Source organism: Pelobates fuscus, chromosome 7, assembly GCF_036172605.1.
Source record: "Pelobates fuscus isolate aPelFus1 chromosome 7, aPelFus1.pri, whole genome shotgun sequence".
Taxonomy (NCBI): domain Eukaryota; kingdom Metazoa; phylum Chordata; class Amphibia; order Anura; family Pelobatidae; genus Pelobates; species Pelobates fuscus.
Genome location: NC_086323.1, coordinates 48,682,106 through 48,823,758, shown reverse-complemented (window position 1 = coordinate 48,823,758; position 141,653 = coordinate 48,682,106). Strand labels below are relative to the sequence as shown.

Here is a 141,653-nt window from a genome sequence, read left to right as displayed (position 1 = left end):
GTATCCACTTGCTGTTCATTCTGCTGGACTCCTGCAGTGGAATATGGATCTTTAGCAAGAAAAGTAGTTCTCATACCTCTTTTCTTTTGTCTTAAAGGGACACTGTAGTCACTATAAGCATTTCATCTCATTGAATTAGTTCAATGGCACTGTCCCTCCTTTCAGCGTTGCACCATGTTCGTGCAATATGCCACAAAATAAGAATCCCTGGCAACCCACAGTCTGTCCCCTTCTGTATGTGTAGCTAAGGCAGAGATTCCACACTTCCTTGTTGTCATACCTATTCATACCGTCAGTTGGAGATCTGACAGGCTAAAAGCAGTCAGCTGACACTCTCAGCCAATCACAGCTGCCCATTCATGCTCAGGCTAATACTTCCGTATTAGCCAAATCAGCACAGAGGGGATGAATTGCCGGGGACTCTTGTTTAGCATTAAAACATTAAAAACTGTTTAATGCTGAAATAAATGATGGTACCAGGGGACTCCAGACACTATAACCAGTTTAATGAGATGAAGCAGATATAGTGCCTACGGTGTCCCTTTAACAGTGTCTCAGCAATACCAATTAGAGCATTTAGCCAATCAGAATGCCAATCTATGTCTCCAAGGAGAGGCAGACAGAAGTATTGACAAGGAGAGAAGTTTATTCTAAGCAATTTGATATTGAAATAAAAAGAGATACTTTGAATGGAGTCGTAACAGTGTGTAGTCTGAAAGTAGGTGTGTGTGTGTGTGTGTGTGTGTGTTTGTGTGTGTTGAAATTGTCATAGTCCTGCTCAAATTTCTCTCTATAGCCAGTGGTTCTTTTCTATTTCTTCGAACAATCGTCAGGTTATCTATAACTAAAAGAATCCTCAGAGGATTCTCAGCGCCTGTAATCCAGTCTGAGCAATTCTGAGAACCTAGGAGGAAATATGCTCTAAATATCACTGTTTGGCACATATCAGACCCTCTCTAACCTTCTTGCAAAGCGTATACTTCAAGCTCAAAAAATTGAAGCACTCGGGGAGCAAGAAGTTTAGGAGGAACATAGGGGATGAATTCCAAAAGCACTGACATCCCTTAGCAGATCATGATAAATGAATAAAACAAGAGATAGATAAGATATATATATATATATATATATATATATATATATATATATATATATATATATATATATATATATATACTAAATAAATAAAAAGCTTAATTTCATCCAGCAGATAGAAATAAATGAATGTACGGTAGCTAAACTGAATAATGGGGGAAATAAAACCAAAAACAGATGTGCCATTCGAAAGGTTATATATCAGTGTTTGGACGAAAAGCTGACAAATATAATGTATTAGCAAACCTAATGACTGGGATTCTTTTATAGATACATTTTTCACTGTGTATATAAATTATTTTCATTCGGTAGTAAAAATAATAAGATCCTTCTGAGTCTCCTACAGCCTCATGCCATCAAAATATGTATGTTTATCCATAACTCCCTAGCTGATCCGTGCAAACAGTAGGAAATCTTAAAATCGCAAAGGGACGGTACTTGGGTTCAACTACAGCCCAATTTCATCTAAATTAATGTCTTAATCCAACTGAAGGCAGGTCGCTCAACATTGCAGTCCAGGCTGTAAAAGCTTGAAATCGAATCCGTTATATAAAGTTCATGGAGGTTTAGTAAAGCCTTCAACTCTTTTTTCGCTTCTATAATACATTATCTACATCCTCACCCATTGAAATGAGCAGTTGAATTGATGCTTAAACCAAAAATATATAATCTGGTAAGAAAGGCTGAATGTTACCTAAACCCCAGAGGCAACAGTGCGAACATGATGCTGTTGAAAAGTGTCTGTGAATTAATCTCTCTTTACTATAAAGGTGGCCAAAAAATGTATTTTATCAAGAAGACAGTTGCGAGATTTGGTATAAGGCAAGGTAGATGGGTCTCAAAATACAACATTGTTTTGGTAAACACAGGAAATGAGTCACATACTCAAATACAGAGAACAGACACACAAGGACGTGAGGTCAACACATTAACTCGCTGAGAAATGTCAGGACCAAGGCCAGATTCAGGGCTCGAGTCCTGCAGGAACGCACGGGAACGGCGTTCCTGCACTTTTTCCAAAGCAGGAACGCCGTTCCGGCTAGTGATCCTGCAGGACCTGCCCTGCTAACTGCACACAGGGACCATCACACGCTGTGTTCCCTCTCCAGCTCTAACTCTCGCGAGACCCGCGGCTGTTAGAGCGTTGCCACCGGTTACCATGGCAACGCTCCGCACAGGCGAGTCTCGCGAGAGTTAGAGCTGGAGAGGGAACACAGCGTGTGATGGCCCCTGTGTGCAGCGGCTGGCTCCCTCCACCGAACCACCAGGCGATCTCCCCCCTCCCTGACAAGGTAAGAAGCAGTGAGGGGGGAATAAAACTAAAAAAAATAGAGACACATAAAGTTACAAAAAAAATGCTCCCCCCCATCATCCAACACAAACACACACACACCATCCAACACAAACACACACACACCATCCAACACACACACACACACACACACACACACACACATCATCCAGCAAACACACACACACACACACATCATCCAGCACACACACACACACACATCATCCAGCACACACACACACACACACACACATCATCCAGCAAACACACACACACACACACATCATCCAGCAAACACACACACACACACACACATCATCCAGCACACACACACCATCCAACACATACACACATCATCCAGCACACACACACCATCCAATACACACACACACATCATCCAACACACACCATCCAGCACACATCATCCAACACACACACACACACACACATAATCCAACACACACACACACCATCCAGCACACACACGCGCACACACATCATCCAGCACACACACACACACACACACACATCATCCAGCACACGCACACACACACACACATCATCCAGCACACACACACACATCATCCAGCACACACACACACACACACATCATCCAGCACACACACATCATCCAACACACACACACACATCATCCAGCACACACACACACATCATCCAGCACACACACACACACACATCATCCAGCACACACACACATCATCCAGCACACACACACCATCCAACACATACACACATCATCCAGCACACACACACCATCCAACACACACACACATCATCCAACACACACACACACACACACACACACACCATCCAGCACACATCATCCAACACACACCATCCAGCACACACGCGCACACACATCATCCAGCGCACACACATCATCCAGCGCACACACATCATCCAGCGCACACACATCATCCAGCACACACACACTTCATCCAGCACACACTGCATTCATTATACACACTATGCACTCATTACAAACACAATACATTCACTATACACACTCTGCATTCATTATACACACTCTGCACTCACTACAAACACACTACATTCATTATACACACACTGCACTCACTACACACACTACATTCATTATACACACTGCACTCACTACAAACACACCATTCATTATACACACTCTGCACTCACTACAAACACACTACATTCATTATACACACACTGCACTCACTACAAACACACTACATTCATTATACACACTGCACTCACTACACACACTAGATTCATTATACACACTGCACTCACTACAAACACACTACATTCATTATACACACTCTGTACTCACTACAAAAATATTATATTCATTATACACACTCTGTACTCACTACAAACATATTACATTCATTATACACACACTGCACTCACTACAAACACACTACATTCATTATACACACACTGCACTCACTACAAACACACTACATTCATTATACACACGGCACTCACTACAAACACACTGCATTCATTATACACACTCTGCACTCACTACCAACACACTACATTCATTATACACACTCTGCACTCACTACAAACACACTACATTCATTATACACACTGCACTCACTACACTCATTATACACACTGCACTCACTACAAACACACTACATTCATTATACACACTCTGTACTCACTACAAACATATTACATTCATTATACACACTCTGTACTCACTACAAACATATTACATTCATTATACACACACTGCACTCACTTCATTTATTATACACACTGCACTCACTACAAACACACTACATTCATTATACACACTGCACTCACTACAAACACACTGCATTCATTATGCACACTCTGCACTCACTACAAACACACTACATTCATTATACACAATCTACACTCACTACAAACACACTGCATTCATTATACACACTCTGCACTCACTACAAACACACTACATTCATTATACACACTGCACTCACTACACTCATTATACACACTGCACTCACTACAAACACACTACATTCATTATACACACTCTGTACTCACTACAAACATATTACATTCATTATACACACTCTGTACTCACTACAAACATATTACATTCATTATACACACACTGCACTCACTACATTCATTATACACACTCTGCACTCACTACAAACACACTATATTTATTATACACACTGCACTCACTACAAACACACTACATTCATTATACACACTCTGCACTCACTACAAACACACTACATTCATTATACACACTGCACTCACTACACTCATTATACACACTGCACTCACTACAAACACACTACATTCATTATACACACTCTGTACTCACTACAAACATATTACATTCATTATACACACTCTGTACTCACTACAAACATATTACATTCATTATACACACACTGCACTCACTACATTCATTATACACACTCTGCACTCACTACAAACACACTACATTTATTATACACACTGCACTCACTACAAACACACTACATTCATTATACACACTGCACTCACTACAAACACACTGCATTCATTATGCACACTCTGCACTCACTACAAACACACTACATTCATTATACACAATCTACACTCACTACAAACACACTGCATTCATTATACACACTCTGCACTCACTACAAACACACTACATTCATTATACACACACTGCACTCACTACAAACACACTGCATTCATTATACACACTCTGCACTCACTACAAACACACTACATTCATTATACACACTCTGCACTCACTACATTCATGATACACACACTGCACTCACTACAAACACACTACATTTATTATACACACTGCACTCACTACAAACACACTACATTTATTATTCATACTCTGCATTCACTACAAACACACTACATTCATTATACACACCCTGCACTGCACTATATGCATAGGAGTGTAATTCTTTTTTTTTTTAAGGGGGGGAGGGAAGGGGGCGCGGGAATCTTGGGTGAGTTCCCACACTTTTTTCCCCAGGACTTGACCCCTGGCCAGATTTGCAATTAGGCAGCCGCCTACAGGTGCTTATTTACAAGGGGTTCCTAAAAAGATTATAAATGTAGATTTTTTCATATTTAGAAATATTTTGCTATGTTTTTTTTTATATATTTTTTTTAGTTTTTTATATATATAATATTATTTTGTGATGTGGTAATTGTATTTTTTTTTTTTATTTGTGCGTCTGTGAAGTTAGAAATGGATTTCCTGACTCTCTTATGCATTTTCGAAATCATGGATCATGCACGCAACGGAGAACTGTTCTGTGTCTACAGGCTCCTGGGATTTCATCCAGCCTTTGATAGGATGCATAGATTTTACCTTGCATCCTTTTTTTTAGTGGTTAGACGTTGAGTCTCTGTTCCGATCGGGTCCAGACTATAGGGCAAGCCAATCAAATGCCATGGGGATTGCTGAAATTTACATCACGGTAGCTGTAGCACATTCCCATTATGTCATTTTGCACATGTATTTGAGTCATGCTATTGATGTCAATGTGGAATGCATGCACATGATATAATTTATGTCTGAATTTCACACATGGTTAAAACACAAACACTTGCGCATAGGCCACCTCTGTGTCTGGTGCCAATCCAACACCTGGATTCCCGGGGACAGTCTTTGGCTGAAAGCCCTTCAATGGCTGAGACAAGTTACAGAATATTGTGTGTACTTCCTTTGTTATTGACATACGTGTATATAGTTGAGGTATTCGGCTCTTTGTTTGGATACATATTGTTGATCTGGTATATTTGGGGAACTCGCTGTTCGGGAGTGAATTGAGAAGAGGGTTCATGACACAGATTTCAACAACACAGCCTGTGTAATTTCTTTATACCTGTGCTTACTGTCCTGAGCCTCGTTCAGACCATCATTACAAATGCAACATCCCACCCAGTGCATCATATTCCATACACCTTTGTGTGTATGGGGCAGAGGAAATATGGCGAAGACAAAATTATACAAGAGAACACATTAGTATCAATTAAATTTATAGTCATATTACTTTTTACCAATTATTCACTGAACTCCGCTATTTGATTAGAACCAGTGGCGGAACTACCACGGTCGCAGGGGTCGCAGCTCTGGCTGGGCCTGTCACTCCAGGGGGCCTGGCAGCCCTGCTAACCCCTGCGACCAAGTTGCCCGCCGACAGTGTGGTGCAGCCCCGGCCGCGCAGAGCAATTGTCGAGGCCCCATTAAAGGGTCCATTGGATGGCAATTAATTTCCTGGGGCCCAGTGATGACATCAGAGCGCTGTGAGGAAGCCATCACTTCCTCCCAGCTCACACAGAGCCACGCGGGAGGGGAGCGCTGAAGGAGAGGAGGGAGTCAGAGTGGGAGCTCTGACTCCCATCAGCATTAGGCATTAGGCAGCCACTGGACCTAAATGTAGAAAACAAGAGGTTAACTAAAAATTTTAACAGTTTGTGTGTGTGCGAATGTCTGTATCTGTATACTTGTGTGTCTGTATGTGTGTGTGTGTCTGTGTGTGTGTCTGTGTGAATGTCTGTGTCTGTATGTCTGTGTCTAAGTGTGTCTGTATGTGTGTGTCTGTATGTGCGTGTCTGTCTGCATGTGTGTTTGAGTGTCTGCATGTGTGTCTGTATGTATATAACTTTGTCTGTATGTATATATCTTTGTCTGTGTATCTGTTTATCTGCATGTGAGTCTGTATGTGTATCTGTTTGTCTGTATGGGTATCTGTATGTCTGTATGTGTATCTGTTTGCATGTGTGTCAGTGTGTGCCCTTATGTATCTGTATGTGTGTCACAGTTTATATCCATATGCATGTCATTCTGTGTATCTGAATTTTGTCATTAAGTGTGTCTGTGTATCTGCATGCGTATCTACATGTGTGTTTGTATATTAGCATGCGTGTCTGTGTGTTCTGTGTGTCTGTATGTGTATTTGTTTGTCCGCATATGTGTCTGTATGTGCATCTGCATATGGGTCTGTATGTGTATCTGTTTGTCTGCATATGTGTCTGTATGTGTATTTGCATGTGTGTCTGTAGGTGTATCTATGTTTGCATGTGTGTTTGTTTGTCTCTATGTGTATCAGTTTTTCTGCATGTGTGTCTCTATGTGTATCTGTCTGCATGTGTGTCAGTGTGTGCCCCTATGTAGCTGTATGTGTGTCACTGTTTGTATTTGTATGTGTGTCATTCTGTGTTTGTGTATCTGCATGTGTTTATTTGCAGGGCCAGTGCAAGGATTTTTGCCGCCCTAGGCAAAACATTTTTTTTGCCATGCCCTGTCATTATGCAATGCCTGGCCAAACAAAAGTCGCCACCAAAGAAAAAGGTCATACACTCTAATATTTTGTTGGACTGCCTTTAGCTTTGATTACGGCACACATTCACTGTGGCATTGTTTTGATAAGCTTCTGCAATGTCACAAGATTTATTTATGTCCAGTGTTGCATTAATTTTTTAGCAAGATCTTGTATTGATGATGGGAGAGTCAGACCACTGCGCAAAGCCTTCTCCAGCACATCCCATAGATTCTCAATGGAGTTAAGGTCTGGACTCTGTGGTGTCCAATCAATGTGTAAAAATGATGTCTCATGCTCCCTGAACGACTCTTTCACAATTTGAGCCTGATGAATCCTTGCATTGTCATCTTGGAACATGCCCATGCCATCAGGGAAGAAGAAATTCATTGAAGGAATAACCTGGTCATTCAGTATATTCAGGTAGTCAGCTGACCTCTTTCTTTGGGCACATAATGTTGTTGAACCTACACCTGACCAACTGCAGCAACCCCAGATCATAGCACTGCCCCCACAGTCTTGTACAGTAGGCACTAGGCATGATGGGTGCATCACTTCATCTGCCTCTCTTCTTACCCTGATGCGGAACAGGGTAAATCTGGACTCATCAGACCACATGACCTTCTTCCATTGCTCCAGAGTCCAATCTTTATGCTCCCTAGCAAAGTGAAGCCTTTTTTCAGATTAGCCTCTCTGATTAGTGGTTTTCTTCAGGCTGCACAGCTGTTCAGTCCAAATCCCTTGCGTTCCCTTCTCTTCGCATTGTGCATGTGGAAATGCTCTTACTTTCACTATTAAACATGGCCCTGAGTTCTACTGTTGTTTTTCTACAATTTGATTTCACCAAACGTTTAAGTGATCGCCGATCACGATCAATCAGGATTTTATGTCCGACCACATCTCTTCCTCGAAGACGATGGATCCCCACTATCCTTCCAGTTATTAATAATGCGTTGGATAGTTCTTAACCCAATTGTAGTAGTTTCTGCAAGCTCGTAAGATGTTTTCTCTGCTTGATGCCTGCCAATTATTTGACCCTTCTCAAACAGTCTAACATCTTTTCCACGACCACGGGATGTGTCTTCCGACATGGTTGTTTAAGAAATGAGAAGCCACTCATGGCATCAGTTGGGATTAAACAACTTGTTGCCAGCTGAAAGATAATCGCCCATGCAGTAACTATCCAATAGGAGGCTATTACCTATTTGCTTAGTTAAATCCAGGTGGCGACTTTTTTTTGGCCAGGCAGTGTATAACAGTGCGGCTCTTTAATTTGGCAATTTTAGGTCGTCTAATGCCTTGTGATGACTGGGGCTTTGTGATCGCCTAAATCGCCTTAGGGCCCGACACCAGGAAGGGGCCAGCAGCTTGTCCTGTAACGCCCCGGTGCGGAGTCCCTCGAATCAGTCTGCCGAGGAACGATCCCAGCATCTCCGGTCTGCATCTCCATGTGATAGAGCTGCAGACCATGTGATAGAGGTCTTGCGAGCTCTCAGAGCATTGCCATGGGTTACTATGACAACACTCCGGATGCTCGCGAGATCTCTATCACATGGTCTGCAGCTCTGTATCTGGCAGAGCTGCACACCTAAGAGCTGCCCACTGGACCACCAGGAAGAGGTATTTCAATGTGGGGAGACTTGGCACTCAGTGAGAGTATGTGTCTGTCATTGAGAGGTGTGTGTCTGTCAGTTAGTGTGTGTGTGTGTCTGTCAATGAGTGTGTGTCAAATCAGAGTGTGTGTTTGTGTATTGTTTACTTTATGCTAACTCTGGTCTGGTGCAAACAAGTTTAAAATAGCTAACCATGCACATATCCTATATAAAAAAATATATGTTGGTTATATTACATTACATGAAACTCCAAAAGCACAAATTAGAACACATTAAACCATATTAAACAGCAATAAAATGAAAACATCAAATTATTCTGTGCATTAAGTGCAAGTGTCTGTTACAGAACAATTCACATAGCAGAAACTCACCTCAGAAATTCCTCAGATATGGTTCTGGCACAACACTTAATCACAGCTAGATAATTACACTGTATACACTGTCCCTATCGCCTCCCAAGGCCAATCACAGTGTAAACTGCGCCATTTTTTATGGAAAAGTTGTGGTTGCTATGGTGATAACTTACACAATGCAAGATATTATTGGTGGTCAGCTGGTAAAAAAAAAAATGTCAAGGTTGGAAACTGGTAATTAATAACAGGATGTCAATAGCGCTTGCTCAAGCCGGCTATTTGACTATTAGAATCAAGCCCAAAGTGTTTATACAGCATGAGTTTATGTAGTATAACAAGCGGTAGAGGTATAAGTTAAGGTATTTTGAGAAGTATCAATGGAAGAGGTATGGAACACTTCTTCTAAACAACGACTCCAAAGCAAAGAGAAAAACAAGGGTTAATTTAGGTTTTATGGTAAACACATTTTAATTGGTGGGCAAATTTTAGCAACTACATTTCAAGTAGGTATGGAGAAACTCCGGTAACCTAAATGGTCATTCCATTTGGAATCATGAATATCCCCAGCCAAGACCACGTACTGCCTTCTCACCCCAATATCTCCTACCAATAAATTTATCTTATCAGCACTAAGATGATGTCAATTTTCCTTACTTAACTGCGGTAGTATAAAGACTAAATAAAAATAAAAAATAATAGTTGTTGTTATGACATGACTACCGACTTGGTGTTGTTCTTGACGTGCTCCGTTGGTTTGTAGAGCTTTTCGGACTTTTCTTTTCAAAAAGGGAAGCAATGCATTGACCTAATATATATATATGTAGCTGACCCTTCCAGTAATTATTTGTCCTAATAATGGTGACGTATCATAATTATGGCTTGTAAGGGTTATTAAACTATTCGTTACCAGATCAATCATTACACAATTAAATGAAGGAAAATGTATTGACTGTTTTTTGACTGGCGCCAAAATTTAAAAAAAATAAAAAATAAAAGTATACATTTTTTTGGTCCTACAATATCTGAGATGGAAAAAAAATGACAAAAATAAAAAAACTATGAAACTACAGATATAGAGCATTGTTAGTTGAACTTCTACTAGTTAGTGTACTGCTCCTCCTGGTGGATATCTATAGCCATTGCATCTAGTAGTGCATAACATGCCAACGCTAGTCCAATAACTAGACTAATATGGAAACTCAGATACCAAAGTTAAAAAGACAAATAAGGCATAATCCCACAAGGGATAAATTGCCACATTGTCTAATCAGGGTATGGACAATTTAGAAAAAATAATAGCCTCTTGGTAGATCTAACTCCTAAAACACTAAAAAGAATACTCAATCTACTACTGCGTTAGTTTTTTTTAAAAATCACCTTATTTATTCCAAACATAAAAGGCGAATAAAAGGAAGGCGTAAGTGGCGGTGAAACGCGCGTTGATCGGCCAACATGCCTCACATATTGTTTTTATGAATGTTCGGACTGGACTTCTGTAGCATTCATCTATAATCTCTTTTTGGACTGCCTCGAAGCAGTAAGGTGGAGACATCAAAGTTATATTTATTAGATTTTTTAATATCCAGTATTTTATGTTCCTGTGTGTATGTAGCATTGCACATCATAAAGCAAACTAGGAATTTTTACTACACATGACGCAAGGTGGCGTTACCTTTGCCAAGTGGCAAAACCTTAGTGTTGCGCAGGCGTCCCGCACTGACATGGGCTCCTGGCAGCTGAAACGCCAGGAGCTGAAGACAGATGGCAGGAAGGCCGTGGGGGCACCTGCTAGTGACAGGCCCAGGTAATTAAAACTCACCTTTCCCTGCACCCCACTGCCACCGGATACCCAGTCACAGTCATGGGTATTTGCAAACTATGCATTGACCCACGACAGTGATAAAGCCACTTTAAATTTGAAATTCAAAATGTTCCCAACTTAGTAAATAAACCCTACAAAAAAAAGGATTTTATTCAAGCCAAACCAAGGCCGCGTGCGCTGTCAAAAGCTTTGCACACAGAACAGTTCACAAATCTCACAGAGCCTGCAGTGTGTCTATTATCAATTTACAGAGCATTTCCATTTGTTATAAGAGATTAATGTAAAATATGTCGTCATTTTATAAACGCAAATAAAACCAGCTGTTTTCAGAAACATTGTTTGTTTGTTTGTTTTTTTTATAATTCTTTATTTTTGGAGTGCAGAGTTAATTTCAGGCGGGAACAAAGACTTGTACAGTACAATCGATCACAGTTAACAAGTATGAGCATAGGAAGTCAAGAGATGCTGCACTTTTTGGGGGGGTTATAGCGATAGGTATAACAAAATAACATGAGATAACATTAGATTAGGTCTAGATATTTGAGTGTTGCTAAACAGGTGTACAGTGCCAACACAGCCTGGTTAAGCAGTTATTCTGACATGGATTTATAGTAGTTAGGCATGAGGTGATGTAACACATGTTTATATACATTGATGTCTCTTTCCAAGTGTTTTTCCCTGTTCTGCTTATCAGGATGTGCAAGTTACAATATTAACTAGAACAAAACATCATGACATAACATAGGGGTTGCACCAGGGATTGAGGTCGTTCATTGTTAGATTGTTACGTTTAAAACCTGTATGGGGGCACTAGTAGGCAAGACGAGTCATTGTGGAGTTAGCTCTGTGGCTAGTTTGCTTGATCACTAAGTATGCTCTGGAAAAAACAGGCCAACCAAGAGTAGCTACAGGCATCTGCCCTGCCATGCCCAGGTCGAGGTTTTTATGCTTATCTGGAGGTTAGATTATCATTAAAGGGACACTATAGTCACCTGAACAACTTTAGCTTAATGAAGCAGTTTTGGTGTATAGAACATGCCCCTGTAGCCTGTGGTGGTTCCGGTCTCGGCGCCATCACATATGGCCTCCGCCATCTTGATTGCTGTGTCTTTTTTTGTAATCAGAGCGGCCCTGCTGCTGCGCCCTGGGTGGTCGGGGCCCGAGGGTGAGGACCGGGATCACCCCCCCCGGTCCAGAGGGGGGGGGAATGGGGCCATTTCCTCACGGGTCTGGCCCTTGACTGAGCACCGATGGGCGGGATAGCGGAGCAGCGGCCGTAAGCCTCGTTTGCACCAGTGAGGATTCTTCCTCCAGGGGACTGAAACCCATCAGGCCAGCCTCACCCTGGGTCTGGTACTCTCCACCCGATGAGGGCCACTGTGCCGGTCTGCTTTTTATGCCAAAAGTTTCATTTTAATGCTTATTTTTTCTTGAGTTTCAGGAGCTGGTCTGACATGCGACCGTCCTGCTCGGCGGTCCGGCCCCGCCCCCCTTCAGAAACATTGTTGTATTCTTATTAAACTATATTCTTTTTAAACTTTATTGGAAACAATATGGAATGGGTTCAGCTAGTAAAAATATAAAGGGATTTATCTACTAAGCAGCAACTATAAGACAGTATTTGAAAAAGAAAATACGTATTTAATTATTTTTTTTTAATATATGCAAAGGATATAGATATGTATATGTAAAGAAGGGTACACTTCTTCTCATGTTTTTAGTTTATTAAACATTACAGGCAAGTTCTTTTTTTAATTATTATTATTGATATTATTTAAGAGAAGTAGAAGAGATATTATGTGAATCAATGTCATATTTTGTTGATTGATTACAGGGTTATTTACGTAGTTAATTATGGTTGAAAGAATTTTCTACAGAAAATGCTAGTAACGTCAAATCATTATGTGTGTGAATATATTAATTAAACTTAGATTGCCCCTAAAGCAATATGATAGTTAAATGTTGTTGTTTTTTTAATCCCAAATGGTCCTACAAGCTAAGAGTCATTATATTATATGGGTTTACAATACTGTAATGTTCTCTTGGAACGCAAGTTCATTCTTTTGTACCTCCTGTTGGTGTGATAGAGTATCTGTCCTTACTATACTGAGCCTATAATGCACTATATAGCATTTATATAGTGGCAACTTAGCAAGGTAATAGGAGGTCCTATGCACCCATATTTATTTTTGGGGGGCACACTGCATTTTAAATAACTAGAAGTACCTAAAAGAATGAGGCTGAGATTATTTGATTAACTACCATGGTTATTTACTAAATTGAGAATTTTGGGAATTCAACATGAATTTTCAAATGTAACTCCAAAGTAGAAGAACGGAAAGAATATCAGTGGAGAGTTAGTTTGGTAAATTAGGCAATGAATTTGAAATTCATTTTGATTTCATTTTGAACTCCAGACAATTATCATTTTAGTGAATAACCCTCATATTAATATACGGGATGTATTTATCTCCCTATATCTGCTTAACTTTTAAAACTAGCGACTGGGAAGACTAGCTGCCCAGTCACTAAAAAGGTCTCATACCATAGGTATGGGGCCTTAGAAATAACAGACATAGACCGCCCAACCATGTCTTCTCTCAAGATATGGCTGTCAAAGTGCTCTATTTGATTGGCTTACCAGCCAACCAATCAGGGTGCTCTTACTGATATTACATGGGAAAGTTTCCCATGTGATATAATAGTTGACATAGCGTAATAAAACCTTTATAATGACTTACCCTGCTATTTTATTGTGTCACATTTTTTTATGTTTCAAGATTTTTATTGATTTTTATTTGGGCTTTTTGGGGGGCTGATGAAAAGAAGAATTCAAAGACAGAAGACTTCTGATGGTAAGTATATTTTTTAACAGGTGTTAGTTTTGTTATCCATGCCTTTCCCTGTTACTAGGGTCAGGGAGTAGGTAGGGTATTTTATTTTTAATGAGGGGATGACTAGGTACTTAGGAAGGATAGGGAGGGATAGCTTTTCCAAGTGAGTGATTTAATCTTATAAGAGCAGGCTTAAGGTAGTTAGAGGACTTTCCATTCAGACCGGCTTATGCAATGTATGATCTTTATTTTGCTTAAGTCAGGTGCAGATGTGCAAAAAGAGATGGACTAACCTCGCGTTTCGTTGTTGTTGACCCAAATTGTTGGAAAACCTGCTGTACATAAATCTTGTTTCTAAAATAATTTAATTAGAGGTTCCATAATTAGCTAATTATGACCAAAACGTATGGTATTTTTTTTTTGTAAATATAATTTTTATTGTATTTTCTGTTTGTTTTTTTTTTTTTCATGCGATAAGTAGTTATACACGATTCTACATGGAGACTCGCAGGTCTCTGGCTTACTCATATTCACGTGAGCACGCAGGCTCATTGTTCATCAAGTCTTAAGCGGCTCGCAGGCCGCAGGTGAAAGTTTAGTATGACAAATCCAAACGTCAGTTTCGGCTCAATAATATTTCAATTGGCATTTCAAGCTAAGTAGGTATCAGGTGCATTGATATGCGCTTCGTCTGGGTGTTTATCACTAACTTCCTCAACAGAAGCTGCTGTGTTCCCATGAATTGGCCATGTCCATCCTAGCCTACGTTTTGGCCCTCTCGTGACTTCTCGTCATGGGTGTCAGTTAAGGCTGATTGTCTATGTCACCTTTGGCTAGTATTAACTACTGATTCGGTCCGTGTCTCCTGTCTATCCTGTCCAGCGTTCCCTGGTCAGGATCCCGGTCCTTTCTACTCGGGATGTATAGGGTAAGTTGAGGATAAAGGATTGGGGTTAGGGGGTAAGAGGGGGGTTGGGTGCGTCTGAGGTCTCTTGTGTCTCGTGCCTGTCTGCCAGTCTCAGTCGGTCCGTAAAGTCTGGGTTGGAGGTCTGTATTATCCAGTGTGTCCACGTGTTGAAGTATGTCTGTTGTGTGTTTGCTGCTGTGTGTTGGAATTCTTCTAATGCTCGAAGGTCCTCCATATGGGCGAACCATGTGGTCAGTGGTGGTGTTGTGGCTTGCTTCCAGTATTTTGGGATGATGGATTTAGCTGTGTTCAGTATCCGTATGGACAGTGATTTTTTGTATGCGGATCGTGATATTTTGGTATGGTGCAGGAGCATTTCTGCGGGCTTAAAGGGAGGTGGGTCATCTGAGAAGAGCTGTAGCATCTTGTAGATCCCCTGCCAAAATGGGGTGATTCCACTACATTCCCACCAAATATGTAGGTGTGTGCCCCTCTCCTTCCCGCATCTCCAGCATTGTGGAGATTGCGACGGGGAGATTGTGTGCAGCGTCGCAGGTGTGCGGTACCATTGTGTCAGTATTTTGTACGCAGTGTCCTGGGTCTTGCTGTAGCTAGCGCAGTGGTGCGTAAGGTAGCAGATTTTCTCCCATTCGGCTTCTGTAAGTGTGTGTCCTAATGCTTCCTCCCATTTTCCCATGAATCCCGGTGTGGCCGTTGGTGTGTGGGTCAACAACATGTTATATAGAGAGGAGACTCCGTGTGCCAGTGGTTGGGGTTCCAAACATTCCTTTTCGAATGCCGTGGGGGCTCTCAGGAGTTGTGTACCTTGAGGGAGTGTGGCTATGTAGTGTCGTATTTGTCTATATCTGAGTTGTGTCAGAAATGTGTTAGGGGCTTCCCCTCTGAGATCCCTCAGGGTTTTGATGCCTTCAGGTCTAGAGATGTGTTTGAGCCTAGGTATGGGGTCTGGGATTATGGTTCTAAAAGCTTTCGGGTCTTGACCTGGTGGGAACTCTGGGTTATGTGTCAGAGGTAGCATGGGTGAGGGGTGTGTCGTCAGGTTGTGTTTGCCCTTCGCCCTCTGCCACTCCTGCATGGTGGCTCTCGTGTAATGGGATAGTGTTTGTGGTCTGTTCCCTGATCCTGGTGGTATCCATGGTATTATTGCCGTAGGTATCCCCGCCTCCCCCTCCTCTGCCTGCTTCCAGAGCTTTTGTACCCCTGCCTTGGACCATTCTACTATTCGTAGGAGGTGACATGCCCTGTAGTATAGGTGAAAGTCCGGAAGGGCTAAGCCGCCCCTGTTTTTTGGGAGTGTCAGCGTGTTGTGGCTTATCCTGGGTTTCTTCCCGTCCCATACGTATCTGCCTAATGCGGAGCGTAGTGTGGTGAAGAATGTACGCGGGATTGTTATGGGGATGGTCTGGAACAGATACAATAGGCGTGGCAAGAAGTTCATCTTGACCACCTGTATTCTGCCCAGCCAAGACACGTGCGGGTACGCCCATTCCCTCATGTCTGCATGGAGCTGTGTGTGCATTGGTGTGAAATTCTCCCGATACATGTCCCCCGCCCGCCTAGTTAGCCAAATGCCCAGATAGCGGATTTTGTGTGCTGCCCACCGAAAAGTGTAGTTTTGTCGCATGTGTGTCGTCCTGGTTTCTGGTATGTTAATATTGAGTATGAATGATTTTGAGTTGTTAATCTTCAAATTAGATATGGTCCCAAAGTCTTGTAGTGTCTTTAAGATGTTGGGGAGGGATACCTCTGGGTTCGTCACATAGAATAACATGTCGTCAGCGTATGCCGCGACTTTGTGATGTGTGTTCCCTACCGTCACCCCTGTGATGTCTGGGTTTGCTCTTACGGCTTGTAGAAGTGGTTCTAGTGCCAGGACAAAGAGTAACGGGGATAGGGGGCAGCCCTGGCGGGTACCATTTCGGATGTCGAATGCTGTTGTTAGTGCCCCGTTCACCGTCACCTGCGCGGATGGTTGTGTGTACAGGGCCTCTATCCATCCTCTGATTCGGGGGCCCATGCCCGTGTGTGCCAGGGTCCTAAACATGTATGACCATCCGACTCTGTCGAAGGCCTTCTCTGCGTCCGTGGACAGCAAGAGAAGGCCCCCACGGGTGTGTTTCTGGCCGTGTATCAGGGTGAGGGTGCGCATAGTGTTGTCCCGTGCCTCCCTTCCCGGCACGAACCCTGTCTGGTCCGGGTGTACCAGGCCTGGCACATGGAGCTGTAATCTGTTGGCCAGTATTTTGGCCAGAAATTTTAGGTCGCAATTGATGAGGGAGATGGGCCGGTAGCTTCCACAGTGTTCCCCGTCTCTGCCCTCTTTTGGGAGGATGGTGATGTGGGCTGCGAGTGATTGTTTGGGGAAGTGGTGGCCTTCCCTGATGGCATTGTATGTGTTTACTAGGGGGGCGTAGAGTATATCTGCAAATGTTTTGTAGTAGCTCCGTGGCAAGCCGTCGGGGCCTGGGCTTTTGCCCGGTTTTGTCTGTTTTATCGCATGTGCTAATTCTTCGGGCGTGATCTCCTCGTCTAGGAGGTCAGCGGTGGTCTTGTCTAGTGTGGGTAGGTCTTGCGTAGTGAGATAGTTATTTATTTTATCCGTCAGGCGTTCATCTGCTGCTGTCGTCGGTGGACGGGGCAGGTTGTAGAGGTTGGCATAATATGTTTTAATTATGTCCTGAATCTTCGTGGGTAATCTGTGTAGTGTGCCTTTATCGTCTCTGATGCGCTCTATATACGTCTGCTGTCTGCGTTTTGCTAGCATCCTAGCGAGTAGTTTACCGCTCTTGTCGCCGTGTAGTGCAAAGAACGCTTTATGTCTCAATGCTTCCCTGTGATGTCTCCTCAGTAGGAGTCTGGCTAGTTCCCTGCGGAGTGTGAGTAATTTATCTTGTAGTGTGTGTGATTGGGTGCCCTTGTTTTGGTCGTCTATCCCCTGGATTTCGGTGACTAGTGCGGTCATCTCCGCCTCCCTCCTTTTTTTCAGCATGGCTCCTTTTTGGAGAAAGTGACCCCTCACTACACTCTTATGTGCCTCCCATAGTATTGTCGGTGTCGTATGTTCTGGTGTATTTATAGTGAAGTATTCTTTTAGTACAGTGCTAATGTCCGCTTTAATGTCGGGTTGTGTTAGTAATTGTTCGTTTAGGCGCCATTTGGACACCTTTGGTTTGTGCAGGGGGGATGCTATCGTGATGGAGATCGGGGCGTGGTCTGACCACGTCGCCGTGCCTATTTCCACTTGCTCGACTAGCGGGAGGTGGAAGTGTGTCATGAAGAAATAGTCGATCCTGGTGTAGGTGTTGTGTGGGTGGGAGAAGAAGGTATAATCCCTCTCATCGGGGTGGAGGGCTCTCCAGCAGTCGACTAGTTTTTGTTTAGACAGGAGCATTTTAAGTGCTGCCAGGTGTTGGGTCGGGATATGCGTTGTTCCCGAGGAGGTGTCCCATCTCGGGTCTATCGCTACGTTGAAGTCGCCTCCCAGGACGAGCACCCCCTCTGCAAATTTCTGGAGTGTGCGTATTGTGTGGGATAAAAACCTATAGTGTCTCTGGTTGGGAGCGTAGATGTTGGCGAATGTGTAGGTTTGCCCCACTATCTTCCCTTTCACGAAGATGTATCTGCCCTCTCTATCTGTCAACGTCTCCTCTTCTAAGAAGGGGACTCTCTTATGCATCAGAATCGCCACCCCCCGTGCCTTGCCCCCTTGGAAATCGCTATAGAACCCTCTCGGGAATCGGTGGTCATGGAAGCGGGGTCGTGCCCCCTCTCGAAAATGAGTCTCTTGTATGTAAACTATGGATGCCTTGAGAGTGTGGAATTCACGCAACGCAGTTGACCGTTTTTCCGGTTTATTAAGCCCCCTGGCGTTGATGGACACCAGTGTGAGTGTCGTGGGTCTGAGTGACATGTTTGGTGTGTGGCTATGTGTCTATGTCTTCAGTCGTCTGGTCTCGGGGTGTGGGGCGGGATGGGAGGGGTGGGGAGGGAGTTGGGAAGGGTGGGAGGGATAGGATGGGTGTATGGGGTAACCGTCACCTGGATGACGTTAGGGTTATGGCGTCGAGGTGCGTGTGTGGACCTGGGCCTTTGGTGTGCCCAGAGACCCACTCACCTGAATGTGGCGCCTGTCCCGTCGGGGTGTGGGAGGAACACCGAGAAGTGTCGTGACCTCGTGGGAAATGCCTCTCCCGCGTGGTCCGGCTCTCGTCTTCTTCCTAGTCTGGGTGGTCTGGGAACGTCTGTATCCCTCGTCTCCCTGATTTAGTGGCTTCAGTCGTGTTCATACGTGGCTGTCCCCGCCTGTGGACGTTTCTGCAACCGGATCGTCACCCTGGGCATAACATCAAATAACATAAAAGCGAGATAACAATAAACATTAACATATACATATATAAACCTTCATGAACATTCTGATTGTTGTGGCGTGGCTTTGTGGACCGGCCGGCCCCCCCCCCCTCCCCTCCCCTTCCACAGCATAGTAGTGATACAGTGATACATTTTATGATTTCAGTGGCCTCTCCCGTTAAGCGGGCTATGGTGTGCCTCCAGCCCCCAGTTACACTCTGTTTCATTAACTTGTGGTCATGTGTGCCCCAGTTGCCTTTTTATTCCTCTGTGTTCTGAGTGGACCTCCTAAGTTTTCTGAGTAGGTGTTTGTGCCTGTATGCGAAGTGGTCTGTACATGGTGGCCCAGGTTCTCCTTTCCCTTCTCCTTCCTGTGCAACTGTCCTGTACGCCTCCCGTTACGTCCCCTTTCCTCCCGTTTCAAGCCCCCCTGCTACAGGCCGGTTCTGCTCAGTTGGTACCGGAGTGAGCCGGGCCCACGCCCCTCCTGCCCGCTCCTGTGGAGGTCGTCACGGGCCCTATGTGGGAGAGGCGTTTGCCCAGCTCAGTCTGCCCTTACATGTGCCCGCCACCCTCCAAGTGTATGGGCTGTCTGCTGTTGCCTGGGTGCCCTTGCCCTCCCGCCAGCCCCCCCTCCCCCTCAAGTGGTTAAACCAGTTCTATATCAAGAGTCCAGCATATACTTGCGAGTTTTTCTACAGGAGCGCCGTCTCGGTAATAGCCGGGAGCGGCAGTTCTATGGTAGGGTGTTCAGAGTTCAGTGTCCATGCCGCACCCGGGGTTTTGCATCTCCTTAAGCGAAAGTCTCTGAGCAGTGGGCTTCTAGGCTCCGGGTATAGCGCTTGGTATAGTCTATAAGGCGGGTAGGTCCTTCTTTTCGGAGTGTGGGAGGCCGGTGAGATTAATGATTGTCCGCCTCTGTCTAGATGTTCTTTACTGTGTCAGGGGAGTTACTGTCTGTGGTTGTCGGCCGGTGTTGTCCGCCATTTTGGCACGTGTCTTCATCTTCTTCAGAGTTGGGCCCCAGAGGGTCTCAGCGCCTGTTGCCGCGTAGTTCTTCGGGTCTGTGTTCTCTGCGGTTGTGGTATGGCCCCTTGGGCAGGTGGGGTGTAAGGTGCCAGTGGGTCCGGCCACTGTAAGGGTGCCGGTGTGATGTGAAGTTCCTCCGCCAGGACTTTTAAGTCTTGTCTATCCTTCACTAAGAAGGGTCCTTTTGGTGTTTGTACTTGTAACCCCGTGGGGAAGCACCAGCGGTAGCGCAGTCTATTTGCCTGTAGTTGTTTGGTAAAAGGGCGCAGCGCTCTTCTGTACGCCAGCGTTGCCGGTGCTAGGTCGGGAAAGAGTTGTACTTCGGTACCGTCCAGGTGTACCGCGCCTGCTTCCCTGGCCCTTCTGAGGATTTCTTCCTTAAGTTGGTAGCTCATCAGGCAGCATATGATGTCTCGGGGTGAGCTCCCCTCTGGGCCTCTGGGCCGTAGTGCCCTGTGTGCTCTAACAAATTCAATGGGGTCTTGGTGTGTGCGACCCAGTATATTGTTAAATAGGCCGGTCAGTGTGGCCTGTATCGGGGATGAGTTGTCCGTCTCCTCCGGAATCCCCCGGACTCTAATATTCTGCCTCCTACCTCGATTGTCCAGGTCTTCCATGTGGCCCGCCATTTGCTGTAGCTGGAGGGTGTGGAGTCGTAGTGTGTCCGTGTTCGCGGACTGCGCCACTGACATGTGGTCGCAATCTGCCTCTATTTGGTCGACCCGTTGGTGTAGGCCTCTGATTTCCTCCTTCAGCGTTTGGAGCTCCGTTGTGATGGAGGTGCGGAGCTCCGCGTTGGCCGCCTTTAGATCCGCTTTCGTGGGTAGGTTGCGGAGCAGTTCCATCCAGTCCTGGTGTTGGGTGACTGGAGTGGCTGATAGGTTGTCCGCCTGAATCCCATCACCCTCTGGCGAGTGTGGGAGCGGGTTCTCCAGGGCCGAGAGAGTTGTGCAGGCCGGAGTGTCAGCGTCCGCTTGTGCGGTTAGGAATTGCCGCATGGAGGGGTTTTGAGATCGCCTGGGGGTGTCCGCTTGTTTAGGGGGTTGAGGTGGTCGGTTCGTCTTGCCCATTTTCGGGGTGAAAGTATGCTTTAGGCGGTGTTTTTGCGGAGCCTTATAGGGAGCTCTAGGTTTATGCTGCCATCTTCTTCAGCGTCCAGGCCACGCCCCCCAAACGTATGGTATTTTAACATTCAAATTTCTTTGGTCAACATTCAGATTTTGAGTGTTGGGTTGCGCATTTTAGGTGTTCTTTCTGTCTGATCTCTAATTTGTTTGTTGCTTTATTTATTTGATTTAAAGGCTGATCCCTAACCATCATTCGTCTTTTTTGGGAGCGGGGGGGTAGGGGGGGGCATTACAGACAGAACTCTAAATCAACAAAACAAACAACACAGCTCACCCATTGTACATTTTGCTTGTTTTGCAATTTGGTAATGTGTCGATTAGGGGTTACTGATACCGGAGAAACTGACGGAAGCCAAGCACAGAGAGATGGACACAGGTTTCTTCAGGAAGGAAGAGATTCTTTATTGGATCACCGATCGGGACTCAGAGGGACTAATGTCACCAAAATACAGCAAGTTCTGAGCCCCGGACAATAGTGCAGGCTCCTTATATAGGCACATAACTCCTCCCATATTAAGCTCCACCCGCACATTCTCTTGACCAATCAATACAAATAATAATTAACTTCCTGCTTGACCGCATGGCCTGTCCAGCACAATGGAGGAGGGGAATACTACATCCTGTATTCTTGCACATGCTCCGTACACTACTGATCGTATCTTGCCTCGTGCAACCAACTGATCGATACGTCAGCATATGCACGTACACATGCCACGTGGTAATCTCGGCCTACTAAATTTATTTTTACCGAAATTCCACCACATTCCCCCCTTTGATGCCTCTTGATATTTCACAATTACTTGAGGCATCACTTAACCTTAGTTTGCATACACCGCAAGTTACCTTGAACCAGACCAGACTTATCTTATGATGTGAATCTTCAACACTCATCTTCCTGCATTGGTTCTCCCTGATCTAGAGCCTTATATTTATAAATTGCCATTATCTGTGCAGCAGCCTTCCTCTCTGCTATATTTTCTATCAGGCTTTGCACAGACCTAACTACTAAGGGTATAAGACACGGCAGGAGTAGACACAACATTAAAATCAGTAGGACTCCACCTACCACTGCCTTAAGCCCTCCAAACCACTCATACCAGCTACCAAACCAACTGCTTGGATTATACCCTTTCCATACCTGAGTAGGCACATGCGCTAGTTTAACCATATGGCTAGTAAGCTCAGCTATTGCTTGCCCTTCGTCATCTATTTGAAGACAGCAATTGCTCAGGTTAAACTTCCCACATACACCTCCCTCTACTGCCAAAAGGTAATCCAAGGCTAATCTATTTTGGTATACTGCTGTCCTCATCCTGGTATTATGCTTCGCTAGAAGATTGAGCGCTTGTGATGTCTCGTTAGTAATAATCTCAACCACCGCCTGTAATCTTATAATACGGTTGAGCATATAAATAGGGGTTCTATAACCAAAGGTACCATCTTCTGCCCACGTGGCTGGCCCATAGTAATCTATAATACGCTGGGGAGGCCATTCATTATCTTCCCAGGCGCCTATCTCTATGGGTCCCCTTTTCTTCCTATGATTCACATCATACACTTTAACACCTAAAGTCTCACCTGTTTCAATAGGTAACAAGAAGAAGGATGGTTTGAGCATACCCAACACACATGCCCCTTCCCAGTCCTGTGGCAACTCCGAATAGGCTTTCTTACCACAGATCCAGTACAAATTTGCTGGGGCTCTCCAGGTAGATGTGATGGATAGGTCAAACCACACATCCTTTAAATTGGCGTATCTAGCAAACGGGTTAGATGGTTCTGAGACATTTGAAGCCGACCACCAAGTTGTATTCTTCGTATCATCATCATAAGCTTTTTGCCCTAGACAAGTTAATTCTCCTACAGAAGTATTATACATCATTCCTTTCCTTGCTATGCAAACATAACCTATGATGGAGGTCTTTAATCTCCACTCAGATTTACCTCTAACACTCATATGATAATCGGCTTGTGTAGATATTAATTGGTCAACTGCCTCAGAACCGGACATTACCTCCCTTGCTTCCCAAGGCCATTGGTCTCCCATGTTAGTACCTCCACACACATAGCAGTTGGTAACATTAAGACTACCGGCAATACTTTCAGCTAAATCAATAAACAGGTTTTTAGCATTATGGGGGATCTTATTATCTATGCTCATCTCTTCATAAAAGGAATGGTATACTTGATGAGTCTGGGAGGATACCGTATCAGTCTCTATCCCTATAAACAATACTGTCCCAGGATCTAAACCCGTCCCATATATTTGAAACCCAAATAAATTACCATATTTATCTAAGAACTTGTCGGGGTTATTTATAAGTATATGGACTGGATTGCATTCCATAGACTTACAATATGGACTGGTAGGCAACTTAGTCACAATCATGTATGTACGTAGTGGGGAATTACGATGCAGCATAAACATAATTAAACCCCATTCAACCTCCCCCCAATAACGACAGACAACGTGGTATGGATGAACAGGCCACAGCATTTATTATAACATAAATAAATTACTGTATAACACACCCCTAACTCCATATATTAAACTCTTCTTTCTGTAACGAAATTGTTAGCAACAAAACATAAATAACATATATATATAAATAACAACTCAACATACAGTGCTATACAGAGAACCCCCCGTCCTTGCCAATAAAAACCTGCAGTGGCTCCTAAACACCACTGCCTCTCACCTCCCCCCCCGTCATAAAAAACATATTCCAATGCCTGCCATCAGCCGACCTTATCCACGCTCGATGGGCACGAGACCTCAGCCAACCTAAAGTTAAACCTTTTGAAGCAGGGGAGGCTGAGACCTGTAAACATGAGGAACTTATTCCATCCTTAACATAACCACACTTAATTGGCAAGGACATACCCCCGACTCGCTGTGACTAACTAAACCTACTCGGGGTGGGCGGGCGGGAAGCTGTTCACTGGCCCGAATCCCAAGTGGCACTGAGGTAAGACCTCCCCCCTGCTAGCTCACATAGCCCTAACCCCCACCCACACAATACACCCACTATCAAAGACCCTCCCCTGCATCTATCCCCACACTCCTACATGTGCCCTTGTCCGCTTAGCTGCGCTATCTCCCCAGGGCCTTGTCTTTTCTACTGTCTGTCCCCAAGTTGCCCACCCCACACAAGACCAATATGGGCAAAAGTTATAATCTCTATCTGGGCATCTAGGTCTCACATATTTATTTTTACTACTGGGACAAATATATTTATCGTTAGACCCATAGTCCTCTCCCATCTAAGATCCCCACATACATTCCACGGCTTTCTACCACTTGATATCGCCTTACACGCATCAAATAGCAGAACACCCGAAGAATGTACGGATTCTAACACCGTCTTATTAATTAGGGTCCCCTGAGGATCTCCATTCCTGAGAGTCAACCAAATTGTACGAGGTTGATACTCCGGACTGAAGCACTTAGGTTCTCCTACTCCTAAATGGCACACACTATATTCTATATTTAGGTATCTACATCTTGATACATCTCCTTTACACTCGTATTGTGAATGCCAAATTAGGGTTTGGGAAATATGGTTACCTGTTCTTGTAGTCTTAATGCATACCTCACAGCTAGGAGTGTCGGTACCTCTACCTTCCTGAATATAAAAATACACATATAAAAACATTATCATAAACACATCTTTCGTCGTCATCCTCAGTCTTCGTCCGTGCGAAGGCACCTCAGCTTCCAGGATGTAAGGGCTGCAGGGAATGGAGTTCTGCTCGTCTTCACAGGAGTCCCTTCGAGACTTTTCCTGGCTTATATACTATACGTCGGTGAGCGGACAGGCTTTATTATGGCCCTCTCACTCACTTACCAAATCTCTGAAACAATAAAATTTTGTAATCCACAAAGTTCCTCGTCACTCCGACTGAGTCGTGCGCTTCAACCGGATCTTGCAGGGATTCTCTGGATCTGCTGTAACTTGCCAAGAATCGACTGCTGCTGGTTTAACCCTGGAGTGATGTATCCACGGAGTCACTTCGGCTACTTTTATCGCTGTAGGGGTAGACAAAAGAACAACATAAGGACCTCTCCACTTGGTCCCTAACGGTACATTATTCCACTCTTTAATCCACACTTGGTCTCCTGGGTGGTAACTATGAACTGGGGGATAAATATTCACAGGTAATCTATCTTGTACCCATTTCTGTACCTCCTCCATAGTCTTACCCAACTCTACAACCTGCTGCCGGGTAATTCCTTCTCCCAACTGACTCAAATCCCCCCTTAAGTTACCAAGTACGGGAGGTGGTCGCCCATACATGATTTCAAAAGGAGAGAGGCCCATCCTTCTGGTAGGTGTACTGCGGATTCGCAATAGAGCTATGGGTAAGAGAACGTTCCACTTAAGTTGGGTTTCCTGACACATTTTAGCCAACTGATTCTTAATAGTTCTATTCATTCACTCTACCTTACCAGAACTCTGGGGTCTATATGCCGTATGAAGCCTCCATTTTATACCAAGCATATGAGTCAGTTGTTGTAGGCACTGATGAACAAAAGCTGGACCATTGTCCGATCCTATAGAGCAGGGTAGTCCATATCGGGGTATTATTTCTCGTAGCAGGAATCTCACAACTTCTCCTGCTTTCTCTGTACGAGTAGGACATGCTTCTACCCAGCCTGAATAGGTGCACACAATTACCAGCAGGTAACGATGTCCACCCGATTTAGGCATCACTGTATAGTCAATTTGTAAATCGGACATGGGGAGTCCCCCCATAAACTGGACTCCTGGTGGCTTTACTGGTCCTTGCCTTGCATTATTTTTAGCACACGTTACACATCTTCGTACAATGGCCTGAGTCAAGTTGGACAATCTTGGTATGTAGAAATGTTTTCTGAGAGATTCTTCTGTGCTGTCTCTCCCAGAATGTGTCCCGTTGTGATAGTTTTGGACAATTTCTACCGCTAGTGATGCTGGAATGACTATTCTTCCATCTTCTAACTGATACCATTTGTTCTCCAAATACTTTCCAGGTTCAGTCTTTAACCACTCCTCTTCTTGAGCTGTATAAACTGGAGTCCATTGAGACAGTGGAGTTGGTATAAGAGCAGCTATATGCCCCATATACTCCTGTCTTCCCGATTCAGCGGCACGCTTAGCTGTACTGTCTGCCATCCGATTTCCTTTGGTTACATCACCATCTCCTCTCAGATGCGCTCGACAATGTATGATACCGACTTCTTTCGGCTCCCACACTGCTTCCAATAGTTGTAGGATTTCAGCTGCATACTTGATTTCTTTGCCTTCTGAATTCAATAGTCCTCTTTCTTTATACAAAGCTCCGTGGGCATGAGTGGTTAAAAACGCATACTTGGAGTCCGTGTAGATGTTCACTCTTAAACCTTCAGCCAATTGTAACGCTCGTGTCAGTGCTATCAATTCTGCCTTTTGTGCTGATGTTCCTTTCGCCAGTGGCCGAGCTTCTATCACCTTGTCTATTGTTGTTACTGCATATCCTGCATAGCGGATCCCTTCTTTCACATAACTACTGCCGTCGGTATAATATTGAACATCGGGGTTCTGGATGGGAAAATCACGAAGATCTGGTCTACTTGAAAATACTTCATCCATTACTTCCAAACAATCATGTTGACTTTCAGTAGGTTGTGGCAAAAGGGTAGCTGGATTTAAGGTGTTTACAGTCTCTAAATGCACTCTTGGGTTTTCACACAACATTGCTTGATACTTGGTCATACGGCTATTACTAAACCAATGATTTCCTTTGTAATCCAACAACGTCTGTACTGCATGTGGGACTCGTACATAAAGTTCTTGACCCAGAGTGAGTTTATCGGCTTCAGCTACTAGCAGGGCGGCTGCAGCTACTGCTCTTAGACAAGGTGGAAGTCCGCTGGCCACTGCATCCAGTTGCTTAGACATGTAGGCAACAGGTCTTTGCCATGATCCCAAGTATTGTGTCAATACTCCCACAGCCATTCTTCTTTGCTCATGTACATACAGGTAGAATGGTCGTGTGTGATCAGGTAGACCTAATGCTGGGGCACTCATCAAAGCCTTCTTCACATCTTCAAATGCCGTTTGCTGTTCTTGAGTCCATAAGAAGGGGTCGTGCTCTGTACCTTTGATAGCTGCATACAGAGGTTTTGCCAGTATCGCGTAGCTGGGAATCCATATCCTACAGAAGCCTGCTGCCCCCAAGAATTCTCGTACTTGTCTTCTATTCTTGGGTATCGGTATTTGGCACACAGCTTCTTTTCTCTCTGGCCCCATAATTCTTTGACCTTCAGAGATATGGAATCCCAGATATTTGACAGTTGGCAAACACAACTGAGCCTTCTTTCTGGACACCTTGTATCCTGCCTTCCAGAGAATGTGTAGTAGATCGTGCGTTGCTTGCTGACATATTTCCTTTGTAACTGCTGCTATCAACAAGTCATCTACATATTGTAACAATACACACTCTCCTGGGATGGACTCGAAATCCAATAAATCCTGACTTAGAGCTGAACCAAATAGGGTGGGTGAATTTTTAAACCCTTGGGGCAGTCTTGTCCAGGTCATTTGGCGTTTTGAGCCTGTCACAGCGTTTTCCCATTGGAAAGCGAAGATACATTGGCTTTCTGCGGCAATTCGGAGGCAAAAGAAGGCATCTTTGAGATCTAAGACTGTAAAGTAAGTAGCCCCGCCCGGAATTAAAGCAAGCAGGTTATTTGGATTGGGCACAACTGGATGTATACTAACAACCGCATCATTGACTGCTCTCAAGTCCTGCACAGGTCGATACTCATCTGTACCGGGCTTTTGAACAGGCAGCAATGGGGTGTTCCAGGGGGAAGTACAGAATTTTAGGATACCATACCGTATGAACTTATCCAGATAAGATTGGATGTTCTTCTTAGCCTTCTGCGGGATGTGATATTGTCTTAGGCTTACTGGATAAACCCCAAGTTTTAGTTCGATTTTAATAGGTGGAATATTGCGGGCCAGTCCTGGTGGGTTGTTCTCTGCCCAAACTCCTGGTATGTTGAATAAGGACTCATCACTCCTAGGGTTTTGGCTAGTCAACGCTGTATAAAGTCGCCACTCTTCTTCCTTTGGTACGGATAATGTCATAATACCTGAAGGTCCATTAAACTTTAAGGATGTTGTTCCATTTGGTAGGAACGTAATCTGCGCTTGTAACTTAGATAGCATATCACGTCCCAGCAATTGGACTGGACATTCAGGCATATAAAGGAATTGATGTTTTACTACGTGGCCTCCCAATGTACAGAGTCGACTTTTAAGAACCGGTTTTTCAGCACTTCTTCCAGTTGCTCCTATTACAGTAATAGTTCTTCCAGATGGAGGAGCAACTAGGTCAGTCACCACCGAATGTTCAGCACCAGTGTCGATCATGAACGCACTCCTTTTTCCCCCTATTGATACATCGACCATAGGCTCCGCTCGACCAAGGGGGATGGAGCCCGGTCGGTATCAATAGTCCTCCATGACCGTGTCAGCCAATCCTACAAAGTCCCTACCTTCTCTATCGCGGGACCTTTGCGCTGCTGGAAAATACCTATCTTCCCTAACACTTCCTCTGTTCCCATTGCTCCCTCTATTACCATTGCTCCCTCCGGGGCCTCCTCTACCTCTCGCTCTGCCTCTAAAGTTTCCGTAACCTGCCCTGGGTTGGTCTCTCTCGTACTGCTCTCTTTGCGGACACTCGTTCCTCCAATGCCCTTCTTCCTTGCAGTACGCGCACTGATTCCTACTCAAAGGCTCCCTATTCCATCTACTATCGCCTCTATCTGGGCCCCGTCTATCTACGCCTGCGATCGCTACCGCTAGCATATCAGCCTTTTTACGCATCTTGCGCTCTTCCTCTTTCTTACTTTCTGTTTCCCTATTCATATACACTTTATTCGCTACCTCCATTAGTTGGGTGATAGACATACCTGCAAACCCTTCTAACTTCTGTAGCTTGCGCTTAATATCTCCGTAAGCTTGGCTGACAAAGGCGGAGTTCACCATTCGGGAATTATCTGCGTCTTCCGGATTAAAGGGGGTATACAAGCGGTATGCCTCCAATAATCGGTCATAAAAGACACTGGGCGCTTCATCACTTTTCTGAATCACCTCAACTGTCTTCGACATATTAATGGCTTTCTTCCCTCCGGCTTTCATGCCAGCAATTATAGCGTCTCTATAGGCTCTGAGTTGAACCATATCTGCACCATTTACATTCCAGTCGGGGTCGGTGTTAGGATAATGTGTTGCGGCCCATGCTGCTGGATTGGCTTGATTCAAAGCACGGGCTCTATCCTCTAGCGCTTTAATGGCCGCTTGATTAATCCTTGTCCTTTCCTCATTATTGAACAAAGTCATTAATAACTGCTGGCAATCAGCCCATGTCGGGTTATGTGTCTGAACTATCGAGGTGAACAGATCGGTCATAGCTTGTGGTTTCTCAGTGTACGAGGAATTGTGGGTCTTCCAATTCAAGAGATCGGTAGTCGTGAACGGGACATATACGAAGACTGGGTCAGCATGTGCCATTTGACCTGCGGCATCGATATAGGCTGACCCGGGATGCAGACGAAGAGGCATCTGATAATGTTTTAATTGTTGGGTACTGGTCAGTTGTCGGGTTAGTATGGGGCTATGTGGAGGGGCGTCAGTTAGAGGTTCCGGTCGGGGGGTAATGAAGCATGAGGATGTGGGAGCTTGGTTTTGGGAAAAGTTAGTAAATAGAAGACTTCGAGCCGAGCTAGAAGAAGCTTGACCGGAAGTCTGAAGTGGCGCCAAATCAGGATATTCAGATCTAATGGGGGTTGGTTCTGGTTCCGGAAGGGGAGATTTAGTACGAGAGGGGGTGGATTCTGTACTGGAGGAGGAAGCGGAAGTGGATGGGGGCAATGGGGGAAGGGGTGCAGGACTTCCTGCATTCGCGTCACTTCCTCTTAAAGGAACGTAAGGGGGCGGCAAAGGGATCTCGGACTCAGGGGGCGTGTCCAAAATGGGCCTAACACCAGTCCTAGTGGACAAACAAGTCCTAGCCACCATGAGGCGACATTGCTCCTCGTGGCATGTCTGAATCCATTTTGGCGAGTCATTTACGGCCTGTCTCCAACAATCAATATAAGGAAACTGCCCGTAAAGTTCAGGCTTACCCGATACAGCCACGTGTACGCGCTGTACCAGAGTTGGATCCAAACTGCCACGTGGCGGCCATGCCGCAACCAAAGTAGGCCACTCCCTAGTACACAAAGTGACCAAACGTACAGGAGACATTTTAATCCCAAAATCACATGTTTTGAATCCCTTTTTAAAATTCTTTACCATACAACCTAAGGGATCCGGAATCGTTGACTCCGACGCGCCCATACTTATCAATGGAACGTCGTTGACAACGAATACTATGCACACGTACTTTTCAACAGTCACACCCGTTTCCTCTGGCAACAGCACCACGTGGTACGGTTACCAAGTGAAACGTACACAATAACACAATGAACACTCAGGGAATTCCCGTACACACACAGCTGTTACACCAGTCACTAGATAATCAATATTATGCCCTTTGGCGAAACTATACGGTCACCCACGCTATAATTCTCTATATATGAATTACCTGTCTATAACACACCCCAGTAACATCGTCTTTTACAAATAGCGGTTACAGTACGGTTAGCATAGGTCAAAGCACAATTTAAGGTCACAATACAATTATTAGTGGTTATGGTGTTAAACATGCAATAGACGACAATGATTAGTACTTATATACAGTGTCAGTAAATATACAGGGTTATGGTACCGTGCACTATGATACAGCAACACACTATTAACACTCTCGCTAGACGGCTGAGCTCGCGCTATCTAACAAGATATACACTTTACTAAACAATCTTTAACACATTTACAATTCCCAACTAAACTATTGGCCAGTACCTTGAATGGACTACCTAAAACTATGTACACCCGTTTTGGTAAGCCACACTGCCCAAGCACCACATATAGCGAGCTAGAGGACCGAATTTACACAGGCGCCTCTTAGTCGATTACTATCAAAAATCTAGTGGGTTCCAAATTTACACGCCTTCCCACTTAGCCAAGATAGGTTGAGAGCTAGCGAACCGGATTTACACAGGCGCCGCTTAGTCTCCCGGTCCCTCCGACCTAGCGAACGTAATATACACCCTAGAACGCTAGTCTAGACAAGACACCGGTGTCCGGCTAGGGCTATTTACACCAGAACCCCGCCTGACTAACCAAATCAAACGGTCTGACTAAAGAGCGTTCGATTGAGCGGTGCGCCTTCGCTCCTTCCCTCCAACAGAGGGGGCAGATTCCATACACAATTCAAACCCCTTATGGGCCTACCGCACAATCGGTATACCCCTAGTGGGTCTGCCGTCTAAAACAGCAGTTGTCTTACCTCCTCGTTCCTGAACCTGAGTTCACACTCATCGACGGGGACACCCCAGCACTTCTTACGTAGAGGCCGATGATCTCCTGGACAACAGACCAGTGGCGCCGAGACGAAGGGAGGTCCACGCAGAAGTTCAGGGGTGCAGCCGTAGAGAACGTGGGCAAAGATAGACCGTCTCACGCCTCTGCCTCTCAGCTACCGTTGAACGATGAGCTTCCCGGCCAATGCACCAAATGATACCGGAGAAACTGACGGAAGCCAAGCACAGAGAGATGGACACAGGTTTCTTCAGGAAGGAAGAGATTCTTTATTGGATCACCGATCGGGACTCAGAGGGACTAATGTCACCAAAATACAGCAAGTTCTGAGCCCCGGACAATAGTGCAGGCTCCTTATATAGGCACATAACTCCTCCCATATTAAGCTCCACCCGCACATTCTCTTGACCAATCAATACAAATAAGAATAAACTTCCTGCTTGACCGCATGGCCTGTCCAGCACAATGGAGGAGGGGAATACTACATCCTGTATTCTTGCACATGCTCCGTACACTACTGATCGTATCTTGCCTCGTGCAACCAACTGATCGATACGTCAGCATATGCACGTACACATGCCACGTGGTAATCTCGGCCTACTAAATTTATTTTTACAGAGATTCCACCACATTACGAAATCTGGACAATTCGCTGATTGTCCAAACTTCGGACGAATTGTGATTTGAACTAAACCGAATGCACAAGTCAGTGTGCAGCGTAGTGAGAAATGCAGATTTGGGAAAAAAAACTCTCCAAATACGCCATGGTGACAGTTATCTCAACTGCCACATTGATGGAGCAATTATACACATTGTAACCATTTGCAATTCTTAAATATAAATTTCAGGAATGCACATATGAATTGTGCCTATTTTGGGTTTTTGAAATAAATATGTTGAAAAAAGTTACTGTAATCAACATGATCTTTTTATATTTTTTTTTTTTTTTTTTTATTTCTTTATTTTTGCAGTGCATATATGAACATGCAAGTACATTATGCCACGACAGCGGTTGACTGATAATGGATTACACAGATAATATAACATTGTAGGCAAGATAAATCAGGCACTATTTTATAATATAATGGTAACATCATGGTAAGCTAGTATATCTATTGCTTAAAGGTTAACGTTAAGGATCAGGTTAAGTATACTCATTTAGACTATAGGTCCTATTGCAAGCATGTGGACCACGAGGACACTCCACATACACGTGGAGCTGTGCCACAACAGCGATTGACTAGTAATGGGTTAAACATATAATATAACATTGTAGGCAAGATAAAACAGGCCCTTTTTTTTTTTTTTTGTAATATAATGGGAACGTCGCGGTAAGCTAGTGTATCTATCGTGTAAGGGTTAACGTTAAGGCTTAACGTTAAGGCTCAGGTTAAGTATACACATTTAATCTATAGGTCCTATAGCAAGCATGTGGACCACAAGGACACTCCATGTACACATGGAGTTATGCCACAACAGCGATTGACTAGTAGTGGGTCACACAGATAATATAACATTGTAGGCAAGATAAAACAGGCACTATTTCGTAATATAATAGTAACATCATCATGCTAGGTGATCACAATGAGAGGAAACTCTCATAACAAAGGCAAAAGCTCTATAGGATATAAAGTAAAACATAATAACACAACATATAAACATGTTGAAGACTCTCGCTGTATACCTATCTAGTATATGGACATGACAGTCTGATCTTGGCTCAAATTCTAAGTATAGACATATATTTTAACAGCCAAGTCGAACGAGTGTGGCAAGTCATTTATAAAGAGTTGGGTGGTGCACTGGGCATTAAATTTTTCGCTGCACGGCCAGCGTCCATAGTGGTGGTTCTGCAGACCGTCATCCGATGCCACTGTTGTGCTGCAATAGGTAGTCCTTTGCCTTTGCCAACCCAGTGTCACCACTCACCCTGTCGCTGGTCCATGTCGGGCGTCGGTCCGTGATCGGGGCCATTGCTGTCAGGTACGGTGTGGTGACTCTTGGGCATCCCCGCTGATTAGGTCTGTGCTGGTAGTTGCCTGTACCGACCTGGGAAACTGAGGACTTCTCATTCGCAGCGTGAGCCGGGATGTAGACTCTATCGCTGTGGGTCTTGTGCTTGCCGGTCGTCCTTGGTCTCACTGATGTGGGTCGCACGCCTGGGTGCTGTTTCGTCTGCGTGGAGCCGCGTCGTTTCGGAGGCGGGAGTCCCCTTCCGCCCCGGGGTTGCATGAGGGCTGGTGCTTGTAGGCCACGAGCCTGGAGACCATTGTGGGCCAGGTTCAACCCTTTCGGGATGGTGCGAGGAATCTTGGCAGGTCGCTTGGGGCTTCGCTTGGCTGTTCCCCGCTTGTGTGGCTGGCACCTCAGGGGCTTGCCCCTTGTTGCTCTCAGCCCGGGAGGGCTTAAAACGTGGGGATCGGACTCTTGGGTTGTGGTGTTGCCCTGAAGCGGACTCTCACTCACCCGACTGCCGTCGGCTCCAGACATAGCAGAGGAGATTCGACGTGGCACTTCAGTCCATAAGCGTGCCTCCAGCTTAGCCCAGAAGCGTTCAAAAATAAGCGTAATGGAGTCACTTGTTTGTTTCCAGGAGTGCCTCGCTCCTGGTTGTGTCTGTAGCTTGTCTGATGTTGATGGCTGATAATGCGCCGCCATCTTGGGTGTTCCCGTCACCGCGTGTCTCTTAGAGGTGTTTGTGCCTGTCGCTTGGTGCTGGGTTCGGGACACTCCGTCCGGCGGGGACCGGGATATCCCCCACCGGTCCACAGGGGGGGGGGGGCACGATTTGCGCTCGTTTGTTGCGTTCCGCATCAGGCTGGAAGGCGGCCGTCCTTCCCCCGTGCGTCCGCTAGGCCTCATTCTGTTGCCGCGGTTCCCGGTCAGGATTGGTGCCGAGTCTGATATCGGCGTGTTCCAGAGTGCCTCCTCTAGTCGATAGGCTGATTTGTGGAGATATCTCAGCGTTATTTCTCGGGTTATCCGTCGAGTTTGGGCCATCACGGCAGGAGCTCTGGTAATGTGCGACTAGTCAGGTTGCTCGCTTGGCTCCGCCCCCCCTTTTTATATTTTTAAACTAAAGAATAAATAAATTTCGTAAAATAAAAGAAAATCAAAAAGGTTATTACTATACCAAAAGATGAATAAAACACAGACCTATATCATAAGGAGTACTATGCGCTTTAATCACTATACTTTAGAAATGACATGGGAACTTTATTTATTTTAAAGATGTTATTATCAAGGCTGCCATCAGAAATTGTGGGGCCCCTTACACAGCTCAATGCCTGGGTTGCACTGAAAGTTTGCCCACAGACCCACAGAGCCCACTCCCAAGCCAACCTACAGCGCACCCCGCCCCCTCCCCCCCCCCCCCCCCATTCTACCACCAACACGCAGGAACTTAGAGTTGCAGTTTGTGGTGCAACATGTGGGATGCAATTTGAGTTTGTAGGGGATGCAACGGGTGTGTTTATGGGTATAGGGAATCCACAGTGTAGGGGATGTAGTGTGTGTGTAAAGGCGGAAGTGTTTATAAAGTATATGGTATGTGTGTACAGCGGATATAATCAGGGCCGTCTTTAGCGCGGGGCAAACGGGGCAGCTGCCCCGGGCCCAGCTGCTCCGTGGGCCCCGCGATTTGCGCAGCCCCCCTTGGACCCGGCGGTGCGGCTGCACAGAGCCGCACCATCCCGCATGCTAAAGAGGGCCCCCGGGTGGCCCATGCACAAAGGGCCACCCGGTGGTCATGTGCCAGCAGGGGCCCAGTCGGGCGCTGTTACGCTTAAACAGCGCGACCGGGCCCCTTCCTGTTCGGCAGACAGCTGGGAGGAAGTGAGTGTCGCGCGTCACTTCCTCCCACCGGAGATTAGAGCCGCACAGGAGGAGAAAGGCAGGGAGGAGGGGAGTTTCAGAGTGGAACTCCCAACTGCCTCAGCCTGCCACTGGACTCCAAGGAAACCACCCTCCAGAAAAGGTAAGGGTGGTTTGGAGGGTGGCTAAATGTATGTTAGTATGTTTGTGTGTGTATGTCTGTGTGTGTGTGTCAGTATTTCTGTCTGTGTGTGTGTCAGTATGTCTGTGTGTGTCAGTATTTCTGTCTGTGTGTGTGTCAGTATGTCTGTCTGTGTTTCAGTGTGTCTGTGTGTGTATATCAGTATGCCTGTGTGTGTCAGCATGTCTGTGTGTGTGTCAATACTTCTGTCAGTGTGTGTGTGTCAGTATTTCTGTGTGTGTCAATACTTCTGTCAGTGTGTGTGTGTCAGTATTTCTGTGTGTGTCAATACTTCTGTCAGTGTGTGTGTGTCAGTATTTCTGTGTGTGTCAATACTTCTGTCAGTGTGTGTGTGTCAGTATTTCTGTGTGTGTCAATACTTCTGTCAGTGTGTGTGTGTCAGTATTTCTGTGTGTGTCAGTATGTCTGTCTGTGTGTGTGTCAGTACGTCTGTCTGTGTTTCCGTGTGTCTGTGTGTATATCAGTATGCCTGTGTGTGTCAGCATGTCTGTGTGTGTGTCAATACTTCTGTCAGTGTGTGTGTGTCAGTATTTCTGTCAGTGTATGTGTCTGTGTGTGTGTCAGTACATCTGTCACTGTATGTGTGTATGTCTGTGTGTCAGTATGTCTGTGTGTGTGTCACTATGCCTGTGTGTGTGTCAGTGTATCTGTGTGTATGTCAGTATGCCTGTGTGTGTCAGCATGTCTGTGTGTGTGTCAATACGTCTGTCAGTGTATGTGTCTGTATGTGTGTCAGTATATCTGTCAGTGTATGTGTCTGTGTGTGTATGTATGTGCGTCTGTGTGTATGTCAGTATGTCTGAATGTGTGTCAATATGTCTGCCAGTATATATTTGTGTGTCAGTGTATGTGTGTGTCAGTATGTATCTGTGAATGTTTTAATATGTCTGTCTGTGTGTATATGTGTCAATATGTCAGTGTGATTGGGGGTTGGGCGTAATTGGGGGGTTGGTGGATTGAGAGGGTCGCAGGGCCAAGGGGGCCCAACAAAATTCTTTGCCCAGGGTCCTATTCATATTATAGACGGCCCTGGATATAATGTGTGTGTGTGACTGATGTAGAATTATTAAAAAACCTTATTGTACTTGTATTCAATTATTGCACTAACTCCATTTTAACCTTATACTGTGACAATCCTCCATTTTGTCCTCCTAACCTGACTTGTTCATTTTAAAACTACATTACATGACAGTATTTCTCAGCACATCTAATACAATAGACAAGGACAGTATTCTCCATAAGGATATGACTAACCCAGGAACTGTTGAATTTCCCCTAACTCGCAACATAATATAATTTAAAGGCCATGAGAACACAGTGGTAATGAAATGTTCTATTCATAAGAGACCTTGCACCTAACCACGAGATTTGACATCACCGACCGAGTAAAATGACGCTCAAGACCCCTTGTCCCCCACCCGTGTCCGGAAAAGTACCACCTCTTGGTGGGTGGACACGGAACTAACCACTTAGCTTTTGATCCAATTAATTATATTGATAGGTGGACACTAACCCAGACACTTAACAATTAATCCAATTAATGATGTTTATTCACTGATATCTTGATAATCAATGATGACGAAAATGTCTCTTAAAAGGGCCTGCGCGCCCGCTGATTCTGCACTTGCCAATAAATTTCCTCGAAGTTATTTTAACCTGAACTCCGTGTGTCAGACTGAATTACTTCAGCGTATATACGCAATTCAATTCTCTTTAATTTGGACAGGAACAGATAGACACTTAAACATTTTGGTTTACTGAAAAAGTACCATAACAACTTTGGCGCCCGAACAGGGACTCCGGGCTATGTCTGGCCGGTGAGCCGTCCTAAGGAAGACAAGGGTGGACGGAGGAATCCAGGGGGAAGGAAAGGGAGACTGATCACCTCCAGTTACACGGTAGAGACTTCTGCAGAGCCACCGGTACGTTCCGGCCCCTTTGATTGACCCGTCCACGTGTCTGTGACTGCTTCCCGGGAGGACATCAAAGACAGGTAATATCTTGCCCGGAGTCTTATTACCCATTTGTTACCTGCATTTAGTCTATCTGTTGCCTGGGTGTGTCTAGTTTGGTTGCCCGGGCTGAATGTTTATTTGTTTCCCCTTTTTGGGATAAAGGGGGGGTGGACCCGTGGTAGTTTGCTTGAGGGTCCTGTGTTTGTTTGTTTTCCCCTTTTTGGGATAAAGGGGGGGGTGGACCCGGGGGATTTGCCTGGAGTCCTGTTGCCTGTTTTACTCCTTTTAGGAGCCACGTGTTTGTGGCTGCAGGGAAAAAGGGGGGTTGACCTGTGGATGTGTTCCTGGGGGTCTTCTTTGCCTGTTTACTTCTTTTAGGAGCCTCGTGGCTGTGGCTGTAAGGAAAAAGGAGTTTGTGGAATTGTGGGATCTGTGTAGAATCATAGTTTCCTGTGATCCAATTTTGTGTCACTTTGATAGCCTAGCTAGCTTCACTGTGCGCTTTCGGACCATCCAGCTCTAGTTGAGTTGGGGACGTCCTGACCCGGACCATCCAGCTCTAGTTGAGTTGGGGACGTCCTGACCCGGACCCTTCGGCTCTAGTTGAGTTGAAAGGTCCACTGATTATTTTAACTGTGATAGGAGACTTAGCCTTGTGGCAGGGGACTCAGTTTCCTGGGGGGATTCAGGCAGGCATTGCTTGTTTTCCGCATCACGTGGTAGTGAGACTTATAGAGTGGGTTTTATAAGGGCACTACGGGAGTGAGGGTGGCGTGGCCACTTTAAGTGGACTGCTGTAACGAGGGAGGCTAGAAAGGATTTCGGACCGGTGTTAGCTGTTATCCTTGGCCGCTGGTAGTGAGACTTGAGGAAGTCATTCTCCGAGCGGGGACACTACGAGGTTGAGAAAGGTGACTTTGGAGTAAGCACATGTAGAAAGAAAGGGATTACTGTTGATTTCATTTGAACTGTGATGCATGCACTGTATTTCAACTGTACTGTTGTCTTGTTTGTTTAATGTGGAGTCATTTAAACTCCTGTATCTGTCTCTAAGGATTTTCCTTCCCTTACTCTTTACCTTTTCTACACTTCCTGTACTATTGTACTATCCACTCCCATTCCTCTTAATAGAGAAGTGATTGGTCACACACTTCTCACCCCGCTCCAATCCGTGTCTACCACCCCGGGTAGGCGGATTCAGTGACTAGTCTACGTTTTGGGAAGACGCACTTGAGAAAGACCCACGATTCTCAGGTGGCAGTCGAGCATTGTAGACGTTCTGGTTCAATTTTCCTTATCTTTCCCTATATCTGGGACGCTGGTGTAGGGGAGAAGGGATTATGGGGCAGGATTTAGGTAAGCCCAGTAAGGGCTGGTTAGCATGTGATTTAGTTGATGACAGAGAGGGTGAGGAGATGGTTAAAGGTGTTGAAAAGATTGCAAAAGTTTGTAAAATAGCTGTGCCGACATGTGGTAGATTACAACCAGAAAGTTGGCGTAGATTGTTGATGGAAAAGAAAGGCAAGCTTGCAAATTATAATTTATTAAAAACAGCTGAAGCATGGTACAGAGTAGCAAAGGCTATTCAGCAAGAAGGTTGGGTTGAGGAAGAAATAATTCACAAGGGTGTGAAATTGTTTGTGTACCATAATAATTGTGTTGCTGGGGCTCTTCCTCAGCCAGCGCCCCAAAATGGCGCCCGGGGGATGTCTATCCCAAAGGTCCAGTCAGCAATGGGAGATTGCCAGCTGACTATGTATCCCACTCCCAATCCTCCCAATCCCCATCCCGTCACCTCTCCCGTTTGCCCGGTCCTAAATTCTGATGGATCCTACTTTTCCCCTTCTCCTTCCCTAACATTCCCATCATCCTCATCCATCCCCAAGCCACCTTCTGAGTCTAATGCTAACATCTCATCTGCCATTCCTTCCTCACACTTTGTCTCCGTAGATAATCCTACCCTCCCATCTGCATCTGCCCAGTTCACTAACCCCTCCTCTCCTGCCACTGTCAATCTTGCTGATCCCACTCCGGCTCCTCCTTCTTCACCCGCCTCTACTGACTCTTCTCCACCCTCTCCCTCGCCCGCCCCGACCACAGCCCAGGTTCCCACCCCCTCTGCTAATCCCTCCCCAACCTCACTGCCCACTCCAGGTTCCGCCCCAACTCCCACCCAAATGGCCTGGCCATACCCCTTCCCATACCCCTATCCTCACTGGCCATACCCCTTTCCCCAAGCCACTCCCCAAGTTCCGGTCATGCCCAGTCCGGTTCAGTCTGCCCCGGATGTGCCCACATCCAACATGGCCGCCACGTCTTCCCTTAACCCCAATGCAACTTCCTTCCCCGCCTCCAATATGGCGGCCCCCAGCCATTCAGCACCCCTGATGCCGGTGCTTCCCGGTGATTACCGGTCCCAAGATTATGACCCAATGGCAACTCCCGCCTCCGGAGCTCCCTCCTATCCCCCGGCCCTGTCTCCTCAGGTGATCCCCTCACGCAGAAGGTCCCAGATAATAGAGCTAGATGAGGGAGAGGATGACAGGCTGTCCCAGGTTTCAATGGAGGCTGCGAGAGCCCACCGTTCTATTGAAGATCCCTTCGGCCATCAGGGTCGGGGAGAACAGGCCCCTCCTAAATATGTCGCTTTTAACCCCACACAAGCTAGTGCTTTAATGAAATCTCTCCCTGACCCAGAGAAACAGCCTATGCCTTTTTACCGAGGGATAGTTCAGATACAAAAGACTTATTCCGCCGCCTGGCGTGACCTACTGAGCATTTGTGCTATTAAAGCAGGGGATGCATATTGGCCCAGCATGGCCCGCCACCTCAGTACAGATCTGCTTACAAGTGATGTTGATTATCCCTCCGGAGTAACCTTTTGCAATCAATTGAGAGATTGGGCTAAGGATAAACTTGCAGATCAAGCTGCTGGCCTTACTGATGTTGTGCAAGACAAAGGAGAATCAGTGGAAAGGTTTCATGCAAGATTATATCAAATGTTTACAGATTTGGGATTTGATCTCACTGACAAAATTCATTCACAAATGCTATCAGGTGCGTTTGTCCAAGGTGTTAAAGATTCCATACGCAAGGGAATCATTGCTGCACGCCCTGAATACAAGGTTGTTCCCCTAGATACGTTACTCCTAGTTGCTAGAGGTTTGGAATCTGCCCAAACCCCCAGAAGGCCCAATTCAGCTCCTCTCATGGTGGCCCGTGCCACCCCCATCGCCCCTGGCACCAAGGGTGTCAAGTTAGAGGACGTATCATGTTTTAATTGTGGGGCTAAAGGACACTACAGAAGTGACTGTCCAGAACCCAAAAGGGAACCGGGGGAGCCCAAAAAGTTTCCTACAGGGGAGCCCAAAAAGTTTCCCAAGCCTGCCCCGGCCCCTAAGACCATGAAAACGGTTCCAATTGTTGAGGAACCAGATGATGATTAGGAAATTGGCAAACCTGTGTCATTAACCCCTGTCATGGCAGTGTTTACAGGGGATAAGGGAGGGGGGCCACTTGCCACAGTAACTTTACCCATTGAAGGCCAACCTACCACATTTCTTATTGACACAGGCGCAGCCCGAAGTGTTCTCAGAGAACAAGACCTGCCAGACCCATCTTTCTTGTCAAGTATTGATGTCTCCTGTGTTGGAGTAGATGGCCAACCGAGACACAGTCCTCTAACAACCCCTCTGCGGGTTGGCACAAGCTTACTTGCTCGGTTTGTAGTTTCCTCCACATGCCCAATTAACCTGTTAGGCGCTGATGTCCTTTCACGCCTACAGGCGTCTATAACCTTCACTCCAGATGGACAGGTAGAAATGTCTACACCTCTATCTGTTTCTGACACTTCAGCCCTGTGCTCCATACCTTTGATGCTGCAATTAGATATATCCAATGAGCAAGCAGCAGAACCTAGGTCCAATTTCCCAGATGAGTTAAAAACTCAGGTGCCTGCTAAGTTATGGTCCTCAGGTCCAGAGGATATAGGTCATCTAAATGTCCCACCTGTGGTGGTTAAGCTTATCTCAGGAGCTAAGTTACCAAGGAAACCACAATATCCTCTAAAACCAGCACAGGCTGCAGCCATTTCTATTCACATCAAAGCGCTTCTGGAAAAGGGTGCTTTAGTGGAGTGTAAATCAGAGTGTAATACTCCATTATTTCCTGTGAAGAAAAAGACTCTAAAAGGTGAGCCAGTAAAGTACAGGATGGTTCAGGATCTCCGTGCAGTCAATGAAGCCACTGTCCTGGACACTCCTCTTGTACCAAACCCCCATACCCTGCTCTCTGGCGTCCCACCTTCTGCAAAATACTTCACAGTCATTGATCTAGCTAATGCCTTTTTCAGTGTTCCACTGGATCCATCCTGTCAATACCTGTTCGCTTTCACCCATGAAATGCAACAATATACATGGACTGTCATGCCCCAAGGGGCACAAAATTCTCCAAGTCAATTTGCCAAAGCCATGTGTACTATTCTTGACCCATGGCAAGCTGAACATCCAGAAGTTGTTTTACTCCAGTATGTAGATGATTTGTTGCTCTGTGGAGATGATATACCCACTACTGAAAAATGTTCAATCAGTCTGCTTTGCTATTTGGCAGAACAAGGATGCAAAGCTTCACTTCTCAAGCTGCAATTCTGTCAACCTTCTGTAATTTTCCTTGGACATTGCCTATCTCAAGGTACCAGACATCTCACTCGGGACCGAGTCAGAACAATTCTGGACATTCAACCCCCAAGGACTTCAAAATCTCTTCATGCCTTCTTAGGCCTCATTTCCTACTGCAGAGCATGGATCCCAGAGGCCTCTCTGCTTATGCAACCTCTCTACGATGCACTCAAGTCAGATCCATTCGGCCTGACCAACGAAGCTCTGGACAATTTCAAATCTCTTAAGCGTGCCATTGCTTCTGCTCCTGCCTTGGGCCTACCTGACTACTCAAAACCTTTCAAATTATTTGTCTCTGAAAGACAAGGCCACGCAACAGGAGTTCTCACCCAAACTAATGACTTAAGAGGCCGCCAGAGGCCTATTGGATATTTCTCATGTCAACTGGACATTGTGGCCAGAGGGACCCCTTCCTGTCTCAGGGCTGTTTTTGCTGCAAGAGAGCTCATAGAAAGAACCTCAGACCTGGTCCTTGGCCACCCCCTGGTTGTTTTGGCCCCTCATGACATTTCTGCCATCATCAACCAAGTCCAGCTCAAGCACGTGTCTCCAGCCAGACACCTACGCCTGCAGTGCCATCTTCTTCTACCTGACAACATTTCCATCCAAAGATGTCAAGTTCTTAACCCATCCACTCTTCTTCCACTCCCTGAGGGGGGTATCTATTATGGATTTATCACAGATGAAACCTACATTTACCTGCTTTGTGGATGTATCAAGAAAGTCATGCATCCACATTTGACATTTTATGAAGATGAAAAGCCTCTCTGTGAAGGCCCAGATTACGCCTTCTGTACCATGTGGTACAAACCAGACATTACTCCCGAGCCTTGCTATGAAGATGAGCTCTACCATTGGACTGATGTTAAGCTCACTGCTCAAGATTTCTATTGTGACTCTGAAGGCAATAGCATGGTCTTGGTCCAATTACCTCAACAACTTAACTACCTTTACCGCCATTGGGATACTGCTATCCCACATATTCCTGTTACCAAATTGAAGACAAAGTCATGGAATGATCTTGGGCCCATGGCAAAGTTATGGGCCACCATGGATGAAGAACAGCTACAAGAAAATGGTATTGTCAAATACCCAACAACTGACCTTCTGGAAGCATGGCCACGCCACTTCCTAGAAAAAGAATTTAAAGACCTAGTTATAACAAATGACTATGACCCAGAAACTCCTCATGACTGTTTCGAACAGATGAAAATGGAAACAGTACACTTACCAACTGTGCATGAGAATCCATTACCGGATCCGGATTTTACTCTGTTTGTGGACGGTTCAAGGTATGCTGATGAAGAAGGAAAATACCATACAGGATATGCCGTAACCACAACAGGGGAAGTTCTCAAGTCATCACCTCTACCGCCAGCAATGTCTGCGCAGGAAGCTGAATTGCAAGCCCTGACTTCAGCATGCAAGATTTCCAAGGGAAAGCGTGCCAACATCTATACAGATTCAAGATATGCTCTGGGTGTGGCACATGACTTCGGCCTCATTTGGAAGACAAGAGGATTTCTTACCACTGCCGGTACACCAGTCAAACACAGCTCTGCAATCAAGGAACTAATGGATGCCCTCCTACTCCCTGAAGAAGTGGCCGTTTTGAAAGTAAAGGCACATGGGAAATTGGATTCAGATGAAGCAAAGGGCAACCATTTAGCTGACCAGGCTGCTAAGCAAGCGGCCAGAGATTTGCAGGAAGTGGATGAAGAAGTGTCCGGTCAAGAAGAAGAAGTTCCTATCTTTACCTTGCAAACTCTTCCTACTGACCTAAGAATTTTGCGAGAACAACAAGCTGCAATAACCCCTGAAGAAATCCAGAAATGGAAGAAGAAAGGAGCTGTCCTAAAGGACGGAATTTACTACAACAATTCTAAATTTTGCCTTCCAAGAAGCTTATACCCAGCAGTTGTCCAATGGGCCCATGGGCCTGCACATCTGTCAAAAGACCTAATGGCCGCCCTCATTCAAAAATATTATGAAGCACCTGGAATCACAACCCTGATCAACAGCTTCTGCAGGGCCTGTGTCATTTGTGCAAAATGTAATCCAGGAAGACCAATCAAGGTGCCTGCAAAACACCTAGCAAAACCCATGTACCCATTCCAGAGAATTCAAATTGATCATATCCAAATGCCCAAGAGTGGGTCTCATGAATATGCACTAGTAATGGTGGATATGTTCTCAGGCTGGCCAGAAGCCTACCCTGTAGCCAATATCACTGCAAAAACAACCGCAAGACGCCTACTTACAGACATTGTATGTAGATTTGGACTTCCAGAAGTCATTGAAAGTGATCAAGGCCCAGCCTTTACAGCAACAGTGACTAAAGAAATTTGGACTGCTCTGGGAGTGACCCTAGCCTTCCACACCCCTTACCACCCACAAAGTAGTGGTAAAGTAGAGCGCATGAATGGCACTCTAAAAGCCAGAATGTTAAAAATGTCACAAGAAACAAAAATGCCCTGGCCAGAAAGTCTGTCAATAGCTTTGTTCAGCGTTAGGCACACACCTAGAGGGAAACACTCGTTATCCCCATATGAAATTCTATTTGGGACAGCACCCAGGCTAGGTTGTTATTATCCACAGCAGTTACAGCTTCAATCAGATGTTTTAGTAGACTATGTAACTGAACTTGCAAGTGCCTTGAACAAAATACATGCCCAAGTTTTCTCTTCAATTCCAGATCCTGATCTGAACACAGGTACCCATAACCTGCTTCCCGGAGATTGGGTTCTGGTTAAGAAGTTCGTGCGGAAAAGCTCCCTGGAACCAAGATTTGACGGGCCATTTCAAGTTCTCCTGATCACCGCAACCTCCGTCAAATTGGCCGGCAGGCCACATTGGATCCACGCTTCCCACTGCAAGAAGTCACCTGCCCCAGAGGAAGCAGATACCGCACAACCATGTACCTCTGGTACATTGTCTCCTTAATTAGTTTAATTAAGGCCCAGCAAGTAGCCATCACTAAAGATGCTAGTGGGTACACCTTCTGGTATAATTCATCATGTACCCGTGTGGCTACCTATACCTTTGATTATTGTGACATCGTAGAATGCCCATTCACTACAACACAGATCCAGAATATCTATAGAGATATCCCTCATGCAAAAGATCCATATGTTTGTGTAGTTGACAAACAATGGGGACATGATTGTGGCCATTGGGGGGCGGCGGGATGGAATGCCGGGCCTTCCTGGGGCTACAAGCCAAAAAGTGCCTTATCTAAAGTAGATGATCATGGTAGGTCCCTCCTTCAAAGAATGACTCTGAGAAAGCCTGGAGGAGGCACACCAATGAAATTAATTCTTAATGTTGAACATCCAAGCCCAACAGATGCAGACCAGTATGTATTGGGAATGTACTGGAAAAAGGGCCACTATACTAAATTAGGGCATTTCTACCTTAAAGATATGTGTAATTCCCCTGAGTGGCGAGGAGCTACTCATATGGTCACAAACCCATTAAAACCACACATCCAGTCCTTTAAGGACATGATGGCCATTGCTAACCCCACCTTTGAAGATACTATGGCCGCTGAAACAGGTTTTAATGATGTTAACCTATGGTTAGAATGGATGAAATATAATGCCAACAAACATAACCGAACCGCATGCTATGTGTGTGGTGGTGCCCGGCCTCATCTGGGCACTGTACCTTTAACCCTGCCAGTAAATGAAGAAAATTGCATTTTAAGTCTTTTTGCCTACCAATATAATTTCAACAGGTCTCAATGTCAAGCATGGACAACGGAGTATCCTCTTATAGCCAAAAATGTAAGACCTCCTCATGGTGTTACTGTATATAAAGGTAATTACACTTGCTATGCCAAACATGATGGGATTGGTAAATTTGTGGGTAACTTTCGCGCAGGTTATTGTAGTACATATAGAACTGTTCCTGTACGTTTGCTGCAGCAGCACACTAGGTCACTGGGAGATATTTACTGGTTGTGTGGGGATTTACAGTTAAGATCCAGAATGGACACAGAGTGGTGGGGGGAGTGTACATTGGCCAAGGCCATTATGCCTATACACATTATTTCTGACACACACACCAACACCCATGAGTCCAGCCACACTAAGGCCAAGCGTGAAGCCCCAGTAAAAGGAAGTTTTGACCCTCACATTTACATTGATGCCATTGGGGTGCCTAGGGGGGTACCCAATGAATTTAAAGCAAGAGATGAAGTTGCTGCAGGATTTGAATCAATTTTTACCATAGTTACTGCAAACAAGAACTTAAATTGGATAAACTACATTTATTACAATCAACAGCGTTTTGTTAATTACACCAGAGATGCCCTCCAGGGATTAGCCGAACAATTGCAGGCAACATCCCAAATGGCCTTCCAAAATAGAATAGCCCTGGATATGATCCTAGCCGAAAAAGGAGGGGTATGTAAAATTTTGCCCGACACCATGACATGTTGTACCTACATCCCAGAAAACACAGGTCCTAATGGTAAAGTTACATTAGCCATAGCAAAATTAAATGACCTCTCAGAAGAATTAAAAAGGAATTCTGGGATAAAAGATCCCTGGGACAGATGGTTTAGTTGGATGACAGGTTGGAAAAAGGCTTTAATGTATATTGGTATGGCAATACTAATTTCTTTTTTTATCTTTGCTCTTCTCTTTTGTTGTGTCTTCCCCTGCCTAAGGAAAGCTCTCACGAAGACTATTGACCAAGCGGCACCCACTTTCACACTACTTGATGTTTATGACCAAGATTTCCAGGATCTCAACTCACCCTGTTTGCCGCTGCAATCCATCCCTTTTGATGATAAAGTGCAGGAATTCTAGGAAGGGACTAACTTAGGGACAGCATCTGTCAGTGAATGGTAAAGACCCCGTGTTGGAGAAGTGGTGGATTAGCTGCCATGGGATACCCATGGGTGTGAAGTGTTCGAGAGCCATACTGACGGATGAGTTAGCCTATCAGGGTCAGAACTAGGGACAGCCTTGCACTTTGCATTAACACCTAGCTAGCGGCCACAGGGTTTCTGTGCCTTTGGGTTAACACGTCTTCCTGGTACTAACTTAATAAAGTTTTATCTCTTAGAATCTAACATTTCATAGGGGGGACTGATGTAGAATTATTAAAAAACCTTATTGTACTTGTATTCAATTATTGCACTAACTCCATTTTAACCTTATACTGTGACAATCCTCCATTTTGTCCTCCTAACCTGACTTGTTCATTTTAAAACTACATTACATGACAGTATTTCTCAGCACATCTAATACAATAGACAAGGACAGTATTCTCCATAAGGATATGACTAACCCAGGAACTGTTGAATTTCCCCTAACTCGCAACATAATATAATTTAAAGGCCATGAGAACACAGTGGTAATGAAATGTTCTATTCATAAGAGACCTTGCACCTAACCACGAGATTTGACATCACCGACCGAGTAAAATGACGCTCAAGACCCCTTGTCCCCCACCCGTGTCCGGAAAAGTACCACCTCTTGGTGGGTGGACACGGAACTAACCACTTAGCTTTTGATCCAATTAATTATATTGATAGGTGGACACTAACCCAGACACTTAACAATTAATCCAATTAATGATGTTTATTCACTGATATCTTGATAATCAATGATGACGAAAATGTCTCTTAAAAGGGCCTGCGCGCCCGCTGATTCTGCACTTGCCAATAAATTTCCTCGAAGTTATTTTAACCTGAACTCCGTGTGTCAGACTGAATTACTTCAGCGTATATACGCAATTCAATTCTCTTTAATTTGGACAGGAACAGATAGACACTTAAACATTTTGGTTTACTGAAAAAGTACCATAACATGTGTGTGTGTGTGTGTGTGTATGTTTGTGTGTGGGGATGCAGTGGTAGATTTACCATGTGGATGCAGTGCCCAGGCTGCCTTGTTGACCCCTGCTCAGTGGCAGAACTACAGGGATTGCTGAGGTCGCTATTGCGACCGAACCCTCTATGTTCCCCATATCCAGAAGAGTAGGTAGCTGCTTAGCTGGACGCCAGATACCTACTCTGTCAAAATATAATGCATCTGGGGGAAGAGATAGAGGCAGCGGCAAGGGACATGTGACTGTCAGTGACTGTGTGTATGTCAGTGAGTGTATGTATGTCAGTGTATGTGTATCTGAGAGTGTGTGTCTGTGAATGTGTGTGTTGGTTAAGTAGTATATGTGCCAATTACTGTATGTCTGTCAGTGAGTGTGTATGTATCACTGAGATATATATATGTATCACTGAGATATATATATATATATATATATATATATGTATCACTGAGATGTCAGTGTATGTGCATCAGTGAGAGCGTAACGGCCCTGATTCACCGGGGCCTTGTGATTCTACCTACCATGGTCGCAGGGGTCGCAGCTACGACCGGGCCCCTCACTGCAGGGGGCCCTGTTGCAGCCACGACCCCTGCAACCGTAGGCCGCCTAGATGCCGCCCCCTCCGTGTTCACCCTGTCATAGGGAGGCCCAAGAGGTGGCCCGCTGGCGACCTAATGGACCCCCCAGGCGAGCGGCAGAGTTCCTGTCAGAGGTGGCGTGGGTGCTGTGTTCTCTCTGCTCTGCTCCCTCGTGAGCTGTGTGCTTATGCTGGAAGCTGGAATATGACGAATAGGAATACCTGGAATAGGAACTCTGCCGCCCACCGCACTGAAGCCCCACTGGACCCCAGGGACAGATCCACGCCAGCTCTCCAGGTAAGGAGGCTGGGTGGACATTTAATATTAATAATTTGTGTGTGTCTGTAAGTGTATGTGTATGTCTGAATGTGTATGTGTCTATAAATGTATGTGTGTGTCTGTATATGTATGTGTGTGTCTGAATGTGTATGTGTCTGTGAGTGTGTGTGTGTGTGTGTGTGTGTCTGAGTGTGTGTGTGTATGTGTGTGTGTCTGTAAGTGTGTATTTCTGTATTTCTGTAAGTGTATGTGTCTGTAAGTGTATGTGTGTGTGTCTGTGAGTGTGTGTGTGTGTGTGTGTGTCTGTGAGTGTGTGTGTATGTCTGAGTGTGTGTATATGAGTGTGTCTCTTTATGTGTCTGTATGTATCGGTCTCTGTGTGTATGTGTATGTGTGTCTGAATGTGTCTGCATGTGTATCTGTTTGCATTTGTGGAGGGGGGCGGGACGTGTGGGGTAGGAGGTAGATGTATGGGGGGGTATGGACTTTTTTCGCACTGGGGCCCCGTGGTTTCTAGTTACGCCTCTGCTGCAATTCCTAGTTATGCAATTGATGTCTGTACAGTGGATTCAGTGTGTGTAAGGGATAGGTGTGCGTTCACATCTTTGTGGGGTGGCATAAGGGCTGTGATCTGTGTGGTGTGAGAGGGTAGCAGTTTGTTTTATTTTCTTTTTTTTAAGCTTTATCTATTCTAGGCCTCCCCCTTAACTGCCTCTTACCTCTGGCAAGGGAGGGGGAGATGACATTCCCTATTGGGCCAGTGATTCCAGAGTGCAGCACCAATGCATTGATAGCCGGAACTTGTGAGGGGCAGGGCCCGGCGGCAGAGAGCCTCCCATGCCTTCTTGTCATACAAGGCAGCAATGGTGGTTGGGAGGTGTAGCGGAGCCCTAGTCCTGACCGTGACTTTCCTCCGCTGGATCATCAATATTGAAACTCAGGAACGGGATACTGCCAAGGGAATAGCCAACCTCCTCCCTAGTAACTGGATGACAGTTCTGGAAGTACAACTGAACTTTATTCTGCCACACACGGCTTTTATGCACTGGTCCCTAACATAGGGTCTACACAGCAAAAATGCAGGTGTTTCTTCCCAGGAGCCTATGTGTCTGAGAGATAATTGAGCTCAAATTAGGATAACTCAATTATCACTCAGATACAGAAACCATTTACAATATTTCTACAATACCCCAAAAATACATGAAATTAGTGCCGGAGCCCCACAAAAATAATATCCCCGAATAGCTGATCTGATCTGATCTGAGCGCCCAACATATCCAAAAAGCGACCAGATTGGTTTGGTAGAACGGAATAGCTATTCGAGTAAAGTTCCAAAGGATAGGCCACGAGGCGATAGCCCAAAACAGTTCCAGAGAATTAGGCAGGACGGCTGGTTGGATTTCGGGGGTACACCGACAAACGCTCCCCCTGGCTTTTAGGGAGCGAATGCTTCTCCCAGTTGGTAGATATCTCCTGAACATCGTTCATCTAGGTGTACAGGATGTTGAATGGGCAGCAGTACGAACTCCGCTCGGGTTTGCGGACTTGCTTGGCCTAAAATAGTTCCATGCGTTCAACGACCATGTACCGCTGTCTGTGTTCGGGAGATAAAATGGCGGCCACCCAGAGAAAGCACTCGAGCTAATGTGTCAAGTTGTTAATTTGTGGTTAACAGCCAGGGCAGGCCAGTTTTCGCTGAGGTATTAAAGCGGGACCAAACACCAGCCATTCAGGAGACGAACAAGGGGGTACGAACAACCGAACACAAGGGAAAGAAGTCTGCTACAGGAGGCAGGTCTTTTATTTTTTTATTCTTTATTTTTGTTGTGCTTGATGATAACACAAGTATCGCAGTATGCATTAGGTAAATAGCAATGGATTGACATGTCATGTCAGAATAGGTATAGAGATAATTCAGCACATTTTTATAACAAAAGCAAAAAGAAAAGATGAACACAGTATAGCTTGAGAAAAATGTTATGGTACTGGATAAAAATGCTGTGTGCTTATGATTAAACCCATATGGGTAGAGAGAATTAAGTAGGGGGATATAATAATGCTTAACCATGTGAAGATTGAGTCCCCTAGGAGACCCCTACATTGGTGGGATAATAAGAAATGTGAGGCCAAAGTTTACAGAAACAATATAATAGAAACCTATAAGGAGACAAAAGTCTCCATTTTATTTCTCATTTGAGGGCTGGAAGCAGCTGGCTGACTTGTGACTGAGCACTGGAGTGCAGAGAGTTGACAAGACACAAGTGAGGAACTCACAAAGTATCCTTGGTGGGGATTATACCACCAACGCTGATTATACTGAGCGGGTTATCTGCTCAGATAAATGTGAGTATTATTCATTTATTCTTACTCCTGGTTTTATACATTTTATACAGAGAGCACTAGTCTTGCACCCCTTTTATTTCCACATATTACCTGCCGACAAGAAACGTACTGGCTAATACCTTCCACCATATCCCTGAAGTTGGGGAATAAATTCACTGCAAGGGCTTCACACCAGAGCTGGTTTTAGCTCTACCGCATGTGAGCAGGTCATTTTGGATTTCCTTTTATTGGAGTTTTTTTTATATTTTATACATATTGCACTATTGGTACTCTTGTTTCTCTTTTATATCCCTGGACTTCGATTATCTGGAAGACATATTTACCTTTTATAGACTTTCTCACACTTTTATATCTCATCCTGGACTTTTTGCTTGTCTTTTTCTACGTATATGTGATTTTATATCATCTTACTGACCGCGTATTATCTGTTTATCATTTGTCTTATTGAGTAACACCTTGATCCCTAACCCCCTGGCGCACCCTATTGCTCTGTATTTTTGTTTGTTCTTTGGGGATTTTAGGAGAGACTTGCCCGTTTAGGTGTGCTGCCTTCCTTACCCTCAATTTAGTGCTATTCCACCTTTTGTTTCTCCATTGACTGAACTTGGAGAGTATGCCAGTAAAATATGTATTTCATATGTCTAATAGTTTTGTCACTAAATGAAATATTTTGTTTCCATTATTCTCTATGGGCATTCCTTTCACTTCCATTATTGTCTATGGGCAGTGAAAGGCAGGTTAAAGTCTATGGGCATTCCAACCTGTCATTCCTTTTAGTATGTCCCGAATAAACTACAATAATTATTTTTATTTTTTTTAAAGTCACATTATGGTGTGTGCAAAATGAGGCAAAATGAGGTGAGCTATGTATTACATTTAACCCCTTAAGGACCAAACTTCTGGAATAAAAGGGATTCATGACATGTCACACAGTGTCTTTAAGGGGTTAAATTTACAATTTACATTAAAATTTTCACACAATGCTAATGATATAAGCAATACAACATTATTAGCCCCCTTTTTTTTACATAGAATTCCAATATTTTCTGTTGGTTGTCAGCAAAGAGCAATAAAGTTGTGTGGACTTGAATCAGTACTACAAGCAAGATGGCGGCGTCCATGCTGGGGTGTGTGCTGCGGGCAGCACGGCAGGTGAGTGAGGGGTACTGGGAAGATCAAGGGAGAGATGGGGACGTTTTTCTATCGCTAAATACAATCAATGCGAAGGGTTTCACGGTAGAAAACGTTCTGCATTGTGAATAGCAGGGGAAGCTGCTTGGCTCAGGGTACAGACAGGGGACCTTGAGGAAGAACAATATTACACTGTATTCTGTAGTAGGTGCACTTTCATAGTACATATGCGAGTTATAACGATCAGTGTAAAGACTTGTGTCCCTACGGTGAGAGTCAAAGTCAAAGTGAAAGCTACATTGTAACAGTAGGATACAGGAAGAGATGGTGAAATACAATGACATCTATCTGTGTTAAAATCAAATTTAATAGGCAAATCTGACTTCAAAACAGTGTTTGTGTGTATGGATGCAGACGCCTTGTCTAAATGTGCATTTTATTTCGGAGGTTGGAGGGAGGCAGTGTGGTGGATGTGGTTGCTGAGGACAGGGTGTGAGTGTAGATTATTTGGTGTGATTAGAGAGTGCAGTTTATCAACTTGAGAAATAATTCGATATTTTGTTGCTGCTTCAATGTATTTGTATAGATAGGCTGAGAGAGATGGCATAATACAAAGAGTGCTATAGAGAAACACGTGATTTATTTATTTTTTAGCTGCAGGAAATCTCCCCCCCCCCCCCCCCCCAAAAAAAAAGTAGACAGATATAGGCTACTATTCTTCTAGCTAAACTTGAAAGCAGTACTATACACCAGCATCTGGGTGAGCAATTATTACACAAAACACAGCCCCATCAGACAATGACTGCTGTCCAAGGTTGAATGGAATGACTTATAAGGGAGAGCTCTAGGTTTTCTCAAATTGATAAACAGTTTGACAGAAAACCAAGGACATGTGTCAACAGTAACATTATCCTGAGCTGTTGTAGTGGTTTTAGTGCTTAGAGAGGCCATTTAAGAGTCACAAACATACATTTTGACAGTTGTCTGCCTGTTTTTCTTTTATATATTTGAAGCTGATATCGTGGCCCACATCTTCATGTTCAAATCAAGTACGAAGCTACTATGCAGACTGGCGTATGTTCCGGGATGTAAAGAGAAGGAAAATGGCTTATGAATATGCAGATGAAAGATTAAGGATCAATGCTTTGCGGAAAAACATAATTCTTCCTAAAGAACTACGGGTATGTTTTAAAATATATTTTGATGTTCTAATGGGGCATGCTTCACTTTGAGAAAACTGTCACATTTAAAGGCTTTAGTTTTGTTTGAGACAGTTGTCTCACTCTTCAGACTGGAAAAAAAAAAGGTAAAAATTTTTTTTTTCCCATATTTACCCATGTCTTCTTTCTTATACTTTTCACATACACTCTAAGTGGGACACTGATGTAACCAATCAGTGTCCCATCCCTAGGAATGCTGGCAAAGTCATTGGACATGCCTGAAAGATTTACACACATGCAGTTTGAGGCTCTCTTTGCCCTGCAACATCCTGACAGGAGGAGAAAGGGAGTGTGATTTGATTAAAAGTGCTTGGTTTTAAAAAATAATTAAGTGCTGCCTAGCCTTTTTTAATTAAATAATTTAATTCTTGACGCATTCGCTATACTTGTGAGACTTTATTATGTGAAGAGTGAATTGTGCTTAAGTGATGACCATGTTACTAAAAGTAGGCCAATTCTCTGAACAGGTTATTTTTGTGTGTTTAATTGTTGCAATTGAAATTTCAATCCACTCTTTAGCATAAACCCTCACGATAGGGGGGGGGGGGGGGCTAGATGGTGGGTTTTAACACTATAGGGTCAGGAATACATGTTTGGTGCAGTTTTAGTGCAAAGGCTCCCTTTTATATGTTTTAGTTTACATATAGTTAATGATACACTCAATTTGGAGATGTATACCTTACTGAATGTTTTGTTCATATGTGACATAAAAAAACCTCTGAAATGAAAACCTTTAAACATCCACTACCTACCTGTAAAATGTACCATAAATTAGATGATAAAAGTACATATGAAGCGCTCAGACGAGCACAGATGTTCTTTCTTTCTTTACTTATTTTGGATAATGGTTATCATCTGTGCTGATGAAGTCTGTTTTGCCTTCCAAGCACTCACTATTAATAGCTCTATTGTATTAAAAATTAGGTGTTTTGTATGTATATATTAAAAAGAAATTTTCCCTTGCGTGTAGCTTTTTTTTTTGTCTCTTATTTGATTTAATACAAAACAAGTATTTAAGCACTCTGTTACATACATTGCTTGTGGTTTGCGTACCATCTGTGAAACATGTTTCTGCTTTAGCTTTTAAAGGGTCACTAATGTCATCAAAACCACTTCATCTCAATTAAGTGGTCTGGGTGCAGTGGACCTGTCATTTTAACCCTTCAAGGTAAAACATTGCCATTCTGTCATACTAACAGCCACTAGAGGCATGTCTGCTGCAGTGGCAGAGTAAACCTTGGTCACCTGACATTGAAGCTCATACAAAAGCTTTGGCTTCAATGCTTTCCTATGAGAAGCTTTGGATGAGCGTGTAGCACTCACAGTGCATGCACCTCAGGTCCCCAATACTCTGAGGAGCATGGATTGGACCATCACCAGAGGAGGTCATGCCTCCTCTATGATATTGCAGGAGGCGGAGAGGTGAGCAGTGTCGAGGGAGTCTCAGCACTAGAAACAAAAAGATTGATTAAAACATTTATTTAGTAGAGGGGGCACTACTAAAGAATGGGACAGGGACACTATATCATTAGGAATACAGATTTACAGTATCAATGTTCCCAGTAAATGATCACTGAAGAATAGTGGAATATTCTCCTTTAGTGGTATCACAAAATCATGGGACCCGAAGGATTGAGCGTAGTATCTAAACAATGGAAAATGTTTGACTCCTTACACTGATATAGTGTCAGGGGGCTCTTGTCACCATAACCACTGTGCACTGTAGTAAAAGGGTTGTTCACTATAATCTGAATGGGTCCCATACCAAATGAGACAAAGCCATCCAGCTGAAAAAATCTGGACATTTTTCAACATATTCAATGTCTTGATTTTTCACTTTAGACTAGTAAAAAGTCCGAAGTGCAAAATAGTAAATATTTAAAGCCCTTGCTGCCCAGTTGCTGTAAAGGCCCCGCCAGGTGGGGATTGAGCCTGTAAATGGAAAATAAAAACTGCAGGCAAATAGTGCTCCAAATTATCAGTTAATTTGCAAAAAAGCAGCTTGTAGAATATTGCATATTCTATGTTTCTATTGATTTATTTATGGATGCATGGATTGACATAAGTAACAGATGGTATCAATAAGTCACAGGGTTTTCTTGAATAAGAAGTCTGGAATGTGGGATGGGGTTGGGGGTCTTGGCCTTATATGGCTAGAGTTATAGTCTGAGGTCAGTATGGGCACATCTATATAGTAACTTAAAGGGACACGAGGTCTCTCTCTAGGCTCCTGTACGACGATGTAACTCTCCCTTCAGGAGTGCAGCAATTACCATCTGCTGTTGAACGTCCATTATCCTGTAACATCCTTTGTTGTTTTATTATGTATCAGTAACTAAGAATAAACCGTAAGAAACCATAAGTCAGATTGCGTATTAGTACTTTTCATTAATATAGATGTATATTAATGTAGCGAGCCTTTGGCCCAAGACTATATATACAAAAGACGTATATATCAATAAACTGGGGAAATCAGAGAAAGACTGGATGCAATGCCTCAGTATGGTTTAAGTTTGCCATCTGAGTTCAATTCCCATACATTAAATTTACCTGAATTGTCAGTGTTTTATTAGATTTTTTTTAATGTCGGCGTGACCTCTAATAACCAAGGGGAGATGGCATAAAACATAACTTAGCATAGTGTAGAATGTGTAATGGGTTATAATTTCACCTTCTCTTTTTTATGCATATAGGAAGTTGCAGACAAAGAAATTGCTGCATTACCCAGAGATAGTTGTCCAGTGCGGATCCGAAACCGTTGTGTTCTGACATCTCGTCCACGTGGCGTGAAGAAACGTTGGAGACTGAGCAGAATTGTATTTCGCCATTTAGCTGATCACAACCAGATGTCTGGCATTCAAAGGGCCATGTGGTAGAATTGAAACAGAGACTTCATATCGCAATAAGTGTCATGATTCGGAGCATTATTCAAAGTTTAATCTTAAACGGAAATTCCAGTCTTGCAGAACCTCAGGATTTTGTGGTTCTTATAAATAAAAATGTGCTAATTAAGTTACACCAGTTTAATTGTTTTTTCTATTTCTGGTTTGTGTGTTTACAGTAGTGAAACATAAGGGCTAAACATGTCAAGTCCCATGCTACTACCAAGACCGTACTGATGTTACTTGCCACTACAACGCTGAAAGAGCCGCACATCAGGAGTGAATTTTCACGTCCCAATGAATAGCAGGACTTGTGTTATATGTAACCTATTTATACATGAACACCTGTTTGTATATCTGCATGGGCCTGTGTTCTGTAGTATCAATGTTCCCCAGGCCTGAACTGATACACTAGGATATTTCTCCATAGACTAGTTCTGATGAGTAGGCTGCCAGATGAGTCGTTTACAAATGGCTGCAGTCTGAAATGAGACAGGGCTCTTGAAATTTTTCCGACTGGCACTGGTGCCAAAGGAGTTGCCGGAAATAGTCTGTATTTCTAAGACCGAGATCTCTGCGAATGCTCGGCTATGCTACATAGCTCATAATTATGGGTGTTTCAAAGCAGGTTTGGACATTTGGTAATTAGTACTTGTTCAGATCCACCAATACAGGATTAGGAGATTGTTCTTGTTATGAAAGACTGAACCCAGAAGATAAGTTGGGGAAAAATGTACATACCTGAATAATAGACAAAATATTGTTTTGAATATATTTACAAAAACACCACAATGGACACTTTTTAAAGGGATCTTATAGTGACAGGAAAACAAAGCAGTTTTCCTGGCACTATACGTTTCTAAGGTGCCCTCCCGCAGGGCTCAAGGGGTTAAAATCCCTTCTGTCACAAACCTGAATCCAGCGCTGATGTCACTCGGTGCTGGATCAGGCTCTGCCCATGCTCCTCCCCCGCCGGTGGCCTAATGCGCACGTGCAACTATGACCATGCTCGCATTAGGATTTCCCCATTGGAAAGCAGTCAATTCTTTCCTATGGGGAACAAATGACGCTGGAGGTCCTCACGCAGAGCACAAGGACGTCCAGCGTCGGATAACTGACCAAACGTCAGTTTCAATTCAGGAAGCGCCCCCAGTTGCTGTCTGGTGGGCAGCCACTGAGGGCAGGCTTAGAGCTGCAATGTTTAACGTTACAGCACTAGGTGCAAAAGGGACACAGCACCCAGACCACTTAAATTAGCTGACGTGGTCTGGGTGCCTATAGTGTCCCTTTAAATGTCTGTTACAAATGTTTCTAGATTTTTCTTTTTTCCTGCTGTTACAAAGCACAGGTATTTTCAGACCTTGTAATGAACACTGATTAATTGGGATACCTGCTCATACGTAGTATGGAAATCAGACTGCTCAATGAAGGAGTGTGCTCTCATTCCCAGGGGGTCAGTATTGTTGCAGATTGTATTATTCCTGATCCTATTTTGGCATGTTCTAGGCCAGGTAGGCAACCTACGGTACTCCAGATGTTGTGCTTTGCCAGCATTATGTGAGATGTAATCCATAAAATCTGGAGTGCCAAAGGTTGCCTACCCCTGTTCAAAGCTAATTGGGCTGGTATTGCCATGATGGGTCCTTACAGTAAGAATTTACTTAATGCTCAAGTCATGGACTAGAAAATGCATACAAGAATATATGGATTGCAGAATTTTCATTCCAAAACAAAAAATAAATAGCATTACTGAAACTGTGTAAGCAGTTGAGGTTAGATTATTTAATATGTAAACAAAATGTCAGAAAACATTTATGGCTATTTAACAAAAATTGACACATGGTTGCAGTTTTGAAAATTTAAAGGCTAGGAAGGTTTTTTTTTTTTTATGCCAATATAAATACATTCTCCAGGGTTCCACAGCAATATTGAGATGCAAAGAGAGCACAGTGTCCATGCCAAGGAAATAGCTGGATTGTAAACAGACTGTCAAGATCAATTCCACAGGTTTTACAGCAAGGGCTACCCCTGCCCGTCAGATTGGCATAAGGCTTCTGGACAGACTGTTTAAAACTCCATGTCTCCTTTAGCTTGTTTCTCCCTTGACTCTGTCCAGGCTTTATTCAGTGTTCTCTTCATTTCATCATCTCCATCATCATACAATTTCTTCAAGACATTCATTAGTCCCGCACTAGGATCCTCGTCCTTTGTGTCCAGTGATGGTTTGCTATGGAAGAGAAAATGAACGTCAGGGATGACATCTGATGGTCAATTATGATATTTAGTACAAAGTAGCAATCAAAAGCATAGAAAACTAAACCGCAACCAACAGGTACACAGACTCTTGTAAATACAAACAATTAGAACAGAATACAATATAGAGAGTATGGCAGAAAACGCACACTATGGAGAATACAGCTGCAAATCTACAAACAAGATCTGAAAACAAAATAGTGTAACACTGCATGACTAAACTATAAGCGCAAAATAAAGTACCACTCACAAGATGAAGTGTAATAATTTGCCTTAAGGTGCCTCTGTCCGTTATATTGGGGGCTGATCTAAAACGCCTTCCTTTTTCTGTAGCGTTGAAACTATAACAATCTGGACTCAGGTATTCATGATGGAAAAAAACTGCTATTTTATTATTCAAATAAATGTATAAAAATACTTAAAATGTAAGGGAATATAAAAACACAAGTTGCTAGGTGTAATCCTACATGTTTCATCCCAAAGGGACTTCCTCAAGGACCTCCAAAATATTGCAACAGATATTAGAAAAATAAAATAAATACAACAAATGACAAAATATAATTCACAAAAGAGAAAGAACAAGCAGTGTATATATCCCCCTCCCCGAGTCCTTTAAATATGGCTTCTGTGTCTTCCCATTGGACGGTCCAAACCAGTTGCAGCTGATGGTAATCCATTCTCGTCAGTATTTCTTCCTTTTCCCAGGTATAAAAATCGTATTGAGGAAAATACAAAAAATATTTTGAATGTCCCTGAGGAAATTCCTTTGGGACTAAACATGTTGATTACTCCTAGCAACTTATGTGTTTTTATATTCCTTTACATTTTAAGTGTTTTTATACATTTATTTTAATAATAAAATAGCAGTTTTTTTGCATCATGAATACCTGAGTCCACTATACCGGTGGAGGCACCTTAATGCGAATTATTACACTTCATCTTGTGAGTTTCACTTTATTTTGTGTTTATATTTTAGTCATACAGTGTTACACTATTGTTTATTTTTTGTTTTCTTATCTTGTTTGTAGATTACCAACTGTATTCTCCATAGTGTTTATTTTCTGCCATACAGTTTTTTAAGGAATATAGTCTGGGATATAATACCGGAGAAGGCGGTCACCACTATCCATAGAGAGAAGTATCTTTCCATCACACTATTGATTTGTTTTAGGTGTAGATTTTGTTGTTTATAATATAGGGAATAAGTCACACTAAAAAGAAAAATAATTGCAATTTTGATAGTTTAATCACCATACTCAAAGAGGGGGTTATGCCACTAAACTGAGCAAATGACGCTCAGGTGTATGAGTGTGCCAATTATATAGTTTGGGGCTAGAACACCAAACCACAACATGTTTAGCTGTGACAACAAAATAACGCAGTGTCTTATCCATTTTGTTATTGTTTAAATAAAGGCTTGGCAATATAGTCCTATAATCAGAGCTTTTGCTTATATAAATCAGAGTTTGAAATCATAAATGCAATTCAAATTTCTGTTCAGAATAATATTGCTCCATTTTCATATTTTATGTGCTTTCCTTTGCATGTTGAACGACTACTATGTAAAATTGAAAACATTTCTTTTCTAATGCATGAGAATTGTCACACACAAAAAAAAATAAAAAAATCAGTCTATAAAATGGAACTCGGGTGAGGCAAAATTACTTTTATGAAGCTTAAACGATCAAGTAATTATACTGTATGTGTAGTACTGATACCTGGTGTAACTTTATATGGACAATATATCTGCATAAAACACACAATGTATTAAAAAACAACATTTGTGAAAAGACCAATTCTGTTTTTCTTTGTCAACCACATTGAATAAATCGAGCAAGAGGAAAAGGTCAAATGTTCCACTGGAACTTCATTAAAAGCTCTAGCAAAAACGATTTCTATTATTTAGGTGTTTGCCTGTGATTGTATGTCTGTACATCATATTCCACTGTTCATAATTACAGTCAGACGCATAAACATCATATCCAAGAGAACAGAACTACTCACTCTTTCTCCTTTGTCTGTTTCTCGACTTGAGTCAAATAATCCCACTTCTTTTCAGCTTTCTTACTGCACATAATTAGGACTGTGTCTGTCTTCACCTGCCACAGGGAAATACATGTGTCAAAATCACTTATGTCTGATTTGGCCATTCATACTGTATATGCACAAGAACACTCACATTGAAACATTTTGAGATATTTGCATTCAATGCACTGGGGTGTAGAGGACATTTGTTAATCCTTTTTAAAAAAAAAAAAAATCATGGTTTCTTTTCTACTGTGCAGAAGGTGTCCAAAATACAGATTACTATCACGAATGGACTGTGCCAGTTATTGTGATATGACTTCAAAAAGACTCTTGTGCATTAATTACATCAGTGTATTGCTTGTATACATGGCGATGGCCAGACATGTAAATCTGAGGACAGATGTCTACACAAGCTAAATGAGGAGCATAAGTGCTCCATTTCCTATCAATATCACTCCCCCTCCCCCCCTTAACCATAATAAAGTTAATCTACATTGGTAACAACATATAAATTGGAGAAATGGATTTGGCAATCAACACAATTATCCAAACAAAAAGTTGTCATAGTTCTTCCTTGTTTCATTTACTTTAAAATGGACATTACCTCTATCCATGTTATTGGGGACAGTTACCAGTTGAGAATTTGGATTGCACATTATGGTTTCCTATCCTATTACACAACACCCATGGCTAAACATTGAATTTTTGTTAGTAAAATTATTCTATTCCATCGACCCCCTCCCTCAATAACAGATTTAGTTTACACAGATCAACTTCTGGTTCCCACTGCAAAAACAAAATTACATTTATCCCATAAAAAAACTCAGCATGCACCGTCTAGCACAGCTGCTTGGTGTAACTGTATTTACTGGATATGAGAATTATGTCCATATAGACAGGACTTTCACATTGGCGATATTTTCTGTAAGCCACATTCCTACAAAGCCATCAGGTTCATGACAAGCAAAAAGAAGTACGGTATTTCATTATTTTTATAACACTTTCATACTACTTCAGAGATCTAGCAGACCCTCTTCAAATCACATGAATTTACCACAAGTATGTCTAATGACACTAGGTAAATAAAATAATGGATGAAGCAGCACAGTTCGCAGAGTGCAGCTTTAATCGCAGTATCCAGCACACCAGCAACGTTTGGGCTTATGTCTTAGTAATTCATAAAACACAGCTACCCTGTTGGATACTGCAATAAAAGCTGCACTTCAATAACTAGTGGTCATAGGAGTTGCATTAGAGAACAGTTTTACAAGTTACCTGGGTCCTACCAGGTGCTTGCCACCACCTCCACTGCTAAAACTATTGACACTGAGCCTAGCCATGCCGGGTTGCGCTTATTGGCTGCGATGGGTGCATGGTGGTGACCAGGTAAGTTGTCAAACCGTTCCCAAATGGTTTGGCTACCTACTTTGGGAGGGCACCAGAGAACTCCTGGCAATAAAACCATTGTAGATGTTATGGTGCTCGGAGTCTTCATTTAAGGAAATATATGCAGATGCTAAGGAGTAGGACCAAGAACATTAGGTAAATGTTAGGCAGACACTGACAGGACAATGAGAGCTGAAACACTCACCTTTCTAAGACTGCTCTCTGGAGAGATGGGATTCAGTAAGTTATTTACAGTCATTGTGTGATTCTTTCCATCTAGATTCTTTACTAATAATTCAAAGGATCTGCAAAACAGATAAGTAGATTAGATAAAACTACACCTGCTGTTACAGCAAACCTGTCATGCTGCCACAAATGCGAGACAATGTAAGCTGAGAAAATTGTTTTGTTTTTTTTTAACACAAAGAATACAAACACTACCTTTCCGTAAACTGGACTTGAACATTATCAACAGGAATATGTTGAACTCCCTTTAAGGTAATGTAAATTTTCACAAACTTGTCCGACTGATCCCAACCTATGGAGAAAAAAAAATATATACAAAAAGACGTTAAAACAAATAATTAGTTGAGCATTAACATTTTTCCATTTGCTTAGAACATTATATAATTCAAAGAAGCAATATCTTGCCCTACAAATAGCTTTCTATCTAATCACTATTACTAGCCATTATTGATGGAGCACAAAAACTGCCCTTTATTTTATAAATTAAAAAAAAGAAACTAAATAGACAAGCTTTCTGTTTAGAGCAACCATTCCTATCTTGCCCCCATTTGAAACACTGCACATACAGAGTTATTTATAATTGTGCGCTGGTGGCTAGTTGCACCCCCCACACGTGACTTACGCAGCCCTGAACTCTGTTCCAGACTGTCGAACGTCAGTTCTGTGCATATTTTCCATCTGTCGTCAGCACTCTGTCTGTAAGGGAAAGAGCCTTCCCCTCCCCAATTTTTTTTTTTTTCCTTCTCCTCACCATTCCCTTCCCGAGCGTGCACACATGCTCAGAGCAGTCAAATCAGCCAAATCACAGGCTTCTCAATGAGAAGGCTGTGACCTGGCACTGTTCCCCCGACATCATGAAGAGGCGTGGAAAGCAAGATTTGGAGTTTCAGCCAGCGCTGAATACCAGGTGAGTGATAACTCACAGGTAAACACCCTTGAAAAAGGCCAGTTGGTGACGAAATGTTGGGGGGTATTGATGGCTCATGTTTCTGTCGTATTAGGCTTGTTGAAGTTGGGTAATTACTATATGGTTTACTTTACTTTTTATTTTGCTTTGTTTTTTTTTTGCTATATGTATGCAAGCACTTTTATGTTTAACTAAAGGATTTATATATTTCTTAAGTGGTTGTTATGGTGTGCATTTTATAACATTGTATATAAATGATAATCCAACATAACACAGGCTTCATAAAGATTTTCATCAATATAACCTCTGAACTGACTGTCCTGCTTTAACCCTTTTAATAACAAGAGGAACTTTATATAATTAAAGTCCTTGCAAGTCAACTGTCATGAAGGGGTAAGGAAGGCTTACCAATCCTTTACTAAAGACGAGCTGCAGAATTTGGTTCCAAATGCAAACTCTGTATATGCCGCCACTGTCTCTATAAACTTCAACCTCTGTAAAGCATCTCCCATTAAACAATGCAAACCTGCCAGTCAGCACATACTTCAGCCTCCGCTGCCCAGCCACAATCTCATTAAAGAGGTGAGTGTTACATTTCTATAACACCTACCTCCACTTCACCCTCACTCCTCCTGCTCTTTTAATTGCCCTGATTTGCCCTCTTTGAGGACACTTCCCCAAGCAGGCCAAGCCTCCTCCGTGAGGCAGACGTCTGAACGGAGTAATGTCAGTTTCTCTCTTCCTATACTCCTTAGCCTGCGCTAGTAGTGCTGGCTAGCGAGTTACCATAGCATCCACAGAACATGTGTTGTGGTTGTTATGCATAAAGAGCAAAAGGACCACCAGTGGGTGATCTATTTTGTCCTACTTTATCAATCAATTCCCTGGCACAGAATCAATCTCAAATAAAACGATTGACAGTTGGGAGAAAAAAATAAATAAAAATGTAAACAGATTTTTCTCCAAATCCATACATTTGCTACCAAAAAACTGTGTGCACAATGTATAGATAAAGTTTTATGATTTTTTTTTTTCAAAAGAGCTAAAGTATTTTTGGGCATGCCAGGTGCATTTTAATAGCTCTACTACTGTAGTTTCTATTACAGCAACATAGCTTATGGTTATGGAAGCCAGTGGCCTGCTGCATCCCCCTGATCAGGAGTTGTGTCTGCTACAATCCACTGATCCATATAGTACTTACCATAGCTACTAATTTTCACAGTATATGTGCCAACCATAGGGGGTACAACTGCCGATGGCTTTTGAACGTCCATAGACTGTGCAGTTTGTTGTTGTCGTTTGTTTGTGATTTCAGTCTCCAGTTTGCGCTGTTCCACGTAAAGTACATCTCGCACTCTCTTTCTTGTAGCCTTTTCCAGCAACAGTTTCACCTCATCCAAATCGTTCTGAAGCTGAAAGACAAAGTTTTCCTTTGTGACCAACGCTGTACACACATTTCCATTGAAATATTGTGAATTGTATCTATTTGTTGAAAAAAAGCAGACAGCCCAAAACCGCTACATTCCTGCACATGGATTTTTAAAAAAACTGAAAAAGATGTAACAATGTTGTGAAGCTTCCTGTAAATTAAACGCAAGCTTGATTTGTGAGTGTGTAATCAGACATCTAGATTTATTATTACCGACTAGTTATGCCGCCAAGTCTTCACCAGACACTGTCTGTTTTGGTTTATATACTCTAATTCAAATTTGCTTGTAATGTTGTATTCGATAGTAATGAGAAAGCAGATTGTGAAAGTTAGGTCAAAAGAGGGAAATTTCTGGGGGGCGGGGCCTGACCGGCATGGCAGACGGTGGCAACATGCAGGAGCTCCCTATCAATCTACTCTCTCAAGCATCTTACCTGGACTCCTGCCACTTGCAGCTTGACCCAAAAAGAGACCTGTCGCAGACGACGGCTAGAGTGTCCCGGGATGCAGACCGTCAAAAGAGATGCAGAGCGGTCGCGGCCTAATGAGGGCTCCGGGCCGGGGGAATTGGCTGATCTCCCATCCCTTGTATCTCGACCAGCAGGACCACATGGAGTCGTCGTTCCCCCCCCCCCCCCCCCCCCCGGGAATGGGGGCAGACTGTTACGCCTTAGTACTGAATGGGGGGCAGACTGTTACCCCTTAGTACTGAATGGGGGGCAGACTGTTACGCCTTAGTACTGAATGGGGGGCAGTCTGTTACGCCTTAGTACTGAATGGGGGGCAGTCTGTTACGCCTTAGTACTGAATGGGGGGCAGTCTGTTATGCCTTAGTACTGAATGGGGGGCAGTCTGTTACGCCTTAGTACTGAATGGGGGGCAGACTGTTACCCCTTAGTACTGAATGGGGGGCAGACTGTTACCCCTTAGTACTGAATGGGGGGCAGACTGTTACCCCTTAGTACTGAATGGGGGGCAGACTGTTACCCCTTAGTACTGAATGGGGGGCAGTCTGTTACCCCTTAGTACTGAATGGGGGGCAGACTGTTACCCCTTAGTACTGAATGGGGGGCAGACTGTTACCCCTTAGTACTGAATGGGGGTGGGGCAGTCTGTTACCCATTAGTACTGAATGGGGGGCAGTCTGTTACGCCTTAGTACTGAATGGGGGGCAGTCTGTTACGCCTTAGTACTGAATGGGGGGCAGTCTGTTACGCCTTAGTACTGAATGGGGGGCAGTCTGTTACGCCTTAGTACTGAATGGGGGGCAGTCTGTTACGCCTTAGTACTGAATGGGGGGCAGTCTGTTACGCCTTAGTACTGAATGGGGCGCAGACTGTTACGCCTTAGTACTGAATGGGGGGCAGACTGTTACCCCTTAGTACTGAATGGGGGGCAGACTGTTACCCCTTAGTACTGAATGGGGGGCAGACTGTTACCCCTTAGTACTGAATAGGGGGCAGTCTGTTACGCCTTAGTACTGAATGGGGGGCAGTCTGTTACCCCTTAGTACTGAATGGGGGGCAGTCTGTTACGCCTTAGTACTGAATGGGGGGCAGTCTGTTACGCCTTAGTACTGAATGGGGGGCAGTCTGTTACGCCTTAGTACTGAATGGGGGGCAGTCTGTTACGCCTTAGTACTGAATGGGGGGCAGTCTGTTACGCCTTAGTACTGAATGGGGGGCAGTCTGTTACGCCTTAGTACTGAATGGGGGGCAGTCTGTTACGCCTTAGTACTGAATGGGGGGCAGTCTGTTACGCCTTAGTACTGAATGGGGGGCAGTCTGTTACGCCTTAGTACTGAATGGGGGGCAGTCTGTTACGCCTTAGTACTGAATGGGGGGCAGTCTGTTACGCGTTAGTACTGAATGGGGGGCAGTCTGTTACCCCTTAGTACTGAATGGGGGGCAGACCGTTACCCCCTTAGTACTGAATGGGGGGCAGTCTGTTACGCCTTAGTACTGAATGGGGTGCAGTCTGTTACCCCTTAGTACTGAATGGGGGGCAGACTGTTACCCCTTAGTACTGAATGGGGGGCAGACCGTTACCCCCTTAGTACTGAATGGGGGGCAGACCATTACCCCCTTAGTACTGAATGGGGGGCAGTCTGTTACCCCTGGTACTGAATGGGGGGCAGACTGTTACCCCTTAGTACTGAATGGGGGGCAGACTGTTTGCCCCCCATTCAGTACCAGGGGTAAGAGACTGCCCCCCATTCAGTACTAAGGGGTGTCTGTTACCCCTTAGTACTGAATGGGGGCAGATCATGTGCAGTACCCCTTGCAGACTGTTACCCCCGGTACTGGCAGCACATTACACCCAGCAGCATGCAGGGAGTGAGATCCCCCACGTGGCCCGTCTCTTACCTCTAGCAGGGCAGGGTCCATGGCCGGGGGTAGCGGAGAGCACGGACAGACTGACACAGGGAGACAGACACTCTAGCTCTCTCTGGAACCTTCCGCAGTCTGATGACGTCACAGCGACCCGAGCAATCTGCATGCTTACCGCCTTCCACCTAAAGCCACGCCCACCGACAGGCAAGCCCCGCGTGCCTTTTCTATAACCACGCCTCTTAGGGGCGTGTTCGCCAGGGAAGTCTCCTTTAACGAGTGATTGACGTCACATCGGACACGTTCCGCAACGTCTCTCCTTTCTCTATAGCTCCCCTTTTACAGCCACGCCCTTTTAAGCAACTAGTAAGCGAGCATCAGAGATCACGAGGAAATCCACAGGTCGATGTGGGCGGGGCTAACGTTCTGTGCTGGTGCAACCAGGCTTGGTGTTAAAACCACGTGACCTCCATAGACAATGAAAGCTGAGGGAGAAAGTGGGACTATTATAGAAAGTCATTACTAACCAGCACCCACTGCTCTCACACCGGGGTTAGGGGCTCTCACCCCAAAAACGTTTTTTTTTGTTTTTTTTAATTCCTCTAAATCCTCTGCAGCACAGAACACTGGGCAGGGAATTCATGTTTTGGTGAAATGATGTTCTGAGAGTAAAGTTATATTTTAATGTAATGTTTGGAGATTCAGAGTTTACACAAAATAAAATCCAAGCTGTGTGCCAATATGCAAGCATCGTGCAGTAACAGGATTGTTCCATGAATAGAACTCCCAGGTCAGATTGTAGGTTGGATGCATTACACTGGAAGTTATCACTCCTGATAGAACTACACTTCCCATGATGCTTTGCCTCCCTTTTAGCCTGCTATAGAATGACAAAGCATGACAGTTGTAGTTTTTAAACATCTGGGGATCTACCTTTTGAGCAGCCCTTCTCTAGACTAGTTTAATATAACCACCCTTAAGACTTGATGCCAGACTCCGGAATGACCTGTCAAAGCAGATTCAAAACATGTACTAGAGTGCAAGGTGACAATAGCTCTAAACTGGTTTTAAGAGTAAATTTACCCAGATTAGAATTTGTCCAAAAGGGTCAGCCGAGCCCATAAAACTACATGTTACCAACGGTGTCCCTTGGGGAGGGAGAAGTTGTACCCACTTTGGCAGGAGAATTGAGCAAATCGTGTCAAGATTTCTATTCAAGTAGATGCGGTTTACTTTTGGACACCTCAGATATGCTCAAATATAATAATATTTTGTCACCAATTCTTTACACTAGGCGATTAAACCAAGACATTCCGGAGCAGAATATTGACACATCTCAATATCAGGGAGCGGCGACAGGTCTCTCGTTATTGCTTCCCAAATCAATGCATCTATAGGCATGTGGTCTTGTACTGTGGATGCGTTGGTTCAGGTGTGTAGTATATTGGTTTTGGAGGATACCAGACAGCAGACCAGAATGCCAGACCCAGTTGGTAGAGCCTCATTGGATGGCATCTGCCAGCTCAAAGCACTGGCCTGTACAAGTCCTGTAGTTTTAGAGGAATTTGTTACTCTAGTTATTCAAAGCTTGAGCTACACAACACAATGTCCACTAATGCAGACAATTTTATTATTTCTAGATTTTAGGATGGCTAATGCCACTGATCAGTATCAGAAAGGACACATTAAGACAAGATTACATTTGAATTCTAGTAAGCTTTATTTAATTCAGCATTTCACAAGTCAGGACAGCTTTGCAAAGAACATTACTTTGCACACAAGCCATGAAGCAGAGATATTTTAACCTCTTCAGAGAAACATTACAAATTGAGAACTGTCCTTCAAGTCACTGCTCAACACCAGTTCTCTTTACATGAAATGGTCAGTTGCCTTTTTAGCTCAGTTTGAATATGAAGTCTCAGATCTGTAAAAAAAAAAATGTGTTTAAATACAGTGGAACCGGCTCAATGGTTATACTAGCGGGATCAGTACTTTTGTTTTCATTTGAATCTCAGTGAGAGAGTTCAAAGTAGATGTCATCATGTACCCCAAGTTACACATCGGGTAGACAGTCTACTTGCCTAATTCAGGACTTCAGACAACTGGTAGAGATGTGCCAAAAACCAGGTTATCACAAAGGGGCCAAGAGTATTCATGGCTCAACCAATCACAATTCCAGCTTCAGCCTGGCTGCTTGTCTGTGATCTACTTGCAAGACAAAAACCATGAGACAAGTTAGCTGTTGGATACCCAGATACTATCACCAACGGTGTTCTAGCAGATAATTTCTTTATCCATTTGAAAAGCCAAGGTAGATCATTTCAATGCAATCTCCAAAACTTCATGCAACCTCAGAATAAAGTGGAACGGTAAAGAGTGAAATCAGGATTCATATGGCAGAATCGTTTTCATCATTGGTTACACGAGCAGCTTAATGCAAGATACAAGACTACTATAACTGAGGATATGTGGTCTTACCTTAAAGTGGCATTTTAAATTTAAAGTGGTGCCATCTGCAAAACAAAATAAATGCATTTTATACAAACTGTCAAAATCCTAAATATCAAGACCATATGTAAACAGACAAGGATGCATCAGATAGGAGCGAAAGACTGTTCATCACAGTAAAATCAGCTGAACTATGGATTAATCATGTATCCTTGTCTGCTACCAGAAGCAGGACAAATTCTTACCAGTGTTATTGAAGCCCTCAGAAAGTTTCACATATCCCAGCAAGGTTTGGAGTGTAGCCTGGTTATTCCAGAGGCTTTGTTTTGCTTCAGTCCAGCAGACTGGTTCACCTTTAAAAAAAAAAAAAAAAAAAAAGTAATCATTTAGTTAATATATGGAGCAAAGAAGCACATAATTTAAATAATCTGTCCAAGAATGCCAATATTGGGCCTTCTAGTACTGGGTCAAGTGCAAAGCCTCAGTGTTAATAAAAATTGCCAGAAATCAATTCTGTCCACTACTCTTGAAAACATCATAGGCAGGCACTTTAGCGTTCTGACTAAGGGCAGAGCTTCCTACAAGTGCACCATGCATGCTGCATACTAGTCAAGGTTAAAACGCCTGAAGTGCCATCTTTGATATCAGTATATGCTCTGTTAAGATGCATGCTCCGTCATGATGCCAAGCAGGGGAAGATGAAAATGAGCAATGTTTCTTCTACCATGTCATCTAGCTATTTTTAAAAGCCAGTTTAAGGCATTGAACTCATTTCTAAGAAGATCTGCCCTTGTGCTTTTCATTAAAGATTCCAGATTCAGAGATCTAAACTTTAATATAGTGACAGACTTTACTTACCAATTTGCAGAAACAAGCCATTCACAACCTGCAAGGAGAGAGTATGTTAATGCATAGAAGTCATTACACCAGGTATCACTCATGTTTAAGAGCTACAATTTCATATGATACTTTGGCAGACCTTAGAATGGCAAGCAGCATAGTCAGATCTCCTTTTAGGCACCCCATTTTTTGTTTTAGAAAATCTATTACCATAAATACGTTAATATCATAGCTCCTTTAAGTGCAGTTATATTTAGGCTGGGTACCTCAGAAAAAAGTGGAACGGTTGGAGTATAATCAGTTTTACTCATATGGCAGAATCATTTTCATCAATGGCCACCAGCATTACATTGCCAAGTTCTTAAGATTGCACTTTAAGAAGTTCATTTTTACAGCTACATTCAAAAATATAAAATTCTAGCCCATTTTTTAGCTAGAAAGTCTGAACAGCCATAGGATATAGCCCATCAAAATTTAATACCATACCAAGAAACTGGTTCACAATATCGTGAAGCAAGACCACACTTCTATAGTGAGACGCAGGGGCGGACTGACCGGTCGGGCACTTCGGACATGGTCCGAGGGCCCGGCCGGGAGGGTGGCCCGCCATCAGGGGGCCCGGCCGCCCCTTAATGCTGCAGCCGCCTGAGCGTTCTCTTAAGAGCCTCAGGTGGCTGCAGCTTCTCACCTCCCCTCCCCTGTAGCTGTGCGGTCCACGGTGCCCAGCCGGAGTGATAGGAAGGTGCTCAGTGTGCACCTTCCTATCACTCCGGCCGGCACCGCAGACCGGAGTGCAGCTCAGCCATGCTACAGGTGGGGGTGGTGGGGGCAAAAAGAGAAGGGGAGGGGGGGGGCAAAAAGAGAAGGGGAGGGGGGGGGCAAAAAGAGAGAGGGAGGGGAGGGAGTAAAAAGAGAGAGGGAGGGGAGGGAGTAAAAAGAGGGGGGGGAGTAAAAAGAGGGGGGAGTAAGAAGAGAGGGAGGGGGGAGTAAGAAGAGAGGGAGGGGGGAGTAAGAAGAGAGGGAGGGGGGAGTAAGAAGAGAGGGAGGGGGGAGTAAGAAGAGAGGGAGGGGGGAGTAAGAAGAGAGGGAGGGGGGAGTAAGAAGAGAGGGAGGGGGGAGTAAGAAGGGGGTAAGAAGAGGGGTAGGGGGGAGTAAGAGGAGGGCAATTGCCCCCTCCCCTGTCCGCAGGCACCGTGCGGGCAGCCGGCAGGGGAGGGAGGAAGAGAGGACCCGGGAGCTCAGCCTGCAGCTCCTCTGGGTCCTTCTTGCGCAAGCACAGATCTTTGCCGCGGTTACCACGGCAACGTTACGGCTCTGGCGAAAGTAAACTCTAGCCCTGGAGCTACGGGCTAGAGTTCACTCTCAACACTGTGACCACCAGGGATTCCTGGTGGTTGCAGTGGTGAGAGTGAACTCTAGCCCCATAAACACACTACCCCCACACACCATACACATTCACACACTGCCCCCCATACACACACCATACACATTTACACACATTGCCTCACACACACATACACTGCCCACCCATACACACAGCCCCCCATACTAACATTGCCACACACACACACTACACCCCCTCACACACACTACACCCCCTCACACACACTACATCCCCTCACACACACTACATCCCCTCACACATTGCACCACTGCTCCTATACCCTACTACAGCCTCATATCCCAGCAGACCCAAGGTAAGTTGTCAAACTGTTCTTAAACGGTTTGACTTACTCTGGGAGGGGGGCCCGGCCCTCCTGGCACCATAACGACTACACAGAGCAGTAGTGGTTATTGTGCATGGATTATTTCTTTAAATAATCTACAAGTGCCCCAGTAGCCAGCAAGCCAGCCAGCCCACAGGCCACCAGTTAGGCTTACAGCCAGCCAGCCCACAGGCCACCAGTTAGGCTTACAGCCAGCCAGCCCACAGGCCACCAGTTAGGCTTACAGCCAGCCAGCCCACAGGCCACCAGTTAGGCTTACAGCCAGCCAGCCCACAGGCCACCAGTTAGGCTTACAGCCAGCCAGCCCACAGGCCACCAGTTAGGCTTACAGCCAGCAAGCCCACAGCCTGCCAGCCGCAGCCAGCAAGCCCACAGCCTGCCAGCCGCAGCCAGCAAGCCCACAGCCAGCCAGCAAGCCCACAGCCAGCCAGCAAGCCCACAGCCAGCCAGCAAGCCCACAGCCAGCCAGCAAGCCCACAGCCTGCCAGCAAGCCCACAGCCTGCCAGCAAGCCCACAGCCTGCCAGCAAGCCCACAGCCTGCCAGCAAGCCCACAGCCTGCCAGCAAGCCCACAGTAATTAAGGTAAGAGGAGCCAACTTGGCCTAGGTATCAGCGAGCTATGTTGTGTTGCTATATTGTGAATAGGAACCAGAGTGTTGGAGAGACCCCCCTCCAGGCCCCATTAGACTCCATTGTAGTCTCTAATGGGACCTGGAGGAAATTCTTTAAAACACACTCTCTAAAGGACACTGAGATAGCCTCTGCTAGAATACATACATACATACAACCTCTATGGATCAAGTCAGTATTTAGTGGAGTCAACATTGAATTCAGGTCAGACATTTGAAGCATCATTCTAAGCCAATGAGGTTGTGTCAGACCAAAAACCGATTAGCACTAAGGCAGTGGGTTTCTGCTACACTTCTAGTGTCAAGTTTTATGTTGGGCAAGTTTCCCAGTGCTGTATTGAAATTTTGTTTTTATTAACACAAAACTATTAGTATTCTATAGCACCATGCAATAGGTGAACTAAGAAAATATAGATATGCTAAACCTCTATTTTCTATTCCTGTATGTCTGATTTTTTTTATAGCGAGATCAAGCAAATAGGAAGAATTCAATGAGAAGCAACTTACTAGTCAGGGTGTAATGGTTGCAGTTCAGGTCACTAAAATAGAAATAGATTTTAAGTTATGGTTGACACAATTCAACTTATCAGAGCAGCAACTTTTAACCCAGAATCAGATAGAGCTAATTACAGACCTCCATGGAAATGTCAAGTCTGTTTGTTAATCATCATACAGGTTTATTGGTAGATAAGATGGGGTCATCTGCACTATTTGAAGTGGCAGTAAACCTTGAACAGTATAAGCATTTGTTTTAGAGACTAAGTGGGGAGTAGATTAAAATTGCATGTCTAGCAAATCCTAAACTAGACAGATAAGAATTTGGTTAGAAAACTAAAAATACATACATTTTATTGATGTGCTTTCATCCGGTCATCCATTTTGCTTTGCATCTGTAAGAGATCTTTATGTTAGAATCATGGATACAATATATAAAATTAAACATTTCTAGCACTGTGACATCTCAGATAGGAGCGAAAGACAAGCTCCGTTCATCAGTTGGTATCAGCTGAACTATGTTATCATCCTTGTGTCACAGGGCAATTTGACTTTTATATGAGACAGACGTGATAGTCGATAATTACCATTCATTTCTAACTTTACTGTGTTAAATATGTATAAACAGATCCGAAGAGACGCAGATTGGGTAATCTGTTATACACCAACAATCGGATCTTAAGATCAGTAAGCAAGGAAATAAACTACAGGCAGCATGTGTAGCTATGGCACAGTTAAGGTCCATTTTCAAATGTGCACAGCTAGCACTTCCCCATCAGAAAAAAATCCAGACCTGAACCATTATTACACAAAGTACCACTGAACCATTATTACACAAAGAATATATGTAAAAAGACTACAAACCTGGTGCCATGTTTCTAGGCATCATCAAGACTTGCACACCTAAGAAAACAAATAAAAAAATCAATCCACTGTAAGCATTAGATCAATATTCCAAACACCATTACCAATACAGACTGCTGTGCCCCAGGGTGCCTGGAATGTCCTGACAAGACATTTTAGTACAGCTTGATCGTTTATCTGGGTCTTCCAGACAGACATCAGCACTTACTGAAACTGGTCACTAGCAGGAAACGCAGGACTGATTGTTGACCTAGAGCACCAGACAAGTGCAGTCCTGCTTTTCTCTACAAAGACATCAAGCTTCTGCTTAAGAAGACCAGATGCAGCCACAGGCAAGTTGTCAAAACGGTTTTAGTAGAATTTGACAGTCTACCATTGTTACACAAGGGCACTCAAGGCAGCACAGGGCACAGCGGCTTGTAGTGTTTATGGTACTTTGAGTGTTCCTTTAGTTCTATGTACCAAGTCAGTATGAAGTTCTCACTCATCCTTTTTCAGAGAGATTCCCATTGATAAATTCAAATCATCACGCAGTACAAGTTTAAAGGATTGCACTATGTATTTTGCAGTTACTACCATTATCAAAACTCACCTGTAATCCTGAGACTGGACATGCAAGCCGTAGAGAGTGGTAATGAGAACCTGGGGGAGGAAAAGGAAAGCAAAGTTGATATAATGTTTTATTTAGGGGCCAATTTATGCCAGCATTGATATGCCTAAGAACAAGACTTGGTGGTCCGCTTTCTCGTCATTATTATATTTATAAAGCGCTGTCAAATTCCGCAGCGCTTTACAATGGTGGACGAACAGACATGTAGTTGCAACCAGACAAGTTGGAGACACAGGAACAGAGGGGTTGAGGGTGCTCAATGAGCTTACATGCTAGAGGGAGTGAGGTAAAATGACAAAAAGGTAAGCATAGTATTAGACTAGTATAAGCATTTCATTAGTTTGAGAGACCAAGTGGGGAGTAGATTAAAATTGCATGTCTAGCAAATCCTAAACTAGACATAAGAATTTGGTTAGAAAATTTAAAATACACACTTTTATTGATGTGCTTTCATATGGTCATCCATTTTTCTCTGCATCTGTAAGAGATCTTTATGTTAGAATCATGGATACAATATATAAAATTAAACATTTCTAGCACTGTGACATCTCAGATAGGAGCGAAAGACAAGCTCTGTTCATCAGTGGGCATCAGCTGAACTATGTTATCATCCTTGTGTCACAGGGCAATTTGTATTTTATATGACATTAGACCTGATTGTAATTAATTACCATTAATTGCTAACTTCACTGTGTTAAAAATGTAACAGATCCAAAGAGACACAAATTGGGTAATCTGTTATACACCAACTATCGGATCTTAAGATCAGTAGGCAAGGAAATAAACTACAGGCAACATGTTTAGCCATGGCACAGTTAAGGTCCATTTTCAAGTGTGCACAGCTAGCACTTCCCATCAGAAAAAAGCGAGACCTTTACAGTACCACTGAACCATTATTGCACAAAGAATATATGTAAAAAGACTACAAACCTGGTGCCATGTTTCTAGGCATCAACGAGAGTTGCACACCTAAGAAAACAAAAATAAAAATCAGTCCACTGTAAGCATAAGATCAATATTCCAAACACCATTACCAATACAGACTGCTGTGCCCCAGGGTGCCTGGAATGTCCTGACAAGACATTTTAGTACAGCTTGATAGTTTACCTGGGTCTTCCAGACAGACATCAGCACTTCCTGAAATTGGTCACTAGCAGGAAACGCAGGACTGATTGTTGACCTAGAGCACCAGACAAGTGCAGTCCTGCTTTTCTCTACAAAGACATCAAGCTTCTGCTTAACCCCTTAAGGACCACACTTCTGGAATAAAAGGGAATCATGACATGCCACACGTCATGTGTCCTTAAGGGGTTAAGAAGACCAGATGCAGCCACAGGCAAGTTGTCAAAACGGTTTTAGTAGAATTTGACAGTCTACCATTGTTAGACAAGGGCACAGTGGCTTGTAGTGTTTATGGTACTTTGAGTGTTCCTTTAGTTCTATGTACCAAGTCAGTATGAAGTTCTCCCTCATCCTTTTTCAGAGAGATTCCCATTGATAAATTCAAATCATCACACAGTACAAGTTTAAAGGATTGCACTATGTATTTTGCAGTTACTACCATTATCAAAACTCACCTGTAATCCTGAGACTGGACATGCAAGCCGTAGAGAGTGGTAATGAGAACCTGGGGAGGAAAAGGAAAGCAAAGTTGAGATAATGTTTTATTAAGTGGCAGATTTATGCCAGCATTGATATGCCTCAGAACAAGACTTGGTGGTCTGCTTTCTCGTCATTCAGTCAGTCAAGAGTAGCAAATAAGTGTCATCATTGTGGCATTAGTAAAACATGTGCAACTCCATTAAAAGCACTAGTTCCTTTAGAGCAGTTTGCCATGCAGATGTTCCTGAATACATGTTTAATGTATCAAAATGACTTGACAAATTATGAATTTAGAGGTACATCATAAGCATCAAAACAACAGTAGCTTAATGAAGCGGTTTTATTGTTTAACCATGCCTCTACAGTCTCATTGTTTAACTGCCATTTAAGAGCTTAAAAAAATTAAATAAAACCCACACGTTTTTGTAGTCCAAGTCACACTTCCTCAGGCTTTGACAGCCTGCATTAAGTTCTCATTTGGCTCTTAAAGGAAAATGCTTTTCACCATAACCAACTTAGTTGACTTTATGGTGCCAGGAGGCCCATGGGTGCCTTCTTACTTTTAGGTTTTAAACAGTTTTTAAATTGTATAACCCCAAAGGCTGCCTCAAGCACCAGACCAGCATGTCTCACTAGCGCCTCCCCCTCCTCCCCTCTGGCCACACTAGCCCTCCTAACCATGTCACACAAGCCACCCTCCCAGTCACTTAGAAACCCCCAACACTCACATTCTAACCCCTAAACCGGTCACTCTTACTCCCCAACTGTGGCATGCTCACCTACCCTCACACTTACTTCCCAAACCCTATCACACTTACCCAACGGGTGTCTGTGTATCTGTGTGTCAATGTGTGCAAGTACCAGTGGGTGTAGCTTTGTATCTGTGTATTTGCAGGTCTGTTGCAGCGTGTGTCTGTATCTGTGTGTGGTAGTGTAAACACTCCAAACAAATGCACGCCTGCATTTAAAAGCCAACATTCACACACACACACACACTCCTAACAAAACCATGCTTACACTCAAACACACACATTTCTCAATACAACCCTGCAAGGATGGGCAAATTGTAGATCCCAAGCTAGCAAAGCATTGTGGACTTGTATGACAGATAGGGATCTACATTTTGGCCAACCTTGTGCTGAAAGGTGGTCCAAAGAAAATTCTTGCAGACCCTCAGCAACTTGTCAGTGTATGTGTGTCAGTATGTCTGTCAGTACTGTATACATGTCTGTGTTTTAGTAGGTCTGTCAGTAGGTGTGTTTGTGTCCGAGTGCGTATCAGTATGTCTGTCCGTGTCAGTGTGTCTTTGTGTCCGTATGTCTGTTAGTAACACACAGATTGCATGCCAGGGAGTCGGGAGGCAGGGTCCAGGGGGCCCCAAGCAAATGTTTGCCCATGGTCCAACCATTATTAAAGACGGCCCTGCTCCCAGTGTAGCCAAAGGGTAAACAAATAGCAGAACCTAGAATGCGGATAAAAAAAAAAAAAATTCTGGGATGTGTAGAAAAGCTGCAGGAGAGGGCCCCTGGCTAAACGGAGACAGTTCATTTGGGGTCTCCTCTGATCACAGAGATCACTCTTTCAGACTATCACTCCCAGTACCGAATGGGGCAGTCCCTCCAAGGTCACCCTTGCAGACCGGTACCCCTTAGTACTGAATGGGGGAGCAGACCGGTACCCCTTAGTACTGAATGGGGGAGCAGTCTGTTACCCCTTAGTACTGAATGGGGGAGCAGTCTGTTACCCCTTAGTACTGAATGGGGGAGCAGTCTGTTACCCCTTAGTACTGAATGGGGGAGCAGTCTGTTACCCCTTAGTACTGAATGGGGGAGCAGTCTGTTACCCCTTAGTACTGAATGGGGGCAGTACCCCTTGCAGACTGTTACCCCCGGTACTGGCAGCACATTACACCCAGCAGCATGCAGGGAGTGAGTGAGATCCCCCCCGTGGCCCGTTATTGGCTGGTGCCCTCTCTTACCTCTAGCAGGGCAGGGTCCATGGCCGGGGGTAGCGGAGAGCACGGACAGACTGACACAGGGAGACAGACACTCTAGCTCTCTCTGGCCCACAGGCAGGCAATCCCCGCGTGCACCTTCTATAACCACGCCTCTTCGGGGCGTATTCGCCAGGCAAGTCTCCTTTAACGAGGTGAGTGACGTCACATCGGCCACATTCCGCAACGTCGCTCCTTTCTCTATAGCTCCCATTTACAGCCACGCCCACCGGCACTTTGTTACACCTGGGCTGTGGCCACGCCCTTTTTAAGCAACTAGTAAGCGAGGATCAGAGATCACGAGGAAATCCACAGGTCGATGTGGGCGGGGCTAACGTTCTGTGCTGGTGCAACCAGGCTTGGTGTTAAAACCACGTGACCTCCATAGACAATGAAAGCTGAGGGAGAAAGTGGGACTATTATAGAAACAGTCATTACTAACCAGCACCCACTGCTCTCACACCGGTGTTAGGGGCTCTCACCCCAAAAACGTTTTTTTTTTGTTTTTTTTAATTCCTCTAAATCCTCTGCAGCACAGAACACTGGGCAGGGAATTCATGTTTTGGTGAAATGATGTTCTGAGAGTAAAGTTATATTTTAATGTAATGTTTGGAGATTCAGAGTTTACACAAAATAAAATCCAAGCTGTGTGCCAATATGCAAGCATCATGCAGTAACAGGATTGTTCCATGAATAGAACTCCCAGGTCAGATTGTAGGTTGGATACATTACACTGGAAGTTATCACTCCTGACAGTTCACTTTGGTGAATAGCCCAGTGCTCATTATACCCAATATCACTGGGTTGGAGGCTGGGAGCTATGAAGCTACAATTCAGGGGGAAATAAATACAATTTGATTTGTTATGTTTTCCTGTAGAAAGCTGCTCAATCCAATATATGTTGTAGTGATTAGATGCTGGCTGAAATACTGAATGAGTGTAGGAGTTTCAGGACTATAACCAGGCCCAAATATTTGGAGGGGGGTTGGCTGGCATTCTGGTGCCAGCACACAAGGAAGCGACTGCCACCAGAAACGTATAGGGGATCATGTATAAGTAGGTGTGTGTGCACAGGGTTCTGTGGGCCTAGTGGGAGACTTTCACAATGACAGGTAAATTGATTTTGAAACCCATTTAGACATTTTCATTTTTAAAAAGCCATTTACAAAATGTGTTTTTTTCCGGCCGTGTACATTTTCATTCAGGGTTGGAATCCATTAAAAAAAAAAAAAGAAAAAAAAAAAACCTATTTACAGAGGTGATGGGTGAAACTATAAATTAATATATAGAAATGTGGTGTAAAATACACCTAGTGGAGCGCTTTTACAAATAAAAGTGAGGGGTTCACTAACCAACAATTTTATGTAGTCTTAAATTTAGGAATATGCTTTTAAACATACAATGAAGGGAACAAAGATTAAAAAAAAAACAAACAAAAAAAAACAGTAGATGCTTTTGGTGAAAATGAGTGATGGAAGTAAAAAAAACTGAAACCACTCACATGGTCTGGAGCCTATATAATATTGGCTCCGTACGTAAGCCTATGTGCTCTTTGGGCAGCAACACACCCTTTCCTCTGAGATATACCTCCACACCGACAGGGAAACAAAAGGAGAAAGACCCAAACATGGAGATAATATATAGGTTGTAAGTGTTATGCTCATCTAGTTGAGAGCCTTAAATTTCTGGCTCTGAGGGTAGGCATTTGTTTTTACATACGGATTAAATTTTTGCTGGGCATTTTGTATATTTCATATGTGCCACTGAATTCAAACCCCCCAAATTATGCTCAGCAAAGTCTGAGTAAAACAATATGCCCCATGTATGACCTACCAGGCATAGGCAACCTTCGGCACTCCAGATGTTTTGGACTACACCTCCCATGATGCTTTGCCAGCATTATGGGTGTAAGAGCATCATGGGGATGTAGTCCACAACATCTGGAATGCCAAAGGTTGCCTACCCCTGATCCTAGGACATTATTTTGTGAAGTTAGTGCTGAAAAAGACATAAGTTCAGGTTTTTAAGTGTGAATTTTCATGGAGAGTTTTGATGTGTCAATGTCCCACTTTTGAGCACTTGAGCAGGCTACATATTACAACTACACCATAAAAGCATACCATTTCTTAAATAACATCCGAGTATTTTAAAAGGCATATTTTGAACCTTCGCGTGGCATAATTTTTCCGCTAGCTTGTACCAGGTGTAAGCGTTTTTCTGCCTTTGACACAGATTGCACAGTATATTTGCGCTACGACTGTAATACTTCATATGTTGCTCAGCTATGTTGGCTGAGTACAGCAATACCCCTGTATGTACCTTTGCCAGGTATATGTGAACATCCGAGGGGCACATTTGGGACACAGCCAGTATTCTCTTTGAAGTTAGACATGGTGTCAATGTTCCATTTTGGTGGTGTAGTTTAGATGTTCTGGTCTCTAGTTTATGCCATGTGTAGTGGTAGAGCATTTTTAAATGTTTATAAAACTACTCATTTTAAAACTAGTTTCTTGCTAAACTTTATAGATTTAACATTTGTATAAATTTACTGTTAATCCCTAACTAGCAGTAAGCAAAACTAACGGTACATTCCCCAATTTCCCATAACTCCCACCCACCCCAGCAAGCAAATCATTTTAAAATTTTAAATTAATGCATTTAATTGTTTTTTTTTTTAAAGGGATCACAGTATACGGTGATCTGTATTTTACAGATTGTAGGTAAACTGGCAGGTAAGGGATGGTGGGATTTTCACTGTAAAGTGTTTTGTAACTTTACGTTAACCGCTAGCCTAACACCAAATTCCCCACTAACTTCAACTCACCCCAGCTAGCTGTGTACAAAAAATAAGTTGACCCTTAAAGTAAAACGTATACCCTGCTGATCACTAATTAGTAATCAGCTGGCAGGGAAGGGGTTACTTTTTATTTTAAAGGGGTGGGATTTTAATTTAACTTTTTACAGGAAGCAGGATCATCACTGATACATCTCCCTGCACTTCACAATGAACCTGGAAGTGCAGGGAGGCAGATGCAAGTCCCTGCAGCACATGTGCTCGCTCTGACAGCCAGACACCAATTCTGTACATTAGGTAATCAAAGACTTTCAGGAGCAGAGTATTGACACAACTCAATATCAGCGAGTGGAGACAGAACTCTCGTTGCTATTGCTTCCCAAATCAATGCATCTATAGGCATGCGGTCTTGTACTGTGGATGCGTTGGTTCAGGTGTGTAGTATATTGTTTTGGAGGATACCATACGTCAGACTAGAATGCTAGGCCCAATTGGTAGAGCCACATTGTACCTGCCTGTACAAGTCCTGTAGTTTTAGAGGAATTGGTTACTCTAGTTATTCAAAGCTTGAGCTACACAACATAAGGTGGTTTAATGATGCAGACATGCAGCCAATTTTATTATTTCTAGATTTTAGGATGGCTAATGCCACTGATCAGTATCAGAAAGGACACATTAAGACAAGATTACATTTGAATTCTAGCAAGCTTTATTTAATTCAGCATTACACAAGTCAGGACAGCTTTGCAAAGAGCATTACTTTGCACACAAGCCATGAAGCAGAGATATTTTAACCTCTTCAGGGAAACATTACAAATTGAGAATTGTCCTAGTCACTGCTTAACACCAGTTCTCTTTACATGAAATGGTCAGTTGCTTTTGGAGATCACCTTGAATATGAAGTCTCAGATCTGTGGGGAAAAGAATATTTAAAAATAAAAAGAAGTTTGTGTTGAAATACAGTGGAAGCTGCTCAATGTACTAGGGGATCAGTACTTTTGTTTTCATCTGAATCTCAGTGAGAGAGTTCAAAGTAGATGTCATCATGTACCCCAAGTTACATATAGGGTAGACAGTCTACTTACCTAATTCAGACAACTGATAGAGAGATGTGCCAAAATCCATGTTATCACAAAGGGGCCAAGAATATTCATGGCTCAGCCAATTGTAATTGCAACTTCAGCCTGGCCGCTTGTCTCTGATCTACTTGCAAGACAAAACCATAAGACAAGTTAGTATCTGGGTATCCAACAGCTATCACCAACGGTGTTCTAGCAGATAATGTATTTAACCATTTGAAAATTCAAGGTAGATCATTTCAATGCAATATCCAAACCTCATGCAACCTCAGAATAAAGTGGAACGGTAAAGAGTGAAATCAGGATTCATATGGCAGAATCGTTTTCATCATTGGTTGCATGAGCAGCTTAATGCAAGATACAAGACTACTATAACTGAGGATATGTGGTCTTACCTTAAAGTGGCATTTTAAATGTAAAGTGGTGTAAGACAGCCATCTGTAAAACAAAATAAATGCATATTATACAAACTGTCAAAATCAAATATCAAGACAAAGTGTAAACAGACAAGGATGCATCAGATAGGAGCGAAAGACTGTTCATCACAGTAAAATCAGCTGAACTATGGATTCATCATGTATCCTTGTCTGCTACCAGAAGCAGGTCACATTCTTACCAGTGTTATTGAAGCCCTCAGAAAGTTTCACATGTCCCAGCAAGGTTTGGAGTGTAGCCTGGTTATTCCAGAGGCTTTGTTTTGCTTCAGTCCAGCAGACTGGTTCACCTTTAAAAAGGTAATAATTTAGTTAATATATGGAGCAAAGAAGCACATAATTTAAATAATCTGTCCAAGAATGCCAATATTGGGCCTTCTAGTACTGGGTCAAGTGCAAAGCCTCAGTGTTAATAAAAATTGTCAGAAATCAATTCTGTCCACTACTCTTGAAAACATCATAGGCAGGCACTTTAGCGTTCTGACTAAGGGCAGAGCTTCCTAGAAGTGCACCATGCATGCTGCATACTAGTCAAGGTTAAAACGCCTGAAGTGCCATCTTTGATATCAGTATATGCTCTGTTAAGATGCATGCTCCGTCATGATGCCAAGCAGGGGAAGATTAAAATGAGCATTGCTTGTTCTACCATGTCATCTAGCTATTTTTAAAAGCCAGTTTAAGGCATTGAACTAATTTCTTGCCTGCAATGGGCATTTCTAAGAAGATCTGCCCTTGTGCTTTTCATTAAAGATTCCAGATTCAGAGATCTAAACTTTAATATAGTGACAGACTTTACTTACCAATTTGCAGAAACAAGCCATTCACAACCTGCAAGGAGAGAGTATGTTAATGCATAGAAGTCATTACACCAGGTATCACTCATGTTTAAGAGTGACAATTTCATATGATGCTTTGGCAGACTTTAGAATGGCAAGCAGCATAGTCAGATCTCCTTTTAGAAAATCTATTACCATAAATAAGTTACTATCATAGCTCCTTTAAGTGCAGTTATATTTAGGCTGGGTACCTCAGAAAAAAGTGGAACGGTTGGAGTATAATCAGTTTTACTCATATGGCAGAATCATTTTCATCAATGGCCACCAGCATTACATTGCCAAGTTCTTAAGATTGCACTTTAAGAAGTTCATTTTTACAGCTAAATTGGACATTCAAAATTAATATAAAATTCTAGCCTATTTGTTAGCTAGAAAGTCTGAACAGCCATCGGATATAGTCCATCAAAATTTTATTTTGTACCAAGAAACTGGTTCACAATATCGTGAAGCAAGACCACACTTCTATAGTGAGACGTACCATGCAATTTCCAGTTACTTCTGCACCTACAAAAGAAAAAGCATGTAAGTGTTAGGTTAGAATACCAGAACAGTATGCATTTCACAATAACATACATACAACCTCTATGGATCAAGTCAGTATTTAGTGGAGTCCACATTGAATTCAGGTCAGACATTTGAAGCATCATTCTAAGCCAATGAGGTTGTGTCAGACCAAAAACCGATTAGCACTAAGGCAACTAGTTAGTGGGTTTCTGCTACACTTCTAGTGTCAATGTTTATGTTGGGCAAGTTTCCCAGTGCTGTATTTAATTTTGTTTTATTAACACAAAACTATTAGTATTCTATAGCACCATGCAATAGGCGAACTAAGAAAATGTAGATATTCTGGCCTCTATTTTCTATTCCTGTATGTCTGATTTTTTTATAGCGAGATCAAGCAATGAGAAGTAACTTACTAGTCAGGGTGTAATGGTTGCAGTTCAGGTCACTAAAATAGAAATAGATTTTAAGTTATGGTTGACACAATTCAACTTATCAGAGCAGCAACTTTTAACCCAGAATCAGATAGAGCTAATTACAGACCTCCATGGAAATGTCAAGTCTGTTTGTTAATCATCATACAGGTTTATTGGTAGATAAGATGGGGTCATCTGCACTATTTGAAGTAGCAGTGAACCTTGAACAGTATAAGCATTTGTTTTAGAGACTAAGTGGGGAGTAGATTAAAATTGCATGTCTAGCAAATCCTAAACTAGACAGATAAGAATTTGGTTAGAAAACTAAAAATACATACATTTTATTGATGTGCTTTCATCCGGTCATCCATTTTGCCTTGCATCTGTAAGAGATCTTTATGTTAGAATCATGGATACAATATATAAAATTAAACATTTCTAGCACTGTGACATCTCAGATAGGAGCGAAAGACAAGCTCCGTTCATCAGTTGGTATCAGCTGAACTATGTTATCATCCTTGTGTCACAGGGCAATTTGTATTAGACCTGATTGTGAAGTTAATGGTAAACAACTGTTGATGTAACAGATCCAAAAATAATATAGGTAAAAAGACTACAAACCTGGTGCCATGTTTCTAGGCATCACCGAGAGTTGCACACCTAAGAAAACAAATATAAAAAATCAGTCCACTGTAAGCATTAGATCAATATTCCAAACACCATTACCAATACAGACTGTTGTGCCCCAGGGTGCCTGGAATGTCCTGACAAGACATTTTAGTACAGCTTGATAGTTTATCTGGGTCTTCCAGACAGACATCAGCACTTCCTGCAACTGGATTGCTCTGTACAGCACAGCAGGGAAACACAGGACTGATTGTTGACCTAGAGCACCAGACAAGTGCAGTCCTACTTTTCTCTACAAAGACATCAAGCTTCTGCTTAAGAAGACCAGATGCAGCCACAGGCAAGTTGTCAAAACGGTTTTAGTAGAATTTGACAGTCTACCATTGTTACACAAGGGCACTCCTGGCAGCACAGGGCACAACGGCTTGTAGTGCTTATGGTACCTTGAGTGTTCCTTTAGTTCTATGTACCAAGTCAGTATGAAGTTCTCCCTCATCCTTTTTCAGAGAGATTCCCATTGATAAATTCAAATCATCACGCAGTACAAGTCTAAAGGATTGCACTATGTATTTTGCAGCTACCACCATTATCAAAACTCACCTGTAATTCTGAGACTGGACATGGAAGCTGTAGAGAGTGGTAATGAGAACCTGGGGGAGGAAAAGGAAAGCAAAGTTGGGATAATGTTTTATTTAGTGGCCAATTTATGCCAGCATTGATATACCTAAGAACAAGACTTTGTGGTCCGCTTTCTCGTCATTATTATGATATTTATAAAGCGCTGTCAAATTCCGCAGTGCTTTACAATGGTGGACAAACACATGTAGTTGTAACCAGACAAGTTGGAGACACAGGAACAGAGGGGGTTGAGGGTGCTCAATGAGCTTACATGCTAGAGGGAGTGGGGTAAAATGACAAAAAGGTAAGGATAGTATTAGACTAGTATAAGCATTTCATTAGTTAGAGAGACTAAGTGGGGAGTAGATTAAAATTGCATGTCTAGCAAATCCTAAACTAGACAGATAAGAATTTGGTTAGAAAATTAAAAATACACACTTTTTTGATGTGCTTTCATATGGTCATCCATTTTTCACCTTGCATCTGTAAGAGATCTTTATGTTAGAATCATGGATACAATATATATAAAATTAAACATTTCTAGCACTGTGACATCTCAGATAGGAGCGAAAGACAAGCTCTGTTCATCAGTTGGTATCAGCTGAACTATGTTATCATCCTTGTGTCACAGGGCAATTTGTCTTTTATATGACAGACCAGAGTCATTAATTACCATTAATTGCCAACTTCACTGTGTTAAAAATGTAACAGATCCAAAGAGACAAATTGGGTAATCTGTTATACACCAACTATCGGATTTTAAGATCAGTAAGCAAGGAAATAAACTACAAGCAACATGTGTAGCCATGGCACAGTTAAGGTCCATTTTCAAATGTGCACAGCTAGCACTTCCCATCAGAAAAAACCCAGACCTTTACAGTACCACTGAACCATTATTGCACAAAGAATATATGTAAAAAAACTACAAACCTGGTGCCAAGTTTCTAGGCATCATCGCGAGTTGCACACCTAAGAAAACAAAGATAAAAATCAGTCCACTGTAAGCATTAGATCAATATTCCAAACACCATTTCCAATACAGACTGCTGTGCCCCAGGGTGCCTGGAATGTCCTGACAAGACATTTTAGTACAGCTTGATAGTTTATCTGGGTCTTCCAGACAGACATCAGCACTTCCTGCAACTGGTCACTAGCAGGAAATGCAGGAGTGATTGTTGACCTAGAGCACCAGACAAGTGCAGTACTGCTTTTCTCTACAAAGACATCAAGCTTCTGCTTAAGAAGACCAGATGCAGCCACAGGCAAGTTGTCAAAACGGTTTTAGTAGAATTTGACAGTCTACCATTGTTACACACAGGGCAGCACAGGGCACAGCAGCTTGTAGTGTTTATGGTACTTTTAGTGTTTTTAGTTCTATGTACCAAGTCAGTATGAAGTTCTCCCTCATCCTTTTTCAGAGAGATTCCCATTGATAAATTCAAATCATCATGTAGTACAAGTTTAAAGGAATGCACTATGTATTTTGGAGTTACTACCATTATCAAAACTCACCTGTAATTCTGAGACTGGACATGCAAGCCGTAGAGAGTGGGAATGAACACCTGGGGAGGAAAAGGAAAGCAAAGTTGAGATAATGTTTTATTTAGTGGCCAATTTATACCAGCATTGATATGCCTCAGAACAAGACTTGGTGGTCCGCTTTCTCGTCATTCAGTCAGTCAAGAGTAGCAAATAAGTGTCATCATTGTGGCATTAGTAAAACATGTGCAACTCCATTAAAGCACTAGTTCCTTAGAGCAGTTTGCCATGCAGATGTTCCTGAATACATGTTTAATGTATCAAAAGGACTTGACAAATTATGAATTTAGAGGTACATCATAAGCATCAAAACAGCGTTAGCTTAATGAAGCTGTTTTATTGTTTAACCATGCCTCTACAGTCTCATTGTTTAACTGCCATTTAAGAGCTTAAAAAATTAAATAAAACCCACACGTTTTTGTAGTCCAAGTCACACTTCCTCAGGCTTTGACAGCCTGCATTAAGTTCTCATTTGGATCTTAAAGGAAAATGCTTTTCACCATAACCAACTTAGTTGACTTTATGGTGCCAGGAGGCCCATGGGTGCCTTCTTACTTTTAGGTTTTAAACAGTTTTTAAATTGTATAACCCCAAAGGCTGCCTCAAGCACCAGACCAGCATGTCTCACTAGCGCCTCCCCCTCCTCCCCTCTGGCCACCCTCCCAATCACTTAGAAACCCCAAACACTCACATTCAAACCCCTAACCCGGCCACTCTTACTCCCCAACTGTGGCATGCTCACCTACCCTCACACTTACTTCCCAAACCCTATCACACTTACCCAACGGGTGTCTGTGTGTATCTGTGAGTCAATGTGTGTTAGTACCAGTGGGTGCAGCTTTGTGTCTGTATTTGCAGGTCTGTTGCAGCGTGTGTCTGTATCTGTGTGTGGCAGTGTAAACACTCCACACAAATGCACGCCTGCATTTAAAAGCCAACATTCACACACTCCTAACAAAACCATGCTTACACTCAAACACACACATTTCTCAATACAACCCTGCAAGGATGGGCAAATTGTAGATCCCAAGCTAGCAAAGCATTGTGGACTTGTATGACAGATAGGGATCTACATTTTGGCCAACCTTGTGCTGAAAGGTGGTGATGTAGATTAATTTAGAAATAAACAAAGATGTTTAAATGTCTATCTGTTCCTGTCCAAATCTGAGATGATTAAATGGCGTATACGCAGAAGTAAGTTCACACTGACACATGGAGTTCAGGTTAAAAGCACTTCAGAAAATTTAATGGCATCTGGTTAGAAAACGGGTATGCAGACCCTTTTAAAGGCAAAATGACATCATTGAATATCAGATAATAACAAATAAACATCATTAATTGGATTAAATGTTAACCCCTTCAGGACCGGCCTGTTTTTGCGATGTTTGTACGTTAAGGACCAGAGCAGTTTTAACACTTTTGTGGTGTTTGTGTTTAGTTGTAATTTTCCGCTCTCTCATTTACGGTTCCCATACAAGTTAATATATTGTTATTTTCACGACAAGAAGGGCTTTCTTTACATACCAGTATTTATATTATGTCATATATTGTATTTAAAAAAAATAATAAAATATGGTGAAAAATATAAAAAAAAACATGTTTTTGGACTTTTACTTGAAAAATCTTTTACTTATCTACAAAAGCTAATGAAAAAAACTGCTAAATAGATTAAAAATGTTGTCCCGAGTTTAAAAACACCCAGTGTTTACATGCTTTATTGCTTTTTTTTGCAAGTTATAGGCCTATAAATACAAGTAGGAAATTGCGGTTTCAATATATATATATTTTAAATGTATCAATAGTGACATTGTTACACCGTTATCTGTCATAAATCCCCGAAACACACCTAACATGTACATATTTTTTAAAGTAGACAACCCAGTGTATTCAAAATGGGGTATGTCCAGTCTTTTTTAGTAGCCACCTAGTCACAAACACTGGCCAAAGTTAGCATTTATATTTGTTTGTGTGTTAAAAATGCAAAAAACGCTAACTTTGGCCGGTGTTTGTGACTAAGTGGCTACTAAAAAAGGCTGAACATACCTCATTTGCAATACCTTGGGTTGTCTTCTTTTGCAAATGGTATGCCATCATGGGGCTAATTCTCATTCCTTGGCTACCATACGCTCTCAAAGGCAACCTAACCAATCTGATAAATTTCAATTAAAAAAAAAAGTAAAATCAAGCCTTATATTTGACCCTGTAACTTTCACAAACACTATAAAACCTCTACATGTGGGGTACTGTTATACTCAGTAAACTTCGCTGAACACAAATATTAGTGTATCAGAACAGTAAAATATATCACAGCAATAATATCCTCAGTGAAAGAGCTGTTTGTGTGTGAAAAATGCAAAAAACGTCACTTTCACTGACAATATCATCGCTGTGATATGTTTTACTGTTTTGAAACACTAATATTTGTGTTCAGCGAAGTCTCCCGAGTAAAACAGTACCCCCATGTACAGGATTTAGGGTGTCATAGAAAGTTACAGGGTTAAACACAGTGCTAGCAAATTAAATTATCTGGACTTTTGGCCTGGGTTGGCAGGCAGGTCCCTCAAATTGCAATCATTAAAATTACTTAATTAGGTAAAAATATTACATAAATATGCACGTAGAATTTTAATATATATACATATTTATATATTTGACGTCTACATGTATATTTATGAAATTATTTATGTAATTATGTATGTGGACATATGTATATTTCGTATTATTTTTATTTATTTATTTATACATAGATATATATATCATTACATTCTAAGTGTATTTTGATATAAATATATATATATCAATATCAAAATATTGTTAGAATAAAATTGCATATATATATATATAATTTTTTTTTAATTATTAAAAATTATTTTTATTTTTTGTTATTTATTTTTATTAACATATTATTTGTATTTTATAATAATATATATATACCATATATATAGTTATTATATATATTGTATATATTCGTGTGTAATATAAATATAAGTGTATTTTTATATTAATATACGTATATAAATATAAAAATACACTTAGTATGACATTATATATATGATACATATACATATATTATATATATATAGATATAATACATGTATATATATCATATATATATACACATATTTTTTTTACACTGATTGTTTTTTTTTTACACTTTATTTTTGATTTTTCACTTGCAGGGAGACTGCCTGTCAGCACAGACAGTCCCCCTGCAGGCAGACACATGGACCCCTATTGCGGTCATGTGATAGAGTGATCACATGGCCGTGGGGTCCTGATCTGCCGAGGGGGGACTGCCCGGGCAGACAGGCAGTCCCACTGGACCGGGAGGAGCACTGATCGCCGCCGTGGGACCGACGGCGATCAGGTAAGTAGCCCCTGACCGTTATGACGGTTCAGGACCGTCAGCGGTCCAAACGCACATTTTACCGCTGACGGTCCTGAACCGTCAGCGGTCCTTAAGGGGTTAAGTGGCTTATGTCAGTGTCCACCCATCAATATTATTAATTGGCTCAGGGATTTGAGTGACTAGTGGGGCACCCTCCCATCATGGGATGTCGTCTTTACTCGATGGGAGGGGGAATCTGGCGGCTAGCCATTTTGGGTAGTTAGTGATGTCAGACTCGTGATCAGGCTCAGGGTTCTTTTTATGAATAGAACATTTCATTAGTACAGTGTTCTCATGGCCTTGGTTATACTTTGTTGCATGTTACTGGAGATTCAATAATTCCGGAGTCAGCTATGTCTTTTTAGAAAATACAGTCTCTATTCATTATACTAAATGCTGTTAGGAAATTCTGTCATGTAATGTAGACAAAATGGAGGGTCTGTCATAATGTGAGGTTATGTGAGATTAAAATGGAGTTAGTACAATAATTCAATACAGGTGCAATAAAGATTTTTAAATAATTCTACATCAGTGGTCCAAAAAAAATTCTTGCAGACCCTCAGCAACTGGTCAGTGTATGTGTGTCAGTATGTCTGTCAGTACTGTATACATGTCTGTGTTTTAGTAGGTCTGTCAGTAGGTGTGTTTGTGTCCGAGTGCGTATCAGTATGTCTGTCCGTGTTTGTGTCAGTGTGTCTTTGTGTCCGTATGTCTGTTAGTAACACACAGATTGCATGCCAGGGAGTCGGGAGGCAGGGTCCAGGGGGCCCAAGCAAATGTTTGCCCATGGTCCAACCATTATTAAAGACGGCCCTGCTCCCAGTGTAGCCAAAGGGTAAACAAATAGCAGAACCTAGAATGCGGATTTAAAAAAAAATAAAAAAATTCTGGGATGTGTAGAAAAGCTGCAGGAGAGGGCCCCTGGCTACACGGAGACAGTTCATTTGGGGTCTCTTCTGATCACAAAGAGATCACGCTTTCAGACTATCACTCCCAGTACCGAATGGGGCAGTCCCTCTAAGGTCACCCTTGCAGACCAGTACCCCTTACAGAATGGGGGGGGGCAGACCGTCACCCCTTTGTACAGAATGGGAGGGGGCCGCCAGACCGTCACCCCTTTGTACAGAATGGGAGGGGGCCGCCAGACCGTCACCCCTTAGTACAGAATGGGAGGGGGCCGCCAGACCGTCACCCCTTAGTACAGAATGGGAGGGGGCCGCCAGACCGTCACCCCTTAGTACAGAATGGGAGGGGGCCGCCAGACCGTCACCCCTTAGTACAGAATGGGAGGGGGCCGCCAGACCGTCACCCCTTAGTACAGAATGGGAGGGGGCCGCCAGACCGTCACCCCTTAGTACAGAATGGGAGGGGGCCGCCAGACAGTCACCCCTTAGTACTGAACGGGGGGGCCAGACAGTCACCCCTTAGTACTGAACGGGGGGGCCAGACAGTCACCCCTTAGTACTGAACGGGGGGGCCAGACAGTCACCCCTTAGTACTGAACGGGGGGGCCAGACAGTCACCCCTTAGTACTGAACGGGGGGGCCAGACAGTCACCCCTTAGTACTGAACGGGGGGGCCAGACAGTCACCCCTTAGTACTGAACGGGGGGGCCAGACAGTCACCCCTTAGTACTGAACGGGGGGGCCAGACAGTCACCCCTTAGTACTGAACGGGGGGGCCAGACAGTCACCCCTTAGTACTGAACGGGGGGGCCAGACAGTCACCCCTTAGTACTGAACGGGGGGGGCCAGACAGTCACCCCTTAGTACTGAACGGGGGGGGCCAGACAGTCACCCCTTAGTACTGAACGGGGGGGGCCAGACAGTCACCCCTTAGTACTGAACGGGGGGGGCCAGACAGTCACCCCTTAGTACTGAACGGGGGGGGCCAGACAGTCACCCCTTAGTACTGAACGGGGGGGGCCAGACAGTCACCCCTTAGTACTGAACGGGGGGGGCCAGACAGTCACCCCTTAGTACTGAACGGGGGGGCCAGACAGTCACCCCTTAGTACTGAACGGGGGGGGCCAGACAGTCACCCCTTAGTACTGAACGGGGGGGCCAGACAGTCACCCCTTAGTACTGAACGGGGGGGCCAGACAGTCACCCCTTAGTACTGAACGGGGGGGCCAGACAGTCACCCCTTAGTACTGAACGGGGGGGCCAGACAGTCACCCCTTAGTACTGAACGGGGGGGCCAGACAGTCACCCCTTAGTACTGAACGGGGGGGCCAGACAGTCACCCCTTAGTACTGAACGGGGGGGCCAGACAGTCACCCCTTAGTACTGAACGGGGGGGCCAGACAGTCACCCCTTAGTACTGAACGGGGGGGCCAGACAGTCACCCCTTAGTACTGAACGGGGGGGCCAGACAGTCACCCCTTAGTACTGAACGGGGGGGCCAGACAGTCACCCCTTAGTACTGAACGGGGGGGCCAGACAGTCACCCCTTAGTACTGAACGGGGGGGCCAGACAGTCACCCCTTAGTACTGAACGGGGGGGCCAGACAGTCACCCCTTAGTACTGAACGGGGGGGCCAGACAGTCACCCCTTAGTACTGAACGGGGGGGCCAGACAGTCACCCCTTAGTACTGAACGGGGGGGCCAGACAGTCACCCCTTAGTACTGAACGGGGGGGCCAGACAGTCACCCCTTAGTACTGAACGGGGGGGCCAGACAGTCACCCCTTAGTACTGAACGGGGGGGCCAGACAGTCACCCCTTAGTACTGAACGGGGGGGCCAGACAGTCACCCCTTAGTACTGAACGGGGGGGCCAGACAGTCACCCCTTAGTACTGAACGGGGGGGCCAGACAGTCACCCCTTAGTACTGAACGGGGGGGCCAGACAGTCACCCCTTAGTACTGAACGGGGGGGCCAGACAGTCACCCCTTAGTACTGAACGGGGGGGCCAGACAGTCACCCCTTAGTACTGAACGGGGGGGCCAGACAGTCACCCCTTAGTACTGAACGGGGGGGCCAGACAGTCACCCCTTAGTACTGAACGGGGGGGCCAGACAGTCACCCCTTAGTACTGAACGGGGGGGCAGTCTGTTACCCCTTAGTACTGAACGGGGGGGCAGTCTGTTACCCCTTAGTACTGAACGGGGGGGCAGTCTGTTACCCCTTAGTACTGAACGGGGGGGCAGTCTGTTACCCCTTAGTACTGAACGGGGGGGCAGTCTGTTACCCCTTAGTACTGAACGGGGGGGCAGTCTGTTACCCCTTAGTACTGAACGGGGGGGCAGTCTGTTACCCCTTAGTACTGAACGGGGGGGCAGTCTGTTACCCCTTAGTACTGAACGGGGGGGCAGTCTGTTACCCCTTAGTACTGAACGGGGGGGCAGTCTGTTACCCCTTAGTACTGAACGGGGGGGCAGTCTGTTACCCCTTAGTACTGAACGGGGGGGCAGTCTGTTACCCCTTAGTACTGAACGGGGGGGCAGTCTGTTACCCCTTAGTACTGAACGGGGGGGGGCAGTCTGTTACCCCTTAGTACTGAACGGGGGGGGGCAGTCTGTTACCCCTTAGTACAGAATGGGGGGGGGGGGCAGTCTGTTACCCCTTAGTACAGAATGGGGGGGGGGGGGCAGTCTGTTACCCCTTAGTACAGAATGGGGGGGGGCAGTCTGTTACCCCTTAGTACAGAATGGGGGGGGGCAGTCTGTTACCCCTTAGTACAGAATGGGGGGGGGCAGTCTGTTACCCCTTAGTACAGAATGGGGGGGGGCAGTCTGTTACCCCTTAGTACAGAATGGGGGGGGGCAGTCTGTTACCCCTTAGTACAGAATGGGGGGGGCAGTCTGTTACCCCTTAGTACAGAATGGGGGGGGCAGTCTGTTACCCCTTAGTACAGAATGGGGGGGGCAGTCTGTTACCCCTTAGTACAGAATGGGGGGGGCAGTCTGTTACCCCTTAGTACAGAATGGGGGGGGCAGTCTGTTACCCCTTAGTACAGAATGGGGGGGGGCAGTCTGTTACCCCTTAGTACAGAATGGGGGGGGCAGTCTGTTACCCCTTAGTACAGAATGGGGGGGGGCAGTCTGTTACCCCTTAGTACAGAATGGGGGGGGGGCAGTCTGTTACCCCTTAGTACAGAATGGGGGGGGCAGTCTGTTACCCCTTAGTACAGAATGGGGGGGGCAGTCTGTTACCCCTTAGTACAGAATGGGGGGGGGGGCAGTCTGTTACCCCTTAGTACAGAATGGGGGGGGGGCAGTCTGTTACCCCTTAGTACAGAATGGGGGGGGGCAGTCTGTTACCCCTTAGTACAGAATGGGGGGGGGCAGTCTGTTACCCCTTAGTTCAGAATGGGGGGGGCAGTCTGTTACCCCTTAGTACAGAATGGGGGGGGCAGTCTGTTACCCCTTAGTACAGAATGGGGGGGGCAGTCTGTTACCCCTTAGTACAGAATGGGGGGGGCAGTCTGTTACCCCTTAGTACAGAATGGGGGGCAGATCATGTGCAGTCCCTCTTGCAGACTGTTACCCCTGGTACTGAATGGGGGGGGGGGGGGGGGGGGGGCAGATCATGTGCAGTCCCCATTGCAGACTGTTACCCCCGGTACTGGCAGCACATTACACCCAGCAGCATGCAGGGAGTGAGATCCCCCACGTGGCCCGTTATTGGCTGGGCCCTCTCTTACCTCTAGCAGAGCAGGGTCCATGGCCGGGGGTAACGGAGAGCACGGACAAACTGACACAGGGAGACAGACACTCTAGCTCTCTCTGGCCCACAGGCAGTCAATCCCCGCGTGCAACTTCTATAACCACGAGGTGAGTGACGTCACATCGGCCACATTCCGCAACGTCGCTCCTTTCTCTAAACATCCCTTTTACAGCCACGCCCACCGGCACTTTGTTACATCTGGGCTGTGGCCACGCCCTTTTAAAGCAACTAGTAAGCGAGGATCAGAGATCACGAGGAAATGCACAGGTCGATGTGGGCGGGGCTAACGTTCTGTGCTGCTGCAACCAGGCTTGGAGTTAAAACCACGTGACCTCCATAGACAATGAAAGCTGAGGGAGAAAGTGGGACTATTATAGAAACAGTCATTACTAACCAGCACCCACTGCTCTCACACCGGGGTTAGGGGCTCTCACCCCAAAAACTTTTTTTTTTTTTTTTTTTTTTAATTCCTCTAAATCCTCTGCAGCACAGAACACTGGGCAGGGAATACATGTTTTGGTGAAATGATGTTCTGAGAGTAAAGTTATAATTAATGTAATGTTTGGAGATTCAGAGTTTACACAAAATAAAATCCAAGCTGTGTGCCAATATGCAAGCATCATGCAGTGAAAGGATTGTTCCATGAATAGAATCCCAGGTCAGATTGTAGGTTGGATGCATTACACTGGAAGTTATCACTCCTGACAGTTCACTTTGGTGAATAGCCCAGTGCTCATTATACCCAATATCACTGGGTGGGAGGCTGGGAGCTATGAAGCTACAATTCAGGGGGAAATAAATACAATTTGATTTATGTTTTCCTGTAGAAAGCTGCTCAATCCAATATATGTTGTAGTGATTAGATGCTGGCTGAAATACTGAATGAGTGTAGGAGTTTCAGGACTATAACCAGGCCCAAATATTTGGAGGGGGGTTGGCTGGCATTCTGGTGCCAGCACACAACACAAGGAAGCGACTGCCACCAGAAACGTATAGGGGATCATGTATAAGTAGGTGTGTGTGCATAGGGTTCTGTGGGCCTAGTGGGAGACTTTCACAATGAAAGGTAAATTGATTTTGAAACCCATTTAGACATTTTCATTTTTAAAAAGCCATTTACAAAATTTGTTTTTTCCGGCCGTGTACATTTTCATTCAGGGTTGGAATCCATTAAAAAAAAAAAAAAAAACCTATTTACAGAGGTGATGGGTGAAACTATAAATTAATATATAGAAATGTGGTGTAAAATACACCTAGTGGAGCGCTTTTACAAATAAAAGTGAGGGGTTCACTAACCAACAATTTTATGTAGTCTTAAATTTAGGAATATGCTTTTAAACATACAATGAAGGGAACAAAGATTAAAAAAAAACCAAGAAAACAGTGTAGATGGTTTTGGTGAAAATGAGTGATGGAAGTAAAAAAAACTGAAACCACTCACATGGTCTGGAGCCTATATAATATTGGCTCCGTACGTAAGCCTATGTGCTCTTTGGGCAGCAACACACCCTTTCCTCTGAGATATACCTCCACACCGACAGGGAAACAAAAGGAGAAAGACCCAATAGGTGGTATATGTGCAAACATGGAGATAATATATAGGTGGTAAATGTTATGCTCATCTAGTTGAGAGCCTTAAATTTCTGTCTCTGAGGGTGGGCATTTGGTTTTTAAATTTCTGTCTCTGAGGGTGGGCATTTGGTTTTTTTATACGGATTACATTTTTGCTGGGCATTTTGTATATTTCATATGTGCCACTGAATTCAAACCCCCCAAATTATGCTCAGCAAAGTCTGAGTAAAACAATATGCCCCATGTATGACCTACCAGGCATAGGCAACCTTCGGCACTCCAGATGTTTTGGACTACACCTCCCATGATGCTTTGCCAGCATTATGGGTGTAAGAGCATCATGGGGATGTAGTCCACAACATCTGGAATGCCAAAGGTTGCCTACCCCTGATCCTAGGACATTATTTTGTGAAGTTAGTGCTGAAAAAGACATAACAAGTTCAGGTTTTTAAGTGTGAATTTTCATGGAGAGTTTTGATGTGTCAATGTCCCACTTTTGAGCACTTGAGCAGGCTACATATTACAACTACACCATAAAAGCATACCATTTCTTAAATAACATCCGAGTATTTTAAAAGGCATATTTTGAACCTTCGTGTGGCATAATTTTTCCGCTAGCTTGTACCAGGTGTAAGCATTTTTCTGCCTTTGACAGAGATTGCACAGTATATTTGCGCTACGACTGTATAATACTTCATATGTTGCTCAGCTATGTTGGCTGAGTACAGCAATACCCCTTTATGTACCTTTGCCAGGTATATGTGAACATCCGAGGGGCACATTTGGGACACAGCCAGTATTCTCTTTGAAGTTAGACATGGTGTCAATGTTCCATTTTGGTGGTGTAGTTTAGATGTTCTGGTCTCTAGTTTATGCCATGTGTAGTGGTAGAGCATTTTTAAATGTTTATAAAACTACTCATTTTAAAACTAGTTTCTTGCTAAACTTTATAGATTTAACATTTGTATAAATTTACTGTTAATCCCTAACTAGCAGTAAGCAAAACTAACGGTACATTCCCCAAAACTCCCACCCCAGCAAGCAAATCATTTTAAAATTAATGCATTTAATTGGTTTTTTTTTTAAAGGGATCACAGTATACGGTGATCTGTATTTTACAGATTGTAGGTAAACTGGCAGGTAAGGGATGGTGGGATTTTCACTGTAAAGTGTTTTGTAACTTTACGTTAACCGCTAGCCTAACACCAAATTCCCCACTAACTTCAACTCACCCCAGCTAGCTGTGTACAAAAAATAAGTTGACCCTTAAAGTAAAACGTATACCCTGCTGATCACTAATTAGTAATCAGCTGGCAGGGAAGGGGTTACTTTTTATTTTAAAGGGGTGGGATTTTAATTTAACTTTTTACAGGAAGCAGGATCATCACTGATACATCTCCCTGCACTTCACAATGAACCTGGAAGTGCAGGGAGGCAGATGCAAGTCCCTGCAGCACATGTGCTCGCTCTGACAGCCAGACACCAATTCTGTACATTAGGTAATCAAAGACTTTCAGGAGCAGAGTATTGACACAACTCAATATCAGCGAGTGGAGACAGAACTCTCGTTGCTATTGCTTCCCAAATCAATGCATCTATAGGCATGCGGTCTTGTACTGTGGATGCGTTGGTTCAGGTGTGTAGTATATTGTTTTGGAGGATACCATACGTCAGACTAGAATGCTAGGCCCAATTGGTAGAGCCACATTGTACCTGCCTGTACAAGTCCTGTAGTTTTAGAGGAATTGGTTACTCTAGTTATTCAAAGCTTGAGCTACACAACATAAGGTGGTTTAATGATGCAGACATGCAGCCAGTTTTATTATTTCTAGATTTTAGGATGGCTAATGCCACTGATCAGTATCAGAAAGGACACATTAAGACAAGATTACATTTGAATTCTAGCAAGCTTTATTTAATTCAGCATTACACAAGTCAGGACAGCTTTGCAAAGAGCATTACTTTGCACACAAGCCATGAAGCAGAGATATTTTAACCTCTTCAGGGAAACATTACAAATTGAGAATTGTCCTAGTCACTGCTTAACACCAGTTCTCTTTACATGAAATGGTCAGTTGCTTTTGGAGATCACCTTGAATATGAAGTCTCAGATCTGTGGGGAAAAGAATATTTAAAAATAAAAAGAAGTTTGTGTTGAAATACAGTGGAAGCTGCTCAATGTACTAGGGGATCAGTACTTTTGTTTTCATCTGAATCTCAGTGAGAGAGTTCAAAGTAGATGTCATCATGTACCCCAAGTTACATATAGGGTAGACAGTCTACTTACCTAATTCAGACAACTGATAGAGAGATGTGCCAAAATCCATGTTATCACAAAGGGGCCAAGAATATTCATGGCTCAGCCAATTGTAATTCCAACTTCAGCCTGGCCGCTTGTCTCTGATCTACTTGCAAGACAAAACCATAAGACAAGTTAGTATCTGGGTATCCAACAGCTATCACCAACGGTGTTCTAGCAGATAATGTATTTAACCATTTGAAAATTCAAGGTAGATCATTTCAATGCAATATCCAAACCTCATGCAACCTCAGAATAAAGTGGAACGGTAAAGAGTGAAATCAGGATTCATATGGCAGAATCGTTTTCATCATTGGTTGCATGAGCAGCTTAATGCAAGATACAAGACTACTATAACTGAGGATATGTGGTCTTACCTTAAAGTGGCATTTTAAATGTAAAGTGGTGTAAGACAGCCATCTGTAAAACAAAATAAATGCATATTATACAAACTGTCAAAATCAAATATCAAGACAAAGTGTAAACAGACAAGGATGCATCAGATAGGAGCGAAAGACTGTTCATCACAGTAAAATCAGCTGAACTATGGATTCATCATGTATCCTTGTCTGCTACCAGAAGCAGGTCACATTCTTACCAGTGTTATTGAAGCCCTCAGAAAGTTTCACATGTCCCAGCAAGGTTTGGAGTGTAGCCTGGTTATTCCAGAGGCTTTGTTTTGCTTCAGTCCAGCAGACTGGTTCACCTTTAAAAAGGTAATAATTTAGTTAATATATGGAGCAAAGAAGCACATAATTTAAATAATCTGTCCAAGAATGCCAATATTGGGCCTTCTAGTACTGGGTCAAGTGCAAAGCCTCAGTGTTAATAAAAATTGTCAGAAATCAATTCTGTCCACTACTCTTGAAAACATCATAGGCAGGCACTTTAGCGTTCTGACTAAGGGCAGAGCTTCCTAGAAGTGCACCATGCATGCTGCATACTAGTCAAGGTTAAAACGCCTGAAGTGCCATCTTTGATATCAGTATATGCTCTGTTAAGATGCATGCTCCGTCATGATGCCAAGCAGGGGAAGATTAAAATGAGCATTGCTTGTTCTACCATGTCATCTAGCTATTTTTAAAAGCCAGTTTAAGGCATTGAACTAATTTCTTGCCTGCAATGGGCATTTCTAAGAAGATCTGCCCTTGTGCTTTTCATTAAAGATTCCAGATTCAGAGATCTAAACTTTAATATAGTGACAGACTTTACTTACCAATTTGCAGAAACAAGCCATTCACAACCTGCAAGGAGAGAGTATGTTAATGCATAGAAGTCATTACACCAGGTATCACTCATGTTTAAGAGTGACAATTTCATATGATGCTTTGGCAGACTTTAGAATGGCAAGCAGCATAGTCAGATCTCCTTTTAGAAAATCTATTACCATAAATAAGTTACTATCATAGCTCCTTTAAGTGCAGTTATATTTAGGCTGGGTACCTCAGAAAAAAGTGGAACGGTTGGAGTATAATCAGTTTTACTCATATGGCAGAATCATTTTCATCAATGGCCACCAGCATTACATTGCCAAGTTCTTAAGATTGCACTTTAAGAAGTTCATTTTTACAGCTAAATTGGACATTCAAAATTAATATAAAATTCTAGCCTATTTGTTAGCTAGAAAGTCTGAACAGCCATCGGATATAGTCCATCAAAATTTTATTTTGTACCAAGAAACTGGTTCACAATATCGTGAAGCAAGACCACACTTCTATAGTGAGACGTACCATGCAATTTCCAGTTACTTCTGCACCTACAAAAGAAAAAGCATGTAAGTGTTAGGTTAGAATACCAGAACAGTATGCATTTCACAATAACATACATACAACCTCTATGGATCAAGTCAGTATTTAGTGGAGTCCACATTGAATTCAGGTCAGACATTTGAAGCATCATTCTAAGCCAATGAGGTTGTGTCAGACCAAAAACCGATTAGCACTAAGGCAACTAGTTAGTGGGTTTCTGCTACACTTCTAGTGTCAATGTTTATGTTGGGCAAGTTTCCCAGTGCTGTATTTAATTTTGTTTTATTAACACAAAACTATTAGTATTCTATAGCACCATGCAATAGGCGAACTAAGAAAATGTAGATATTCTGGCCTCTATTTTCTATTCCTGTATGTCTGATTTTTTTATAGCGAGATCAAGCAATGAGAAGTAACTTACTAGTCAGGGTGTAATGGTTGCAGTTCAGGTCACTAAAATAGAAATAGATTTTAAGTTATGGTTGACACAATTCAACTTATCAGAGCAGCAACTTTTAACCCAGAATCAGATAGAGCTAATTACAGACCTCCATGGAAATGTCAAGTCTGTTTGTTAATCATCATACAGGTTTATTGGTAGATAAGATGGGGTCATCTGCACTATTTGAAGTAGCAGTGAACCTTGAACAGTATAAGCATTTGTTTTGGAGACTAAGTGGGGAGTAGATTAAAATTGCATGTCTAGCAAATCCTAAACTAGACAGATAAGAATTTGGTTAGAAAACTAAAAAAATACATACATTTTATTGATGTGCTTTCATCCGGTCATCCATTTTGCCTTGCATCTGTAAGAGATCTTTATGTTAGAATCATGGATACAATATATAAAATTAAACATTTCTAGCACTGTGACATCTCAGATAGGAGCGAAAGACAAGCTCTGTTCATCAGTTGGTATCAGCTGAACTATGTTATCATCCTTGTGTCACAGGGCAATTTGTATTAGACCTGATTGTGAAGTTAATGGTAAACAACTGTTGATGTAACAGATCCAAAAATAATATAGGTAAAAAGACTACAAACCTGGTGCCATGTTTCTAGGCATCACCGAGAGTTGCACACCTAAGAAAACAAATATAAAAAATCAGTCCACTGTAAGCATTAGATCAATATTCCAAACACCATTACCAATACAGACTGTTGTGCCCCAGGGTGCCTGGAATGTCCTGACAAGACATTTTAGTACAGCTTGATAGTTTATCTGGGTCTTCCAGACAGACATCAGCACTTCCTGCAACTGGATTGCTCTGTACAGCACAGCAGGGAAACACAGGACTGATTGTTGACCTAGAGCACCAGACAAGTGCAGTCCTACTTTTCTCTACAAAGACATCAAGCTTCTGCTTAAGAAGACCAGATGCAGCCACAGGCAAGTTGTCAAAACGGTTTTAGTAGAATTTGACAGTCTACCATTGTTACACAAGGGCACTCCTGGCAGCACAGGGCACAACGGCTTGTAGTGCTTATGGTACCTTGAGTGTTCCTTTAGTTCTATGTACCAAGTCAGTATGAAGTTCTCCCTCATCCTTTTTCAGAGAGATTCCCATTGATAAATTCAAATCATCACGCAGTACAAGTCTAAAGGATTGCACTATGTATTTTGCAGCTACCACCATTATCAAAACTCACCTGTAATTCTGAGACTGGACATGGAAGCTGTAGAGAGTGGTAATGAGAACCTGGGGGAGGAAAAGGAAAGCAAAGTTGGGATAATGTTTTATTTAGTGGCCAATTTATGCCCAAGAACAAGACTGGGTGGTCCGCTTTCTCGTCATTATGATATTTATAAAGCGCTGTCAAATTCCGCAGCGCTTTACAATGGCGGATGAACAGACATGTAGTTTTAACCAGACAAGTTGGAGACACAGGAACAGAGGGGTTGAGGGTGCTCAATGAGCTTACATGCTAGAGGGAGTGGGGTAAAATGACATGGTAAGGATAGTATTCGACTAGTATAAGCATTTCATTAGTTAGAGAGACTAAGTGGGGAGTAGATTAAAATTGCATGTCTAGCAAATCCTAAACTAGACAGATAAGAATTTGGTTAGAAAATTTAAAATACACACTTTTTTTGATGTGCTTTCATATGGTCATCCATTTTTCACCTTGCATCTGTAAGAGATCTTTATGTTAGAATCATGGATACAACATATAAAATTAAAAATTTCTAGCACTGTGACATCTCAGATAGGAGCGAAAGACAAGCTCCGTTCATCAGTTGGTATCAGCTGAACTATGTTATCATCCTTGTGTCACAGGGCAATTTGTATTAGACCTGATTGTGAAGTTAATGGTAATTAACGACTGTTAATGTAACAGATCCAAAAAGAATATGTAAAAAGACTACAAACCTGGTGCCATGTTTCTAGGCATCACCGAGAGTTGCACACCTAAGAAAACAAATATAAAAAATCAGTCCACTGTAAGCATTAGATCAATATTCCAAACACCATTACCAATACAGACTGTTGTGCCCCAGGGTGCCTGGAATGTCCTGACAAGACATTTTAGTACAGCTTGATAGTTTATCTGGGTCTTCCAGACAGACATCAGCACTTCCTGCAACTGGATTGCTCTGTACAGCACAGCAGGGAAACACAGGACTGATTGTTGACCTAGAGCACCAGACAAGTGCAGTCCTACTTTTCTCTACAAAGACATCAAGCTTCTGCTTAAGAAGACCAGATGCAGCCACAGGCAAGTTGTCAAAACGGTTTTAGTAGAATTTGACAGTCTACCATTGTTACACAAGGGCACTCCTGGCAGCACAGGGCACAGCAGCTTGTAGTGTTTATGGTACCTTGAGTGTTCCTTTAGTTCTATGTACCAAGTCAGTATGAAGTTCTCCCTCATCCTTTTTCAGAGAGATTCCCATTGATAAATTCAAATCATCACGCAGTACAAGTCTAAAGGATTGTTTTTAGGATTGCACTATTTTGCAGCTACCACCATTATCAAAACTCACCTGTAATCCTGAGACTGGACATGCAAGCCGTAGAGAGTGGGAATGAACACCTGGGGAGGAAAAGGAAAGCAAAGTTGAGATAATGTTTTATTTAGTGGCAAATTTATGCCAGCATTGACATGCCTCAGAACAAGACTTGGTGGTCCGCTTTCTCGTCATTCAGTCAGTCAAGAGTAGCAAATAAGTGTCATCATTGTGGCATTAGTAAAACATGTGCAACTCCATTAAAAGCATTAGTTCCTTAGAGCAGTTTGCCAGGCAGATGTTCCTGAATACATGTTTAATGTAGTGAAGGACTTGGCAAATCATGAATTTAGAGGTATATCATAAGCATCAAAACAAGTGGTTTTACTGTATAACCATGCCCCTACAGTCTCATTGTGCACTTTTCTATTTAAAAAAAATAAATAAAATAGTCCGTCACACCTACTTAAGCTACGACAGACTACATTAAAACTTAAATACACTTTTCACCATAACTAAATTGGTTGAGGTTATATGGTGCTAGGAGGCCCATGGGTGCCTTCTCACTTTCAGCTGTTAAACGTTTTAAATTTTTTAACCCCAAAGGCTGCCTCCAGCACCAGATCTGAAGTTCAACAGAATCCAGCTTCTGATATTAAAGGAACACAAACATGTATTTCTGACCCTATAGGGTTAACGCCATCATCTAGCCCCCCTGGGCCCCTCATGCCTTCCTAAAAATAGGAAAAATCTTACTTTTATTCAAGCCTGAAGCTGCTGGCTCTGCCTTGTCTGCCTCAGACCTGCAAGAAGTCTGCTGAATTCAGACGTGGTAGCCTAAGCCAAACAGTGCTTTTCCTTAGGATTGGCAGAGACTGACAAGGAGGCAGATCAGGGGCAGAGCCAGCACAAGTCAAACACTGCCCTGGCCAATCACCATCTCCTCATAGATATGAACTGAATCATTGAATCTCTATGAGGAAAGTTCAGTGTCTGTAGGCAGAGGGAGGAGATACTGAATGTTTGGTTGCATTTTAGGCAGCCATGACCCAGGAAGGATCTCTAGCAGCTATCTAATGAGTGGCCAGTGAAGTAATCACTAAGCTGTAATGTAAACACTGCATTTTCTCTGAAATGGTAAGGATTCTACTCCCCAGAACAAATTCAATAAGCTGTAGTTCTGGTGAACATAGTGTCCCTTTAAATTTTAGGAAGTGTGGATACTACAGGGGAGAGACACCTGATTGAATAACTACTGATTCATTTAAATTAAGTTATGGTGATCAGTTTTCCCTTAACCTTCTGCACTGATTGAATTGTCTTGCAGGCTATTAACAGAAAAGGAATTAAATTCTAATTTTAATAGAAATTGCACTAAAGGAAGTTGAAATATTAGACAATGATTTAACTGCTAAATGGCAGAGAATTGAGCAGCAAGCCTGCAAGGGCATGGTCTACCCACCAACCATCTTTAAGCTGAAGTTTTGGTGCCTGCAATAACCCTAATGGGAGTGAACACAGACAAGTACTTTGAGACAACTAGTAAGATTAGAAAAGCTTACCTTACTGGTTAGGTTCATTTTATCCATATATTCCTATAAGAGAAATTTTGAACAAAGTTAGATTTTAGACATCAGGTCATATTTGCAAACACCACTCTGAGAAGCCTACTTCCAGAGAAATAGTACAAACATCAGGGTTACTCACAAGTATAACCACTACAGTCTGGCAATGATGCAAGGAGTAGCTTAATACCATTCACCAGTAATTGGGTAAGCCATCTTGCACATTTACCTGGATGTGGCCTTATGCACAAGGTTCTCTACTACTGGCTGTGCGGACATGCAGATCCCACTGTGCAAGAAGCATGTAGAGAGTAGACTACAGACAGCCTGGAGCTTATGTTCTGAGCTTGCTACAAGCCACTGGCTTATGTGTACACCTCAGGCAGCAAATGTGTATGTGCAGACAAGACTACAATGAGAATGAACCAAGCCTTCACTAGCATGCTGATGCCATTCTATGAATGCAAGGCTCATAGTAAAGCAACATTCTAGCAGGAAATATATTGCCAGTTTAAAAAAGAAAAATAATTTACTACAATGCAAACATAAAAAAGGCAGAAAATATCTGAATTATAGGAGTTATCCTGGTCAATGTGGTTCTCAGTTGGGCTATTTAGAGACATAACATTTGAAAGTCAGGTTTCACACCCAGCAACAACACTTTAGTATAAAAACCCCAGTCATTAAGAAGCATCCTGGGGAAAAAAAACCTTGCTTTAAAAGAATGAGAAACCTCAAAAATCAGTTTAGCCAGATCAGAGACGTTGGTATTCATCAATGTATCTCAGATGTCCCTACCAACATAATTTTCGTCATTTCTAGGCAGTGAGGAGGCCAGTTGCACTCCAATATACACAGAATATATTAGAACTTATAAAGCTTGCTCAAACCTTGAAGCAAGGTCCTGGGCCAGCATGCAGAAAATCCCACTAGAGATTCACAATAAAGGGGCTTTTTAGCATAATAAATGATAAAACAATTGCTGTTGGTTATACATTATAATGCAGATAGCCTGATGAGTGTTATTGGAATATGAAAGGATTCAGATGGCTGCCAGGCCTGGCACAATCCACCTCCATCCTGACACACAAAAGCCTTTATCTATAAAAACAGGGGCCCATCAGACAGACTATTCATATGGAAGGAGAAATATTACAATATTGATCGCCAGTTCCGAAAAACTTGAAAAGCAAAAACAAAATATTAGAGACCAACCTGAGACGCTGCTGGAGGACGCGGTAAAGAGGAACGATGAACGCTTCGACAGCAGCTTATATACTCATTCCAACGGACGTGACGTCAGCTAAACTGGACCCCACCCCCGCCAGCAACGTCAAACATGTGCTGCCTGTTGTCGCCAGTAAGGGGTGAATGGTCACCATTTTTTTGGTTATAGTGATTTTCATTTTGTTTTTTTATCATTTCTGTGAGCACTTTATTGACACGTTTAACTTTTCTTACCTATTAAATTACATTGCCCCCCTATATATGGAAACTGGTTCTTATTTAAAACAAGATGCTGTAAAGAGTAATAATGTGTCTTGCTGTTTGAGGTCTTAACGTAGTAGCTGTAGTCAGTGAACATGAATGCAATTCATAGGTTTGCATCCCCCTCCCCAAATAATAAAACCCAGTTGAACTCTAACAATTATTCACTAAACTGCAAATTTAACGGGTTACTCCAACCACCATGACCACTCCAGTGCTTTGAAGTGGTGATGGTATAAGGAATATGTATATGCAGTGTTTTGGCTTGAAACACTGCGCAATACAGAGAAATATGCACCTTTTGTGCTGGAAGCGTGTTGCACCCCCAGCACGTGTAACATTGGCTGCCCAGAACACTGTTCCGGGCTGTCTAGTGTCCTCTCTGTGCATATTTTACTGCTGTCGTCAGCGCTCACTGCAGACAGAGGTTAAAATCTTGCTCTTGCATGCATTGGAAGGGCCAGCTGAAGTGGTTAAGATGCTTGAAGTGTGCCTTCAAAGTGGAACTTGCACAAATGGGTTGCACAGTCTAAGAGCTAAATTAAGAAATTAAGAATTGTAGAAACTGTAGTCCAGAGTAGCCAAAATGAAAACCTAGCTGACATGAGAAATTTTCCTGTTCTGCTTTTTTTTTTTACTTTAAATTTGGAATTAACTTTTAATTCTCACTTTAGTAAATATCTCTGACAAGGCTATTTACTAAAGGAAGAACGCCGAGAATTCAAAGTGAATTTAAAATTTAAGACAAAAAACTGCTGAATTAGAAAAATCTAGAATTCTTCCAGCTTGGCTATTTTGGTGTAAAATTTGAATTCCTGACAATTCTCGCTTTGTTGAATACTCTTCTCAGCGTTAGACAGAAGGATTGTTAGAAATTGACACTTTTATTAGTTTAAATTGACACACAAAAAACAGTACTCTAAAGCTGAAATGCTTTATGTGTTTGAAGTATTCCTTTAAATTAGTATTCCCAAAAATTGTGCACAATTTAGACAAAGAAAATCAAGGAAACTGTTCCATATTTACCACATTTTGCTTTACCTAATTATTAACCATGTTTACTACCTCTACCTTTTTTATGGAAGATGTGGAGCTAGGTTCACAGACACTAAATTGTGAAATGCTCGGAATTCAAAATGAATTTCAAATATCAGGCCAAACTTGCCAAGCTGGAAATATAACTGACTTGGAGAATTTGTCTAGTTTGGCAATATTGGCCTGATATTTGAAATTCATTTTGAATTCCGAGCATTTCACAATTTAGTGTCTGTGAACCTAGCTCCACATCTTCCATAAAAAAGGTAGAGGTAGTAAACATGGTTAATAATTAGGTAAAGTAAAATGGCCTAAAGTTTAAAATTCACTTTGAATTCCAAACAATTTATACTTTATGGACTAACCCTAAGACTGAGAGTGGGCACTGGGAATACAGGAGCTGTATAGCAAATCAGCTTGCAGCACGAATGTGCCATACGAGGCTCCACAGAAACAAAGTACCATAACCAATCAGCCCATATCTGGGTCCCGCAGTTACATTCTCAGCATCCAATCTTCTCCTGCAAGAGAAATCGGATGTCTACGTGGAATAAAGTATAGCCCAGGCAGGACCACACTCATTGGCCAATGCATAAGCCAAATGGAAAATGATTTAGGTAGACTAGAAAAATGGTCAGAGTTGTGGCAACTGACATTTAATGTGGATAAGTGCAAGATAATGCATCTTGGACGTAAAAACCCAAGGGCAGAGTACAGAATATTTGATAGAGTCCTAACCTCAACATCTGAGGAAAGGGATTTAGGGGTGATTATTTCTGATGACTTAAAGGTAGGCAGACAATGTAATAGAGCAGCAGGAAATGCTAGCAGAATGCTTGGTTGTATAGGGAGAGGTATTAGCAGTAGAAAGAGGGAAGTGCTCATGCCATTGTACAGAACACTGGTGAGACCTCACTTGGAGTACTGTACACAGTTCTGGAGACCCTATCTTCAGAAGGATATTGATACCTTAGAGAGAGTTCAAAGAAGGGCTACTAAACTGGTTCATGGATTGCAGGATAAAACTTACCAGGAAAGGTTAAAGGATCTTAACATGTATAGCATGGAGGAAAGACGAGACAGGGGGGATATGATAGAAACATTTAAATACATAAAGGGAATCAACACAGTAAAGGAGGAGACTATATTTAAAAGAAGAAAAACTACCACAACAAGAGGACATAGTCTTAAATTAGAGGGACAAAGGTTTAAAAATAATATCAGGAAGTATTACTTTACTGAGAGGGTAGTGGATGCATGGAATAGCCTTCCAGCTGAAGTGGTAGAGGTTAACACAGTAAAGGAGTTTAAGCATGCGTGGGATAGGCATAAGGCTATCCTAACTATAAGATAAGGCCAGGGACTAATGAAAGTATTTAGAAAACTGGGCAGACTAGATGGGCCGAATGGTTCTTATCTGCCGTCACATTCTATGTTTCTATGTTTCTATGTTTCTATGGCCTTCATTTGCATGATGGAACAATTTTGATTTTCTTGCTGGAGAAACAGGGGGTGTGGCTGGACACAGAACCCAGTTTGACATGTTATTATGAGATGGTGGCAGGGCATTCCTGGCACCATAACCACTACAGTGGATTTTAGTGGTTATGGTACTTGGATTCAGGGCCGACATCAGGGGCGTGCAGCCAAACTGCGGTACGAGGCCCGAGCGACCCATTGGACCTAGGCCCCTCGTTCCCAATTTACACATATATATATAGCAATTATCACTATATATATGTGCCCAAGCTGCGTGTATAGTGTATAGCAAACGCCATCTTTAGCTACAAGCAGCATCTTTCTCTCCAACACATATCATTCACTACACAAACACACAATGCATCCACTGCACAAACACACACTCTGCATTCACTATACACACTATACACACACTACATCCACAATACACACATCCTTGTGGGCTGAGTAAGATTGGGCCCTGTGGGTGGAATCAGGGGTTGGACCCCGAGAAGCCAGACTTTGAGCTGTGTAGGGGGCCCCAATATTTATGATAGTAGCCCTGCTTGGAGGTTAAAGGGCTTTCCAATAATCATAACCACTACAACTCACTGTAGTGATGCTGATGGTAAGAGTACCCAGGTACTGTTCCCAGGTAAAGAGGTAAACCATCTGCCAATGGTTTGCCCTCTTACCTGGTCCTGCTGGGCTCCAATAGTCCCACAATGGCAGCTGAACCACATTTATCTCCTATATAGAGCTGCAGAAGCCAAATGCCGATCTTGCCGCTCATTCATTGGTGGATAACGTTAACTGGCCACTCTCAACAAATTAATTTACATTCTGTGCATAGCAAAAAACAAAAAAATGACATTAGTCAGTCCAAAACTCATGTTTCAGGCTGGCTAATGCTGGCCCAATGATGCTGCAAGAGTTGGCTATACCTCCAGCATCAAAGGAGTTAAACTTATTATGTGAAGCATTTCATAGCTGCACATACAGACTCCAGGCACCATGAACACTTCAAATCAATAAACTTGTCAGAGAGAAACCACTTAAAAACTTTCTCTGTTATTGTTATATATTCATAACACTGGCATATGTTGCATAAAACATTCATGTCACAGGAAACCTGATGGAACTATTTAATTAGCAGACTTTTCTCCTGCAGTATCAGAATGCTACATACTGCAGAATAATATCAGTTATTGGTTCAACACCAAATTTTAGCAAAAATAAATCAGAATGGCAAAACTGAGTTTAAAGGACCACTCTAGTGCCAGGAAAACATACTCGTTTTCCTGGCACTAGAGTGCCCAGAGGGTGCCCCTCCCCTCAGGGACCCCCTCCCGCCCGGCTCTGGAAAGGGGAAAAGGGTTAAAACTTACTTTTTTTCCAGCGCTGGGCGGGGAGCTCTCCTCCTCCTCTACGCCCCGTCGGCTGAATGCGCACGCGCGGCAAGAGCTGCGCGCGCATTCAGCCGGTCGCATAGGAAAGCATTTACAATGCTTTCCTATGGACGCTTGCGTGCTCTCACTGTGATTTTCACAGTGATAATCACGCAAGCGCCTCTAGCGGCTGTCAATGAGACAGCCACTAGAGGATTAGAGGGAAGGCTTAACCCATTTATAAACATAGCAGTTTCTCTGAAACTGCTATGTTTATAAAAAAAAATGGGTTAACCCTAGCTGGGCCTGGCACCCAGACCACTTAATTAAGCTGAAGTGGTCTGGGTGCCTAGAGTGGTCCTTTAAGGTTGAGCTGACACTTCTCTGGAATTTAGGTCACTGAATAAATCTTGGAAAATAACATGTTTTTCACAAGATGTTATGTTTTCTTTTAAATTTAAATCAACATTTTAGCAAATTACATCATAATCTAGTTTAGACAAGGCAAAGCTAGGGCAAATATTGCAAATGAAGAGTAGCAATAATATAAACATTGGAGTTTGTGTATGAAGTTGTTGTTTTCCGAAAAAATGTTCTACAGTACAAAATGTGGAACAATCACCATGGAAACCAGTTAAAGCAGCAGAGAGAGCGCTGCTGAAGCACTACATTATTATTATTATGTTATTATTTATATAGCGCCAACAAATTCCGCAGCGCTTTACATGCATGGCCCTAGTGCCCACAGCGCGGTGTGAGCGTGTCTAATTTATCTAATAATGCTGCCCTGTGTATAGAAGCGTGCTTAATTGTGTGAATTTCAAATTTAAGGACAAAATACCAAAATAGTAGCTGCCTGGGAGAATGATTCAAATTCAGCGACTTCGGCCTAAAATTTGAATTTAACTTAGAATTCCTCACAATTTGCACTTTAATAGGGTTATTTATTCAAGTGAGAATTCAAAGTGAATTTGAAATATTAGGTTAGTAGTCAAACTGTCAGCACAGCTGTATTAGACAATGTTTCCAATTCGGCGATTTTGGCCCCAAATATGACATTATTACTTTACTGAATAACCCTGACAGTATGCAGTCCGTTCCACTGTGTTTTGGACACCGTAATACATAATATATCAGACCCTAACAAGCCGCAGTAATGCACTGTAAAGAGCTATTTTTTAAATGTTATTTATTTTTTTGTAAATTAACATTTGTGCGTTCCAAGCCCCGTTCTGATTTCCCGCCAATATACCTAAGCACCAGAATGAGGCTTGGCACGCATTCCTCCCCACCCAAAATGGCGTCTGCGGCTCAATTCTCTCGCACAGCTCCAGCCAATCGAGCGCAGGGCTGTGACGACGTGGGCGGGGATTCCTCCTTTCACTTCCGGGTAGCTGAAGGAGGGCGAGTGAAGGTATTTTGACGTATCACTTCCGGAGCGCTGTGTTCCGGCGGTGGCCCCGTCCCGGCCCGTCCTCGCCCCCGGAGGTAGGTGTCAGGATGCAGGGGGGAGGGTGTCAGGGCGCGGCTTGCACTTTCACACTCCAGCCATCCTCCCGTGTGAGGGCGTGGCTAACCCGGCTGCGGCCCGCCCCCTGGCCGTCATATCCCAGCGGGGCAGCGCCATTAGGGTGACTGTGCCAGGAGTGCCAGCAATGTGGGTGGCCGCCAGGAGAACCTACCTGAGGGCAGTGCCAACCGCCAGGAGCTAAATCCTCCTCTGTACCTGAACACACACCAACCCACAGCCATGGCTACATTGTATCAATAGGAGATCAATAACTTCATTAATCAGCAGCCAGGAATAAACCCTATTATAGTCCTAGATATTACACCCATCCACAGCCATGGCTACATTGTATCAATAGGAGATCAATAACTTCATTAATCAGCAGCCAATAATAAACCCTATTATAGTCTTAGATATTACACCCATCCCCAGCCATGGCTTTATTGTATCAATAGGAGATCAATAACTTCATTAATCAGCAGCCAGGAATAAACCCTATTATAGTCCTAGATATTACACCCATCCACAGCCATGGCTTAATTGTATCAATAGGAGACCAATAACTTCATTAATCAGCAGCCAGGAATAAACCCTATTATAGTCCTAGATATTACACCCATCCACAGCCATGGCTTCATTGTATCAATAAGAGATCAATAACTTCATTAATCAGCAGCCAATAATAAACCCTATTATAGTCTTAGATATTACACCCATCCCCAGCCATGGCTTTATTGTATCAATAGGAGATCAATAACTTCATTAATCAGCAGCCAGGAATAAACCCTATTATAGTCCTAGATTTTACACCCATCCACAGCCTGGATCCGGGAATAGGACTGAGTGACAAACACTGGCTAATTATCTTATACATAGTGTAACATAAACCTGCTCACTATATATTCTGTATGTGTGTGTGTGTATATATATATATACTAATTACATTGTAACAATCAGTGCTTAACAAATAATACATTGGAATATAGGGTTAATATATATAGTTTTATATCTTTGTTTTAATATATTAATGTTGATTATTTTTATACACACACACACCTATACAATTATATCTATGTATGTATATATATATATATATATATATATATATAAAAGCATTTATTTTACTGAATTTACAGGGAATTTAACATTTTAGGCATAAACATCGTGCCTGAAAATATTGCTGACTGGAGACTTTTCTCTGAGTGGAGACTTTTCCAATGCCACTGTTTTTGCCTCCAATTTGAAATTCTGAGAATTCCTGAAATATATCGCATTAGTGAATAACCCTTGGTAGATGAGGTGTGTATGTGTGTGTGTGTGTATATATATATTGGTGCTGTTTCTGATATTAAATGTATCATTTTTTTGCTATATTTTGTTTTTAAGATTCTCTGTCACGTTAAGTACCTTAACTCAATTGATTCTTATTTACTTCAGTTCTCTCATTCTATTCTTCTTTTCTCTACTGTTCTATTCTATAGTAGGGTACTTAGCCTTTTTTTTTTTTTCTCAATGCCTAGCAAAAGGCAAAGTTTCCTTTGTCAAGTTTTGTCATTTCCCTACACATCACTGGTGACAGCTGTGGGGAAAAGGACATTGTCTATGAAAGATCCCGTGGGATCCTCCATAGATCACATTGCTTTACTCTTGTTCATGCGTGAGAGTACAACACTGACACGGGCTTCTTTCAAATAAAGCAGCAGGAGCTGAAGACGTTTCAACTGATGGTGGTGGCTGCGAAGGACAGCTTCAGCTAAGTGAAACGTACCTTCTCCTCCAAACACCGTGCCCACTGCACACTAAGCAGCGAAGTCACCACGGTGGGGGAAGTGGGGCCTTTTCAAATTGTGCAGAGACCCCAGTAGGTGTCAGAGCCACTTTAAGTGTAGGTATAAAGAAACATGTTTTTAGGTTAGCCATATATAATTTACCAGGAAATATTTACAGGGTTGATTAATAAAGGGGAAATTGCTGGGAATTCTAATTTAAATTCAAAATGTAAAGCAACATGAACTGCAACTACTACACCCTGACTAGTAAGTTACTTCTCATGGAATTCTTCCTATTTGCTTGACCTCCCTCTTAAAAATCAGACATACAGGAATGCAAGCTAGAGGCCAGCATGTTGACAGTTTCTTAGTTCACCTATTGCATGGTGCTGCAGAATGTTAATATTTTCAAAAAATCGATACAGCACTGGGAAACTTGCCTAACATGAAACTGCAAAGTAAAAGTGTAGCATAAACCCATTGTAATTAGTTACCCAGATAATGTTGAAATGTTATTTTTGATAACTGTAGCAATGTAAAGTGCTATTTTTCATTATGCACAATCAAAAGATATGGATCCCTACTGGATGAGCAGGCATCATCATGCAAGATGTTAAGTAGATGTCTATGGTACCTTATTCTGCCTGCATGAAATTAACTGAATCTCACGCAGGCAGAATAAGGTTTAACCCCTTAAGGACACATGACGTGTGTGACATGTCATGATTCCCTTTTATTCCAGAAGTTTGGTCCTTAAGGGGTTAAAGATCTCACAGGATCCTCCCTAGAAATTGTGTCGTACTCTTACACATGTTCAAGGTACAGTACGGTACTGATAATGGGTCTTGCCAGATGAAGGTGCCAAGAGTCGTACAAATATGGATGCAAGAAGTAGTGGCACCAGCTTATAATATGTAATTCTCCCTATCTACTCCCCCCTCAGAAATCTCCATGCAAGCGTACATGTCACCATGTGGGATCTTTACAAAAAAATGCAAATAACCTAAAAGTGAGTTCTGCTTTAATAATTATTTTTATATCTTTATTGTTTGATGTACTCTCAATTACAGTATGAATTTAGCATATTAATTTATTGCAACGTTAAGTGAATAAACCACTTTGTGTTATGTATGCAGTATTTTTGTTCTGATTTCTCGGTTTGTTTGTTGTTGTTTTTTGGGGGGGTGGAGGTTAGATTATGGGCCATGTTTTAAATTATTCTACATTCCTGAAAATGAGTACAATTGACAGGTTAATATAACTTTTACAATAACTATAATATCCAAGCACAAGGTTATGCACTAAAATTTGATTTTTATTATTTTTAAAACATTTTTGGCTTAGGTTTGCAATTTCAAGCATATGCGATTGACATTATGTTGAACTAATCGGAAATGCCAATGCCACAAATGGTTAGGCCACACAACCCATCTATAAGGAAACATTTGATATTTTCCTTATTCATTCACAAATTTTATGGTCTAACCACACTGCTGAGTGTGTGTTTTTAGGTAGTTCCCCAACCAGGCTATAAAAGATGCCACACTATTGCCTCGTTTCCACTGAGCGGATCGGTTCGGGTTGGTACAGTTTGGAAGGTTTAGAATGGACCAGCCCATTCTGGTGAGCGTTTCCACTGCAAGTCAGACCTTCAGGGCCATGCAGGGTTTAGAAAAAATGCTCTTCCTGTCCACCAATCAATGGATTGTATAGTAGTTCCGCCCTAACCGAACCGTTCCATTTCCTATGGCCCTACATCTGAAGCAGGACCCTGAATGGATTGGTACGGTTCGCTTGTATGGACCACTTTCATAATGGAAACACCCAAAATAGCGAACCGTACCGAACTGAACTGAACCGATCCGCTCAGTGGAAACGAGGCAATAGTGGGCCTCATTTGTGATTTCATATTTAAGCCTCAATATATTTTTGGATACACTTTTGAAAAGTTTTTTTCAAAATATGAAATCATTAGAAAAGCTTATCCAAAATTATTAAATTGAGACCTAAATTGGCAAAATGAATTTTAAGGGAACATTTCAGTGGACAATTTTGTGAATTTTTAACAATTTAGTAGATCTATACCCATTGAAAACATGCATGCAATGAAAACAGCTTGAAAAAGTTGCAGATCTGCTTTTTTGTGGTGGCGCAAAGTAGGAGGGTCTAGAGATTTACCTGCCCTAGTTTTGAGTTAAGACTTTCTGAATATCTTAATTAAAAAAAAAAATAATTAAAAAAAATTATAATAATGAATATCTTGGCAATCTTCGAAACCACAATAAACTTAGTTAAACGTCACTAGATAATGCTTTATGTATGCAGTGGGATATTTAAGATAATGCAGGTTGACATATTACGTAAACGATGATGATGATAATTTTGTGTTGAATACCCACAACCTGTCAACATATTATGTAGCACTATACAGCCATTCCTTTAACATAGGCTCAGTTTATTTGCTTGCAGGGATGGAGGCAGTTTGGTTATTATTAGATAAATTCTTAGTATGTAACTTCGCTTTGGTACCAGCTGTGCTCTTCACTCAAATTGAATTTCATCTTCACCATGATAGTGAAGCTCTGCTCCACAGATGGTAAATTGGAAAGAATTCTGGTCATTCCATTCCATCTTCAAGTGGAGATATGTTTGTAAATGTATTTATTGGTTTATATAATACATATTCACATGTATATTTAAATTCAGTAATTCCATATGTTGTTTTGTTTTTATTGGCCATTGGCAACAGTGGTACTATGTAATATTTGTACCTGGCTGTGTGTATAGACATTAGCTTACTTTCCCCAGCTAAGAGCACTAGTATGACAAAAGCAGTGAAGGGGTAAACTTCCCATTGTATGTGTGGAGTCAAAAGCCATAATGGTTGTCTAATCTGAGTTTCCAAGCAAGGATGAAATATGTATGCATTGCATTTTGACACTGTCTGTTTAAGGTAAAAGTACTATACTATGCAGTTACAATCAAGTCCCTTGTTGAAAAAGAAACTCAGAGAAATTCTGTTGATGAATTGAGTGACAGGGAGAGCAGAAGAAACTTCCAGCTCTCCATTATAGCAACAACAGTGCATGTTCTGTGGTTGTTTTGGTTACTCTCTAGCTGATGCTCCTAGGGCTAGCTAGCAGTGTTAATTTTGGCGGCACCTTTCAATTGAGTTTTAGTCCTAGTCTTTTGACTTAAAAGCCGTTTTAGTTGGATTTTAGTCCTCTGAATTGTTTTAGTCGACTAAATCTCAAATATTTTTTTACTAAAATTGTTAGTCGACGAAATTAACACTGCTAGCTAGGGACTGTTGTAACAGAGTGACTGATGTTACTCCGTTCAGATGCTGGCAATGAAGTCAGAGTTGTAAGGATGGTTTGCCCTGCTTAGGGTGTTGTCTCCATGCAGGGTAAATGAAAGGAGAGCAAGGGCGACCCACGAAGCTGAGCACACGGAGGTGCTAGATTTGAGGAGAAGTGACTTTAAATATTTCACACTTAATTCATCCTGTATATAGTTACATAGCTGAAAAGAGACTTGCGTCCATCAAGTTCAGCCTTCCTCACATATGCTTTTGCTGTTGATCCAAAAGAAGGCAAAAAAAAACAGTCTGAAGCGCTTCCAATTTTGCAACAAACTAGGAAAAAATTCCTTCTTGACCCCAAAATAGCAGTCAGATGTCTGCTTGGATCAAGCAGATATTACCCCACTAATTAGAAATTATATCCCTGTATGTTATGTTTTTGCAAGTATTTATCCAATTGCAGTTTAAACATCTGTATAGACTGACAAAACCACCTCTTCAGGCAAAGAATTCCATATCCTTATTGCTCTTACTGTAAAAAAAAACACCTTTTCTTTGCCTTAGATTAAATCTCCTTTCTTCAAGCCTAAATGTGTGACCTCGTGTCCTATGTATAGCCCCCCAATCTATCCAAATCCCTCTGCAGCAAGGCAATATCCTGCTCACATTTTATTACTTTACAAAGTTTTGTGTCCTCTGCAAACACTGATACATGGCTTTCAATGCCCATTTCAAGATCGTTTATAAATATGTTAAATAGAAGCGGTCCCAAAACAGAACCCTGAGGGACACCACTTACCACTTTTGTCCAACTTGAAAATGTACCATTTATGACAGCTCATTGTACTCTATCTTTAAGCCAATGTTCTACCCAAGAACAAGAATATTCATTCTAGACCAATTTCTTTTAGTTTGAAGACTAACCTATTGTGAGGAACCGTATCAAATGCCTTGGCAAAATCCAAGTAGATCACATCCACTGCAACACCCTGATCTATATTTCTACTTACTTCTTCGTAGAATGCAATTAGGTTAGTTTGACATGACCTATGTTTCATAAAACCATGCTGATTATTGCTGATAACGCAGTTCTTCACAATGAATTCCTGAATATTATCCCGTTCAAATAATTTCCCAGTCACAGAAGTTAAGCTCACAGGTCTATAATTTCCAGGCAAGGATTTTGAACCTTTTTTAAATATAGGAACAACATCTGCCTTCCTCCAATCCTCCGGTACAATACCTGAAACAAAAGAATCTTGAAAAATTAAATACAGAGGTTCACTTATTTCCCCACTTAGCTCCTTAAGTACTCATAGTATATCTATGTAATAAATTCTGTATTCAGTGTGAATTTATGTTAAAGTGAATCTGAAACCTCTGGCCACACCACTGTAACAAAGTTTCTCTAATGCAATTTGAAATGCTAGAAGGCATGTGTACTTAATATATCACTTTTGGTTTCTGCAGGGTTGAGTGCCTGAAATAGGGGCAGCCATGGAGAAAGGAGGTAACATACAGCTGGAGATCCCAGAGTACAGCAACTCTGTACTGAGCCATCTCAACCAACTGCGAATGCAAGGTCGCCTTTGTGACATTGTGGTCAATGTGCAGGGACAGACATTCCGCGCTCACAAAGTTGTGCTAGCTGCCAGTTCCCCCTATTTCCGGGATCACATGTCCCTAAACGAGATGAGCGCTGTCTCGCTTTCAGTCATCAAAAACCCTGGGGTTTTTGAGCAGCTTCTTACTTTCTGTTACACGGGCCGGATCTGTCTGCAACTTGCTGACATTATCAGCTACCTAACGGCCGCAAGCTTTTTGCAGATGCAACATATTATCGACAAGTGCACTCAAATCCTAGAGGGTATCCACTTGAAGATTAGTTCTCCAGAATCTGAGGAAGAGCGAAGTCCAAGCCGGCCAAAGCATACGGAGAGAGTTCAAGATTCCAATCGTGTTAGCCAGAGCCTAAGCTGTTCCATAAGTCCACATCACAGCACACCACGAACCTCAGGCACTCGAAGAGGGCAGGTAAGCACAGTTCTGGACATTCGGGAGTTGAGTCCAGCTGAGGAGTCCACCAGTCCTCAAATGGCGGAGCAGGGATCGGATGTGGAGAGCAGGGAACCAATTCTACGTATCAACCGGGCAGGGCAATGGTATGTGGAGACAGGGTCTGCAGACCGTGGAGAGCGTAGTGATGATGAGGTGAGGGTGATGGGAGGCCTCCGCATCAAGACTGAGAACCTAGATGAATGGCTTGGGCCGGAAAACCAGCCTTCTGGTGAGGATGGCAGCAGTGCAGAGGAAGTGACTGCCATGATGATCGACACAACAGGGCATAATTCTACTGGGCAGGGGAACTACACCTTGGGATCATCTAGCACGAAAGTATCCAGGCCAACAAGCAGTGATGTAGACAGGTGAGTTTAAATATTACTAGATATACATCCCACAAAATAATTGCAGGCCCTTTTGTTCTGCGTGCAGTGTATTTCCATTCCATTTAAAATTGTACATGGACGTGTTGACATGGTAGTATATACCAGTACTAATAGACATAACATACATAGGGAATCAGCTGTGGCCTAAAACGAAAGGAAACATAACATAGCGTAATATAATTTCTGTATACACTATTGCACCAAATTGGATTGCACAACATTTCTGATGTTCTAGCACACACGAGTAACTCCTCCGAAACTTTGGTTGCCAAATTCCCTTTGGGTTTCTCCACTTCGCTTGTTCAAAGGCTTGTTCAGCTTCCTAGAAGCAAGGGAATCTACTAGGGTGTAGGTGTTTAGAAATGACTTTTATCAAAAGCCCTTTAAAAATAAAAATGGGTCTTACCTGTATCCTCCTTCTTGGGACTTTCTCAGGGGCCGACAATTAAAATACATCTAATACAAAGTGCTATAACCACCCCACCAAGTCACACTTTAAATCACTGCTTGGTACTCATGGGGGTGTACGTGCCTTCTCCCACTTCTAAAATAGATGGATCATCCTCATCTGAATGGATGAATATACCAGCACTGTACTTTGCAGACAAATTATCCACATGGAATAATAATACACGCAATTGTATTTTGTGCAGTTGTTAGCCAAGCCAAATCAGCGGAGAACTTTGCCAAAATCAAGCACAGTAATGCAAGACTATTGTGGATTTAGAATTTTTCGTTCTACATGCAGCCGCACAATCACTGTAATTTACAGGGTTATGCACTCAAGCAGGGCTCAACAAATCCCAGGCGCCAGGTCGCCATGGCGACTAGAAATTTCGCCCTGGTGCCTGGGATTTGCCAGCTCTTTATATGTGGCCGCCAAGGGAGCTTTGAAGGCAGCACCCGCTGGACAGCATGGTGCCGGCCGTCTGCGGGAGCAAGGAGGTGGCCGGCTAAAGCAGCATGGAGCCGGCCGCTTGTGGGAGCAAGGAGGCGGTCGGGTGATACAGCATAAAGTCAGCCGCCCGCATGAGCATGGAGGCCGCTGCTGAGGCAGCATGGAGCTGCCCGCGGGAGAAAGGAGGCGGTACGCGAAGGAACAGTACTCTCACTGCAGCTCCTCTCTGCTCCTTCGCGCTGTTTAATGATGCCGTGAGCCGGAACATGACGTCACTCCGGCCCCGGCATCATTACAGAGAGCGAGCAATGAGTAGAGAGGAGCTGCAGTAAGAGTACTGCAGAAAGAGAGCAGCCACACTGGACCCCAGGGAAAGTGTGTGTGTGCCTGTCAGAGTGAGAGTGTGACACTGAGTGTGTGCGCGCGTGAGCCTGTCATCAGTGTGTTTATGTGTGCACCTGTCAGAGTGTGTGCGCGCGCCCGTTTAGGTACTTGCCCCCTCAGATCGCATGAGGAAGTTTTTACTCAACTTTTTTCCCACGCCGTGCCACTTTCGTCATGGCTGAGATTATAAATCTTTATGATCTCTGCTAAGCCAATGCTTTCCCTTAGGAAAGCATTGGGAGGATTTTGTGCATGCGCAGCAAATGTGCCAATCCGCATCTCCTCATAGGGATGCAGTGAATTAATGAATCGATATGAGGAACATTCAGCGCCTCCATGCAGAGCTTGGAGAACCTGAACGTCGGTGCTGCACATGGGTGACCCAGGACTGCCTAGTGGCCATATGAGTGACTGTCACTAGAGGTGTTGCTAAGCAGCAATGTAAACATTGAATTTTTGCTGAGAAGGCAGTGTTTACACTGAAAAGCCTGCAAGGTATATAGTCACCTGAACAACTACATCAAGCTGTGGTGGTTCTGGTGACTACAGTGTCCCTATTGCATTTTTCTCGTTGTATATAACTTTTTTAGCTGGCTCCTAGATTCCACACAAATTTGTCAAGCCCTGCACAAAGTGTGAATTCAAAGTGAAATAGCCAGACTGAAATTTTTTTCTAAGCAAGCCATTCTTTCAGTTTGGCTATTCTGGCCTTAAATTTGAAATTCTATTTGAATTCACTTTGGCTACTAACTTTAGTTAATATCATGTGAATTCATCTGAAAAGAAAATCGTGTGCTTATGCATTTATTTATTGTGTTCCCTGCAGCTTTCTTTGTAACCTTAAAGAGCCTGAGTGGGACCAGGCAGCACTTTATGGGGGGCAGAAGTTCATGCAGGGAAAAACAACAGCTGAAAAACACCCACGATTCACCCACTGTGCATGCTGCCTAACACATGGTGCCAACTTTTTTTCACTGGGGTAGTTGGTACAGTCCTTTAGACAGCAACAGATCTCAGCCAAGTAATGCAGACAGGCTGATTTTGTATAAGAACTTACTAGATATAAGGTCCAACAACTGTTTAAATGTCCCTTGTATTCTTTGCTATGTTCATGTTCGAGTAGGACGCATGGTCACATTATGTTAAGATGGCTGTGACCACAAGGTATACAGGGGGTATCCCTGGTGCCAGGTTGCCACCAATGTGCTATATAGATACTGCAGGCCACATACATTTACATAGTTAGGCAATGTCATTTTGTACTTTTCAATATGTTCCATACTGAACGGAAGACCAAATAGCCCTCACAGCAAGCTGTACATTTTATTCTTCCTTCAAGACTTTAACCTGTGCTTAACATATTCATGACCATTACTTGATTACTGCTTCTCACTCCATGTCCTCCTTAAGATTCAGCCCATCTGGTAGCATGGTCACTATGACAGAACGACATCGAGCAAAGAGCGAGTCTCCGAGGAGGATAGAGGAGCAGAAACAGCACAGCTCCCAGGTCAGTGAATAACATATGTTTGGCAGGATTCATGTCTCCAAAACAAAAACTACAATCCCCAAATCAAAATATCATGAAACCAGCAGAGAAGGTTCTGAAATAGAACTTTCATTTTCATTTGCATGCTGAGAATTGCGATTCATGTGACCGAATAATCTCTTAAAAGGCACAACACAAAAATTACAACCATGCTGTTTTTAGATTTGGACAGTTACCTTAATTTTTGAATCGCTCCATAGTAGGGCAAACATAGATAAGTGAAATTTAATCTATATGGGTTATATACTAAAGTGAATTTCAAATGTAAGACCCAAGTAGCTGAATTGGAAGCTTTGCTGAGTAACACAATTTATACGTTTGGCTGTCATCTTAGAGGAGGCAGTGAAATTCTTCAGAAATACACCCTGTATAACAAAAATGTAAATTATATATCCAAATAGGGACAACCAATTTCAAGTCTTTTTTTTAATTTTATTTTTTTTTATAACCAATTCTAATGCTTTTAAAGGCTTTAAATCTAAAGGACATATTTTTCGCATCCTGGATATTTTTCCCACTCACAGTATTAAAATATTTGTAACATCCAAATAATCTATAATTGTGAGATAATTGCTTTTTCTGTTCACCCAAATTAGCGTGTATGAATTACAAACACTAGACAGCGTGGTGTACACATCTAGTTTGAATTAGAATTTCAATAGTTCCATCTTTGTACATCCATTTCAAATTCAAATACTAGGTCCATAAAAGTGTGATATATGGTATCTATTTCCATTGCAGGGAGACGAAACCGGTGTTATTGGAGTAAGTGGTTATGTAGAATATCTCCGTGAGCAAGAGGTATCAGAGAGATGGTTCCGTTATAACCCACGTCTCACTTGCATCTACTGTGCAAAGTCTTTTAATCAGAAGGGCAGTCTTGACCGACACATGCGGCTGCACATGGGTATCACTCCTTTTGTGTGCCGGATGTGTGGAAAGAAATACACTCGCAAGGATCAGCTGGAATATCATATACGGAAGCATACGGGTAACAAACCCTTCCACTGCCATGTGTGTGGGAAAAGCTTCCCCTTCCAGGCCATCCTCAATCAGCACTTTCGGAAGAACCATCCTGGTTGTGTTCCCCTTGAGGGACCTCACAGCATTTCCCCTGAAACCACCAGTGTTGTTACCTCTAGAGGTCCAGCTGGGGAAGAATCTCCTCCTCATGACGAAGGAGGAGGTGTGGCTCCCTCAGCAAATGCCGAGGCGGCATACGGAGGCGAGACAACTCATGGTTCTGTGTCTACTACAGGTCCAGATTAAAACCACCAGAGCATATGCTAAAGGAGGACATTGAGAGACTAATATGCTCCCCTATACCTCAACAATCCCTCACTATTCATCATCCTTTGCTGTTACTCTCTATTTCACACACAGGACATCATTAAGCAGGATCTGAGGCTTTTGTTGTAAACCGAATTCAAGCAAGTTGGATGTTTTAAAGAGTGATTTTATTATTTTTTTTATTGCCAAAAGCAGCAAAGAAAACCTGTATTATCTTCCTCTGATTTTCCTTTTTCTTCTTCTTCATCCAGACTTGAAGTAAATAACAGTTGCTATATTTTATTTCAGACTTAGGAAATTAAGCTACAGATTTTATTTGATTTTTTTTTTTTTTGGTGAATAATTCTTTCTCCTCCCCTACACACAGACTAAAGGACATCTGGTTGTACGTGTTGGAATTTAGAATTTTTGAGAAACAGCATGTTGTTTAATGCTAGGGCTTTCTTCCGATACACGCTTGGCGAGTGTTGTATTTGATTCTGCAGACATTTTAAACGCTGAGATAATGCAGAGAAGAAGAATTTAAGGTGCTTGGAGCTGCTAGCACAGCAAGCTCAGGGAATTTTTCCACAATATCTAAGAAGGGAGTAAAGTTCTTATTCTAACTCATTAGTGATGAATCGAAAACCTATTCAAAAATGTTGAGTCAGGTTGCACTACATTAAATAAGACAGACTAAGTATATTGACCTACATTTTAATAGAGCTAATTGATTGGCCTGTCATGCTACAGAATTACCTTTAGAATTCCCCAGTATGAATTTCGATGGACCCAAAATATTCTGCTTTGATTTAGGAAGGATATCAGGATTGTAAAGCTAGGTCAAAGTAAAATTCCCTTCTCCTCACGCTATGATTTAAACAATAGATTATAGTATTTGAGTTTATGTGGTAGATTCAATATTTCTTTATTCCTGATAACCGTAATCAACTAACCCAAATAGTGTTCAAAAGCAGTTTATAAAATCCAGAAACACCCTTTCATTATTTTTATTTAAATAATTGTAAGGCGCTTCTAAGCGCCACAAATCTGTACTGGCACCTTCACGTTTCTCTTTATTTCTTTCACTTTTTTTTTTTTTTTTTAGATTATAATTTGTATTTTTAATAATGAGGATTATTAAATGTGTCTTTCATACATCTGTCTGCAAACAGACAGTATTCAAAAACATAAGTCCACATTAGTTTGAAACAGTTTCAGTATTTTCTTTTTTTTTTTTTAAGCAGAAGAATTTGAGAGTTTTGGAAAATGTTATAATGCAGGTCTCTGGTGTCTTAAACCATTTAGGACTAATGATATGTGACAATAACCAAACGCTTACTGAGCCTTAGATCTGAAGCATTACGCTTTAAAGGAATACACCAGGAGCCTGACATTCAACCATGCATCCTTTTAGTCATCATGTGAACATTAGCGCTGATTTTTGATTCTAGTGGCTTGAGCGTTGCAAAAGGCCTTCACAGTTGTTTCACCTTCTTAGTTTCATACTTTCAGGATAAGTTTGGAGCCCCTTCCACTATGTATTTTCCTTAAATACATGCATATCACTTTCCACCTAGGCATGTGCAATACTTCAAGGAACAGTATCTTATTCACAAAAATAAATGAAATCCACTTGTGACCATGTCTTCTATTCAGCGGTGCTATTCATTCTAATTACATTGTATTTTGAAGTTAATGAGATACTGCTGCTGGCTGGATTACACATGATCATGTGACCATTATTGATTTCTGTAAGGAACTGGTGATTGTGCAAATAGGTTTCATTATACACACACCTACGTTCAGTGATTTACTCATAGGAATGAATGGGAGATCCAGGAGAAAGCTATAATTTCCTGTTTTTTTTATTTAGCGTGGGAGGATCAGAGCCAAGGAATTTGTTGCAAAATAAGTTGCTTTTTTAATTTTAACTTTTAATTCTTCCTGTTTAATTTATCAAAATGATTGTTAATATTTTAGTTATACTTTATAATTAAAGGGTCCCTCCTGAGTGGTGATACCACTCAAGTTTAATGCTTGATATATGAAATAAAAAAGTAACAAAAATCGCCACATTTACCTTGTTTTACAGCAAATCCCCAATCTCTGATTCTTCTACCCTGACTTCCTGTTCAACCAGGAAATAGCTGAGATTTATGCGCCAGTTATGGTCTTTTTGTACATTTCCCTTATATTTTGCATAGAAGCAATTTATAGGATATATACGTGAGCCACTTCTAGTGTGTGGGTTAAAATAATAATTTGCTCATGAAAACCAAAATAGATTGATTTGATGGGGAAAACGCAGCTATTTTATCAGATTTTCATGATGCAGTTTTGTACATTTTCATCCAGGAATGTCCATTTAAGGTTTGTTTGTTTTTATTTAGGTAAAGCACAAAATAAGACAAAAAGTAACAGTATATGAATCTCACTTCATTGACTTAATGCAAAGTCAATCAAAAATACTGTGTTGAATTCGGAAAAAGAAATCTACACAAAATTAATTTTAATGCATAAAACAGGTTGTGAATCCATTCTGAACAGTCCCCATTACTGGATTGGATACATGTTTCTCTGCTAACGAAAGCTCTTTGCATTTATTTAAAGAGATGTGACTTTTAAAGTATGGTTCTTTAATATCATTTTTTTTCCTCTTCATTTTTGATGTTTGCATGTTTGTTTTAAGGCTAGTTCAGTGCAGAATGAGGTATGGAGACGTCCACTTTGTCTGCATTCACAGTTTGCAGGGATTGATTAGAAGAGACCCTATACACTTAATACAACTCAGGTTTTTATTTCACTATAGTACTATGTACCTCTTGGCTTAGATTTTGGAATTGTGCAATGGAATGGGTTGTAGAGGGTCTGGGGTTTCTTTCCTGTAGTAGCTGCATGAAGTGTTTGGTTTTAAGCGCTTTAAAAATTGATTTCTAAGAGATATTTGTGTGGCTCATCGTACAAAGCAAAGTTTGATTTTCTTAGCAGTCGTCCTTAAAATACTATTTAGCAATATTAGGCACCACATTATGACTGCAAGAGGGAAGTCATCCGGGAGAAAAATTGGGCCCTCCACATTGATTAGAATTTCTTTCTATATATTGCCCCATAGAAGTCCTTTTTGATGTTGACATTGGCCTGTGACATTTCAAGGAGTTAACAGGGTCTTAGAAAGTGGGTTGGGTTGTTATTGTTTTTTGTGAATTGTTTCCAGCTGTTCCCTGCCTGTAATATCGAATGGTGGATCTTTTATTTATTTTGCCATTGATACATAGAAAACTTTATACTCCTTTACAAAACAAAACAAAAAAAAACAACATTTGAAGAAACATTTTTGTAACAGTTTGTAAAAGCGCACTTTAAGTACATGCTGGCCTTATTTTGTAAGGCGCTGGTTATCCTAGAGGAGAAGTTAGTCTGCAGTAATGTATCACTGCAATAATCATGTCTGCTTGGAGTGAATAACTGTTGTAATTGTCCTAGAATCTTTCAATGCATTGTAAACTGTTTAGGTAGTATCACTACTGTTATAAAGTTTGATTTATACAAGGAAATGATTGTATACCAAGCAGATTGGTTTAAAAAAAAAAAATCCACTTGAACGATCACGGAAGGTTTATCTGTGTTTGTGCTAACATTGAAACCCTTAATGCTATAAGTAACCATAAATCTAACCATATTTATTATTTTCTTGTTAGTATGTGGCTTTCAGAGAGAAATGCCTTGTACCTGTCTCACACCCTTTTATGATCTAGGTACCCTACATTGTCCAGCTTTCAATGCTATCAGTTCCAAATTGATTCAGTCCAAAACACAGCTGTAAAAAAGTTAGTACTGGGAGTATAGGTTACGTATGCTGTATGTGCACACTGATCTTACTTTACTCTATTGCCAGGATTAATCACTGAAACTGGTGACCTCAGAGGAAGCAGAGGGGTGAGTACTTGAGGGACTTTCTTTTGTGTGTAAAACTGCACGGAAATCAGAATCCATCTGCAGTGAATAAAGCCCTTCATTTAAAAATGTGCTTCCCAGTCATTTTCAAAACTACCATTAATCAAGGTTTCAGTGGAGGGAAAAATGTATCCACAGCAAACGGTTGTTATTACGGTGAAATATGAGCAGTCCACCGTTGCCATAATCCCTTCAATTTTATACAGTGCAAAACATGTTTTGAATGAAATTACCATTAAGAAAAGTTGACATTAAATACAATGTGGTATACAATGGTGTGGAAAAGGTGTGGCTTGTTTCATGTTCTTAAACGGCTTTTCCTTTGTAGGTTATTATGTGATAGGTGGTCGCCACCTATATTATCAAAGTTCACTGTGCTGAGTGTGTTCCCATTAGTCTAATTACCGTTCTTAGAAATTGAAACCAGTGCATTGGATTATATACCATCATGATGTAAAGACAAGGCCTTCACCTAATTATATTATTATATACTAAATTAACTCTTAAATGCATCTGTTTGGGCAGATAGTCCCTGTAGCCATCCATATAAATTCCATATCACTTTCACAGGATTATTCACTGGAGTGAATTTCAAATTTAAGGCCACAGTAGTCAACCTGGGAGCATAGCTGACTTGGAGAATGTTTCCCGTTTGGCTACTTTGACCCTAACTTTAAATTTCACTTGGAATTCTCATTCTAGTGAGTAACCGTGTTTGTGTTACCGTCTGCCAGGCCTTCAGTATACTTCATCTATGTTCGCAGCTGTTAGAATAGGTGATGGGGGGGAGATTGAAAGGGCTGGCAGCCATGGAAATCCGGTTCTGCCAGAAATAGAAAATCTAGCAAAGAGTTGGCATAGCAATCTATCAGCAGGGTATATCGATTCAGAACAAAGGCAACTGGGGACAAAGAAGAGGAAATTGTAGCCTGTGTTCCTTCTACTTTCTCCCCAAGTGCCATGTTTCTTGTTTATTACAGCTACCTATTCATATCGTCACAGTTACTAGGAATAGATGCTGTATGTGACAGACATGTCATTTGTGTATTAGGTATTGCATGTGAATGTTGTATTTTATGAGGCTGTATCTGGTTGATGTGAGTGTTACATATGGTAATGGTGACCGGTGGATAAAGGTTGTGAGAGATTACTGTCAGATCTGATGAGAGTATAATATGTGCGTTATGGGTGTAGTTTGAGTAATGTTTCACATATTTGGTTCCTAATTTTTTTTGTAGAGATGCTAGAGACAGACTAACATTGGCAGGTCCCAGTATGAAGGGATTTTGCTAACTGCTCATTATATCGACTGTTAAAGGTTCATATATCCCACACATACACTTTTATCACAGAATAGACAGCCTTTTTTTTTTTTTTTTTTTTTTTTTATTTATTTTTTTCAGCTGATACGGCTGCATTTCCTCCAGTGCTCAGCCAGTATTTGGTGTACCACAACCTTTAATCCTCCCTCACACTGATCACTCAGTCTAATTTACATACTGCAACTGAACCATGTTCTGTTTACTACAACCCACACACTTTTACCCTTTACCATTAAAACACCTCAAATTCGCTACCCCCATCTCTTTGCGTTTTACTCAAGGTTTTGCTAGCCTGAAGTTATTACTTGGTTAGCATTAAGTGTGACAAATTGGAAGGTCACCGTGCACGTCTTGTGTCAGTTCACGGAAGCAGCAAGTTGGTAATAGTAGGATTCAGATTCTCATTTACCGTATGCCCCAAAATTGATGACTTGGTAGCACTACCAGAGGGTAACTAGAGGTTGGGTGCATGTAATTATTAATGTTATTTTATTAAACGTAAAAATTTAAGTCAGAAACCCAACCAAGGGGTAGATTCTTGCTTTTGTGCAAGCTGTAGGTTTCTGCAGATCGTTTGGTCTTTGGGCATTGCCTTGCATAGAGGACAAATACGCAACAGCAGGCAAAATAATTGTTTTCCAAGATGGCTATCTCTGATTTCCAATGGACAGATGAGCATCAATGTTAAAAAATAAAATTAAAATTCCAAACATCCTATGTGTTACGTTTCTGTGGGAGGCAGGATAACAGTCGCCAAGCAACAAAATAAAAATCATAAGACAGATCATAGCACATGGGCATAGATGTCCTCATAGTACTGGGATGGCATATTTAATAATACAGATTAACTCTTCCTGAGCTGGTATGATTATACAAGAATTTAAAGGAACACTCAAATCACCATAACCATCACCATAGTAGGTATGGTGCCAGGAGTGCTCTGGTGCCCCCATTGTAAGTAGTTAACCTGGTTTAGAATGTTTGATGTCTTACCTGGGATCCACTGGATGGTGCTCCCTGCCTCCTCTTTGCCACCAGAAGAGCTGAAGGCTCCTGCTTAGGCAGTGCAGGGCAAGCTCATTGGCCAAGAGCAGCAGTTGATTAAATGAGATAAGTGCTGCTTTGTGTGGCTTAGCTCAGTCTGAGAGCTTCTGGCTCACTGTTGGAAATAGTGGCGGCAGGTATAAGCATGCAACAAACTCCAGGTAAGAAGTCAGGCCGTTCTAAAACTGATTAGTTACAGTGTAGCGTGCTGCTGTGGTTATGGTGCTTCAAGTGTTCCTTTAAAGGAGAGATGTCATATCTCCCTAAAGCAGTATACAGCTTTTTCAGTAATTCAGCATAATCCCACATTTTTCTTTTCTACAGTATGAAGGCTGTTGATTTTTTACAAAGCTGGGTTAATGTTTTTATAGTTATAGGCCTTTTAATCATAGGACAAGGGTTAAGGATCAATGTGTTTATGTGAAACATACAGTTTTGTTATCGGCTCTGGTGCTTACTACTGTCTGACATGGCTTGATTTACTTCTGAGACATGTTTTATGGTAACAGTTTCATGCTTCCTCTACACACCTTGTGCAACATGAATTAAGGGACCGAAACTAACGTGCAATCTGCCCTTTATCTTTATAGCTTATTATTTAATTCCATTTGAAATAATCACTAAAGGGCGAATTCAAAAGATAGCAGTTAAAGGGGAACAGTCACTTTTTCAGGATTTTATGTTATGTTTATTGAAATAGAAAATCTAGGCGATATGTCATGTTTTTCCCTTCGTATAGTGGCAGTACTCACAGTTGGGATGTTCCTTCCTATCTGGGACAAGAAGCTCCCCCTTCTTCCGGTTTTTATGCCTGTGCTCCGCCTGCTGCCTCCATAAATCCTGTATGCCCTGTACACTCGCCAGTTCTTCTTGTCCCGATAACGGGACGGACAGGTTCCCCAGCTGGTGGAGATGGTGCGATCAGCACAGGCTGCTGATCGAGGAGGTGTGCGCCCGATAGCTCCCCGGGTGGGAGCTGAGTGGCAGAGAGGTTTCCGGTCTGGCGTTACGGAACCAGACCAGGTAGGACTTTTTATGTGGCTTCCCCTTTGGAGTTCCCGGGCGGTCCTCCTCGTGGGACTTGCGCATGCGCACAGCAGTGGAACGCACGCCCGGGTGGCGTTGCGTTCCACCAGACCCGGTATCGCGCTACTGCGCATGCGCGATCCAGAGTTTTTTGGCGCGAAATTCAAAATAGGTATATAAGCTGTGCTAAACCCTTCTGGCCCCAAAGGTGGGTGTACAGTTCGGTTTCTCCGTGTCACCAGCCCTCCTGCACGGATCTCAGGTGGATAAAGGTGAGGTTTAACTATTTAAACTCTCCTCTTTATCACCTATTATAATGCATGCGTAAATTTTAAATTTTAAATTTTAAATTTTTATTAATTGCTTCCTTATTCTGGTTTACAGATATGTCCAGCCCTATAGCTCCGGACAAGGCAGATAAGGACAAGATGTCTACTTCTGTGCCCAAAAAAGCCACAAGCAAGTCTAAGCACTTAAGTTGTCTGGAATGTGCTGTTCCTCTACCTGACGGATGTCGTAAAAAGACGTGTAACCAGTGCGCTTCTGAATTACTTGAAAAAACAAAACAATCGGATATGACATCCTTCCTGAGCTGGTTTCAGGAAAATTTGTCCCAGACATTTGAGTCCTTTAAGGATACCATGAAGAAAGACCCTGCAATTCAAGAGAAATTGCCTAAAAAACGTAGGAGGAATAGATCCCCTTCTGAGTCGGACGTCTCTTCTGGAGAATGTTCCCTTTCTTCCCCTTCGGATATTTCCAGCCTGACTTCTAGTGTGGAGGAGGGTTTTCCACCAGAAGAATTGAAAAGATTCATTAAAGAAGTGAGTGCGGCTTTTCAAGAGACGGAACCTACCAATGTGAAGGTTAAAGGTTTCCCTATGTCTCCAAAAATATTGGATCTCCTTCACAGGGAATGGAAGAATCCTGAAAGGCGGGCGTTCATTTCAAAACATTTTAAACTACTGTTCAAACTACAGTCTGAGGAAAAGTGGGAAGATCTTCCTAAGGTAGATATTCAAATTGCCCAACTATCTAAAAAGACCACTATACCTATTGGCGAAGTCTCTGGCCTCAAGGATCCTATGGACAAAAGAGCCGAAACTTCATGTAGACGAATATACCAGGCCGCAGGCTTTCAGTGCAGAGCTGAAATTGCGGGTTCAGCAGTGCTCAGAGCCCAGAGTGTTTGGCTTCACGCACTGGAAGATTCCCTTATGGGAAAATCCGATATGGACCCTTCCCATCTCATGTTCCTGCTGAAGCTATCCAATGAATTCCTTTCGGATACTGCTGAAGAGTGTCTTCGTTTCTCAGCAAGAATTATGGGGTTATCATCAGTAGCCAGGAGGGCCCTTTGGCTTCGTACATGGACAGCTGATTCAGCATCGAAGGCAGCGTTATGTGAATTACCTTCGAGAGGAACAAGCTGTTTGGTACCCCTTTGGAAGACATTATTAAACAAATGTCAGATACGAAGAAAGCCCTTCCGCTGGAACCAAGAGCCCAGGGATATAAGAGATTCCAGTACAAGAACCAGCGGTCCTTTCGTTACCAAGGGCGGTTTCGCAGGTTCCACAAACAGGGTGGCAATAACAGCCAGTGGTCTAGGCATGAATTCAACAAACAAGATAAAAAGAGGAAGTTTTGACGCCAAAAGAGTGGGAGGACGCCTTCGGTTCTTCTCCCACGAATGGAGAAAAAGTTCTTCAAATGGGTGGATTTTAAGAACCGTTTCAGAAGGTTACAGGATAAAGTTTTCTTCAAGTCCTCGACCATCCTTCCTTCTGTCAAGCTATCCTTCAAAGGTAAAATCAGAGGCCCTGCTTACGGAAGCACTCATCCTTTTAAGAAAAAATGTAGTGGAGAAGGTACCCAAAGGTTGGGAATTTCAAGGAGTCTACTCACGTCTTTTCCTGGTGCAAAAACCAGATGGATCCTTTCGTCCGATCCTAGACCTAAAGCAAGTCAACACCTGCATACCATACCAGAAGTTCCGTATGGAGAGCATTCTGTCTGTAACACACATATTACAAAAGGGAGATTTCATGGCAAAGTTGGATTTAAAAGACGCCTATCTGCATATTCCAGTGGCAGAACCTTCCAGGAAGTTTCTCAGATTTGCAGTTCTAACGAGAAGGCGAAGGATTCTCCACTTGCAGTTCAAGGCGCTTCCCTTTGGCCTATCTTCGGCTCCTCGAGTTTTTACAAAAATTCTGGCACCCGTGGCAGCAGTTTTGCGTCTGAAAGGTATTGCAATCATTCCATACCTGGACGATTGGTTCCTGAAGGCACAGTCAAGGCAACTGCTGGAACTTCATCTAGAGATTGCAATGAAGGTTTTAAAAGATCACGGTTGGATCCTGAACCTGGAAAAGTCCGAATTAACCCCGTCCCAGAGTTTAGTATTCCTGGGGCTTCGGATAGATTCCCAGTCCCTATCTCTTTTTCTTCCAAAAAAGAAACAAGTGGGGATTTTCAAAGCAGTATCAAAGCTGCAAAGAAACCTAAGCTCAATCAGAGATGCTATGAGGTTGCTAGGCCTCCTAACGTCTTCAATACCGGCCGTCGCCTGGGCAAAGGCGGAATCCAAACCATTACAGTGGGACATTCTGTCCCAGTGGACGCGAAAACAGGAAGATCTGGACGCCCCATTCCGTCTATCCGACACGGTAAAAAGACAACTGAACTGGTGGAAAGTAAGAGACAACATTTCAAAGGGCCTGTCGTTCGCTCTGAAACGATGGATTACAATAACCACAGATGCCTCCCAGAAGGGTTGGGGCGCTCATCTAGGCTCTCATTTCCATCAAGGGCTTTGGAACAAAGAAGAGGCATGCGCTTCCTCGAATTTCAGGGAGTTAAAAGCGGTCTGGGAAGCCCTAATTGCCTTCCGTTCTCTCATCGCCAATCAGTCGGTAAGGATTCAGTCGGACAACACCACTACGGTGGCCTACTTGAATCACCAAGGGGGCACAAAGATCAAAGCTCTTCAAGGTCTTTGCTACCACATAATGTCTTGGGCCCAAGCGAATCTTCGCGCAATATCAGCTACCCATATCAAAGGGTCTCTAAACGTGATTGCAGACGACCTCAGCAGAAGACATTGGTCTCAAGCAGACTGGGCTCTATCAAACGAAGTTTTTTTGGAGCTGGTTGCACGCTTCGGCAGGCCAGAGATGGACTTGTTGGCAACAAGGAGGAACAGAAAGGTGCGGAGATTTGCGTCACTTCATTCAGAAGATTACCCAGATGTCCTAGACGGTCTATCGTTCCCTTGGATTTTCGATCTGGCTTATGTCTTCCCGCCTATAGCCCTTATCCCAAAAATTGTTCAGAAAATAAGATGGGAGAAGGCAAGAATTCTGGCAGTCCTGCCCTTCTGGCCGAACAGAAGTTGGTTTTCGGAAGTAGAAAACATGGCCATCTCTCATTGGCACCTCCCGGTCTCTTCTCACATTTTAGAGAACGTGAAGCTTCCAGAAGAAACTCTGTCAATGTTTCACCTGACGGCATGGTTGCTGCAAGGATGATACTCCAAGGTCAGGGTCTTTCTGACCGTCTATGTGACGTTTTGCTGTCATCTGTCCGCTCGTCTACTTCAAGAATCTATTTCAGGGTTTGGATGAAGTTCAGAACCTGGTGTCGTCTCCGGAATTCTGATCCGGCCAATGCCTCAGTTCCGGAAATTCTTTCTTTTTTGCAAGATGGGTTTGAAGCCGGCCTAGGGGTATCCACACTCAAGGGCCAGATTTCTGCGCTTAGTCACTTCCTGGTTCAGGATATTGCTTCTAACCCTCTGGTTCGAAGGTTTATTAAGTCCATACGGTTGAAGAGGCCTCCCAGGCTGGTTTCCTTTCCTACGTGGGACTTGTCTCTGGTTCTTCAAGCCCTTTGTGAACCTCCTTTTGAACCTTTGTTTCAAGTCTCCATCAAATTCCTTACCCTCAAGACGGCCTTCCTGGTGGCAATTACCTCCGCTAGGAGAATTGGTGAGATCCGAGCTCTATCTTCTTCGCCGGAATTCACCATATTTCATCGAGAAAAAGTAGTTCTACATCCCAGACCTTCTTTTTTGCCTAAGGTTATTTCAAGTGCTGCAATCAACCAGCCTATTGTTCTGCCAGCCTTTTGTCAATCGCCCACGTCTAAGCTGGAAGAGAAATGGCATTTCCTTGATGTTAGGAGATCCCTGAAATGTTACCTTCATAAAACTCGGGAGTTTAGATCCTCAGATCATCTTTTCATCTACTTTCAAGGCAAATGTGTGGGTAATGCTGTCTCTGGACCCTCATTAGCTAGATGGCTGACCAATACCATCAGGTTGGCCTATCGCTCCAAAGGGATTCCCCTAAAATTTCCATTGAGGGCTCATTCGACTAGGGCTATGGCTACCTCATGGGCTGAAAGAGCTGCGGCTTCGCCTGAAGACATCTGCAAAGCGGCTACCTGGTCTTCATTGCATACCTTTATCAAGCATTATAGGCTGGACATATTCTCATCATCTGAGGCTGAATTTGGGCGTAAGGTGTTGCAAGCTGTGGCCTGCTGAGTTCCCACCCTTTCTTTTTTACGGGGATCTTGATATATCCCAACTGTGAGTACTGCCACTATACGAAGGGAAAAACAGCAATTTTACTTACCGTAAATTCCTTTTTTCTTTGTATAGTGGCAGTACTGGCTTTCCCTCCACTTTTTGTATAGATTAAATGAATTTTGCATGATTCTGTCTCCGTTTGGGCTCTTTTTTATTACTGGCGAGTGTACAGGGCATACAGGATTTATGGAGGCAGCAGGCGGAGCACAGGCATAAAAACCGGAAGAAGGGGGAGCTTCTTGTCCCAGATAGGAAGGAACATCCCAACTGTGAGTACTGCCACTATACAAAGAAAAAAGGAATTTACGGTAAGTAAAATTGCTGTTTTTTATAACAGATGGGAAAAGATATTCCAGTAAATAAAACCATTAACACATTATCAGTTACATCAAGCAACCTATTTGATAAACTGAACGTTTGGATATATGAAAGCAAACTTCACTCCTGATGAGTGATTACTTTTGTGCATGTCAATAAACCCTTTTAACATACCCCAGACTCTCTTTTGTGTGAACCACTATATTTAACAAGTACGTGCTTTGAGCTCCGAAAAATCAACTAAAATATTAAGATCCACACAGCCTCAACCTGGAACTGAGTGCCTCCATAGTAGGCTCCTTGTCAATCATTGTAAGCTATGCATATTTCTACAATGAAAAACATAAATAATCTTTCTATTCCTTCTCCTCCAATGCAGTATATGCACTGCCTGTGCCAGCACTGAAATGGATTGTGATGTCAGTTGCTAAATCTTTGATATATTCTAAAACTGAGCATCACATGAACAAAAGGGTTAACACTAGTTGTAGGTCATTTTCAGTGTGTTATTCAATGGTGTAATTTCTATTAAAAAAAAAAGTGACTGTTCCCTTTTGTGTAATTAACCAGCTGCTCCATGCTTGATTGACATTTTAAACTCCGCCTTGAATGAGCGATTACTTACCCCAAATGTTTGTCTAACTGGACTCCATCCGTGTGTATTAAATCGTTGCTTTGAGCAAATCGAAGCTCAGAGATCTAGTATACTATGAAATAGGAATGGAAATAGGAAGGGTGTCACCAGAGAAAGCATAATGTTTGTCAAGGTTGGAAGAAGGTGCAAGCAGTGTTGTTTTTTCCTGAAATAATACATTTTCTGACCTAATTTCTGATATTACTGCTAACTGTGTTTGTGAAATTCAGTATAAGCCTGATTGCAATATCATTATCACCTTTTCCTGAGCATATCACACACCGACTTGGAAACTTCTCACCTGCTACCAATCAATGCTGACCCTGTAAAACTAAACTCGTACCTCTGCATTTGTTCTAACTGAAGCACTGCCACCCTAGTATTGTTTGTTCTGTGCGGCCCATTGCAACACTTGAACAATCGCATTTACTGATTACCCCTAGCTACATTTGTACCTTTTATCTTGTTGTTGTAGAGGCCATGACTGGGCACAGCTGGTATTGATTTGTTAAGAAGGTATGGTTATATGGAATTGTGGAATGAAGAGGAGGTCCTGATATGTAGGAAGAAGTACTGTTATTACTGGCATGGAGGGGGTAGATAATGAATACGGAAACAGAACTGGAATTAACTCTGATTAACAGAAAGGAATAGTAAAGGGAAACCCATTGAGATATGTGTAGGGAATTAGGACAGAAAAAGAGGAAAGGGGAACTTAAAATGAGAAGGGGTCAAGTCATCCTGTTTAAAATACCCAGTAAACATAAACAGGCTTATGGACAACATTCAGATGTTATACACAAATATAGGAGTACATGACACGATGGAGGACCCAATATTTTTTTAGTAATGGTCACACTATTGCAATGAATGGGTCCGCATTACAATCATTTTAGTGAGCCATAACAAAATTCATGTTCATTTCTGCTAATATAATCATCATACGGAGAATTCTGATGGCATTATTGTTCGAAATGGCCATGCAGGCTTGTAGAGAATCAAGTAAGGATTGCTGATATATTAAAACTATTTTCCGATTGCATATATCGTCACCACAACATGGTCCCTGAATATCATGATTATTGATGGATATCTATAGCCTTGCTGACATTAAATGAGTAGCAAATTCCATTTTAAAACTGGTCCCTTTATTGGTTCTTAAAGAGGCAGTGTTACCATGACCATAAAAATTCCATTATAATTATTATGGTGCTAGCAGGCCACTGGAAACATCACCCAGTTCTGTTCTACACCTTTTTCAATGTCCCATGGGGCTCAGTCCATGTCTGTCCGTATTGCTAATGTAGAAGTTACCCATATTAATTTTGTACATGTTTGGCCAGCATGGGTTGGCCGAGAACATCTAAAGCTCAATAGAAATTTTGTGTTTATGCTGACATTGGTTATGAAGTGAATCTATTATATAGGGCTGGATATTTGTAATGAAGGCCACTACCAACATGTACACTCTATGTATGTGCGTAGAACAATGTTTTTGATTCCCAAAAGATAAACACATTGTGTGATTATGGAAGAAGGTCTTTGAACTATTTGTGTTCTATCAAAGATGTAGCATTTTAAATAGGAATATAACCGCTGCAATGATTCTGTAATGCAGTCCCACATTATTGCAGGGCTAGCTTGAAGGTAGAACGCACCGTGAGAGCTGAGGCTCTTCCTTTTATTTATTCCTACTTTATTAGTAAGGTGGCAAAGAACAGCACACTTTTTACTAGAACACACAGGATACAGTTCCAGTTTTACTTAGAAAAGTAAAACCGATAAGTATAACATAATAAATGACAAATTGACTTATGTTTCATATTCCCTTCTCTAAAGTGGTTCACAAGAACAAGTTTGCAGGCTTTTTCATTTATTGGTGTTTTTTTCCCCCCACTCTAGACCTCGGTTGAAATTCACTAACCAGTTTTAGGATAACATACCTGAAAGGCTGATTAATCCTCGACCATTTAAAGGAACACACCACATACCTTAACAACCTCATTGGAGTGTTTCTTTAACACCGCAACGATTTCCTTCCACTTTTTTATTTATATATTGGCTAAAGAGAGACTAAAGGTTATTGGAACATTTTCAATTATTTCTCGCCTGAATGAAGAAACCATAAATGAGAAGCCCAAGTGCCAGCGTTTTACTCTTTCAGTGCGCCTATCACTCATATTCCAGAGGTACACACTTTCCAGCCAGGAGGGTTAACCTACTTGCCTTGATTTCTTGGCATCACTAGGTAGTTTAAACACCAGTATGTTAATCTATTTCATTTACCTGGGGTGTTCCAACACGTAGGCCAATTAGGCCCTAAAACATTGGACATACGTATCCTTGCCTTATTCAGGACAGCTCATGGAATATAATGTTAAATGCAGCACAATCATTAATTATTAGACTTTTCACGTTTGGGAGGATTGAAACTGATGAGAAGGTGGCAACGTGCAGCTAGATTGGTGTGGTCATGTCAATTATTCTTTTGAAAAATAAATAATAATTTTATGTGTAATTGCATGTTGCTCATTTGCTTCTTACATTTACTGGTTAAAGCTAGCTTAGTTTTTGCTATTTCTAAATTCACGGAGAACTGCCTTTAAAAAAAATATCTAAAGTTTCACTACATTCAGCCTCATCAAAACTTTGTACAATTACAAGATTCCTTTCCATGTCGATTCCAGTCATTTACAGCCTCCAACAAAAAATGTCAAGCCCAAAAAGACTTTATCAGCTAAACTACAGCAACAAGAACAGTCTGTACAATGCAATGCACATAAAATGACAAGCGATTACTTAAGAAGTAGAAATATAGGTCTTCCTAATGTAAAGTTTTGATAACTTACAGATCCACTTTATTGGTTAGGTTAACCATTTTTTATTACAAAGAATAATTAATGAGCTACTGCATAAAATAATATAAAACTATCTGCATAATTCCCAGCTGATACCGAATGCATGGTTTCTTTTAAACATTATTGTTCTGATTTAAGTCTTTTATATTGATGTATTGTTTGCACTGAGTTCTAACATTGCAAAGTTTCGGAAAACATTGGTTACAGTTAGGCCAGAATATTCTATGTTTCATCGTGCCTTTGGAATTGATTATGAATTGTCTTTTTTTTTATATATATATATATACAATATTTGATATATATCACATATTTGATTTGAAACCTTTTTCATGAACATTTCAGTTTAGTTTTGCTCATCTTAATAAAGATGAGCTGAATAAAGGGATGAATCCGTTCTGGAAAGGCATTGTCTCTAGAAGGTTCGTCCAGCCTTGGCCGTAAAACAGATGGTGGACTACATTCCAAATAATTTTCTGCCCTCCAGAGAATTGTGGAATATGTAGTTCAACCAGTAGTGAACACTCTTGATATATGATTAGGTGCTTGTATGAATAGTGAATTCAACAGTCCTCAGAAGTACACATCTACGTCTTCACTCAAGTTATTATAAATGTATATTTATACCTTTTATAACAGTTTATATAAAAAAAGGTCAATAATAATAATGGGCATATTGTTAATAAAATTAAATGTGAAAGTCATCCTACCTCCATTTTTCATTAAACGTCCTTCATCTCCCTATTGGGCCTTACATAATAATACAATATATACCTATATGGGGTCAACTATAAAGACACAAGGACAAGTGCTTATTAAAACTGCAATATCGTAGATGCCACATTTAGAAAATAAATAAATAAATCATTACACAATCCATACATCTGCTGTACACCTCCAAAAGACATGGGATATGATTTTATCCTCCATTCTCTAGCTTTTTGTTTTGTTGTTGTTGTACAATTTATATTTAATCAGTTTAAAACGCTACACCCCTGCTCTACCTGCTGGGCAAATGTGAGAATAATACTGTGCATAATAATTTTATTGCAGGCTCTAACCCCAATATAAAAAAGTACTTAAAAGCAGTTTCAAATTGGAAAAATATGTCCCAGATACTCTTCCAATGCGAGAGCATAGTAGTCCTCGCTCGTAACATTGCGCAAATCATTGAATTCTACTTATGTAGTCATATCTCTTTGAATCCATCTTCGTACTAGATGGTGATTATCAGCCATGTTGCGGATCCACTCATTGTTTTACTTCCTCTGGATATTGTGATATTTAAAAAAAAAAAAAACTGAAAATAAAAATGGACTAAAAAAGGCAAAGCCAAGGAATAGTGTAATACATACCAAGTTACAGAGTTTTTTTTTTTTCTCCAGTTCACGGTCTCATCCAGTACAACTTTTTCTAATGAACAACCTCATACTTTGGTTAAACTAACATTGCATGCTCAGGAAATAAAGGATTTAT

At 42.6% G+C, this 141,653-nt stretch overlaps 3 protein-coding genes, 6 long non-coding RNA genes and 31 other non-coding genes across 43 annotated transcripts; 3 read left to right on the top strand and 37 right to left on the bottom strand.

The window, feature by feature from the left end:
* Positions 1-52,962: 52,962 nt before the first annotated feature.
* On the top strand, positions 52,963-57,528 carry MRPS14 (mitochondrial ribosomal protein S14). The gene is made up of 3 exons (XM_063427275.1): positions 52,963-53,020; positions 54,013-54,180; positions 56,913-57,528. Exons 1-3 carry the CDS (start codon positions 52,976-52,978, stop codon positions 57,093-57,095), a joined length of 396 nt encoding a protein of 131 aa, XP_063283345.1. The 5' UTR covers positions 52,963-52,975; the 3' UTR covers positions 57,096-57,528.
* A 1,335-nt stretch (positions 57,529-58,863) lies between these two features.
* On the bottom strand, positions 58,864-67,841 carry CACYBP (calcyclin binding protein). The gene is made up of 6 exons (XM_063427274.1): positions 67,717-67,841; positions 65,123-65,333; positions 63,210-63,306; positions 62,974-63,073; positions 61,359-61,453; positions 58,864-59,328 (listed from the first exon to the last, which is right to left on the bottom strand). Exons 1-6 carry the CDS (start codon positions 67,735-67,737, stop codon positions 59,169-59,171), a joined length of 684 nt encoding a protein of 227 aa, XP_063283344.1. The 5' UTR covers positions 67,738-67,841; the 3' UTR covers positions 58,864-59,168.
* Positions 67,842-70,027: 2,186 nt separating this feature from the next.
* Positions 70,028-70,100, bottom strand: LOC134570012 (small nucleolar RNA SNORD47). The gene has a single exon (XR_010084666.1). It is a non-coding gene; the product is annotated as a small nucleolar RNA SNORD47 (small nucleolar RNA).
* Positions 70,101-70,264: 164 nt separating this feature from the next.
* Positions 70,265-70,343, bottom strand: LOC134570027 (small nucleolar RNA snR60/Z15/Z230/Z193/J17). The gene has a single exon (XR_010084680.1). It is a non-coding gene; the product is annotated as a small nucleolar RNA snR60/Z15/Z230/Z193/J17 (small nucleolar RNA).
* A 262-nt stretch (positions 70,344-70,605) lies between these two features.
* Positions 70,606-70,672, bottom strand: LOC134570051 (small nucleolar RNA SNORD75). The gene has a single exon (XR_010084703.1). It is a non-coding gene; the product is annotated as a small nucleolar RNA SNORD75 (small nucleolar RNA).
* A 559-nt stretch (positions 70,673-71,231) lies between these two features.
* On the bottom strand, positions 71,232-71,306 carry LOC134570015 (small nucleolar RNA SNORD47). The gene has a single exon (XR_010084669.1). It is a non-coding gene; the product is annotated as a small nucleolar RNA SNORD47 (small nucleolar RNA).
* A 2,188-nt stretch (positions 71,307-73,494) lies between these two features.
* LOC134570043 (small nucleolar RNA SNORD78) lies at positions 73,495-73,556 on the bottom strand. The gene has a single exon (XR_010084695.1). It is a non-coding gene; the product is annotated as a small nucleolar RNA SNORD78 (small nucleolar RNA).
* Positions 73,557-73,743: 187 nt separating this feature from the next.
* LOC134569318 (uncharacterized) lies at positions 73,744-79,029 on the bottom strand. The gene is made up of 5 exons (XR_010084083.1): positions 78,875-79,029; positions 76,872-76,921; positions 76,225-76,263; positions 75,727-75,772; positions 73,744-73,864 (listed from the first exon to the last, which is right to left on the bottom strand). It is a non-coding gene; the product is annotated as an uncharacterized LOC134569318 (long non-coding RNA).
* Positions 74,277-74,361, bottom strand: LOC134570026 (small nucleolar RNA snR60/Z15/Z230/Z193/J17). The gene has a single exon (XR_010084679.1). It is a non-coding gene; the product is annotated as a small nucleolar RNA snR60/Z15/Z230/Z193/J17 (small nucleolar RNA).
* Positions 75,144-75,220, bottom strand: LOC134570003 (small nucleolar RNA SNORD79). The gene has a single exon (XR_010084657.1). It is a non-coding gene; the product is annotated as a small nucleolar RNA SNORD79 (small nucleolar RNA).
* On the bottom strand, positions 75,834-75,918 carry LOC134570023 (small nucleolar RNA snR60/Z15/Z230/Z193/J17). Its single transcript, XR_010084676.1, has one exon. It is a non-coding gene; the product is annotated as a small nucleolar RNA snR60/Z15/Z230/Z193/J17 (small nucleolar RNA).
* LOC134569997 (small nucleolar RNA SNORD79) lies at positions 76,739-76,815 on the bottom strand. Its single transcript, XR_010084651.1, has one exon. It is a non-coding gene; the product is annotated as a small nucleolar RNA SNORD79 (small nucleolar RNA).
* On the bottom strand, positions 76,992-77,072 carry LOC134569992 (small nucleolar RNA SNORD24). Its single transcript, XR_010084647.1, has one exon. It is a non-coding gene; the product is annotated as a small nucleolar RNA SNORD24 (small nucleolar RNA).
* A 3,396-nt stretch (positions 79,030-82,425) lies between the features above and the next one.
* Positions 82,426-84,401, bottom strand: LOC134568626 (uncharacterized). 2 transcript variants are annotated; one of them, XR_010084046.1, is made up of 4 exons: positions 83,379-84,401; positions 83,158-83,200; positions 82,769-82,886; positions 82,426-82,594 (listed from the first exon to the last, which is right to left on the bottom strand). It is a non-coding gene; the product is annotated as an uncharacterized LOC134568626 (long non-coding RNA). The 2 variants fall into 2 exon arrangements; XR_010084045.1 differs by having other exon boundaries at positions 82,426-82,886.
* On the bottom strand, positions 82,666-82,738 carry LOC134569996 (small nucleolar RNA SNORD81). Its single transcript, XR_010084650.1, has one exon. It is a non-coding gene; the product is annotated as a small nucleolar RNA SNORD81 (small nucleolar RNA).
* On the bottom strand, positions 83,027-83,099 carry LOC134570011 (small nucleolar RNA SNORD47). Its single transcript, XR_010084665.1, has one exon. It is a non-coding gene; the product is annotated as a small nucleolar RNA SNORD47 (small nucleolar RNA).
* On the bottom strand, positions 83,270-83,348 carry LOC134570018 (small nucleolar RNA snR60/Z15/Z230/Z193/J17). The gene has a single exon (XR_010084672.1). It is a non-coding gene; the product is annotated as a small nucleolar RNA snR60/Z15/Z230/Z193/J17 (small nucleolar RNA).
* Positions 83,596-83,662, bottom strand: LOC134570050 (small nucleolar RNA SNORD75). The gene has a single exon (XR_010084702.1). It is a non-coding gene; the product is annotated as a small nucleolar RNA SNORD75 (small nucleolar RNA).
* Positions 84,221-84,295, bottom strand: LOC134570014 (small nucleolar RNA SNORD47). Its single transcript, XR_010084668.1, has one exon. It is a non-coding gene; the product is annotated as a small nucleolar RNA SNORD47 (small nucleolar RNA).
* Positions 84,402-84,434: 33 nt separating the features above from the next.
* Positions 84,435-86,226, bottom strand: LOC134569319 (uncharacterized). The gene is made up of 4 exons (XR_010084084.1): positions 86,177-86,226; positions 85,571-85,609; positions 84,950-85,332; positions 84,435-84,536 (listed from the first exon to the last, which is right to left on the bottom strand). It is a non-coding gene; the product is annotated as an uncharacterized LOC134569319 (long non-coding RNA).
* LOC134570045 (small nucleolar RNA SNORD78) lies at positions 84,623-84,684 on the bottom strand. Its single transcript, XR_010084697.1, has one exon. It is a non-coding gene; the product is annotated as a small nucleolar RNA SNORD78 (small nucleolar RNA).
* LOC134570025 (small nucleolar RNA snR60/Z15/Z230/Z193/J17) lies at positions 85,394-85,478 on the bottom strand. The gene has a single exon (XR_010084678.1). It is a non-coding gene; the product is annotated as a small nucleolar RNA snR60/Z15/Z230/Z193/J17 (small nucleolar RNA).
* On the bottom strand, positions 86,044-86,120 carry LOC134570001 (small nucleolar RNA SNORD79). Its single transcript, XR_010084655.1, has one exon. It is a non-coding gene; the product is annotated as a small nucleolar RNA SNORD79 (small nucleolar RNA).
* A 297-nt stretch (positions 86,227-86,523) lies between the features above and the next one.
* LOC134569317 (uncharacterized) lies at positions 86,524-107,169 on the bottom strand. 2 transcript variants are annotated; one of them, XR_010084081.1, is made up of 10 exons: positions 107,141-107,169; positions 105,923-105,955; positions 104,397-104,446; positions 103,783-103,821; positions 103,498-103,543; positions 103,061-103,110; positions 102,455-102,493; positions 102,172-102,216; positions 101,832-101,863; positions 101,317-101,418 (listed from the first exon to the last, which is right to left on the bottom strand). It is a non-coding gene; the product is annotated as an uncharacterized LOC134569317 (long non-coding RNA). The 2 variants fall into 2 exon arrangements; XR_010084082.1 differs by lacking the exons at positions 101,317-101,418; positions 101,832-101,863; positions 102,172-102,216 and adding an exon at positions 86,524-86,677.
* Positions 86,741-86,825, bottom strand: LOC134570020 (small nucleolar RNA snR60/Z15/Z230/Z193/J17). The gene has a single exon (XR_010084674.1). It is a non-coding gene; the product is annotated as a small nucleolar RNA snR60/Z15/Z230/Z193/J17 (small nucleolar RNA).
* Positions 87,574-87,650, bottom strand: LOC134570002 (small nucleolar RNA SNORD79). Its single transcript, XR_010084656.1, has one exon. It is a non-coding gene; the product is annotated as a small nucleolar RNA SNORD79 (small nucleolar RNA).
* On the bottom strand, positions 99,330-101,034 carry LOC134568625 (uncharacterized). The gene is made up of 4 exons (XR_010084044.1): positions 100,261-101,034; positions 100,040-100,082; positions 99,651-99,768; positions 99,330-99,476 (listed from the first exon to the last, which is right to left on the bottom strand). It is a non-coding gene; the product is annotated as an uncharacterized LOC134568625 (long non-coding RNA).
* Positions 99,548-99,620, bottom strand: LOC134569994 (small nucleolar RNA SNORD81). Its single transcript, XR_010084649.1, has one exon. It is a non-coding gene; the product is annotated as a small nucleolar RNA SNORD81 (small nucleolar RNA).
* Positions 99,909-99,981, bottom strand: LOC134570009 (small nucleolar RNA SNORD47). The gene has a single exon (XR_010084663.1). It is a non-coding gene; the product is annotated as a small nucleolar RNA SNORD47 (small nucleolar RNA).
* LOC134570017 (small nucleolar RNA snR60/Z15/Z230/Z193/J17) lies at positions 100,152-100,230 on the bottom strand. Its single transcript, XR_010084671.1, has one exon. It is a non-coding gene; the product is annotated as a small nucleolar RNA snR60/Z15/Z230/Z193/J17 (small nucleolar RNA).
* On the bottom strand, positions 100,478-100,544 carry LOC134570049 (small nucleolar RNA SNORD75). Its single transcript, XR_010084701.1, has one exon. It is a non-coding gene; the product is annotated as a small nucleolar RNA SNORD75 (small nucleolar RNA).
* On the bottom strand, positions 101,103-101,177 carry LOC134570013 (small nucleolar RNA SNORD47). The gene has a single exon (XR_010084667.1). It is a non-coding gene; the product is annotated as a small nucleolar RNA SNORD47 (small nucleolar RNA).
* Positions 101,505-101,566, bottom strand: LOC134570044 (small nucleolar RNA SNORD78). The gene has a single exon (XR_010084696.1). It is a non-coding gene; the product is annotated as a small nucleolar RNA SNORD78 (small nucleolar RNA).
* LOC134570019 (small nucleolar RNA snR60/Z15/Z230/Z193/J17) lies at positions 102,278-102,362 on the bottom strand. Its single transcript, XR_010084673.1, has one exon. It is a non-coding gene; the product is annotated as a small nucleolar RNA snR60/Z15/Z230/Z193/J17 (small nucleolar RNA).
* On the bottom strand, positions 102,928-103,004 carry LOC134570000 (small nucleolar RNA SNORD79). Its single transcript, XR_010084654.1, has one exon. It is a non-coding gene; the product is annotated as a small nucleolar RNA SNORD79 (small nucleolar RNA).
* Positions 103,605-103,689, bottom strand: LOC134570024 (small nucleolar RNA snR60/Z15/Z230/Z193/J17). The gene has a single exon (XR_010084677.1). It is a non-coding gene; the product is annotated as a small nucleolar RNA snR60/Z15/Z230/Z193/J17 (small nucleolar RNA).
* LOC134569998 (small nucleolar RNA SNORD79) lies at positions 104,256-104,332 on the bottom strand. Its single transcript, XR_010084652.1, has one exon. It is a non-coding gene; the product is annotated as a small nucleolar RNA SNORD79 (small nucleolar RNA).
* Positions 106,672-106,752, bottom strand: LOC134570016 (small nucleolar RNA SNORD74). The gene has a single exon (XR_010084670.1). It is a non-coding gene; the product is annotated as a small nucleolar RNA SNORD74 (small nucleolar RNA).
* A 4,413-nt stretch (positions 107,170-111,582) lies between the features above and the next one.
* LOC134569294 (uncharacterized) lies at positions 111,583-139,840 on the top strand. Its single transcript, XR_010084080.1, has 2 exons — positions 111,583-111,661; positions 139,391-139,840. It is a non-coding gene; the product is annotated as an uncharacterized LOC134569294 (long non-coding RNA).
* Positions 112,693-126,974, top strand: ZBTB37 (zinc finger and BTB domain containing 37). Of its 2 annotated transcripts, XM_063428207.1 has the most exons (5): positions 112,733-112,782; positions 115,517-115,582; positions 119,348-120,303; positions 123,017-123,116; positions 123,897-126,974. In XM_063428207.1, exons 3-5 carry the CDS (start codon positions 119,375-119,377, stop codon positions 124,422-124,424), a joined length of 1,557 nt encoding a protein of 518 aa, XP_063284277.1. In that variant the 5' UTR covers positions 112,733-112,782; positions 115,517-115,582; positions 119,348-119,374; the 3' UTR covers positions 124,425-126,974. The 2 variants fall into 2 exon arrangements, with proteins under 2 accessions (XP_063284278.1, XP_063284277.1); XM_063428208.1 differs by lacking the exon at positions 115,517-115,582 and having other exon boundaries at positions 112,693-112,782.
* Positions 139,841-141,653: the final 1,813 nt, after the last annotated feature.

Excerpts from the sequence above, each read along its gene's own strand:
- MRPS14 (XM_063427275.1), top strand. The coding sequence starts at position 52,976 with ATGGCGGCGTCCATGCTGGGGTGTGTGCTGCGGGCAGCACGGCAG. Across the intron at positions 53,021-54,012 it reads TGCTGCGGGCAGCACGGCAG|CTGATATCGTGGCCCACATC; the intron begins GTGAGTGAGGGG and ends ATATATTTGAAG. Across the intron at positions 54,181-56,912 it reads TTCTTCCTAAAGAACTACGG|GAAGTTGCAGACAAAGAAAT; the intron begins GTATGTTTTAAA and ends TTATGCATATAG.
- CACYBP (XM_063427274.1), bottom strand. The coding sequence starts at position 67,737 with ATGGACCCTGCCCTGCTAGAG. Across the intron at positions 61,454-62,973 it reads CAGAGAGCAGTCTTAGAAAG|GTGAAGACAGACACAGTCCT; the intron begins GTGAGTGTTTCA and ends TCCCTGTGGCAG. Across the intron at positions 59,329-61,358 it reads AAACAGACAAAGGAGAAAGA|CAAACCATCACTGGACACAA; the intron begins GTGAGTAGTTCT and ends TCTCTTCCATAG.
- ZBTB37 (XM_063428208.1), top strand. The coding sequence starts at position 119,375 with ATGGAGAAAGGAGGTAACATACAGCTGGAGATCCCAGAGTACAGCAAC. Across the intron at positions 120,304-123,016 it reads ACAAGCAGTGATGTAGACAG|ATTCAGCCCATCTGGTAGCA; the intron begins GTGAGTTTAAAT and ends GTCCTCCTTAAG. Across the intron at positions 123,117-123,896 it reads AGAAACAGCACAGCTCCCAG|GGAGACGAAACCGGTGTTAT; the intron begins GTCAGTGAATAA and ends TTTCCATTGCAG.